This window comes from Pan troglodytes, chromosome 1 (genome assembly GCF_028858775.2).
Source record: "Pan troglodytes isolate AG18354 chromosome 1, NHGRI_mPanTro3-v2.0_pri, whole genome shotgun sequence".
Classification (NCBI taxonomy): Eukaryota; Metazoa; Chordata; class Mammalia; order Primates; family Hominidae; genus Pan; species Pan troglodytes.
In genome coordinates this window covers 45,974,422-46,091,979 of record NC_072398.2, presented here as the reverse complement: position 1 = coordinate 46,091,979, position 117,558 = coordinate 45,974,422, and the positions used below count along the sequence as shown (strand labels likewise).

General features: G+C 48.2%; 3 protein-coding genes across 12 annotated transcripts; 2 read left to right on the top strand and 1 right to left on the bottom strand.

The window, feature by feature from the left end:
• The first annotated feature begins 2,478 nt into the window (after positions 1-2,478).
• Positions 2,479-20,633, top strand: TMEM183A (transmembrane protein 183A). 4 transcript variants are annotated; one of them, XM_009440162.5, is made up of 8 exons: positions 2,479-3,355; positions 3,555-3,644; positions 4,416-4,583; positions 10,663-10,822; positions 11,734-11,914; positions 14,256-14,336; positions 16,575-16,730; positions 18,637-20,633. In XM_009440162.5, exons 1-8 carry the CDS (start codon positions 3,247-3,249, stop codon positions 18,820-18,822), a joined length of 1,131 nt encoding a protein of 376 aa, XP_009438437.1. In that variant the 5' UTR covers positions 2,479-3,246; the 3' UTR covers positions 18,823-20,633.
• Positions 20,634-22,268: 1,635 nt separating this feature from the next.
• On the top strand, positions 22,269-74,750 carry PPFIA4 (PTPRF interacting protein alpha 4). 7 transcript variants are annotated; one of them, XR_001711841.4, is made up of 31 exons: positions 22,269-22,415; positions 34,381-35,013; positions 39,166-39,267; positions 39,699-39,863; positions 40,147-40,221; positions 40,463-40,552; positions 41,159-41,350; positions 41,631-41,777; positions 42,038-42,172; positions 44,016-44,099; positions 44,401-44,532; positions 44,736-44,798; positions 45,489-45,580; positions 47,585-47,693; positions 49,566-49,774; positions 51,269-51,509; positions 51,960-51,995; positions 52,215-52,348; positions 52,624-52,790; positions 55,015-55,108; positions 55,610-55,691; positions 56,057-56,257; positions 56,975-57,037; positions 57,657-57,683; positions 59,822-59,997; positions 63,686-63,783; positions 64,444-64,619; positions 67,701-67,769; positions 71,587-71,767; positions 71,978-72,086; positions 72,351-72,441. XR_001711841.4 is itself a non-coding variant. In XM_016936153.4 (30 exons), the coding sequence occupies exons 2-30, from the start codon at positions 34,780-34,782 to the stop codon at positions 72,398-72,400; spliced, it is 3,624 nt and encodes a 1,207-aa protein (XP_016791642.1). In that variant the 5' UTR covers positions 22,277-22,415; positions 34,381-34,779; the 3' UTR covers positions 72,401-74,750. The 7 variants fall into 7 exon arrangements, 4 of the variants coding, with proteins under 4 accessions (XP_016791665.1, XP_016791642.1, XP_054513789.1 ...); XM_016936153.4 differs by lacking the exon at positions 71,978-72,086 and having other exon boundaries at positions 22,277-22,415; positions 72,351-74,750; XM_016936176.4 differs by lacking the exons at positions 57,657-57,683; positions 71,978-72,086 and having other exon boundaries at positions 72,351-74,750.
• Positions 74,751-79,141: 4,391 nt separating this feature from the next.
• MYOG (myogenin) lies at positions 79,142-82,059 on the bottom strand. The gene is made up of 3 exons (XM_016936185.4): positions 81,500-82,059; positions 80,644-80,725; positions 79,142-80,038 (listed from the first exon to the last, which is right to left on the bottom strand). The coding sequence occupies exons 1-3, from the start codon at positions 82,043-82,045 to the stop codon at positions 79,917-79,919; spliced, it is 750 nt and encodes a 249-aa protein (XP_016791674.1). The 5' UTR covers positions 82,046-82,059; the 3' UTR covers positions 79,142-79,916.
• Between the last annotated feature and the right edge of the window lie 35,499 nt (positions 82,060-117,558).

Below are 117,558 nucleotides of genomic sequence, written 5' to 3'. Positions count from 1 at the left end.
TCATTTGTTCCACTATATTGGCCCAAGGACTTAAGAGTCTCAGAGGATTTGCTTAAAATCTTCTCAGTCTAGAAATTTTGAAAGATGAAATAAACAGTTTTGAGGCCGGGCACGGTGGCTCACGCCTGTAATCCCAGCACTTTGGGAGGTCGAGGTGGGTGGATCACAAGGTTAGGAGTTCAAGACAAGCCTGGCCAATTTGGTGAAACCCCGTCTGTACTAAAAATACAAAAAAATTAGCCAGGTGTGGTGGCACATGCCTGTAATCCCAGCTACTCGGGAGGCTGAGGCAGGAGAATTGCTTGAATCCGGGCGGCGGAGGTTGCAGTGAGCTGAGATCGTGCCACTGCACTCCAGCCTGGGTGACAGAGTGAGACTCCGTCTCAAAAAAAAAAAAAAAGAAATAAACAGTTTTGGGAACTAGCATTTCTTTCATCCAATGCATTAAAATAGTAATTATACTGCTGAAAAATGAGACAACATTCTTGTTAAAACCCAAGTTTTTTATAGTGACATTGTAATAGGGTTTATGTTTCTTGTACCTTTGATTTCCTCCAGAATCTGAATGCCTGAGTGTTTTCAACAGGGTGCCACATGAGTAGAAATCTACATCTATGTGAACCTTGTGAAATTTTTATTACACTTTTTTTTGGTCTTTTTTTTTTTTTTTTACCTTTTTGTGGAGAATGGGGTCTTGTTGCCCAGGCAGGTCTCAAACTCCTGAGCTCAAGTATCCTCCCGCCTCCACCTCCCTAGGTGCTGGGATTACAAGCGTGAGCCACCATACCCGGCCATGAATTTTTTATTGATAACGTTGTGAAATGAGAAGCCTCAGCACTTACCATCTGCATTTTGAACTGGACTACAAACATGAATTACATATAAATAGAAACCTTATTTGAAAGAATTTTCTTTTGTTAACAGTTTATTAGACATTTGTTTCATGTTGTAACTTTAGATAAATTAAATTTGAATATTTCATAATTGTAATCAATTCTCTTCAGCTTCAATTTTAATTCCTAATTGATTCAAGCCTATTAGCAAGACTCCTGGTGGTAGTCTGTTACATAATGTTAGTAAAAGGCCTGAGGTTTTTCTCCTAACAAACTTGGTGCTAGCTCGTTAGACTGAAAATAAGATACTCTCTGGTATATCCAGTGGATTGGATGCCTGGGTCCTAAGTTTCACAAGCCAGGGATTATCACCTTTTAGGAGCTGCAAGGAAGTTAGAAGGATAAAGGAGAATAACTTAGGGAACCAAATAACTTCTTATGCGGGCTGAGTCGGAAAAGAGAGTCAGTGAAGGGAGATAAGGGTGGGGCCGTTTTACAGGATTTGGGTAGATAAAGGAAAATTACAGTCAAAGGGGATTTGTTCTCTGGTGGGCAGGAGTGGGGGTCGCAAGGTGCTCAGTGGGGGAGCTTTTTGAGCCAGGAAAAGGACTTTCACAAGGTAATGTCATCACTTAAGGTAATGTCATCACTTAAGGCAAGGACTGGCCATTTTCACTTCTTTTGTGGTGGAATGTCATCAGTTAAGGCGGGGCAGGGCATTTTCACTTTTGTGATTCTTCAGTTACTTCAGGCCATCTGGGCGTACACGGGCAAGTCACCAGGGATGCGGTGGCTTGGCTTGGGCTCAGAGGCCTGATAATACTAGCCCAGGGTCCTGCTCCCTTACAGTTCTGTAATCTTCACTCAGTGACTCGCTTCTGTCTCAATACAAAGGAAAGACGTTATTTTTTCTTTTTCTCCTTTTTTTTTTTGAGGCAGGGTCTCGCTCTGTCGCCCAGGCTGGAGTGCAGTGGCGCAATCATGGCCCACTGCAGCCTTGACCTCCTGGACTCAAGTGACCTTCCTGCCTCTGCGATAGTTTTTCATGGATGCTTCTAGTAGTTTTTTGGAGGTATGGTGTGTTAGGAACAAACTGCCCCAAAAAGCTTCTTGGTACTGCCGACACTTCCCCCAAACCTCTCCGTGCCGCCCACCCCTCCCCCTAATGCTCTGCAACTCTTCTCCTTCCCCCAAGCCTCTTTACACTTCTAAGTCCTTATGAAGCCAGCAGACTTCACTTATCAGACCTTGCTGCAATAAACAAACCCCAATTACAAATCATCCGGACCGCACAGGGGAAGGTGATGGGAAGCATAAACAAACTTTACCTACACCCTCCTGTAATAAACGTCACAAGCTAATATGTGGCAAAACTAACCAGCAAACAACCCCAGGGTCTCTCTCCCCCATATAAACCCCTCATTTTGTAAGCTCAGGGGTGCCTCCTCTGTCTGTGGTGGAGCAGCCGTCAGGTTAATGAACTTCCTCGGCTGACCCTGGGTCTCTCTTTCGTCCTTTCTCTCGGCTAACCTTATATGGTGATAGATTGGAAACTTTTTTTTTTTTTTTTTTTGAGACGGAGTCTTGCTCTGTCGCACAGGCTGGAGTGCAGTGACCCGATCTCAGCTCACTGTAAGCTCCGCCTCCCGGGTTCATGCCATTCTTCCGCCTCAGCCTCCCGAGTAGCTGGGACTACAGGCGCCCGCCACCAAGCCCGGCTAATATTTTGTATTTTTAGTAGAGACGGGGTTTCACCGTGTTAGCCAGGATGGTCTCGATCTCCTGACCTCGTGATCCGCCCGCCTCGGCCTTCCAAAGTGCTGGGATTAGGGGCGTGAGCCACCGCGCCCGGCCGATTGGAAGCTTTTAAGAACTCCTTCTCCTATTTTGAGAATTCAGAAATTTATTTATAGCTTTCGTAAAATAGAGTGAAGACTCTTACAGACCTATGTTAGACTAGCAGGCGCTCAGTCTCTGTGGTCCGAGATGGAGCACGAAGATGACAGTGTATATGCATTTTGGTGCTGAAGTGGACCTGGAGTGTGGACAGAGGAGTTACTAAGAAGAATCCCGGAGACCAGGATGTAAACTCTCAATTCTAATCAACACAGGTGTGGGCTATGGTTCTGAGACACCATTCATCTCACACGAGGTACGGCGACACCCAACACCACCCAGTACAACAGCTCTCTCTCCACCTGGAACCCGGACCCAGCTTGATTCGCGGGTGCCGGATGATGACGTATCCTTGCACCTGGCGATGATTGGTTCGCGTGGAGAGGCGTCGTCCGTCAACGCGACTCGGAACCCGGACCTATGTTCTCGCGAGAGTTAGCGGCCTCCGGTGTGGGATGGCCGCGGAGCCGGGCGGAGCTGGCTTGCGGCTCCCGGGGCCGGCTCTCCGGCCGGAGACATGGCCCGGGGGCCCGGCCCGCTAGGCAGGCCTCGCCCCGATACGGTCGCCATGCCCAAGAGAGGAAAGCGACTCAAGTTCCGGGCCCATGACGCCTGCTCCGGCCGAGGTGGGCGAGGGGGGCAGGGGCGCTGAAACATTTTGGGGGCTGGCGGCTGGGAGGGGGCTGGACCGTGCCGAGGTGAGCGCTCGCGTGCCCGCGGCTGGAGGGCGGCTCGGTCCGGGGGCCTGCAGCGAGGAGGAGGTGTTGGCGGGGAAGACGCTGACGAGAGAAGGCCTCTTCCTTGAGGGTTGGTGCTGTGTTGCAGTGACCGTGGCGGATTACGCCAACTCGGATCCAGCGGTCGTGAGGTCTGGACGAGTCAAGAAAGCCGTAGCCAACGCTGTTCAGCAGGAAGGTAAGCTTTGCGCGAGCCTTTAAAGACTCATGCTGCGAAGACAGAACTAGGTATTTTATTTTCTGTTTTTCTTGCAGTCCTTTAGTCGTCTTCCTGTAACCGTGTTTGCTTTCGTTAGTGTTAACTTACATATTGGGGGTGGAGGAGGATTAGTCAAGAGTAGCAGTTTCTGTAGCAGAAATATTTTCTTTCTTTGCATTTAAAAACATGTTTGCATACTTTTTAGTTTCCACTGCATTGTTCTTGGTTATTAATCTCTTTGCTGTAGTTCACATGTTTTACTCTGCAGTTTGCTTCCTTGTTTAATAACCTTGGAGTGTTCTTTTCCTTTTCCGGTGTTTCTCTTGCTTTCAGTCTGTTTACTCATGGGTCTGAGACTTGTGTTTTATGACACCTACTGCCTCCAGCTCAGGACCAGGATTAAATTGGATTCAATTTGTCTCAAACATTTCTCTGTAGACCTTATGAGAATACAAATCAGCTTTTATCCTGCAGGGTTTATAGTGGAAAAATTGTACACACCTTTTTTCTTCAGGGCTGAAAAAAGGAGTTTCTGCAACTTTGGAGTCAGTTTGCCCATTGCTTTCCTTTTTTTTTTTTGTATTTAAAATACTAAAATCTTTATTTTTTTTGGTGACAGATTCTCACCTTTCTCTCTCAACGATGTTTTTTTTCCCCCCTTTCCTGAATGGATGCTGATACCTTGGCTAAGTTGTTTGTATTTCTGGGTGGAGCTGTGTGCCATCTCATTCTCCTTTTATTTTCTTCTAGTAAAATCTCTTTGTGGCTTGGAAGCCTCTCAGGTTCCTGCAGAGGAAGCTCTTTCTGGGGCTGGTGAGCCCTGTGACATCATCGACAGCAGTGATGAGATGGATGCCCAGGAGGAAAGCATCCATGAGAGAACTGTCTCCAGAAAAAAGAAAAGCAAGAGACACAAAGGTATGGAGCTTGTTCTCTTTTGGTTTATTGGACCTGCCTGTGGTGACAAATTGAAGATGTTACTTTCCCAGTAGCACAGGAGGAGATATAAGAGGTGATACCAGGAGAGTTTAAAGAAAACTTGGCTCTCCCTAAGAACCTTGGTAGTGGGACAGGATTTAATACACCTGGGCTTTCTTTTTTCTTTTGTCTGAATTCCGGAGGGAAAGAGATTAGTACGTGTTAGTAGAGTTCTGGAGCTGTGAACTGGACTCTAGTAGCCCTTCATTGAGAACATGTTATTATCAGGTAAAAACCCATAAGGCAATGTGAAAATAAAAGGCCTTTGCATTTCTGGATTTCTGAATGTGTAAGGAAGCAGAGATGTAACCAAAAAATGTTTTCCGAAGTATGTGGATTTTACGTTAACTAGTTTTGTTACACACAAACATAGACATTATCGTGGGCTTTTAAGTGCTCTGCAATTAGTAATGTCTGCTTTATGTCTAATAAGTACTGTGGGAAATAGAAAAGTAGGTGATTTTTTAATATCCTAATGGCAATGAAATGTACACAAATGAAACAAAGAATAATAAACTGATGATAATATAACGTGCCAAACCATCATTCAGATTCTGGGTTTTCCTTCAGACTTAATGAGTCAGAATCTCTTGGGGTGGAACTCAGAATTTTTATTTTATTTTTTTTTTGAGACAGGGTTTTGGTCTCTTGCCTAGGCTGGAGTGTAGTGGAAAGATCATGGCACACTGCAGCCTTGACTTCCCAGGCTTAAGCGATCCCCCCATCTTAGCCTTTTGAGTAGCTGGGACTACAGGTGCTATGTCATCATGCCTGCTAATTTTTTCTATTTTTGGTAGAGACAGGGGTCTCACTATGTTGCCTAGGCTAGATTTGAGCTCCTGGGCTCAAGCAGTCCACCCACCTTGGCCTCCCAAAGTGCTGAGATTACAGGCATAAGCTACCATGCTTAGCCCAGAATTTTTAAAGCTAAAGTGGTTCTGATGATCAGCTACGTTTAGGTGAAAGCCGATAAATAATGGTGAGGCCAGGCATGGTGGCTCACGCTTGTAATCCCAACACTTTGGGAGGCTGAGGTGGGCAGATCACAAGGTCAGGAGTTCGAGACCATCCTGGCCATTATGGTGAAACCCTGTCTTTACTAAAAATACAAAAATTAGCTGGGCGTGGTGGTGTGCACCTGTAGTCCCAGCTACCAGGGAGGCTGAGGCAGGAGAATCGCTTGAACCTGGGAGGCGAAGGTAGCAGTGAGCCGAGATTGCATTGCGCCACTACATCTCCAGCCTGGCGACAGAGCAAGACTCCGTCTCAAAAAAAAAAAAAAAAAAAAAAAAAATAGTAAATGATGTGTGTATTTTTGGTCTCAGATTTACCAGCACTTTCACCTGTACCTGAGAATCAGATAATAGATATTTTTATTTGTTAAAGTATATTGAAATAATAAGTTAATGAAATTAATGGTATGATTGCTTTGGAATTATTCTAGTTATTGTTAGTCATATCCCTCTTTTTCAGGATCCCAAAATTAATACAGGTCAAGCATTCCAAATCTGAAAAGCTCCAAAATTTGAAATTTTTGGAGCAATGACATGATGCTGAAAGGAAATGCTTATTGGAGCACTTTGGATTTCTGATTTTCGATTAGGGCTGCTCGACCAATAAGTACGGTCAAGATATTCCAAAATGCGGGAAAAGCCAAAATCTGAAACACTACTGGTCCTGAGCATTTCTGATAAGGGATACTCAACCAGTATTGACATTCTTCATACTTCTTTGTCCTTAATTTTTCACTTGAAATCGCTACTTATCACCATTCTATTAGGGATTTATCTTCTTGTTGTTTTGGACTTGTTCCACAGAATGGCTTTGACTTAAAACAAAAAATTGAGATAAAATTTATTCCTTTAAAGTGTACAATTCAGTGGTTTTAGCATATTCACAGAGTTGTGCAACCATCAACATGGTCTAAGTTTAGAACATTTCCATTACTCTAAAAAGAAACCCCATACTTATTAGCATCCCTTCTCATTCCAAACCCTCCTCCAGCCCTTGGAAACCACTAATCTACTTTCTGTCTCTACAGACTTACCTATTCTGACATTTCATGTAAATGGAATCATACAATATATAGTCTTTTGCATGTAGCTTCTTTCATTTAGCATAATGTTTTCAAGGTTCATCCATACTATGCATGTATCAGTATCTCATTCTTTTTTATTCCTTTTTATTTGGCTGCTATGAATAATGCTGCTGTGAACATTCATGGACAAGTTTTTCTGTGGACATAGGTTTTTTTAGTTTTGGTTAGATAGGAGTGAAATTGCTGGATTATACAGAAACTCTATGTTTAACTTTTGGAGGAATTGCCAAACTGTTTTCCAAAGTGTGTGCATCGTTTTATATTTCCACCAGCAGTGTATAAGAGTTCCAGTTTCTCTACATCCTTATCAACACTTGTTATTGTCTGACTTTTTAAATTATAATGGATGTGGATTGGTATCTATCTCCTTGTGGTTTTGATTTGCATTTCCCTGATGGCTAATGATATTTGCCCATTTTTAAATTGGGTTACCTTCTTCTTCTTATTTTTTTATTTTTTGAGATGGAGTTTCACTCTTGTTGACCAGGCTGGAGTGCAATGTCATGATTTCGGCTCACTGCAACCTCTGCCTCCCGGGTTCAAGCGATTCTCCTACCTCAGCCTCCCGAGTAGCTGGGATTACAGGCATGCACCACCATGCACAGCTAATTTTTTGTAATTTTTAGTAGAGATGGGATTTCTCCATATTGGTCAGGCTGGTCTCGAACTCCAGACCTCCGGTGATCCACCTGCCTCGGCCTCCCAAAGTGTTGGGTTTACAGGTGTGAGCCACCGCACCTGGCTATCTTTTTATTATTGAATTGTAAGACTTCTTTATCTATTCAGATTACTAGTCACTTATCAGATACATGATTTATGGCTTACAGGCACTTAACCATAATTCATATTTTACTTCCTTATTCTACTTTACCTCCATTAGGTTTCTCCATTCCATCAGACTGGTCTTTTTTTTTTTTTTTTTCCTTTTTAAATTTCTTTTTATTTTATTGTTTTAGCAGGTATAATGTATTTTTCTTCTTTTTTTAAAAGCCTTTTTTTTAATGAAACATGTAGAAGAAGAGAGAATAGTCTGATTATAACTCCATATAACTATTCCCTGCTTCAACAATGATCAACTCATGGCTATTAAAAAGTTTTTTTTCTCTTTCTTTTTTTAATTAACATTTTGTTTTTATATGCTGTCAATTCAACGGCCATTTTTACTTCAACCATTACCCCCCACTCCATCACACACACACACACACACACACACACACACACACGGTTATTTTGAAACGGCCATTTTTACTTCAACCATTACTCCCCACTCCATCACACACACACACACACACACACACACACACACACACACACACACACACGGTTATTTTGAAACAATTTCCAGATATACCATCATCATCTCTGTAAATATTTTAGTAGTTATCTTTTTTAAAATACCATTATCATATCTAAAAGACTTAACAGTAATTTCTCAATGTTATTAAAATCTTGTTAGACTTTTCTGTTTACTGTTCTCACATGTTTTGCTTTTCTGAGTCCCTTGGTTTCATGTTAGCACTTACTCACTTGACATGCTTTTCCTCTTAACCTATGCCTATCAAAATTCTTCATGTCCTTCATGATTTATCTCCATGAAGCTTTCATTTACTGATTCTATTTCCTTCGTTTTGAAAGCTCTTAATAATTATGTATAAAACACTGACAATTCTTCATTATTTACTAAATTTTGTCTCTAAAGACAGAAAATTTGTAATAGCACTCTGCTTTGTAAAAGTCCTTATGGGTCTCAGTAGAGGAAATTTTTGTTTGTTTTTTTGGTTTTTGTTTTGGTGTTTTGAGACAGGGACTCACTCTGTTGCCCAGGCTGGATTGCAGTGGTGCAGTCATGGCTCACTGCAGCCTCGACATCCTGGGCTTGATTGATCCTTGCACCTCAGCCTCCTGAGTAGCAGAGACTACAGGCATGCACCACCATGGCTGGCTAATTTTTAAGTTTTTTGTAGAGACTGTGTTGCCCAAGCCGATCTCGAACTCCTGGGCTCAAGCCATCCTCCCACCTTGGCCTCCCAAAGCGTTGAGATTACAGGCATGAGCCACTGCACTCAGCCACAATAGAGGAAATTTTAATAGTCGTTTGCCTTCTCTTTCAAAGAGAGAAGAGGTAATGCGGGAGAAAGTGGGGCCTAGACATGGTAGACTGTGTCTTGCATGATTACTGGAGATTCTAAGAAGGATAAGAATTAGAAAAGATGATGATGTTTTAGACATATTGGGTCTCTGTTGTGAAGAACCTAACCAAATAACCTGATCTAATCATAGAGCTGTAGGAAGCAGTTAGCTAGAAAAGCAGGGGCAACTTTGGGGAGATGGTGTAGGGGCTTTTTCCCCAGGAAGGAAGAAAGCTGGTCATTTTAGGATAGTTCTATGACTAGGTTTGAAATAAGGGTTAAGGTTAGGATTAGCTCAGATTCAGGTATCTTTACAAAGCATGTGTATTACCTGAACCTGAGAAGTATAGTGGACATCAAGGTCAAGAGAATTAATGCTAATGAGTTCTGAAGAAGGAAGAGATAGGGACACTTTTTTTTTTTTTTTTGAGATGGAGTTTCACTCTGTCGCCCAGGCTGGAGTGCAGTGGCGCTATCTCAGCTCACTGCAAGCTCCGCCTCCTGGGTTCATGCCATTCTCCTGCCTCAGCCTCCCAAGTAGCTGGAACTACAGGCAGCTGCCACCACGCCCGGCTAATTTTTTTGTATTTTTTAGTAGAGAAGGGGTTTCACTGTGTTAGCCAGGATGGTCTCGATCTCCTGACCTCGCGATTCGCCCACCTCGGCCTCCCAAAGTGTTGGGATTACAGGCGTGAGCCACCGTGCCCGGCCTAAGTGCCATCTCAGCTCACTGCAACCTCCACCTCCTGGTTCAAGCGATTCTCCTGCCTCAGCCTCCCAAGTAGCTGGATTACAGGCACGTGCCACCACGCCCAGCTAATTTTTGTATTTTTAGTAGAGATGGAGTTTCACCATGTTGGCCAGGATGGTCTCGATCTCTTGACCTCGTGATCTGCCTGCCTTGGCCTCCCAAAGTGCTGGGATTACAGGCGTGAGCCACTACGCCCGGCCTCCCTATACCATCTTAAAGTCAATTTTGTTTTTTTTCCTGACTGAAAATGTTTAGTGGGTGGAGACTTAAAGAGAAACCATGAGCAGGGCTTAATAGCATAAAGCTGGAATTCGGAGTCAGAAAATCTTGGTTCTATTTCCCTTGACTGAGTGGCAAGGTTTTGTTTTCTTATTAGTAAAATGGGCGCAATAATATTTTTCTTATTCCATTGAAGAATTATTAGAGTTGAATGAGACAACATGTGCAAAGGCACTTTTGAAACTTTAAAATGATGGTCAGGTGCAGTGGCTCACGCCAGTAATCCCAGCACTTTGGGAGGCCAAGGCGGGTGGATGACTTGAGGCCAGGAGTTCGAGACCAGCCTGGTCAACGTGGTGAAACCCCATCCCTACTAAAAATACAAAAATTTGCTGGGTGCGGTGGAGTGTGCCTGTAGTCCTAGCTACTCTGGTGGCTGAGGCATGAGAATTGCTTGAAACCAGGAGGCGGAGGTTGTACTGAGCTGAGATTGCACCACTGCATTCTAGCCTGGGCACCACTGCATTCCAGCCTGGGCAACAGAGTGAGACTCTGTCTCAAAAAAAAAAGTTAAACTTCAAAATGGTATTGCCAATAGTTGTTAAATAAAGGCCTTAAGAACAAAACCTATTTACTTGGGCAACAGGAGGTAAAAGTTTCCAGCAGCTAGGATGAGCAGGAAATGATAAGTTTGAGGGGTTTCCTTGGACCTATTTAAAACCATTTTCTTAACTGTGCAATCAATCCTTGGGAGAAATGAAATTATCGAGTATCTTTAGATATGGTGTAGAAGATCAGAGATTATTCTTTTTTTTGTTTCAGAAGAACTGGACGGGGCTGGAGGAGAAGAGTATCCCATGGATATTTGGCTATTGCTGGCCTCCTATATCCGTCCTGAGGACATTGTGAATTTTTCCCTGATTTGTAAGAATGCCTGGACTGTCACTTGCACTGCTGCCTTTTGGACCAGGTTGTACCGAAGGTGCGACCACAGAGAGCTCACTCTTTTATCTGTGTGGCTGATTTCATTACTGTTTGTGATTTGGAGCTACTCACTGGATGGTGACCTCTTTTCACTTTCTCTACTCCATGTCTGGGCATGACCCAGCTTTGGACTCCTTGAGCCCCTCTCTAATTTAAATTTGATATTATTAATTATCCAGGTAATTGTCTTCTGTGTGGTTGCCTCCTTCCCCACTCCAGTATCCACTTTCAGCAAAACGTCTTGCTTCAAGTCCCAGATAGAAGAGTCTTTGACTTTTCTTCAGAGGCTTATTTTAGCTAGAATGTTTAAAGCTACAGATGCCTATCTGCTCATCTTTCCAGCTGGATTAGGTGTTGCTTAGATTTGCTAGTTGTCTTTAAGTATTACACAGTTTTTGTATTTATGCAGCCTTATGTATAGTTGTAGTGGTGAGGAGTAGGTAAATTATATGATTAGTAAAAGGGCTAGTTTTTGATGCTAGGTATGGAAGTGTAGTGACAATTGTAAACTGTCAGGCTGTGGTGGGAAGGAATGTTGAAGTAGAAAGGAGTAGAGAACTCACTGTGAGATCTGACTGGAGAACCTGGTGGCTCTTCGCCAGTATAGGTTCCTCCAGGACAGGTTCTTTTTGAGCAGCTAAAGCATAATATACTGATACCAATTCAGAGTTTGCTCTTTTGTTCAGTGAAAAAGTGAGGACTTCAACTTTAAAAATGGATGGAGAACTGCCGGATTACAAGGCAAAGACGTAAAAGTCGCCAAGAGGTCAAGTAGCACTGGGGACAGGCTATCTACTGGCCAGTGGAATAGTGCAGTAAAGTTCATACAGAGACCAGGAGTCTTAGAAAACTGACCTAGAGCAGGAGAGACAGGTCACATATTGGTAGGAGTAATGTGTCATGTTTCAGGCACTACACGCTGGATGCTTCCCTGCCTTTGCGTCTGCGACCAGAGTCAATGGAGAAGCTGCGCTGTCTCCGGGCTTGTGTGATCCGATCTCTGTACCATATGTATGAGCCATTTGCTGCTCGAATCTCCAAGAATCCAGCCATTCCAGAAAGCACCCCCAGCACATTAAAGAATTCCAAAGTAAGTGAGAATTTGTGTTGGGGTTTGACTAATGGACTCTTGTATGGTAGGCCTGTTATCATGGCTTGTCTCCAGCTTCCTTGATGGGGAGGGGTGTAGGTCCCAGGCTGCTAGGGGACTAATGTAAACTTCAGGGCTCAGAGATTTCACTTCTCCAAGACCTTTCTGCTGTGCTGGCTGGCTTATCTTACCTTAAAGCTTTCTGGTGCTTTGAGTGTATTCCTTATTCTTTTTATTTTAATGTATTTGCATACATTGTACATTGGACCACTCTAGATATAATGGTTTTGATGGTTTGGGCTAGGAAGAGCATAACTCAAATGGTAGACGAATGCTGTAATTTTTAAGAGGGGCTTTAAATCACAGTACAGAGGTATAACATGAACATCTCACTATTTTTCTCTTTCTAATGCAACCTTGACATCAGGGATTCCCCTTTATTGTTGACCTCCTTAAGGATTCTGGTGTAGACTTGACTTCTGTAGCATTTGGAAGTGCCCTGTGCCAGGCTATTGCCAGGCTCTGGTAGGTCATCTCATAGACTATAAGGTACCTTGATTCATAAACCTTAGTTCTCTCAAGTTCTTTCTGTGTTCTAGGCTCTTTTTATCTCAGGATTTCCCTGATACTTTATATTCATATGTTTATATTCAAGTTTCTGTCATTCTTCTGATTTGTAAATATGTCTACTAGCCTTTGGTCCATTCTCTCTTTTTCTCCTACCTGATGAAATTACTAAATCACCTTTGGCAAACAAGGTTACTCTGTTCCTACCCCAAATCTGATGTTCCATAGCATTTCCCATTCTCTTGTAGTTTGTTTTTATGGTATTGCACATTATATAATGATTCTTCTCCCCTAGTTTAGCTCTAGGGTGATCATATCCTACCTAATACATATTAATTAAAAGGGTACTTTTGATTTCAAGATTATCGAGGTTCCCCCCAGCCTTGTAAACTGAGGTGGTCAGGGCTGTTGGCTGAGCTCAATTTAATATCATGCTAACTGGTGGATTTAGAGAAGGAGTAGAATGCTGGGAGAGTAGGATTTCACCTAGCAGCTGCTTCTGCTTGTAATATGAGTGGACAGTGTATCTTCTCACATTTACAGTGTCCCTTTCCCCCAAAACATTTGATAGTATCAGATTAACTGTGGTGAGCATGGGGATCATCCCAAAGTTAGCCATGCCAGGAGTGAATCAATTGCTCGGGGCAGAGCAGCGTTGGGCAAACTCCTCATGCTTGACACATCTTAGCGGCTCCAGTGCACAATGCAAGTGCTACTGCCTAAATTCTAAAATACCCCTATCTTCCTATTCTTATCATTGTCTATTAATTTTTTTAAAGTGGACTGTAAAAAGCCAAAGTAGAATGAAAACTAAGGTCTTAATCCAGATAGTAAGCCCAGGCCATCTGGCTGCTGCTTTTGTGCCTTGTTAGAGATCTTCTGAAGAGGGTATGGGGCCTGCAGTGGCAGGTATCCCGTGCATGGCCTTGCCACTTGTATACCCATGATTGCGTGGCATTCAGGGAGTTGCCAGCATGCCTAAAGGAAGTTGTCCCATGTTTCTGGACTCCAGCTTTTCGTATTTGATTCCCCCTCTCTCTCTTTTCAGTAGCATAGCTTGTGTGGGACACTGGAGCCGTTGTGATGGCAGCAGAAGTGTTTTCCCCTTAAAGCCAAGCCCATTAATTTTGATGGAACAGCAGGACGTACAGGGCATGTCTGAAGGGCAGGACAGCTGGCACGGCGGACGACCCACCCCTTATCCCCTGGGAGGTACTTCACTTCTTGTGCTTAACCCTAGCTGTAGCCTGACTTTCACTGAGGGGCTTATTCTAGACAGAATTCAGCCTAGCTCTGTAGTTTCCTTACTGGCTGTCTGCTCCCAGAAGGTCCTGAGCAGTTTGCTTCTATTATAGGGCCAGCCCTCTCTGCCTACCTTATGGCCTTGTATCATCTTGCCTGGTGGCTGCTGGCTCTCCTTACATTTTAATGTAGAGGATTAGCCTGCTGAATCAGAGAGGATGCTCCAGTCTCTAGATACCATGTTTCTGTCTTTGAAGATAAGAACAATAGGAGTTGATGTCAGTAGCCTCTGAGGTTGACTTATATTGGTCCCTCCTGTCCTTATTGAACAGCCCTGGGATTGTCCGTTTTTATGTTGCACCAGTGTCAACTTGGGGGTCTATCTGTGCCAAAGTAAAATCTCAGCATTGGGACCGTGGCTGGCTTTAGAGCTGTCAAACAGAAAGGTTTTTGGTGATTATTTTGGTTGTAGTGTATTTTGATTTTTTTCTTTTTCTTTTTCTTGGTTTATTTTATTTTTACTTTCTTATAGTGCTTACTTTTCTGGTGCAGAAAGATTGTTGGGAACAGACAGGAACCAATGTGGGAATTCAACTTCAAGTTCAAAAAACAGGTACGTGGTCTTCTCTTTGTTTTTCAGATAATACCTTGTTCTAAGAGATTTCCCTAGATATCTTTCTTAGTCTGTTTGTGCTGCTATAACAGTACCACAGATTCTGGGTAACTTAAAAAGAATGAACTTTATTTCTTAACAGTTCTGGAGGCTGGGAAGTCCAAGATCAAGGTACTTGCAGGTTTGGTGTTTGGTGAGGGCCTGGTCCCTTTGCTTCCAAGATGGTGTCTGATTGCATCCTTCAGAGGGGAGGAACACTTCGTCCTCACATGGTGGAAGGTGGAATGCCAAAAGGGGCTGAACCTAGTGTGAAGACTCTCTTATAAAGGCCTTAATCCCATTCATGAGGGAGGGCCTCCCCAGTAGGTCACCTCCTAAAAAGGCCCTACCTCTTAATACTATTGTGTTGGAGATTAAGTGTCCACATGAATTTTGGAGGAGACACAAACATTCAAATCATAACACTAGGCATGAAATTGCCTTACTAAAACAGTGTACAGCCTAAAAATCCAAAATCTGAAATGCCTCATAATCTGGAACTTTCTGAGTGGCAACTTGATGCTCAAAGGAAATGCCTATTGGAGCATTTTGGATTTTGGGTTTGTGGATTTCAGATGCTCAACTGGTATAATGCAAATATTCCAAAATCTGAAAAAATGGGGAACACTTCTGGCCCCAAGCGTTTTGGATAAGGGATACTCAATCCGAAATGCCATGAAAACAAAAGGTAAGAGGAACTATGCTGTATTGAAAGACAAGGATAACAACCTACTGCAAAGAGTAAATCTTGAGTGGATCCTGGATAAGGGAACAAAGCTATAAAAGACATTTTGAGGCAATTTAGGAAATCAGAATGTGCTATGGATAAGATGAAATAATTGTTAATTTTCTTATGGGTGATAATGATAATGTGGTTATATGTAAGTGTATGCTGAATTATTTAAGAGTGAAGTATAAATGTTAAGAGAACATATTAAGAGAATAGTTCCCAAAAGATTAATTGCAGTTACAGGATAGTGGAAGTCTTAAGTCACCTTTACTTTGTCAATATATTTATATATTATTTAAGCTTATTTACCATTAAAAAAAGCTTTCATTGTGGAAGGAGGAGCCTCATGTATTTCTGAACGTAAGCCTAAGAGACAGAGAAGACAAATTACATGAACTCTCCAGTTGCAAAGCCAATGAAAATTTTTTAAAACCTGGAAAAATTATGCCAGAGGCACATATATTGTTTACTAATCTGATTACTGTCCAAGCCTTGAACAGTGACAGTATTACTCAAAGGACACCTGTATTATTAGGTGTAATTATGATCACCCTATATTCTTATGTGGAATTATGAGCAGATATGGCAATAGGTTTATGGGTTTCTCTCTCACTATGCATATAAAACCCATAAACTCATTACAGGGGAGACAGGTGAAAACACATGGAATGGGGTGGGGTGGGGGGTGTGGGGATGGGGTGGGGAGGGAGATGTTTTCACTTGTCTCCTCTACTTAGTATCTCACTGATGAGACACAAATACTATGAATTATTCTCACGTGATGGCAGGTGGGTTACAGATAAGTTTGTAATTAAAGTAAACCTTATTTTCCTATTGATTTATTTCAAAAACATGGTTCTGGGGAAGAATTTTAGTTCTGATATCTTGCATTTAATAAGATCTGCACAGTCTGTGATATCCATTAGACACTGGTAGAAAGTCCACCATAGACCTTTCTGAGAAGGGATTGAGAGGCAGTCTTAGTGGTGAAATGTGACTAGAAGCAGACACTAGGATTACTGCAGGAAAGTGAATGCTGAGATTTTCCTTTAGTTCCGAGACTTGTGATTCCTTTGTTTTATGGTGTCTGGAATTAGGTGGCCACTTCTGCTTCCATCCCTTTTGTGCAGTAGATGTTCTTTGGAGTCTGACAAGTTACAAGGAATTTGCAGTCTTTCAAACATTGTAGAACCTCTGGTAGAGGCTGTAAGTTTCCATTTCTTGTCAGATGGCAAGGAATACCATCTAAACGAAGCATAAACCCATTGCCACATTTGCTCATCCAAATGTATTTCCCCTTCTTTCAAAGGGTAGGTTTTCTTTGATCTCTGTATAGAAACATGTATAAAGAGAGAAGATAAAAGTGTATCTCACTAGCTTTAGTTGAGCCATAGGATTTTCTTTGGTGGACTCTTAGAGCCATATAATGTTTCTTCTAAGCCATTGGATTAATTCTCAGTTCTCTTCAGTCCCCTAGGTTAAAGAGCAAGTGTACAGGAGGATTGCAGCCTCCCGTTCAGTACGAAGATGTTCATACCAATCCAGACCAGGACTGCTGCCTACTGCAGGTCACCACCCTCAATTTCATCTTTATTCCGATTGTCATGGGAATGATATTTACTCTGGTAAGTGGGGACTCAGGATGTCATTCTCAGCTCCTTTTTTTTTTTTTTCATTCTGAAAGGAGGTGAACCGCAGCTCTTCTTTTTTTTTTTTTTTTAAGAGACGTGGTCTCACTCTGTCACTCAGGCTGAAGTGCAGTGATGGAATCATCACTCACTGCAACCTCAAAACTCCTGGGCTTAAGCTATCCTCTTGCTTCAGCCTCCCAAGTAGTTAGGACTACAGGTGTGCGCCACCACCCCTAGCTAATTTTTATTTTTTGTTGCAATGGGTGTCTCACAGCGTTGCTGAGGCTTGTCTCAGACTCCTAGCCTCAAGCAGTTCTTCCACGTCGGCCTCTCAAGTGCTGAGATTATAGGTGTGAGCCACTGCATTCAGCTTTTTTATAGATTTTTGCTATATCTGAGGTTTGAAGGATATTTGTAAATTTAACCATGAAGGAAGGTATCTTTTTTCAAAAAAAAAGTTTGAACTCAGTCCTGTATATTAGCAACAGACAGATTTGTGGAGACATTAATTATATCTGAGAGTATTTTACCTTGTTTCCTTCTTTGTAGGAAAGGGAATGTTTTTGCATTTTCATGTGTAGTGATGATTAATGATTGAGAAAGATTATCCTATTAGGAAGAATGATGAGATATATACATGGGCACTGTATGTCAGGACCTTGAGGCATGCATATGGGGTTACAAATGGGATATTAAAATACAGGGTGACCAGCTCAGCTCTGTCCTTTGTGTGATATTATCACTGTTCAAGGCTTGGCCAGTAATTAGTAAACAACGTATGTGCCTCTGGCATATTTTTCCAGGTTTTAAAAATTTTTCATTGGCTTGGCAACTGGAGAGTTCATGTAATTTGTCTTCTCTGTATCTTAGGCTTACATTCAGAAATACATGAGGTTCGCCTTCCACAATGAAAGTAGCTTTTTTAAAATGGTAAATGACTTCAAATAATACATAAATATACTGACAAAGTAAAGGTGACTTAGACTTCCACTATCCTGTAACTGCAATTAATCTTTTGGGAACTGTTCTCTTAATGTGTCTGTTAATATGATGTATGTACTCTCTCTCTCTCAAATAATTTTGTATAATTGAGATTGTGTCATATATACAGTTTTGTTTTGTTTTTTTTGAGATGGAGTCTCGCTCTGTAGTCCATGCTGGAGTGCCGTGGTGTGCAGTCTCGGCTCCCTGCAACCTCTGTCTCCTGGTTTCCAGTGATTCTCCTGCCTCCGCCTCCCAAGTAGCTGGGATTACAGGTGCCTGCCACCACACCCAGCTGATTTTTGTATTTTTGGTAGAAATGGGGTTTGCTCAGGCTGGTCTCAAACTCCTGACCTCAGACAATCTGCCTGCCTTAGCCTCCCAAAGTGCTCATTAGGGAGGCTTTCTTTAGCATAGTTTAAACGTGAAGCTGAGAAGGCCTTATAAAATTCTCCTTAATTTTTTATATCTTTAAAGGTTGGCTGGGCGTGGTGGCTCATGCCTGTAATCCCAGCACTTTGGGAGGCCGAGGTGGGCAGATCACTTGAGGTCAGGAGTTTGAGACCAGCCTGGCCAACATGGCAAAACCCTGTCTCTACTAAAAATACAAAAATTAGCCGGTCATGGTGGTGCACGCCTATATTCCTAGCTACTTGGGAGGCTGAGGCACAAGAATCGTTTGATCCCAGGAGGCGGAGGTTGCAGTGAGCCGAGATCACATCACTGCACTACAGCCTGGGCAACAGAACGAGGTCCTTTCTCAAAAAAAAAAAAAAAAAAAAAGGTGTTTGTGTTATAATTTAGAGATTAATCTTGTGGCCTAGCCAGTATAAATTAGTCTGGACTATTTCATTTCAGAGTGAGCTCTTGGAAACCAAGGTTGTGTAAGTTGGATACTGAATTTGCTTTTCCATTTCAGTTTACTATCAATGTGAGCACAGACATGCGGCATCATCGAGTGAGACTGGTGTTCCAAGATTCCCCTGTCCATGGTGGTCGGAAACTGCGCAGTGAACAGGGTGTGCAAGTCATCCTGGACCCAGTGCACAGCGTTCGGCTCTTTGACTGGTGGCATCCTCAGTACCCATTCTCCCTGAGAGCGTAGTTACTGCTTCCCATCCCTTGGGGGCAGCCTCGAGTGTAGTCCATTAGTAATCAGATTCCAGTTTGGATAGGGTGGCTGGATTGTATATCTCGTTAGTAATGTACATGCTCTTCAGGTTCTAGGGCTCCTGTTAGGGGAGGGAGAAATGTTGAATCAAGAGGGAAAACAACTACTATGATTTATAAACATATTTTAATGTAAAAATTTGCATTTAAAAGGAGTGGCCCTGTTTTCTGTGTTAAAACCCCATTTGGTGCTATTGAGTTTGTTCTTTATTCTTTTATCCCAGTGAAAATTGTTGATCTTGCTGTAGGGAAAAATTAAACTCTTTGAATCTCCAAACAAGGAAGTTTCAGCATTCCCTTATGGATCAGAGGAACCTTAGAGGCCTGAAATTGTTGCTTCCAGTTTAGCTGCCCCTCAAATTCAAGTGAATATTTTCCCTTCTCCCTTCACCCTTCTCCAGAAATAAAGCAGGTGACAGGGTTTTCAGAATCTTACCAGATTGACTTGTGTATCTTTTTTAAAAAATAATTTGTGATATTTATTGCATACATTTTCTTTTGCCAGTTTTGGATTTTAGGTATTTTTTTGCATGAGGCTGATAATGGTGATGATGACTTTATACCCTTGGTACTATACCAGGAACTTTACATAGTATCTCTACTTCTCACAGTCTTGCAAAGTAGGTGATATTATTCCCATTTTATAGTTGAGAAAACGGAATTAGTGACTGTACCTATAACACCACCAGTAAATGCAGAGCCAAGATTCTGACCCAGGTCTTTTTGTTGTACCATAAGTTTAAAAGATGAGTCTCATTTTTCTTGTGGTAGATGGTGGTAAAAAGGAGTAGGCAGAGTGTACATAGATAAAAAAAGTAAAAGGGTAAGTAAAAAATTGATTGTGGTATATGTTATTCTAATCAGCCGAAAAAGTTTAGAAGATTGATGAAATGATCTTTTAAATATGTATTTCTGAATAAAATGTAAAACCAAGAAAGTTATTTCAGGAAGGATAGTGACCCTTTCATTGAACTGTTAGAAGGGCATTTATTAGGCTAAAACGTCATTAACAAAATGCATTGCATGTTGAAACCAGCCTCTTGAACCATAAGCACTTAGCGACTTTGCTCTGCCCTGTACTGTGCTGCTTCTGCTGTCATCCTGTGTGCCTACAGAAGCCTGGTCTTCCGTCCATGCAGAAATGCTTATGTCCTCCTGTTGTTTAGATGACTCCTGTTGTTCAGGTGTACTCTGAGAAGAGAATCACGTTTTTCTGTTTTGCTAAGGAGAAAACCTTGCTGCTTGTCTCTCCTCCCACCCTCCACCATCCAAAATTAACCAGTGAGCTCGATATTACCTGGATATTGCCAGGAGGTGGGCAGTAAGACAGTATTCTTTAAAAGTGAAAATCTTGTGAGGCAAACTGCTAAATTCACTTTTTTTTTTTTTTTTTTTTACCATCTTCCCTAGGAATATTCCTAGAAAGCATCTGCTTAATTTTGCTGCTAACAGCTAACCTTATCCCACGTTGAGGGTGGTATTAAAACTGTTCACACAGAGTGAGCCTGGGTCAGTCAAAAACAGAATTTGGGCATTTAAGTGATAACAGACAACCTAAGGACAATGAGCACTTTGCAGATCTCTACAATTAAAAGTTGCCTCTTTTGAGGCAGGAGGAGAGAAGCACAGTCCCTGCCAGGTTGCCTGAACTAAAGATGCCATGGAGCAGGAGTGTCTTGGTGCATTGTTCCCTGCTTAGGAGTACCTTTAAAAAGGGGGTGAAATAAATTTGGCTTAATAATTGTATTCTGACTCAGCTCTGAGTTTTTTGTGTCAAATTCCATGGTATGGTGACAGATACAGTACTAGATACTGCCTCAGCTCTCTCTCAGCATAATATTGACAAACATTTGGTAAAATGTGTTACCAGTGGTTATCTTGGCTTCAGCCTTCCTCTGCATTGGCTGAGTTGCCGTTTCTAGCATGATGCATGCTTTATTAGTGACAGGATGTGAAGTGTCTCAGGGATTTCCTTTTGGTGAGGACCCCAGACCACCCGAAGAAGAATTAGAACTTTCTGGACTACAGGTTATATACCGTGATTTTGCTCTGTCAAGCATCATAAATTGATCCTTGAACGCTGTGAGAGTTACGGACACAGACCCTCACACAGTTGAAAATCTGCTATGACTTTTGACTGCCCCAAAACTTAATAGCCTACTGTTGACTGGAAGCCTTATTGATAACATAAACAGTTGATTAATGTGTATTTTGTATATGTAGTATATACCTTATTATAATAAAATAAGCTCGAGAAAAGAAAATGTTATTAAGAAAATCAAAGAAGAGAAAATACATTTACTGTTCATTAAGTGGGTCATCATGTTGAGCAGGCTGACGAGTAAGAAGAGGAGGGGTAGTCTTGCTGTCTCAGGGGTGGCGGGGAAGGAAGAAAATCTGCATGCAAGTGGCCCTGTGCAGTTGAAGGCCCTGTTGTTCAAGGGTCACAGATTTAGCTTCACTTACCCACCCCTCAGATCAGAATTACTCAGATTTCCCTGTCTTCAAAGAGATGCAAGGAAATTATGCCAAATGGTGAATATATTGGGTGGAAGATAAATGAGAGAAGGTTGTATGTGTCACTGATCTCAACTATAGCATTTGCTGCTGATATAGAACATGCTGTGTATATATCTATAAATACACACATGAACACATTGCATGTATATAAAAATTGTTCACACTTTTAGTGGTGCTTACTGGGTATTGGTAAAGGATTGAGTAGGCACTGTGATGAAACTTCACAAAGCAGATGGAAAAGATGCATTAATAGCCACAGGGGGCAGGGTAAGGGAGCAATTCAGGAAAATGGAGAGGCTTAGCTAAAATTTGTCAGTCAGGAATTTTGGCATTTGAGACTTGTTTTCATACTATGTATATGTCATAGACAAACCCTTCATTTTGTAGTAACAGTGTTAGAACAGCCAGGTGCCTGAAGGCAAGCGACACAATTCACTGAAGAGCATACTACAGATGTAGTATCCGGATATCAAGTTTCCCCACTTAAAAAATGGGTGCGATCAAAGGAAAAGCAAGGAACGGGCAGGAGAGCAAGCGTGAAAGGTGACAAACTTGACAATTACAAGGCCGAGACTAAGGCCAATTTAGGGAACGGGCTGTTAGACTAGGAACAAGGGCGAGTTCAGAGGGAGGGGCAGAATGTGGGCAGCACTCCTGGGCCCTGAGACCCTTCTGCGGAATAAAACTCTGGCACTTCGCCACCTCCTAGGCTGAACCAAGATGGCGCGCGGCCTCAAAGCGGCGCTCTCGTCACGTGCCCGGACCCGAGGCGCTTGGGGGCGGGAGGCGTGGCCTCGGTCGCGGCAGCCCAGCCCCGCCTAGGGGGCGGAGCCGGGGAGGTTGTCCGCGGAGGAAGGGGGCGGGGCCCCGCGGCCGCGCGCTTGGGCGGCGGAGGCTGCAGCTACCTCGGCGCCGGCTCGGCTCTAGGACGTGTCGGGCTGCCCGGGTCGGGGGCGGCTCCCTGCTGCTTCCGAGCCTAGCCGCCTGGCCTTCGGCATTTGCAGGCAGGTGAGCGCCCAGAGCCTGGACTGGGGTAGGATGCGTCTTTTCCCCATCTCCAGCTCCCCTCGACAGTTTGGGGAGGGGTCTCGTCTATCGCACCTCGGGAAACAGCCCTTTTTGACTCCGTATGTGCTATCTCCGGCAGGCGTCGGTACTGCTTCCCCTGCCGCCCCTCGCCGGCCTTTGCGGTGCCCTGTGCCCTTGGGGGTGAGGATAGGGGCGATGCCCGATCTGCGGGGAGGGCGTGGAGTGCGCCCTCTGCTCCATCGGCTTCAGGGGAGGGGGCCGAGTTGGCGAGTCTCCCGGTGGGAACGGAGCAGACTGCGCCCCCATTTCCCCTCCAGGAGAGTCAGAAAAAGCGCCTCTCGGCTCCGGGGCCAACCCCACTCCTTTGGGGACGCGATTCTGATGGGCTGAGGTCTTCGCTCTTCGCGGGGGTCTTAATCTTTCCCGAGTTGCTCATAGCACCCCTGTTCCTGTCGCTAGCTCTCCATTCCTCGAACTGCCAGCCTCAGTCTGTGCCAGAGATGCCCCCATCTCCGCAGTGCCAGGGCGGTGGGGTGGAAGGAGCGGCCAACCCGAGGCCTGGTGGGGGTGGGGACAGGGGTGGGCGCAACAGGAAAAGAGGGCTGGAATAGAGATGCCTGAACTGGGAGGGTGGGAGTGGGGCGCTGACTCACGTCCACGCAGTAGGGATGTTTTCCAGCGCAGATTTTGAGGTTTTGATGGTAGGTGGGAAGAGAGAGGTCGGGCTGGAGGACTTGGAGACATGGTGTAGGTGGTTTTCTTCGAGAAGGAGGAGGGATCCAGGACAAGGTGCCGCTAGGAGCTGATGTCACCTTTGAGGAGAGGTGTGCTGGTAGTTTCCATCAGAAGAGCAGGAGAGTTGGGGCCGTTCTGTGTGGAGAGCAAGTGGTTAAGGAGGCGCTGCTTCGCAGGGAGATCCCCTCCTGGTGTGAGCTTAAGGGTCCCCTCCAGGAGCCAGGTTTCAGGGATTTCCCATAGTCCTTTCCAGAGTTCTTGGATCTGGTACCTAGTACTTTGCTCAACATCCAGCAAACATTTGTTGGACACCTACTATCTGCCAGATACTATGCTCGGTGCTAGGTCTTCTGAAGGCAATTTACAGCTGCGGAGTAGCTGAAAGGTACACATAGGAGGCACACATAGCAGGTATTCTGTTAACACCCTTCTCACCCCCCATCCCCATTCTGTTACATTGCTGTTGGATTAGAAAAAGAAAGAACTGTGTCCACGTGCTTTCAAACAGCTGTCTGAATTAGACTCCAACCTACACACCCCCTACCACTATTAACTGGCCAGGTAGTCCCAGGGAAGCTGCCTAAGCAAAAGGGCAGCTTGAATGATTTCCCTTGGTTATTTTCTCAGATTTTGTCCTGAGGCTTGAGGAGGCTTCGTGGGGTAAACGGTATCTCAAAGTAAGGAGATAATGAATGACAAAATGGTTATTGGGGGCCAAGAATGTCCTAGACTCTGTGTAGTGGGAGACGCCATCTCTGGAAGATGGAATAGTGTGGGGGAGGAGGGTGTGGAAGGGAATTCGCATCCAGTGGAGTTGGGGTTTGTGCTGCTGAGCATGTCGTGATGTCAGAACCGTGCGGTGCATGAGGTCTGGCTGCTGGGCTGTAAAGGAGGGCTGGAGGGGCAGGGCATGGCAGGCAGCCAGGCTCCTGGGTCTCATCTCTGAGTTGATTGCTGAAATCTTAGAGTTGGAAAGAGTTGTCAGGGATGGCTTGTAGGTCATCACAGAGCCTCTGAGGATGGCAGAGCTAGAGCTAGGCAAGAGAATGAGTAGTCAGGCTGTGGTGGTGATGAGGTGGGGATGAAGGCTCAGCAGGGCCGGGGAGCTGGGTGTTAAGGGGGTTTTAAGATATGGGCAGCTAGCCGAGGCCTTCGAATGCCAAGGACATTCTTCCCTGGGCTTTAGGCCCTACTGTGTTGGCTCCATAGGTGAGTTGCTGTAGAAACAAGGTGTGGCAATTGAGTGGTATGGGGTGTGTGTGTGTGTGTGTGCACACGCGTGTGTGAGTGTGTGTGCTTGTGCATGTGTTGGAGAGGAGGAGTGGTGAGGAGCAGGGAGGACTGAGGGAGTGAAAGCTGCCTCAAAGTCTGGGTCCTACGTAGGGAATTGAGAGAAATGGAGGGGAGGGAGTGGGGTCAGAGGGAGGGACAAGTGTGTATTGCAGCCACATGAAGTCACCATCTGTCCCCCTCTGGCCTGCTAGCTCACGGACCTATAATTAGCTCTGGAGGGCATACGGTGGCTCACAGGAGCGTGGGACTTCGGGTGGCCAGCAGAGTGGAGGATTCAGAGGGACCATGGTCCTTGATGTACTGTGGAAGGGGCTACTTCTAGGGGACCCTCTGCATTTGCTGTACTGGGAGGGGCCTGAGGCAACTGAGAATGTTACAGGGACAGGGCTGGTGGGGGAAACAGCAGTGGGGGAAGGAGCTCTAAGCGAGGATGGCGGGAGACTCCAGGGCTGGTCTGAGCCTGAGACCTCCCCGCTTGTTGCCTGGCTGCTGGCCCACTGCACAAGAAGCACGATTGCTGCCCAGCTCATTGCTCTGCCTTCAGAGAGGCTCGGGTGCTGCAACCTCGGGGCCTCCTTGAGGTGTCTCCATCCCCCTAGGTGAAGTCAGCTGTAGCGTGGAATAGCCATCTGCCTTTCACTTGGTGGTTGAGAGGCCTTGGCTGGGGATGCTTCGTTCTGAGAGAGTTGGAGGAGAAGCTGCCACCAGTTAATTCCGTTGGTCAAACTCCAAGTGGTGCTCAGCACTGACCCCCTGGCTGTGCCAGAGACTGAGTGTTTGGTCACATGCTTCTCTGTACTGCTCTCCAGTGATTACATGTGTATCTGTGTTCTCTCAAGTAGCCTGTGAACTTTCTGTCTTACATGTCTTTTGCTTTCATAACAGTATCGGTTGCATGGAAATCACTCAGTAAGTGATCATTGGATTGAATTGAAGAGGTCTGTCTTCTGATCCCCTGAGTTCCATGAAGCAGGGCCTCCTTGCCACTGGAGATATTTAACCTGGAGCAGCGAAGCCTCTGGGGACCCAGGACACTGGTGTTACATCCCTTTGGGAGCATTAGATTCTGTGGGCAGTAGATGAAGTGAAAACTTCCCAGTCTCTCATAAAGCATGGCATATGGGTTTATAACCCTGAACAGTAATATGAATGTATAGATATGGTATATATTTATTCTATATTATGTAAATAGATACTGTATATACTACTGTAGAGTGATTTTACAAAGAGTGCATACACACAATATGATTTTGTAGTGAAGTGTCAGATGAAATAGCTGATTTGATTTTAGAGGCCTTTATTGCTTATTTCGCCCAGCTGTTAAGAGTTGAATTCTCATAAGTTAGATATATACTTGATGTGCCTTCATGGCCACTGTCTTCAGATAGATAACTGTCATTTCAAAGAGAGATGGGTTTTCCATTCAATTTAAGAAAAAGCTTCCTTAGAACGATGAAGCCTTCCTCATTTGATAGTGAGCTGCTTGTTCCTGAAGGATAATCAAGTCAAGACTGGGCTGCCAGGGATGTTGTGAAAGGAACTCCCACACAGGGTGGGAAGTGGCCTGTGTGACCTCCGAGAGCCCTTCTGAGTCCAGGTGTGAGGTGAGGCTGGATGGGAGAGGGCCTCAGCAGCTGCTTCAGAAGATGGCTCTCCTTTGGCCTAGAGGAGCGCTGCTGGGAGTGGAGGCCTGGGGAGTGGGGCCGGGCCTGGAGCTTTGCATGAGCTGTTCCGTGAGGAGTGGGCATTTTGGGACATGCAGGGGGGTGACCCCAGCAATCTCATGGACATGGAGGCCTGGGCTTGGGAGATGGTGCAGTGCATCCCTGATGGGTGGGGGTAGGTAGAAAGATGGGATGGCCCCAGTTCCATGACTTCAGCTCAAACTAGGCTAGTTGTGGAGTGCCCCAAATTTTTGGTCATACTTTGGGGCAGAGCCCCTGGAGCAAGTGGAGCTTTCATTTTTTCAGTATCACCCCATCCCTCCCTCCTCTCTCGATTATACCTTCTCACACAGGTTCGAGGCCACACGTGGACTTACGCTGTCTCATGAGCAGCAATACACTTTCATGATCACACACGCATACTTGCACAAGCTCTCACAGCTCCCATGTGCTCCTGGGAGCATGTATGATGTTATGAATCCCAGATGCTTATGCATGTATGACCACACACATTTACTGTCATGGCTGTGTACCCACACATGTGTTCTCATGACCACAATTATATGCAGTCAAGATCCCTGATGTACTTATGACCACACACATCTACACACTGTCATGAGTCTATATACCTACTTGCTCTCATGCCTATGCTCTCAGGACGCCATTCTTATGACCATACCTTTATACACAGACATACATACAACATATACTCTCTCTCTCTCTCGGTCCCCTTTTCCCCTCTCTCTCCCTATTGCCCAGGCTGGAGTGCAGTGGCATGATCATGGCTCACTGCAGCCTCAACCTCCTGGGTTCAAGTGCTCCTCCCACCTCAGTCTCCCGAGTACCTGGGAATACAGGTGCATGCCACCATGCCCAGCTAGTTTTCATATTTTTAGTAGAGATGGGGTTTTGCCATGTTGCCCAGGCTGGTTTCTAAGTCCTGAGCTTAAGCAATCTCCCTGCCTTGGCCTTCCAAAGTGCTACTGCACCGAGGGCTTATGCCCGAGGCATGAACTACTACTGCACTGGCTTCTCTTCCTTTTTCATGGCCACACATATATACCATGCGTTCTCATGATCACACACACACTCTGTTGCATGATGACACATGACACCCCCCCATTCTCTTTTCGTACTGCCCGCCACTTCTGTGACCACATACTAATGCACATTTTTTATGATGCCTACATTCCTCCCTGCAGTTCTGTACTCTGGACTTTTTACACCTGGTGCCTATTAGCACTCTGGACCCGTCCTCTTCTCTCCTCTGCGATGGCTCCCTAATCTGATGGGTTGATCTACGAATGCAGTGACTTTGAGCATTTTTTTACCACCAGAGGACCCTGTTTAATATTTGTCCCACATGGATCCCTAGTTTTGAAATATTTTTATTCTCCAAATTTGCTATGCTTATTACTTTGTTTCTTCTTCTGCAAACATTATTTGAGGACATTTGTGTTGATTAATGGCTCTGATTAGCAGAAGATGTCTAGGGTTTTCTCTGGGAATGTACTTAATGATGTAAGTTCAGCAAAAGCTGTGTCTGTATTCGGTGGTGCAGACTCATATTTTGACTTAGTAACTATATGATCTCTATTAGACATTTAGAGTGTGGAAAATGGTTGGCTCCTGGTGTGACTTGCGTAGCATTCCCGGGGTTGTCACTGTTGCACTGATGTACAGCCTTTCTGAGAGAACGTGTGTGTGTGTGTGTGTGTGTTTTTTAGCAGGGGGCTTCTGTAGACAATATTTAAACTAGGGATTTTCTAACCTCTTCATGGACTTGGAATCCTTTTATACAATTGAAACCTTAATCAGATGTCCCATAAAACGGACAGATTAGGAGTTGATGGGATTAAAGTAAGAAAAGGGAATTTAGAGCCTTTTGAGTTTGTCACACCTCTTCACCCTCCTTTTGGCCTCGGACTGCCCCTAAAGGTACTCTGTCGTAAAGCCTAGTTTGCAAACACCAGTCTTAAGTTAAAGAGGTAGGTGTGATGTCTATAATTTTGGGTATTGCAGAAGAGGAACTATTTGCGGATGGGGGCCCAGAGGCTTGTAGTTCTCCCTTCCCCGCTTTTTTTTTTTTTTTTTTTTTTGTTGTTTTTGAAATAGGGTCTTGCTCTGTTACCCAGGCTGGAGTAAGTAGTGTGATCTTGGCTTACTGCAGCCTCCATCTCCTAGGCTTAAGTGATCCTCCCACTTCAGCCTCCTGAGTAACTGGGACTACAGATGCATGCCGCTGTGCCCAGCTAACATTTTTTTTTTTTAAGAGAGGATGTCTCACCATGTTGCCTAGGCTGGTCTTGAACTCTTGGGCTCAAGCAATCTTTCACCTCATCCTCCCAAAGTGCTGGGATTAGAGGCATGAGCTACCATGCCCGGCCTTCCCCATTAGTTTTGACATTAGTCCTACTAGGGTGGCAATGGCAAGGGTGACCATATGGCTAGGTGAAACCTGTGTTCTGGTGTGATTGTTAACAGTGGTTTACTGTCTAAACCATGACCCTCTAAACAAGAGGGTCATGGTTTAGACAGTAAGTTCTGTGCTCACTCAAGTGATGGGCCATGTCTTGGGAAGAGGTGGCCCATGTCTCACTCCTGGGGAGCAGCTGGAGAGCTGGGCTTCACAGACTCAGGCCCAGGGGAGCCTGTCTGAACAGATGCTTCCTTCTGTGTCCCCTGAATGAGCCTGGCATTAGGAGGCTGAGTGTATTCGGCAGCTGGTCCTAACCTGTGCTTGGGCGGCATTTTATACTTCTCAGAACTGTTTCATGTCTGTTACCTCTTTGAGCCTCATGACAACCTGTGAGAGCACTGGAGCATATTGTGTGTTATAATGTTCATTTTCCAGATTTGGGAACCTGAAGCACAGAGGGGTAAAGTCTCACTGCTAGTCGTGTTGGGGGCCCAGAGAACTGGATGCTTTTGAAGGGATCTGTGGCTAGCAGTGGAAACTCTTAAGTGGGGCTTTTCCAAGAGTTTTTTCTCTGGGAATGGCTTCCTGTAGCCAGAATAGATTTGTAATTTTCTTATTGTAGTTCAGTGGGCCCAGCCTTGAGGTGCTTTGGGAGCCTAGGGTGCTGAGAGTTCATGAACACTTACCGAGTTTTGCTGGGTGCTGATCTCAGCACTTTGTGTAGGCTGACTCTAGACATCCTCTGTCCCAGCTGTCTGAGGTGGGTACTGTTATCATCCCCATTCACAGAGGTTGGGGAATGGAAGCTCAGAGAGATTCAGGATCTTCCCAGGGTCACCTGCATCATCAGCTGCTCTGGAGTCTGCCTTTCAAGACAGGAGCAGCCCCTATCTTGCTCTCAAGAAGGTTTAATTTTCAGACCAGGTGTGGTGGCTCACACTATAATACTAGCACTTTGGGAGGCCGAGGTGGGCAGACAGCTGAGGTCAGGAGTTGAAGACCACCCTGGCCAAAATGGTGAAATGCCATCTCTACTAAAAATAAAAAAAATAAAAATAGCCAGATGTGGTGGCGTGCACCTGTAATCCCAGCTACTCGGGAGGCTGAGGCAGGAGAATCACTTGAACCCGGGAGGAGGCCATGTCAGTCCTGTTTTGGAGTTCCCCTTCTTTGAAGTCAGTCAGGGATGGACTGCCCTGGAATGACCGTCAGCACAGGTCTGTTCAGTTCCATGGGTGTTAGGGCCCTGTGTTAGAGTACTCAGAGATGGGCCTACAGATGAGATGATGTAAAGTAAGAGAAGTCCCGTGAAGAGAGGTATAACTAGAGGGCAATGCTGGGTCAGCGGAAGGGCAGATCTCACACACTGGAGGGATCAGAAGAGACTCCATGGAGGAAGTGGTGTTTGAGATGAGCTTAGCAAGGTGATCTAAGCTCATGAGACCAACATGGAAAGGGAGATGAGAGGCAGGCCAGTGAGGAGCTAGACAAACAGGAGCTATAGGTGGGTCCTGGGAGCAGGCCTCAGTGAGCAGGGCTAGGGAAGGGCTAGGGAGCAGCAGGAGAGGAGGTAGGGCTGGATTTCTGGAGGAGAGGATGGGTGAGGGCCAGGCTTCTGGGGGTACAAAGCTAGACAGGGAAGAAGGAGAAGCTTCTGGGCAGCCTGAGGCATGGGCAGCTGGGCTGCAGGCCCACGTTGGGGAGAATGTCTGAGAGCCCCAAGGACGAGGGCTCCGAAGAGTGTCTGTTTCTGCAGCGCCTATGGGAGTGGGGGGCAGTGGGGGGAACTCAGGGAAGCTGCCTACAACTTGGTGTGGAGCCAGCTAGGGGCTGGGAGCAGAGATTTGGGTGCGTGGAGGATGGGGCCTTCCAGTGGGGCCTTTCAGTCACCCATGGCCTCATGACCATGTTGGCTGCTCTGCAGAGGCCTTCCCCAGGCTGGAGGAGGAGACGGACAGGGAAGGCCGAGGGGAGCTGTCCTCCATCTGCCATCACCCTGATGAGGGTGGGGAAGGTTTCTTGGAGAAGACATGAAGTCTGAAGGAGTTGTCTTTACCCTCTCTCTTCTTCCTCCTTCTACCCCTCTTTGGCATGAGACAGACAAATTGAATCCTGGTTCTTCATTTCACTAGCTGTGTAGACTTGGTTACATGACATTGCATCTCAGTTCTCACTTCTGTGAAATGGGAAGAATAATTACATCTTCCTTGCAAATAATTATGAGGATTAAAATAAATTAATCCATACCACTTGGAAGCACAGTGCTGGGCACATGGTAAATGTGAGTGACTTATAGCAGCTCTGGCGACCATTATTTTTCTGGAAGACCCCCGCCCTCCCCATTTCTTCAGATCCTCCTCTGACCTCCAGCTGGGTGGGTGTCCGACCCTCCTGTTTTCCCTCGTGGCTGCCACCTGGAGGCTCCCTTTTTGCCCAGCTGAATAGCCCCTCAGACGCTCCTAGCAGCCCTGCCCCGGGCTGTGGTCTCCGCAGGGGCTGGCAACCTTGCCTTTGTCCAGCTCTCTCCGTGGCCAGGCCTGCCATCTGGTAGGCAGGAGGGAGCCAGGCCTGTGTGTGGGGCCAGCCAGAGCAACAGACCCAAATGCCCATCCCTCCTGTGTGTTAGGAAAAGGTGGGGGTGACTTTTGGGATGCCAAAGAGGCCCCCAAGTTACCTCTTTTGTGTTTCTAAAGGCCCAAGGCCTACTTTTTGTCCAATCCCCCACCCCCACACACGCACACTCACACCCACTCACTCTTGAGCCCTCTTCCTCTGTTTCACAGCCTGCCCACACTCCTCCCCGGCAAAGCCCCTTGCAAATGCTTGCTTTCGGGACTGGCAGCTTTCGCCTCTGAATCAGGACCTGTGAGTGTTACTTAGAAATTGTGCGGGAGTTGAGGAGGCTTCTGTTAGGCTGAGATGATAATTGCGCTATTTAAAGACGGCCCTGGAGCCAGAAGGAGCTGGAAGGAGCCAGGTGCCCCACGTGGCTGTCCTGGGGCTCCCTTCTGCTCACTGTTTCTGTGTAGCAGACAGGACAGGGGCAGGAGGTCCTGGACAGTCATCTCAGGGGCATCTGCCTGGCAGTCCTCTCTGGGCTATCTTCAGACCAGCTCTACATGATGCCATTTGGCCAGGGGAAGTGGAGTTGCTCGCTGGCACCTGGTTTAGAGAGAGGCCAGGAAAGGGCTAGTGAGAAGAGAAGCAACCAAAGCCAGCTTCTCAGTTGCTAAAATGACCAGGAGGATTTGGGGAGGCCAAGTTGGACCAGATAGCCAGTACCTCACAGTGGGCAGCCTGAGGTCCTGTTCTTCCTTCCTGAGAACTTCTCCAGCCCCTTTCCTGTAAGAAGCTTTAAAAACTCCACCCACAGGTGGCCAACACTAAGGTAATTCACATTCCCGTGCAATCACAGGGTGCTTTCTACTCTTCATTTGCTGCCCAGCCATGATCTCATCCCTCTAAGGTAGGCAAAACCAGGGTTGTGGGTTTTGTCTTGTAGCCGAAGCCTCAGTAGGTGATAACAAGCCTGAGGTCAGCCAGCTGGTCTGTGGCAGGACTGTACCCCAGTCTCCTGAGTCCCTGCTCTGGGCTTCTTCCTTTATGCTATGCTACGGGCTGCCTGGGGATCTGCTGGGCTGGGGCCATTCCTGGGATACCTAAGCTCCTTCCTGGCACACTACAGTCTTCTCCAAAGTTAGCCTCTGCCACAAGGGGCCCCTTCCCTAGCCTAGTCTTCTCTTTTGGCCTCTCGTGGCATCTTGGTGTGTGTGGAGGGGTAGGGGAAGATGGGGAGGTGGGCCTGGATGTGGATGAGCTTGGAGGGGTAGGCTGGGGCCATATGGCCTTTCAGCCTCAGGGCTGGAGCATTCAGGGTGGAGGGACCTGGGCATGGTGGGTGGGAGAATTGGAGGAATGGCTGTTATCAGCATCAGGGAGATGGCAGCTCTGGACAGACTGGGGCAGCAGCCCCTCCTCTCCACTCCCAGCTGCTCTGAGGAGCAGGGAGGTGCGAGTAGGCTGCCCTGGCAGCAGCAGTGTTGGGGAAAGGAGGAGGCAGACCAAGCTTCTACTTTTTACTTCTGTAGCCTTCTGGGACCCTCCCCTCCACAGTGGCTGTCTGGCTTGGGGAAGGATCCCCTTGACCAGAGTTTGTGTCCAGTTTCTATGCATGGGAGTGTGTATGTGGCCACATGTGTATCTGTTCTAGGTCTCTGTGTTTCTATCTTGGGGCATGTGTGTGTGCATGCCCACGTGCCTGCTTGCACTACTGCGCCCCTCTGGGAAGGGCTGCGAGTGTGAGCTCTGAATTTTCAAGCTGGTGCACTAACTTTCCTCGGATCTAGACCCCACATTGCTCCCTAGTCTCCCTCTTCCTTTCCCCTGTTTCTGCCTAGAGCATCAGTACTCTGGGGAGGGGGTCCAGGTAGGAGAGGCCCGGCCCTTCTCTGTTTTCCCTGCTGGGTTCAGTCCTGCCACAGGCCTGTGCAGTGTCTGACCTCTCACCTCACACTGGGTCCTGATGCTTCTTGGCCACCCTGACCCTCCTAGTCTGCCTGTTATTCTCACCCCGAGGGTAGACAGAAGGCTTTCATTGTGTCTCCCATAAGATAAGAGAGAGCGGAAGGAGGGAAAACATCATTTTTGGGCCACCTCCAGTGTGCCTATTGCTGTGCTGGGGGCTTCACACCCCTTCTGTCCTGCAACTGGGACCTCTGAAGACAGTCCTCTCTGAAAAACGACTAAGGTGGTAGCTTTCTAATGTAGACAGGGAGGTTGGAATCTGATTGTAGGCAGAGAAATCCCTAGCTGCATGCGGCCTTTTTCTCATTACTTTCGTGTTACTTCATCGCCGGCTTCCTTTGCTCTGACCATTGGGCTCCTGTGCCAGGCTCAACGTATCAGCAGAGCCAGGCTATGCACATGCTAACTGACCTCACTGGTGACTTCTGCAGTGTCAGCAATGGGTAATGATGCCAAGAGAGCAGATTCTCAGCCATGATAGGGGCCACACTGTAGCCCCACCCTAGGAGAGTGGCACCCTGCACCTCTATATCACCCCTGGGTTCCTTTCCATCATTCAGTCCCAGCTCTGATGCAAAGGTAGGAGGCTGTGAACTCCGAATCCAAGCCTGCTGTCTGCTAGGCCTGCGTGCTGTCCTCCTTGGCAGGTTTTGGAAGTGGGGAATGACTTGAGCCAGAGCCTTCTCCCTGAATTATGGGCAATGTAGCAGGTCAGGGCTCTCTGCCTGCCCCAGTACCCAGTCTGTGCCTCTCCAAACCCTTAGCCATGTTGTGCCAGTATCCAGGGCAGGAACTACTCTGCCCCTGTTTCCTAGGACCCCAAGAGTCCAGCCTTTAGGACTCACAGCCACTCCCACTAAGAGTCCTTTCTACCCATCTGCATTTGCCTTGGTTGGCTTAAGTGATGGGGAAAAGGTTGGGGGTGGCACAGAGACCCTATTTCCTCCCCTCCAACCCCCAGGTCTCAGGAGGACTCTGGGCATCCTGCCGGCTGCTCCCCTGCCGCTGACTGAATCATTTCTATATTTGGCCAGTGAGCCACGTGGGTAGGGGAACCACTGCCACTGCGGCTGCACTTCTGACAGCTGTGGGGAGCAGGGGGAGGCAGAGGCTGGGCAGTAGGCATGTGCATTCCTTGGGAGAACTAAGGAGGTGCCATCAGAGTGAGTAAGCCTGGAGAAGGGGCATGCGCCAGCACCTCCCTCTCCTCCCCCACGTTCTAGTTCAGGTCCTGTTTCCTCTGCTCCACCCCCTCCCCTGATGCCCTTCTCCACCCAGTTGGTACTCACAGCAGTCTCTTTTCCCACAGACACACTGCCCTCCAGAAACGATGGGTGTCGCTAGATCCAGCTGGGACTCTGCCAGCCTCCGGCACTCAGTCTAAGAGAAGGGCCATCTTCCAGCCCTGCTGTCCCTGCCTGTCATGGCCACATTCGGCTGCTGTCTGAATGTCTGGGGACACAGGGCACCCAGCCCCAGCCCTGAGAAGTTAAGCCAGGCCTTCTGGCTCGGTTCCACAGGGGCACTCCAGACCCCAGGCCCCTTTCAGAGCAAAAGCAACTGATGCTATGGGAGAAGCCCCTGCCCACCTGTCCACTCGCCTGGCACTGCCCACTCTGAGACCCATGCACTGGGTTCCCCTGGAGGTGCCAACCCTGTGAGTCCCTCCCTGTCCCCTGACGCTGAGAAGGCCCTGCCAACCCCCACCATGTGTGAGGTGATGCCCACAATCAATGAGGGGGACCCCCTGGGTCCCCCTCATGGCGCCGATGCTGACGCCAACTTCGAGCAGCTGATGGTGAACATGCTGGACGAGCGGGAGAAGTTGCTGGAGTCTCTTCGGGAGAGTCAGGAGACCTTGGCGGCCACACAGAGCCGGCTCCAGGATGCCCTACACGAGCGGGACCAGCTCCAGCGCCACCTTAACTCCGCCCTCCCCCAGGTAAGGCCCGAAGGCCTGCGTCTCTCTTAACCCCTTTCCCTCCTCTAGCCCTGCTAGATCCACTGGGCCCTCAGCTCATCTGCATCTATTTGCATATCAAGAATTGGAATTCACTGAGCATTTACTCTCCTTCATCTCTCTACTTGAATTCTTTCCCTGTCACTCCCAAGCTCCTCAGTCTGGAAGGTGAAATGGATGGAATTTGATATGGGTAGAAAAACGCAGCCATAGGTGTCAGCTACAGTGAGCTCAGGCGGCCAGTAGGTGGCACCCTAGACTGGAAAGAAACCTCCTCCCTGCATACTCCTCTCCAGTGCCCTATTCTTGGAGGTGGGTGGGGAATCACAGACAGTAGAGATGGGTGAGTTCTTAGAGGTCATCTCGTCCAGCTCCGTTATTGCATAGATCAAAAAAGCAAGAGACATCACATGGAAGATGATAGGCAGGGCTGAATCTAGTTGCCGGATGTCTCGACATCCTGTCTCGCACTCAACAGCACAACCACCAGCTGTCCTGTAGTCCCGTGTACTGTGTCCTTTCTGTGGACCAAGCGCTTTATAAGGATTCTCTCACTAAACTCTTACAACCCTGAAGTTGGTGCTGTTACCACCATCATCCCATTGTACAAATCATGGAACTAAAGCTGGGGAGATGAGTAAGTTGCTCGTGGCCATGCAGGTAGTGTGTGGTGGAGGCAGGAACTGAGCCTGGGGCTAAGTTTCTCACCACTGCACCTATTTCTCCCTCACTGCATTGGCCTGGGAGCTCCCTGCTGGTGCCTGCTTATCACCCACTTGGTAGATATTCCAGGCATGGCGCATGCTCTGGGGATGCAGGAGGGAGCAGGAGCCTGGATGATTTGGTTCTTGGGCTGTTTAGCTGCTGCTTGTCAAAGAAGCTGTGAACTCTGCCTGATAACCAGACCCAGAGAGGGCTGGGGGTTGTGTGTCTGTGAGACAGTGCTCACAGTGACTGTGGGAACATCCTGCCCTCTCTGCCCCTCGTATGAGCAGAGAGATGGGTATTGAAAGCCAGCTGTGGACACATGGCATAGCCTACCCTGACCCAGTGGGGGCGCTGCTGGGGTTGGGAAGGCAGCCCTGAGGAGCCGAAGAGCTCAAGCCTCAGCGCCAGGCCCTTCCCGGTGTGTGGGGAAGAGAACCAGGGCTGGGCCTGAGTGGGTGAGTTTCCTACACAAAAGTGATGCTTGGTGGACAAGAATACAGAGCCCTGGTGAAGCAGTTGGGTGGGCAGGTGGGGACCTCCTCTTTCACTGTGCACGAGGCTCTGAACTTGCCCTAGAGTGAATGAACTAGTTCCTGCCACCAAGGAGCTCATAGACTAGGAAGGAGATACACCACCCATGTGACCGGAGAGAATGCAGAGGAAGATAAGAGAGGCCCAAAAGGGTTATTAAGCACAGTATCAGTGATAAAAATAGCTGCTTTTGATGGGCTTGGGCTAAGTGCTTTCTATACATTGGCTCATTTGACTCTCATACCAGCACCTGGAGGGAGGACTGTTACCTCTGTCTTACAGATCAGAGAATGAGGCTCAGAGAGATTAGATAACTTATTCAAGATCATACAGCTAACAGGGGCAGAGCTGAGATTTGATCCCAGGCCTACTTGACTTCCCACACTGAAGCTTCATGAGGTCAGGGGTTGTGTCTTTCTTGTCACTATATCCCCAGTGACCTGCACAGGACCTGGTACATGATAGGTGCTCACAAATATTTGTGGTTGAATGATGGACTCCCAAGTTGGTGTTCTTGACCACTCCTCCAAATGGCTTTCAGGAGAGGGAGAGAGCCTCCCCGTGGGGAGTCTGGACAGCTCCCAGCAAGGCTGTATCCTTTGAGATGGGCTTTGAAGGATGATTATGATTTCATCGGGTGGTGACAGAGGTTTTTCCAGGGGGAGGGAGTCCACTGAACCAAGATGTGATATTAGGGAGGCATGCTGGTGTTTAGAAGCAGCAGGTGATCCAGGTTGACTGGGTCTTAGGGGATATGGAAATGACATGAGAGAGAAGTTTGAAAACCAGGATAAGAAGTTTGTATTTGTAGGCTGGGTGCAGTGCCTCACTCCTGTAATCCCAGCACTTCAGGAGGCTGAGGTGGATGGACTGCTTGAGGTGAGAAGTTCAAGATCAGCCTGGGCAATGTGGCAAAACCTCATCTCTACAAAAATCCCAAAAATTAGCTGGGCATGGTGGCAAATGCCTGTGCTGCCAGCTACTCGTGGGGCTGAGGTGGGAGGATCGCCTGAGCCCAGGAGGTCCAGGCTGCAGTGAGTTGAAATTGAGTCACTGCACTCCAGCCTGGGTGACAGAGGAGACCGTCTCCTATGTTTGTAGACAGCATTGTGCTTTGGGAGATTTGTAGACAGCAGGGTGTCAGATAGGTTAGAGGTGGAAGGGAGGGGACAGGTATCCTGTGGTGGGGGGAGATAAGACAGCTGCTGAGCTTGAGGCCAGGAGAGGGGGCAGCACCAGCCTTTTGGTGGTGGTGTCATGGTGTAGGGCTGGGTGGCAGGCTCTCAAGCCCTGTCTCTGGTTACAAGCATGTGTACATGACTGTGTGTGCCTGTGAAAGTGTGACTGTGTTTGTGCATAAGCTGAGGGGTGAGACAGCATCAGGCCTGGGCTTCTGGAGTATGAGATGCTTGACCTTGACCACCTTTGGCCATGGCCCTGACAGAAAGGCAGTAATTGAGTAATAATGTCAGAGGTTCATGGTTTCTCATGCTCTGGCATCTCTTGTCCCTTCTGCCCTCCCACAACCCTTCTAGCCCCTTTTGCCCTATCTGGAGTGATGAGAGGGGATTGGGAGTTCTTCCTTTGGTCATGAATCCTTGGTGTGTGAGGGAGGCTGCAGGTTAGGACAGGGATGAGGCCTGTTGCATCGCTCTTAGACCTTGGACATCCACAGAGTTGGGGCCACTCATTTGAAAACCTCCCTGGAAGGAGGTGATGTTTAGCTAAACAGGATATGATGAGCCTGGAATGTGGGAGCAGTCTCTCACCCCTGTATGCTTGTCCTGATGGGGGAGGGTGGGCTGGCAAGGTCTCTGAAGTTATCTGGGCCTGACAGTGTGGAAATGGGTCCCTCTAGAAGTGATACTTGGTACATGGATATTTGGTAAAGCCAGGGCAACTGCCTTGGCATCAGGAGCTGGGACGTAGCCCTTGCTTGGTTGAGCAGGGCTCCTAGAAAGCCTGACTGGGCAGGTCTGCATACTCTCTTGCTCCTATGTAGGTAGGTCCTTTGATCTGCTTATTTCACCCGCTACTTGCAGTTTGCAAAGCCTTGGGATGGGGCTGGAAGAGCTCCCTGGGGCACTCATGCAGGCATTATCTTCAAAAGCTCTTTCTCTTCCCTGTTTCTTTTATTTATTTATTTTTATTTTTCGAGACGGAGGCTCACCCTGTCGCCCAGGCTGGAGTGCAGTGGTGCCACCTCAGCTCACTGCAACCTCCGCCTCCCGGGTTCAAGTGATTCTCTTGCCTCAGCCTCTGGAGTAGCTGCAATTACAGTTGTGCGCCACCACACCTGACTAATTTTTGTATTTTTAGTCGAGACAGGGTTTCACCATGTTGGCCAGACTGGTCTCAAACTCCTGACCTCAGGTGATCTGCCCGGCTCAGCCTCCCAAAGTGTTGGGATTACAGGCATGAGTCACTGTGCTGGGCCTTCTCTTCCTTCTTTCATATCCATCAGTTTCTGTTTGGACCTTAATCCACCAAACCAGAAGCAGAATTCCCCTCCATCAGTTTCTAAAGGAAAATGTCATTGAATTCCTGGAGAAATGGAAATGCCAAGTGGGAGGGAGGATGTAATCTGGTCATATTGGTGGCTGGATGGGGAAGGGTCTGCAGAGCAGACTCAGTGACTTTCTCACTCTTGTGTACAACTCTGTTCCCTTGGATTCTAACACATGGAATGCATGGAGGACCCAGAGATGTGGACCCCTCTGGAGAAGCACATGCTAGCTACAGTTTTACTGACCTGCAGTGTGGATGGATTGGGATTTTGTGGGGGAGGTGGTGGAAGTAAGGGATGGGTGAGAGGATCCCACCACTGACTTGCACGTGCAGGACACTGCTTTGGGGGTGAATCCCGAAGCACTGAGGGGCCTTGGGGGTTTTCAGGAATTTGCCACCTTAACCCGGGAGCTGAGCATGTGTCGGGAGCAGCTTCTAGAGCGGGAGGAAGAGATATCAGAACTGAAAGCAGAACGAAATAACACACGGGTAAGTGGGGATGACCTTGTGTCGCGCACGTGCGCGTGTGTGTGTGTGTGTATGGGGGTGTGTTGTGAACACCTTGACCAAGAGAGCAGGCAAGAGTGGGGCCAGGCACAGTCCTAGCTCAAGCCCCATCCTTCCCTCTTCCTGTCTCCCATCCTGGGGTGAGAGTTACATCATTTAACCACCAGTGCTGGGCTCTCCACCTGTAGTTACTGGTTCACAGAAAGCTCAGGGTCCTGGGGAGAGGCCGGGGCAGTCACCTTGAGTAGTATCAGTTGGGGCAGGAGCTCTGTGCCCATTTGGAAGTATTTCAGTGTTTTCACAGTGGGGTGGCTGTACTCATGTCTGCTCGGGGATCACGTGGACCCTGCTTGTAGCCCCTGGGGCACATGCTTACAGCCCTCCCTCTCACCCTCCCCTGCTCTCCCTGCCAGCTGCTTCTGGAACATCTGGAGTGCCTGGTGTCCCGCCATGAACGGTCACTGCGGATGACTGTGGTGAAGCGCCAGGCCCAGTCACCTTCGGGGGTCTCCAGTGAGGTGGAGGTGCTGAAGGCCCTCAAGTCACTGTTTGAGCACCACAAGGCCCTGGATGAGAAGGTGCCCACCTGCCCGCCAGCCTCTACATCCAGCCAGGCTGCCCTGGAGCCTCCCATGTATCCCTTCTCTGAGATTTCCACATCCGGTATTTAGGGAGCACTGGCTCCCTCCAAACATTGTCTTAACTTCAAGGTCCTCCTGTTAGGCTCCCTCATGCAAATGTGCTGCTTAGTAGGCCCTTCACTGTCCTCATGCTCGGTGGTGGTAGACCAAGCCCAGTCTCTTCCAGCCTGACTCAAGTGGGGTCCCCCTTTCTTCCTCCATCTCCCCTTACCTCGAGCAGGTGCGAGAGCGGCTCCGGGCAGCGCTGGAGCGAGTCACCACCTTGGAGGAGCAGCTGGCAGGTGCCCACCAGCAGGTAATCTGCCTGCTCACCCTCAGTCTGCAGCTCCTGGAAGTCCAGGCTGGTTCACCCCTGTGCCCTACTCTGTTTCTTGTCAGATTTCTCCCTGCCATGGCTGGAAGCTGCTAGGCAAGGCTAGGCTGAGCACCTCTTTCTAGGAGACATTTTTTAACTAAGACAGGGGCTTTGGAAGGGTCCGGAATGTATGGGAGGTTCTCTTCTCTTTGACTTATTGCCCTGGGCTTGTGCCCTACAGGTGTCTGCCCTGCAGCAGGGGGCAGGGGTGCGGGATGGAGCGGCAGAAGAGGAGGGGACTGTGGAGCTGGGACCGAAACGCCTGTGGAAGGTAGGTCATGGGGAGCTGTGTAGCAGGGGTCATGTGCTCCCCAAGGTGGGAGGTTGGAGGTCCCCAAGGTGGGAGGTTGGAGGCCCGGCTCTGCCTTAGTTCAGTAGACTAACTGCTTGAATTAAATTTGAGGCTTTCTCTGATATTCCCCCTTCTCTTTTCTTCTTCTCCCTACCCCATCTGCAATGAAATCTGTAGATTTTTATTTTAGTGCCCAACACATGCTGGGCACATCATACGCTTGTCTGCTTGAATTGTTAGGCACCATCTGCCTCATGTGGCAGCATCAGGCAAGATTCCTTCTCTGTCTGAACCTTTGTTCCCCCAGTCATGCCCCTTTCTGGGTTACAAGAGGCTGGCATAGCAGATAAAACTAGAAACTTGTTTTTCAAGAGAGACAAAGGATAGCAAGGTGTTTGGTCATTGTCAGGAGTGAACTCCTGGGGCCCAGAGGGAGGCAGTTGTAGCCAGAGGAGTGCTGTGATGTTGGGGGCAGAGCCTTGACCTGCTCTGGGTGTGCTGTTCCTCCTTCCACCCCTGGGATAGGGGAGTGGGGTGGGTGGGATGCTGCTGTGACTCACAGAGCTACTGTCCCTATCCCTGGAGGAGGATACGGGCCGGGTAGAGGAGCTGCAGGAGCTCCTGGAGAAGCAGAACTTTGAGTTGAGCCAGGCCCGGGAGCGACTGGTCACCCTAACAACAACCGTGACTGAACTCGAGGAGGACCTGGGCACGGCCCGCCGGGACCTCATCAAGTCGGAGGAGCTGAGCAGCAAGCATCAGCGGGACCTCCGGGAGGTGCGTGAGGGCGCAGGCCTGCTCTGTGACCTCATTGTGGAGCGTGTGGAGGGAGAGCCAGGCAAAGGCTGTGGGGCGTGAGACTGAACACCTGCCTCCTTGCCTGGCTCCATTGTTGGGGGCGGTCATGGAAGGGGTGGGTCAAAGCCAGAAACTGACAGGAGAGTGTAGCTCATGCCCCTTAATGGGTTCCAATCAGCCAGGTGTGGGTGGGGAGGTGTAGACAGGATGGGGGCAAGGAAAGGCTGGTTACCATCCTTCTTGTCCCCTCTTCTCCCAGGCTCTGGCCCAGAAGGAGGACATGGAAGAGCGGATTACTACACTGGAGAAGCGCTACCTGGCTGCTCAGCGTGAGGCAACATCCATCCATGACCTCAATGACAAGCTGGAGAATGAGCTGGCCAACAAGGAGTCCCTGCACCGCCAGGTACCTCCTCAGGGTGGGGTGGGGATGGGCATTGTACTTAGCCCTGGAGGTGTCCTCGTGAACCTACTGGTGATGGCTGAGGAGCCCCTGGGGTCCTGCAGGTCACCCTTTGAAAGGGGAAGTCAGGCGTCTCGGGCAGCCAACAACCAAGATTGTCCCTTGCTGCTTCTGACCTGTCATCTGCTCTCTGCTGAGGCTGGGGTGGGGGTGGGGGCTTCAGTGCTCCCTTTTGAATCACTTCACCACCCCCACATTGCTAGTGTGAGGAGAAGGCCCGACACCTGCAGGAGCTGCTGGAGGTAGCAGAGCAGAAGCTGCAGCAGACGATGCGCAAGGCAGAGACGCTGCCAGAGGTGGAGGCTGAGCTGGCCCAGAGAATTGCAGCCCTCACCAAGGCAAGTGGGCCAGGGGCCTGGGATCTGCCTCTGTCCCCCATGTTCTGAGCTCTCAGGGAGCCAGGCAGGGAAGGGAGCGCGTGGGAGGCGCACTGGGCCAGGAGCCAGAAAACTGCTTCCCGCCGTGTGATTCCAGGGAGCACACTGCCTTGTGCCTGTCAGTTGGAAGAGTAATCCCTGTCCTCATCACCCTGCAGGGATGTGACAATCTCATAAGAAGGGGTGTAAAAGTACTTGAAGGAGAAGAAACTATGTTGATGCAAAGTGTTTTTCTTTTTCTTTTTCTTTTTTTTTAATCCTCTACACCATTGTGGTGAATACTTTCTTTCACTTGGGGCTGGAGCAGAAAGATTAGGACTTTCATCTCTGGAAAGATGAAACCTTAGAAGAGAAATGGTATATATATCCCTGAAGGGCAAAGGGGTGAGAGTTAGGTTGAGTACATCTTTGATTGCCAAATTGAAGCTTCTAGATCTAGGGACTGCTCCTGGTTGTTTGAAGGCTGCAGTTTTAGGATGAAGAAAAAAGAATACAATTTTATTTAATGGATACTTTATGAAGTAGTAATTCCTGAGAGGTGTGCTGGCTGAAAACATAATAGGTTCTGGAAGAGCCAGGTAAATGCCTGGATTTAGACATGCAGGGGTTAATCAAAATAATTTAGGAGTGTTTTCAGCTGGTCAGCCTCATATGGGATCTTCGAACCCGTGGCGAGAAGAAAACCCGTGTTTAGGAAGCACCAGGCACAGTGCTCGGAAGGGAGAGGCTGGCCGGCCAGTGTGCAGCTCAGCTGCTTCGAGGACGGAACCTGCAGCCTGGCTGTGTCCCAGCAGACCCAGGACCAAGACTGCTTCTGCCACTGACTGTCTCTGCGACCTGGGAAAAGTCATCCCCTCCCTTAACTGGGCCTCAGTGTCCTTATCACTATGGTGGAGTTAGACGGGATGGTCTCGGAGGTCTTTCCAGCCTCGAGGAATGAAGGATTGGGTTGAAATCACAGCAGAGGATGTTATGTGTGGGCTGCTGAGCAGTCAGCTTTAGTGTCTCCCAAAGCTGACATGAAGGCATGGGCTGAAATGATTAATACGGTCAAGTGGGTCATCGCAGGAGGAGTTTAAGGAAGGATTTCCTGACTATAAGAGATGTGGCTCTCTAGAATATCTTGCCAGCAGAGACAGTAGGGTCTCCATCTCCGGACATCCATGACTGGAAGGGAGACTACTCCACCTGGGCTGGTTTAACAGCAGAGCTGTAACCATGCGGGGCTAACATTTGTTGAGTGCTTACTATGTTCTCAGTGTTCACCTTGGATTATTTCATTTAGTCTTTGTGATGGTCCAGTGGGCCTGGGTGCTATTATTACCCACATTTTACAGTTGTGGAAACGAAGGCACATAGAGGTTTGGTAACTTGTCTAAGGTCACACAGGTGGTAAGAGGGAGCCAGGATTTGAACCCAGGCGGTGTGGCATGAGCCCATGCTCTTCAGTGTGGTTCTATCCATCTGGAGGCGTAGAGGTTTATGGTAGCTCATGCTTTCAAGTGGAGCTTTTTCTGGAAGCATGGGGATTATTTACAGTCTCTCGAACTGCTAGCTTCAGGATGTTTTAAGGCTAGGCCTGAGCGAGGAGGAGGCAGGGGAGACCTGGCAGGTATTGAAGTACCTGGGAAGAAAGGCAATGGGGATGGTGGTCCTGCTCCAAGATGATAAGTGGAGGCTGAACGTCACTGGTACTGGGGGCCATGATCCCCAGGGCCACCCTGGCACCAGGGTGCAGGGGATGCGGGGCCTGAGCAGGAAGAACAGAGATCTGCGGGCTGCACCGACCCATCCCTGCCCCTAGGCTGAAGAACGGCATGGCAACATTGAGGAGCACCTGCGGCAGCTGGAGGGACAGCTGGAGGAGAAGAACCAGGAGCTGGCACGGGTGAGGGCACCAGGCTGGGCCTGGCACGGGTGAGGGCACCAGGCTGGGCCCTCAGGCCTCCTCCTTCCCGTAGGACAGGCTCCCAGGGCGGTCTGTGGAAGGGGCACGGAGGAAGGGCCTGGCCAGGGACACAGCCACAGAGAGTGGGAGGAGGCTGGCAGATGACGGGGGAGGTGGTCAGGAGACTGGAGAGAGGGGCTCCCAGAGGATGAGAAGAGGACAGGGGAGGGAGTCAAACCCCAGCAGGAGAGGGTGGTCCTCCCTGGGAGGGCGGCCTGGTGCGAGGCAGACGGCTGTGCAGGTGCGCCAGCGGGAAAAGATGAATGAGGACCACAACAAGCGGCTGTCGGACACAGTGGACCGGCTGCTCAGCGAGTCCAACGAGCGTCTGCAACTCCACCTGAAGGAGCGCATGGCTGCCCTGGAGGAGAAGGTGCCCAGAGGGGCGGGGTTGGGATGCGAGAGGTTAGTGCTGGGTGTGGGGAGGGGGGAGGCGGGACTGTGATGGGCGCAGGCGGGGTCTCAATGGGGTGGGTGGCCAGCCTGGAGAGGTGGGGCTGAGACTGCACACCCAGAGGCTCAGGTCTGGAATGGGAGAGGAAGGCAGGGGCCTGGCTCACAGCTGCTCTCCTCCAGAACACGTTGATCCAGGAGTTGGAGAGCTCCCAGCGGCAGATTGAGGAGCAGCACCACCACAAGGTACCCGGCTGCGGCCAGCCCTGCCCAGCCTGGGAGGGCCGGGTTGCAGGGAGGAAAGGACACCCTGCTTTGAACGCTACTGCTCTGATACCTGGCAGTGTTAGTGCATATGTTAGTGCACTACATACATTATTCCGTGATTTCTCACTAGAGCCCATCATGGTAGGTGCATTACTGCCCACAGGGAAAGAAGAAACTGAGGCCAGAAGCGTAGGGCAGAGGTGGACAGAGGCAGGGCCCAGTGAGGGGCTCCACCCCAGGATTTGGAGGGAGCTTCAAACCCTGGTGCGGCCAGAGCCTGGTGATTCTGGGAGGATTTGCCTCCGTCCTGGCCTCGGCAATGTCTGTGAGGTCTGAGAGGGTGCTGGGGCCCTCTGCTGCCCAGCCTCATCTGCTGTGCATCTGTGCAGTAGTGAGGGGTCGGCAGGCCTAGGCTAGCAGAGCCCTCCCCAGACAGACCCCCTCCTGGCCCTGCCCCTGCCCATCCTTCCACTCACTCTCTGGTTGGACCTCTTCTCTTTTGGTGTCATCTGTGGGCCTGGCCTGGGGCCCCTGGCTTTGGACTTTGCAGTACATTCTTCAGCTTCTCCCCAACTCTGCTGTCCTCTTTGTCCCTCTCTGACTCCCACCCTCCCTCTCTGCCCCTCCCTGGCCCCCACTCCCGCCCCCACCCCGGGTCTGCTGGCACAGGGCCGCCTGTCTGAAGAGATTGAGAAGCTGCGCCAAGAGGTGGACCAGCTGAAGGGCCGAGGGGGGCCGTTTGTGGATGGCGTCCACTCCAGGTACTGCAGCGCCAGAGGCTGGGCATGCCAGGACGGGGTCCTGATGGACCGTGAGGAAGGAGACTTCCTTCCAACAAAAGACTGCCCAGGACCTCAGGGTCCTCCTCCTGTTCAGGGTGGGACACTGAGGCTCAGATAACTTGGTCAGAGTCACCCAGCTTACTTGGGCAGTTTGGGAGGGAACACCTGTCCTCCGAGGGCTGCTGAGAGGCGAGTCATCAGACAGCCAGTGCTCTGTCCCCGCTGTGGTAGGACATAGGCCATGATTTCTGCTTCCTTGACAGAGGGCACACCCCTGAGAGAGGCCTGCACATCCCTTGCTTAGCCATGTCCCACAAGGCCCACTGGCAGGGAGAGCCATTCACTCCAGTTCTCTTGAGAGTCAAGGACCACCTGAGTTCAGGCAGCGGGCAGAAAGGCAGCAGGAGAGATTGGAATGAAGCATCAGAAACTTCCTTACTGGAAGTTGAGACGCCATGGCAATCCTATGGACTTGGCATCCCTTTTCTTGAAACCATTGTGAGAGATGGAGCTTATCTCCTAATGCTTGAATTAGGCCCATGTTTAGGGAACCTCGGGATTTCCCCCACATTTTGTGGAGCGATGGGTATTGAATTCAGACCTCGAGCCTGTCCTCAGTACCCAGGCCAGAGAGGTGGGGTGAAGACAGGGGAGACTGAAGTGGATGGTGCCACTCAAGATTCATGGCTCTTGGCTGTTTTCTCTCCAAACCAAAGTCTCTTAGATCAGAACCCTTGCCGTTCCCTTTGGTCATGTGCTTGCTCTATCAGGGAAATGGGGATGAACTACCATGAAGAAAGGTTAATGGAAATATCCATATGGATATGTGTGGAGGGGCAGTGGTTGAAATAGGGAAGGGGATGTTGAGCTTGAAGAAGAGAAGCCCACGGGTGTCTGGGGTGGTAGAGACTTAAGTGCCATCTCCACGCTCGCCAGGAATTATTGTATATGGGTATGAAGGGAAGCAGAGGATGGAGACAGGCAACAGTAGTTGGCATTTCTCCTACTTCTCCCATCCTGACCAGAAGAGACAACCCCTCAATTAGTAAAATACGGCCCACAGTACACCAAGCCATTTGCCACTGCTTGGCTTTTTTTTTTTTCTTAATGGTTGGGAATGCTTGGGTTTGACTATAGAATCATTGGATTCATCGTGGAATTGGGGCTGAGTTGCAGGGAGAAAAGGGGAACATGCAGGAACTTCCCTCTCCCTCCAGTGACCTCGTATGGTCTGTTGTAGGCTCACTGTGTCCCTTCACTCTGGACTCCCTCAAGGGTTCCAAGTAGGAAGGCACAGGGAGGAAGTATCACTAGGGGAGGCTTCCAGATATTCCAGGGGATTGTTGCTTGGGTCCTAAAATCTCAGGGTTGGAATAGACTCTTGGGGCAGTCAAAGTATTTTCTCTGGCTTGTGTTTCTGACAGTGTTAGGGCCTCCTAAAGCTTCCTAGGCATAGGGGTATGCCTGGCTTGAATTTTAACCAGGGACTCAGTCCAGATTATGGGGAGACCCGAGGAAAAGTGCTGGGTAGAAGACCAAAAAACAAAGACCCTCAGAGTGAAAAGGGCCTCTAGACATCATCCCTTCCAACGTCTCCCAGTGCCTGGAGCCCTCCTGCGCCACGTGTGTCAGATGGCCGGAGAGCCTCTGCTCGAATACCTCTTTGATGGGGAGCTCAACTTTTTAAAAGCCACCAGTTGCATCGTAAGCCAACTCTTGCCATTAGAAGATCCTTCTTATGCCAGACGGAAAACCGCTCTCTGGAACTTTCTCCCCTGGCTCATTCTGACCCCTGGAGCACCAGGGCATACGTCTGCTCTCTTGCTTACACGGCAGCCCTTCAGACATTTGTGACAGCTCTGTGTCCTGCTAAGATGTCTCTTCTCTGAGCTGAAGATCCCTTGACTCTTTGGGCCCACTGGGTGTGAGCTGGGGGTCTCAGTCCTCAGGGCCTGTCTTTTCTCTCCCCCATCACCGCTCAAGGTCGCACATGGGCAGTGCAGCAGACGTGCGGTTCTCCCTGGGCACAACCACACACGCACCCCCAGGCGTGCATCGCCGCTACTCGGCATTGAGGGAAGAGTCTGCCAAGGTGAGGGGGTGGAGGGATCTCCTCAGGGAGTTTGGGGTCAATTCGGCCGCGTGCCTGGCTCCAGTTACGCAGACGGCTGGTGTGTGGGGCAAATCCTTCCCCTTCCCTCCCCTGTGTCAATGACAGCTGCAGCCCTGGGGTTGAGGCCATCGTCAGCTGCAACAGCTGTGCCCCCCCCCCCACCCGCTTGCCTTGGCCTCCTGGTGGGCAAGAGGTGGGGGCTGGCAGGCAGCCAACAGTCCCTGAGGCCCCACTGAAGTGTGTGTGCGTGTGCCTGGGCGTGCAGGCGTGTGTATCTGGTGGTCGGGCGTGGGGGGCGGGGGAGCTTCACGGGTAAGATGGAATTGGCAGACTTTCTGGAACAAAAGCTGTGGTTCATGGCGGAGACGAGGGAGGGATGACAGGTTAACTGGCCCTTGGGATGGCACCTGGAGTTTTCCGAGAAGCAGCTGTGAGTTCATGCTGTCTGAGTCTGCCTAGGGAGATTAGGGGAGAATGAGGAAAGATATGGGGCAGAAAAATGCCGAGTTTGATCTTTTGGGAAAGTGCGATTATTCGTCATGCTCTGTCCTGAGTCCAGGCCCTCTAAATATCATTTAGAGCACTGGGGTATTAGAAGATATAGATGGAGAAAGAGGGAACTCCTAGTCTCAGGGGAAGATTCATTCTGCCCTTAAGAAACCCTCAGTCTGATGGGGGAGTCACAGTCTGAAGGTGCCTCTTTTTCTTTCTCCCCTGACTTCTTTGCTTTCTGTTTATAAGAATATAGCAGCTATCCAGGAGCTGAGAGGCTGCAGGAGCCTGAGGGGGAGCTAGGGGGCTTGCGTCATAGAGGATGGGTGTTAGAGTACCTTTCTGTCCCTGGCTCCCTTCCTTCCTTCTCTACTCTTCTGTTCTCCACTCTCCCCTCTTCTGGGCCTTTGTCCGCTGGATAGGTTTGTAGGATGATTTCAGAGAAGCTGCCGCCTCTCAGGGTTGACCAGACTGTCCTGTGATGATCTGAAACTCTGCAGACTGTCTAGTCAGGCCTGCTTGGCCTTTCTGTTCTCTGGGTGTAGTCAGCCTTTGAGTTTGTATGGATGGAAACTGATAGCATTTATGTAGTGCTTGCTTTGTGCCAGGCACAGTGCTAAGGGCTTTACATGTATTTTCCTCATTTGATCCTCACAGCTATCTATGAGGTAAGTACTTTACCATCCCTATTTTACAGATGAAGAAACTGAGGCACAGAGAGGTTAAAAAATTTTCCTATGGTTGCACAACTAGTATTTGGTGGAGATGAGATTCAAACCAAAGCAGTCTCTCTCTGGATTCTCTTCTCAACAGTTAGAGCAGTATTTCTTAGACTGTAATGTGCAAACAAATCACCCAGGGGTCAGCCGGGCACGGTGGCTCACGCTTGTAATCCCAGCACTTTGGGAGGCCGAGGTGGGCGGATTGCTTGAGCTCAGAAGTTCACTACCAGCCTGGGCAACATGGTGAAACCCCGTCTCTACTAAAATACAAAAAATCAGCCGGGCGTGGTGGCATGCGCTTGTAATCCTAGCTACTCGGGAGTCTGAGGCAGGAGAATTGCTTGAACCTGGGAGGCGGAGGTTGCAGTGAGCCGAGATCACGCCACTGCCCTCCAGCCTGGGTGACAGAGTGAGACTCCATCTCAAAAAACAAACAAACCAAAAACCAAAAAACCACCCAGGGGTCTTGTTAAAATGCAGATGTTGAATCAGTAGGTCTGGTGGTGCGGCCTGAGATTCTGCATTTCCAGCAAGCTCCCAGGAGATGCCAGTGCTGGTGGGTAGAGGTAGGGAGGGTCCTGCTCTGCAGTTATCTGGGTGTCTTATTACGACTCCTTTACCCTCCTCCTTTGCTAAGGACTGGGAGACTTCTCCACTGCCTGGGATGCTGGCCCCGGCAGCTGCCTCTGCCTTTGACAGTGACCCTGACATCTCCGACGTGGATGAGGATGAGCCAGGGGGTCTGGTGGGCTCTGCGGATGTTGTCTCCCCCAGCGGCCACTCAGATGCCCAGACCCTGGCCATGATGCTGCAGGAGCAGCTGGATGCCATCAATGAGGAAATCAGGTTAGGGCAGGGCTGGAGGGCTTGGGAAGTGCCTTGAAGGGCAGGGGGGCCCTTTGTGTTGGAAAAACCCTATATGGGTTTGCCCAACTCTTACAGCTGCAACTTAGAGTACCACAGTTCAGGGACCCTCTGTGGGTCATCAGGCCCGCTGGCCCAGTGCCGGAGTGAGAGGAGCAGGGCCTTAGTGGACTTCTCAGGCTTCACCTCCCCTCTCAGGGCTTGCGATGTGGCTGGGCTCAGGAGGATGCATGCTGTGTTCCTGCAGCCCTGCAGCTGATCTTAACCAATAAGAGTGTAGCTCCTGCTTACTGAGGCTAGCTCAGGGTGAGAGCTTTGAAAATGTCACTGTCCATCTTACCACAGTGCCTGAGGTAGGCAGCATGATCCCTGTTTTACAGACAAGGGAACAGAAACTCAGAGAGGTTAAGTGACTTGCCCAAAGCCACACAGAAGTGACAGAGCCAGGATTCAAACTCAAGTCTGAACTTGGTCCACTGCACCATGCCTCCTGTCCCTAATCAGGCATCAAACAGAAACAGTGACAGGGAACGTTGTGAAAACCTTCACTTTATCCTGCCTTTTTAATGAGTTTATTAATGTTAATGACAAACAGCAGGGCAATATCTGAGCTGGAGTGTATCAGAGCTTTATAAGCTGTACAGGACATCCAGTTCAATGGTTCAATGTATTGCACAGACGAGTTACAAAGAAGACACACACACACACACACAGATACACATACACACAGAGAGAGAGAGAGAGAGAAAGGTACAAACATAGGACCACCAGCTTTTTATTTTGCAAAGTAAAACATTAATGATAATGACTATCTATTATCACAATCATTTTGCAAAAGAAAGGACATTTTAACATTCCTGAAGTAAGAAAGACATACTCAGAATAAAGGCGAGTCCTTCTTTGTGAAAGGGAGTGGGCATCTTTACTGGAGCATGTGTGTGTGAGAGAGAGTGTGTGTGTGTGTGTGAGAGAGTGTGTGTGTGCACGCGTGCATGCACTCCTTGCTGAGTGCCTCCCAGGCACACACGTGTACCATTTTTATTATTTCTCTCATTTTTCTGTGGAACAGGGAAAACCCCACCAGGGGTCAGCATCATTTAAAAGTCCTACACTTGGAAACTGCTGACTTATACCACTTCAGACATTGCATATGTTGGGAAACTGAGGCACAGACAGCAAAATACCTGACTCAAGGCCACCCTGTAGTTAGGGGTATGTCAAGAATTCTGATTTTCAGGATGGTTTATGTTCCACTGACGAAAGTGCCTCCTTCCCCAGCAGCTGCTTTTGTTAAACGGAGGGAGTAGGCAAGCTAACAAGAAAGAGATGTGTTTCTAAGCTCCAGTGGGACAGACAAAGCCTGGCGGGTGTACACCGCATGTGGTCCTTGGTGGCGAGTGCAGGCATCGACCCGCACTACCTCCTGCTGGTCCTGGCTGGGGCTAGTGGTGAGGTCTGGTTTTGCCTCCCTTCCAGGATGATTCAGGAAGAGAAGGAGTCCACGGAGCTCCGCGCGGAGGAGATTGAGACACGTGTAACCAGCGGCAGCATGGAAGCCCTAAACCTGAAGCAGCTGCGCAAACGTGGTTCCATCCCCACCTCTCTGACGGCCCTGTCCCTGGCCAGCGCGTCCCCACCACTCAGCGGCCGCTCCACACCTAAGCTCACCTCCCGCAGTGCTGCCCAGGACCTGGACCGAATGGGGGTCATGACCCTGGTGAGAGGCAGCTGAGGAGCAGGCCTGGCATCACTGGACCCTGCACCGGGGGAGGTTTTAAGGGATGGTAGGACTCACGTGCTCTCAGCTGGGCCTGCCATCTTCTTCCCATGGTGTGTGCAGACCCCGACATGTCAGGCCACCAGCCCGTCCTTCTGGGTTTGGGAAGGGCCTAGGTCATATCTTCTTTGCCCTCTCCCTTGGATGAGCCCAGACTGCTTAAGAAACTCACCCACTGCCCTCACCTCTTCCTTTCTTCCAGAGAAATAAGCCCTGGCTTGTTTTTCTAGGCCAGCTTCTTTTTTTTTTTTTTCTGGTGTGATATTCTCTCCGGGCCTGTGTGAGGCACTGAATCCTATCTTCTCATCCTAAGACCACTGGGCTCCCCTGGGGTTGGCTCTAGGGCACCCAGAGGGTGAGTCCGAGCTTACCCATCCCTCTCTCTTGCAGCCCAGTGACTTAAGAAAGCATAGGAGGAAGCTGCTGGTGAGTGCTGCCTGATGGCCCAGGTTCTAACGGGTTCACTGCTCCCATGCCCTTTCCTTTCAGCTTCCTCCCCCAGGGCCCTTGAGTCTGAGTCTGAACTCAGAGAGGCACCCAGGGCCTCCCCACTGCATTTCTCCATGCTCCGCCACCTCTTCTGGGCTGGGTAGGCAGGCCCGAGATCTCTCCCTCTATCCCCTGACGGCTCCACTGTCTGTTCAGTCGCCAGTGTCTCGGGAAGAGAACCGAGAGGATAAAGCCACCATAAAATGTGAGACTTCTCCTCCTTCCTCACCCAGGACGCTGCGGCTAGAGAAGCTTGGCCACCCAGCCCTGAGCCAGGAAGAAGGCAAGAGGTAAGTAGAGCAGGCCCCACCTCCAGTCTCTCCATCCACAGGGTCCTCTCCTCCCTTCCTCTGCCTCTGCAGGGACCGCATCTCCCCTGTCCCAGTTTCTGAATGTCTTACTTCTCTTTGAAACACCATCAGGGAAGGGAGTTCCTGTGTCTCCCTTTCCCCCATCCCAGTTCTGACTTAATAGAAGTTCTTCCTGAGGTCTAACTTCCATCTTTACCGCTGTCACTTAAGTATGTTTCTTCTTATTCCGCCCCCTTCTGGCTGTCACCCTGTAGTGCCTTGGAGGATCAGGGCAGCAACCCCAGCAGCAGCAACAGCAGCCAGGACTCCCTGCACAAGGGCGCCAAGCGCAAGGGCATCAAGTCATCCATTGGCCGCCTGTTTGGGAAGAAGGAGAAGGGCAGGCTGATCCAGCTGAGTCGGGATGGAGCCACAGGCCATGGTCTCTGTCCCCTTCCTAATGGAGGTCTGGGCGGGCATTGGGGCATCAGAAGCAGGAAGGTGTACTTGGACTGGCCTTCTCTGCCTGCGTCCCAGGGACCATTTGGGGGAAGCCCCAGGCAGGTGACCTCAGATCTGCAGAAGCAGTGTTTGGTTAGAGCTATTCATGGCGGGGTGGACTGCCTTGTGAGGGGGTAAGCTTCTGCCTCTACAAGCGTCAGGAAGTGGCTGGATGGCTTTATTTGGCATGCTGTGGAAAGGTCTCCTGTATTGAGTGAAAGATTGGGTGTCTGGGGTTTCTTTGAATTTGGAGATTTTCTGATGTACTGTGCTCGGGACCTTCAGGAGAAATCTCTTGGTTGTTTCTTTAGAAGAGTCAGTTCTTGATTGGAACTTATTTCTGGGTACATCTGGCCTCTGGGACTCAAAATGTGATAACACCTAATTATAGCTTTGTAGACATTAAATTCAAGGAAGAGCTTAGGCAAGCGTGGCATCGTTATCACCTCTGTGATAGTATAAATGTCTAGTACATGCTTGGCATGTAGTGAGTACATGTTAAATGTTAGCTTTCATCTGCCCCCTCTCTTCTATTTCTTCTTTTCTCTTTTCCTTCCTGTTCCTCCACCTTTTCTTTCTGTCATCTATTCAGCCATTTGTTCCACAAACATTTATTGAGTAACTACTGTATGTCTTAGTAACAGGTGCTGACCAACAGTTCATTCCTTCAAGGAGTTCAGTGTCTAATGAAAAGGAAGAAGAGACAATTCCAGAATAACCTATTGATAGAGATGTGCCCAGGGTGCTTGTGGGACTCAGAACTCGGCTATGGAATGGTGGGGACAACAGGGGCGGCCTCCTTTGGTAGTGACACCTGAGCTAAAGTGTGAAGGCCACATAGGAATTAGCCGAGCCAGGGAGAGGTCTGTGTGTGGAGGACGGGGTTGGTCTGGGAACGGCAAAGGTTTGTGGGTGTGAGAGGTTGGTATGTACTTATGCATGTTCAGAGTTGAGAAGGAGGAGGGTGGGCGGAGTGGGGAGATGGGACTGGACAGCTAGGCTGGGGCCAGCTGTAAGGGCCTTGCAGCGTCTGTTTTAGTTTAAGAGTTCCCCTGAGGCAGTGGGAGCATTGATGAATTTCGTGCAGGGGAGGAACTCATCAACAAGAATAAAGGAACCTTTGGACCCAAATGCATAATTAGACCTTCTGCAGCTCAGGAAGATGTGAATCAGAAGACAGCTAGCTGGCTGAGGAGGAGGAGGAGGGAGAGCATGAGAGGAGGAGGTTGGGGAAAGAGGAAGGAGAAAGAGGAATTCGCTGAGACAGGGAGAGGTCTGTGTGTGAAGGAAAGGGGTGGTCTGGGAACAGGGAGGAGGAACATGGCCACCTCTGCTCAGAATATGGGAGTGTCAGCCCAGAGAATGAGGTCCAGCTCCTTCTTCCCCAGTCCACAGGGGCGAGGGGAGTTGTGGAGCTGGCCACAGACAGGGGAAGCTGAACGGTTTGATCAGGGGAAGAAGCATTTTGGGTGAAGCCTTATGATTTCCGATGCTCTCCACACCACGTTGGCACCTAAACCTGAGACAGCACCTCAGATTGGTTTCTGGGTTACCCAGACTTGTTGCCTACTGTGCACTGTGTGGGGGTGACCGGGACTTAAAAGAATTCTAAGATTCTGCCTCTGGCCACGAATTCTGAAGGGTTCTAGCATCAATTCAAGGAGATGTTTAGTAGAAGACAGAACTCTGCATGTTCCCCTTTGCGATTTTGTGCAAGTGAATGCACCCAGAGAAGGAGGCTCAGAGACACAGCTCTCAGTGTGTGGATTTCCACACCCCTGACCCAAGCCAGGGTCATCCTCTCTGAGCCTTGTAGCCCACTTGTGTTTGGGGCTCTGGGTTTCCTTTGCACCTTGGCTTGGAGGAAGGACAGGTTCTGTCTAGGATTCTAGGGTCGATAACTTGGGTCCATCTGGCTGGAAAACACCCCCAAGGCTGAGGCTCCTGGGGAGACTCTCTGAACTGGGGATGACCCGCTTGATGCCATTCTCTGAGACTGCTTGGATGCAGGGACACTGAGCAGAAGCTCCAGGAATAATGGTCCCGTCAGGCCATGGGTTGTCCTCTGCCGAGGAGCCTCCTGCTGCTTCTGTTCCCCACCCCTGATCCAGGCAAGGGAGGAGAGGCAGAGGGGCTGGCTGACACACACATCTCTTTCCTTGTAGTTCTGCTAACGGACTCCGAATTCAGTATGCAGGAGCCTATGGTGCCTGCCAAGCTGGGGACCCAGGCAGAGAAGGACCGGCGGCTAAAGAAGAAGTAAGAGCCACAGGCCAGGGTCTGCCGGGGTGGGGCCCAGCCCCCTACCCACTTCCCTTCCCCTGGGCTGCTGTGAAACTGAGCTCAGGGACCCAGACCCCAGCAAGGCCCTTCCTGAACTGAGTTGGTCTGGTCCATGTGGGCACAGCAGGGCTGGGAGGAGGTTCTTAGGATGAGCCTAGGGAGAAGGAGGCAAGGGGGTTATGGGAGAGTGACCTGGGTCCTCTGGGTCTCTGGCAGGGCAGATTGAAATCTCTAAGTCAATGTCAGGTCACATGCAAACAGAGAGCTCCTCGCCCTCTTGGGGTGGTGAGGTGTTCCTGCCCCATTTCTTGTTGTCGTATTTCTTCAGAGGAAGAAGGAAGAGCAGAGCAGAGGAAGTCCAGGGTGGGGAGCAAGGGTTGTGGGTCTCCAGCTCTTGCACAGCCCAGTGGTCCCTGGAGCAAGAACAGTTAAGGGAGAAGGAAGAACTAGTGAGTCTGTTGTTCCTCTTCCTATAAGACACCAGCTGCTTGAAGATGCCCGCAGGAAAGGAATGCCCTTTGCCCAGTGGGATGGTCCTACTGTGGTCTCCTGGTTGGAGGTAAGCCTGAGCAAAGGGAGTCCACTCAGGGGTCTGGAGGGAAGGATGCTTGGGGTGGGCAGAGGGGTGGTGTCCTAGAACTTTTACAGTGTGTTTCTCCCGTGCCAAGTGCACGTGTGCCATACCTAGCATTTAGCCCCCCTCCCCCTCCCCAACACACACACCTACCAGTCGCAGGAGAGAGTTGATGCTACTTTTAATCTGTAAAATGGGAGAGTGAGGGGTTTGATGACCTCCACATTCCTATGATCTGTATTTGCTATTCGAGTCCGTGGATGAGGCCTGGCCCTTGCCCCTTGCTGTTGCCAAACTCTTGGTGGTAGGGCCCAGGCCTTGAATTACCTCCCTGTGCCCGGTGTCTGCAGCTCTGGGTGGGGATGCCTGCCTGGTACGTGGCAGCCTGCCGGGCCAACGTCAAGAGTGGTGCCATCATGTCCGCTCTGTCGGACACAGAGATCCAGCGGGAGATCGGCATCAGTAATGCCCTGCACCGGCTCAAGCTCCGCCTGGCCATTCAGGAGATGGTGTCATTGACCAGCCCCTCTGCCCCGCCCACCTCCAGGACTGTGAGTGGCCCCTCCTTTGCCCAGGACATTTTCAGAGGTCCTGGAACAGAGTTTGCAAGGTCTCCTGTTGGGCTTTGGGAAGATGGCAGCATTGAGCCCTGCCCCTTCCTTCCCATCCTCACAAAGGGCTCTCCCTGGTCTTCAGGAGGATATGATGTTGATTCTAGGAGGATACCAGCAGCCTTGGTTCCCTGCCTTTCACATACCACCCATGGGGCTCCATCTCCCCATCCCTACTCTGCCAAAATTTCCAGGTCTCTGGGCAGTTTCCAGGATGGGCTTTCTGGGGTTTTATATGGTTGTCAGGTTGGGGGAAACAAAGGGAAGAGGGCATTTGTGAATATTGTCTTGGTCCTCTAACACAAGAATGCGGACTGCTCTGTGGGCCCCTGGGGTGGAGTCTTTCATTGTTGGCCATCTCCATGATTGAGACCAGCCCCCATTCCAGATCAGCACCATGCATTCTTATTCATCCGGGAAACATTTATCGAGCATTTTCTATGTGCCAGGTGCTGTGCTAAGCATTGTGGATATGATGATAACAGAGATGTGGCTTCCGCTATCCACTCGCTCAGAGCTAGACAGTGCGCAAGCTGTGGGCTGGGCCCATTGGAGGACTCAGGGAGGGAGCTTTGTCCTTGTCTTTTGGGCTTCCAGCCTGATGGGGATCCTGGGGACCCACACCCAGGACCAGCTAGGTTTCTTCTCTGCCTGCAGTCTTCTGGGAATGTCTGGGTCACCCATGAAGAGATGGAAACTCTGGAAACATCTACTAAAACAGTGAGTCTGGCCCTTGGCCTTTGTCCCTGGGCCTGGGGTTGGGACTGATACTCCCATGAGGATGAGGGGAAGGCTGTGGGCAGTCAGAGTGGGCTGCCATCGATCTCATGTGAGGTTGGTATCCCTGAAGTGTGATCTGCTCTCAGGGTGGAGGGTTGTCGGGAGAGGGGTGAGGCTGGGAGCGGAGCAGTTTGTATGTGTGTGATCCTTCCCAGGAGGTCACAAGCTTGCCCTGGGCCACTGGTGTGCTACAGCGGAGGAGAGTTGGGCTGGGGAGGGCTTTGCCCTGCTATGGACCTGAGCCACAGAGTCTCTGCCCTTGTGCTTCCTCCCTGGTGGAGGAATGGGGAGTGTTGGGAGAGCTGGGCATCTTGCCTGGCTCCCAGTCAAGCCTGGGAGGTGTGTGTTTTTGCCACACACACATTTGCCCCGCCTTAACGCAAACATGGGTGCACACACCAACCTTGTGTTCTCTCTTAACCATCCTGATGAGCTTTCCCCAGTCACCCAGCCAGATACTGGGATGTCTTTTTCCTCTCCTTGATGGGGCCTAGGGTAGAGCTGATGGGTTTCTTGACTTTGCCTGTTTCCCCTAACACGCTGCACTCGTTCCTGCTAGGACAGTGAGGAGGGCAGCTGGGCTCAGGTAAGACTCCCTACCCTGTCTAGAACCAGCTCCCAAAACTTCAGGACAGTGTTCTTCTGGTAGGTTCTCTCCGCAGCAGGAATCTCTGAGTCCTTCATATGAAAAGCCCTGGACATAGGTTCTCTGCTCCCATCAGAGCGCCCCCCGCCCCCACCCAGTTCCCTCTAACTGCTTGTTCTGGTTTCTCAGGGTGGCAGGTGAGGAGCCCTGGAGGGCTGTGGCCCCTGCATTCCTGGCCCTTCTCCTCAGTCTCACTCTTTTCCTGGGAATAATCAGACCTAGATTAGTATGAGTCTTCTTCCTCTCCCTGTCCCTCTCAGGGGCACCCTGGTGAACTGAGCGAAGGTCTTTCATCCATTTCATGAGCAAACGTTTATTGAGCAAATATAAGGATTAGGCCTTTCCTGGCTCTCTGGATATAGAAGTAAAGAAAGCAAGCCCTCATGGAGGCAGTAAACAAATAAAGGAATAATATCAGTAAACAAACCATGTCAATAGGGATAAAAAAGACAGTCTCGGCTGGGCGCGGTGGCTTACACCTGTAATGCCAGCACTTTGGGAGGCCGAGGCGGGCGGATCACGAGGTCAGGAGATCGAGACCATCCTGGCTAACATGGTGAAACCCGTCTTTACTAAAAATACAAAAAAAAAAATTAGCCAGGCGTGGTGGCGGGCGCCTGTAGTCCCAGCTACTAGCGAGGCTGAGGCAGGAGAATGGCGTGAACCTGGGAGGCGGAGCTTGCAGTGAGCCGAGATCACGCCACTGCACTCCAGCCTGGGTGACAGAGCAAGACTCCGTCTCAAAAAAAAAAAAGATAGTCTCAATAAGTAAACAAATAAAGGGACAATATTGGATAGTGATGCGAGCTGTGGAGAAGAATGAAGCAGGGAGCAGCACTGTGTATATCTGCTCAGGGAAAACCCCACCAGCAGGAGACTGGCTGAATCATTCATGCCGTAAAACACCCTTGGCAGAGGTGATGGGTCGGGGGGGATCCGAGCCATAGGGTGTGAAATGAAGAATGCAGATCCTAAAAGGTGCATGGAATTTGATACCAAAACTCAAAACCAAACAAAATTAATAATATGTTGTTTAGGGAAATATACATGGATGATTGTAAAAAGTATAAAACAGTTTTTTACAACCAAAGGAATAGTCAGAAAACTCAGCATAGTGGTTCCCTTTTAGAGGGGCAATAGGAGACGTGTGCTGACAGCGAGCATCAGTGTGCAAACAGTACAGTGTGGGTAATGCTCTGCTGCTTAGCTTGGTTGGTGTCCACTGTTGCTAACTTCATTTATATGCTTCATAATGGGCATGTTACATATAGTCTTATATGTATCAGCTATTACATTGTAAAAGAGAACAAAATAGACTTTTTCCATCTGAAAACATCAAGTAAGGGTAAGGAAAGAGTGAGGTAGGGTCGCTATGAAAACTAAAGCTTTCTCAAGATGGGTGGTCATGGAGCACCCCGCCCAGGTCAGGAGGCCACGTCCACATGGCACAGGCCCTGCAGGACCACACGGCAGGGTGTGCGTGGGAAAGCAACAGAGGACCTGGAGTGTTCTCGGAGCAGAGGCTCAGGCCTTAGAGAATGAGTGCTGCTGGCTATTCAGGCACAGGCCACCACCCTTTATTTTTTTCAATCTTCTGCCAACATTTAACTTCCTTGCTTCCTCCATGAAGCCAGCCTTGTCCCGGAGTGAGACAGGCTTCCTTTGCCACGCTGCAGGTCCTCTGTAACACAGCCTCTCCCCTGGGCTCAGCGGGCTTGAGGCTCACTGAGAGTCAGGAAGGCACGTCTGCTGCACAATACCGCAAATGCAATCCAGAGTCAACAGGAAGGATTTCATATTAGCTGCTGCCGGGATAGCTACTTCTGTTCATTAGTGTAGATAATTGATATGTGAGTGGAACCGTATCATTTCGAGATCTTAAAAAGTTCCATTTAAAATCCTCACCTCCCACCACTACCAGCCCCCTTTTTGAAGATAAACTGAAATTGTATTGGACTGCCCTTCCTCCCTCATGGGTGGAGGATGGATTCATGTGTCTCCCAACCAGCTATACCAGCCTCAGCCTGCTGGCTCTACCTTCCTCCCCGATGATAGCCTCCTGCATCTCATTTCCCTAGACCCTGGCCTATGGGGACATGAACCATGAGTGGATTGGGAATGAATGGCTACCCAGCCTGGGGCTCCCGCAGTACCGCAGCTACTTCATGGAGTGCCTGGTGGACGCCCGCATGCTGGACCACCTCACCAAGAAGGACCTGCGGGTCCACCTGAAGATGGTGGACAGCTTCCATCGGTGAGCGCGGCTGGGACCCAGGGCCACCTCCCTCGTGGGGGCCTCCCCTAGCTCTGAGGGTCTGCCTCCAGGAACAGAGGTGCCTCCATCTCTTTCCGTGGCTTGTTCTGAGTGGCAACAGGTCTCCCCCTTGGGAAAGTCTCCCTTGTCAAATCCTTGTCACATCCTGTAATTTGAGGATTCGATCCTCAGATTGACCAGGTTTCTGTCCTTATAATGACTAGGTCATTGTGTCTAGTCCTAAAGACATGAAAAGTCATTTTTCTTTAGCTTCACCTCCTTTGAGATGTTTCCCCAGGTCTGAATTTTATTGCTTGTCTTTGGGCTTGCTGAATTTGCTGTGTTTACCTGACAAGACTCAAACTGAACCTGGTGTTCAATTTAGGTGTCTCATTCCAAGTTGAGAGGGAAGGTCTTCCTGGGCCATTGCCATGCCGACATCCCAGATCGGAACCTCTCCGCTTTGGGCTCATGTCCCTTTTTATAGGATATCATCCAGTCCTCTCCTCCTCTTTGCTGAAAAGATCTTCTGTTCAAAAGTATCTGCGGCACAGGTCCCAAACTGGCAGCCTGTGGGCAGAGTTTGGCCCACAGACTTGTTTTTGTTTGGCCCACATAAATCTTCACCACTCAAATTGAGCTGCCAGTATTTAAACAGTAGATTTTATATACAATTCTGGATTTCTGGCTTCTCTTGAAAACTTGAAAGCTCTGTCAACACGTTCTAGCATGGAAGCAACCAGCTGGAGCTGAAGAGTGGGGTCCACTCAGGATGGGTGGGCCTGCTCCAGGGCCTCCCAGCCCCCCAGCCTGCTTCTCTCACTTGTGTTACCTGCCTGTTCCCAGCAGGCATTTGTGTTGGAGAATGCAGTAGGTGGCCATGGTTCTAGGAGTTGGCAGTTTTTAGGAAGTCCTTCTTAACATCCAGCTTCAAGTCGTGTGGGTGGCTCTTTGAGCCAAGTCTTTTGTCTTGACTGGATAATAAGACCAGGAATAGGGCTCTTCGAGGTTCTCTCAGGGCTCTGTGGATGTCCTGTGGTCTCTCCAACTCAGAAATCTTATAGAAAGTTAAATCTGGAAGGGATCTTGTTAGTGTCCCCATTTTATGGATGAGAACATTAAGGCATGGGGAGGAGCAGTAGCCCAAGGTCACTCAGGGATGATAGCAGAGTACAGGGGAACCCAGGTACGCTGACTCAAATCCAGTGCTCTTGGCACTGCACAGAGCCTCCTGGCTTGGAACCCTTGGCCTATCTGACCCCAGCATGAGGGCTGACTTGTGAGGGAAGACCGCATCCTCCCCTCTGCACCCGCCCCCACCCAAATCAGCTAGGGCTGAAAAGGAATCGTTTGTCTCTGCCCGGAGGCTGCCAGGCCCAGCTGCACCTGTCCCCTACTCAGTGATTGATAGGGCTGGGGAGAGATGAGCTGTTCCCCCACCAAGCCGGGATGTGCCTGGGATGCTAGAGGATCTGTCAGCCTGGCCCCAGCTAGGACTATGGAAATCCTCCCCACAACCCCTCTGCCCCATCCCCAGGAGAGAATTGTGACCTGAACATGGGGTTCTAGGTTCAGCTCTGAATCTTGAGTACTTCAGAGTTTCTAAAGCATTTTCACATCTCACCACCAAACTATGTGTCTACCTGCTTTTATTCCACATAACATTTCACAAGCATGTTCTTACGTCTTTAAAATTTCTTTTAAATCATGATTTTTATGACAAGAAAGGGATATTTTAAAACCTTATTTTACAGATAAGGAAAACAAGTTCAATAGAGGTTGATTTCCATCAGGTCACCCAGCCAGGTGATTACAGAATGGGGCTCAAATCCTTGTCTCTTGACACCCTACTCAGAGCTCTTTTCCTTGGGACATGGTGCTCTATTGAGCAGGTCTTCTAGAAGAGCTCCTGTTTTGGTAGGACAAGCATGCATGATAGTCATAAATGTCACCATAATAGTGCTGCCACTACTGAGTGCCTGTAATGTTCCCAAGGGCTGGCTAAGCCCTTGTATTTATTGTTACCTGCAAGAGAGGTGTGACCCCATCTCACATTTGCTGGGTGCCTCTCAGCTAGGAAGGGGCAGAGCTTAAGGGCTTTATATTTTTGCCATGGTATGCAGCAGCTTTGAAAGGAACTGGACTGAAAATTATAGTGAGTGCGATTGAAATTAGACAGAAGGCATTTCCAGTCATGAGCTGTGTGTGCGCATGCCCCTTCACAGTGGACCAAGGCTTAAACCAGCGGCTTGAGCAACATAAGGGTGGCTTGGGCCAGAAAAGGGTTCCTGGAAGTGGCATCTCTGAGCTCTGTTCTAGGCAGAAGAGCCTCCTGCTGAGAAGTGAGGGGAGAAAAGGAGGGAGCAGTCTGCACAATTTAATCTCACAAAGCAGTGCCCTCAATAAGAGTCAAAAGCAGATAGAGTTGGGAGGGACCTTCCATTCTAATTCTCTAAAGATGGGAAAACTCAGAGAAGCTGAATGACAAAGTAGCGTTCAAGGAAGGAAGAACACTACAGCTCTTCCAAGATGGAATGAGCTGCCTTGAGAAGTAATGAGTTCGCTCCCCTGGAGGCATTCAGGCACAGGCTCAGTGACTACTCTGAAGGAAGCTGTAGGGGTGACTCCTGCCTTAGGTGGGAGCGTGGACTGATGGCCTCCAGGGTTCCTTCTGACCCACAGAATCTGGTTCTATGCCTGGCTTAGTTACTGAATGCTTGCTCTGCACCTGATTCTGTTTAAGTACTTTTAGTAATTTGTGCAAATTAATTATTTCATTTAATTCATCAAGCATTTGTAGAGTCCCTGCTCTGTGCTAGGGGTTTAGGATCAGTGAACAAAACAAAGATCCCTGCCCTCATGGAGCTTATGAATTCTAACTGGAAGAGACAGTCAAGGAATAATAAATATATGGTATGTTAATAGACAAAACATGCTAGGAAAAAATTAGACCAGGGTGAGAGGGATTGGGAGTATGGGCCAGGGGTGGTGATGGTGATAATTGCAATTTTAAATTGGATGAACAACGTGACTAGTGAGTTGGACTGAGAAGGTGACATTTAAGCAAAGACTTAATGGAGGCAAAAGGAGTAAGCTACACAGCCAACTGGGGGAGGAGTGTTCCAGGCAGAGGCAGCCACCAGTGCAAAGGCCCTGAGGCCTGCAGGCCCAGTGAGCCTGCTGTGTTTGAGGAGCAGCAGGGGTGTCAGTGTGGCTGCAGCAGAGAGAGCAAGAGGGAGAGTGGCTGAAGTGGGTGTTAAATGGGTAGTGGAGCAGATCATGGAGTATCTTATAGGCCATTGTAAGGACTCCGAGTGAAGTAGGGATACAAAGGGGTATCTTGTTTTTGCTTTTCCTTCCACTTGCAGGTGGTAGGGGTCTTTGTCGTTCCAGTGCCTGGAGAGAGAGGGACATGTTGGTTTCATTCAAAGAACTTTTTTTCCCATCAATCCATCCCCAGGCCCACTCCCTGACTGAGAGGGAGGATATGGGTTAGACAGAGAAAGGGAGTAACCTCGGGATGGGTCGTAGGCAAGCCCCTGGGGAAGGAGGAGCATGAGGAGGCTGGGGTGCTCTTTGTGCTGGAGGCAGTAGGTCTGGACGTGCTGTGGCTGATGCTGGACGTGAGACAGGTGGTGTGGGAATGTGGCCCCACTGAGGCTCTGGCTCGGGGGCTGTGTGCCTGCAGAACCAGTCTGCAGTATGGCATCATGTGTCTGAAGAGGCTGAATTATGACCGGAAGGAGCTGGAGAAGAGGCGAGAGGAGAGCCAGCACGAGATCAAGGGTAAGCTCATCAGGCTTGGAGAGGGTGCGGGAGCAGCCTGCTTGGCTGGTCCCTGCCTTGGGCCAAGTGGAGGGGAGGCATTCTGTGTCTCAGGGAATCTTCCAGTCTGAAAAGGAAGATGCAGCCTCACCTTAGGGAGCTCCCAGTCTGATGGAGGAGACATAGTCCATGCCAAGTTGGCTATAATTCCCCTCCCTCAACCCCACATACCAGACAGCAGCCACCAACTGGACAAATGCAATGAATCCTCTGGGACGGTGTTACAGACTGGTGTGCTTGTGGAACTTGGTGATCTGGATGGGGTTGGATGGGAGATGCAAGTCTTAGAGAAGACCTTGAAGGTGGAAAGAATAAGAAGGCCATTCCAGCTTGGGTCAGGGGGATGACCCGTGCAAGGGTTCTGGGGAGAAAGCTTGGAGCCTGTTGGCCTGACCCCGGGTCCTGTAAACTGGCAGGGATGGAGTGAGTGGGGGGTTGGTTCCCCAGGCACCCAGGTGCCAGGGAGGAGAGAAAGAAGATATGGAAAGTTAGGGATGGAGTGGGGGTCAGAGAGCAGGGTGGACTGCGGCTCTGGGTTTAGGGAGCTCTGCTTCTGTCCTTGGAGGGCCCTTGATGAAACGTAGTATCTCCTTCCGTCCCTTTTCTTCCCCCACACTCCAGATGTGTTAGTCTGGACCAACGACCAGGTGGTTCATTGGGTCCAGTCTATTGGGCTCCGGGACTACGCAGGAAACCTGCATGAGAGTGGTGTGCATGGAGCCTTGCTGGCCCTGGACGAGAACTTCGACCACAACACACTGGCCCTGATCCTCCAGATCCCCACACAGAACACCCAGGTGGGCAGCCTTTTAATCAGTCAACTTCAGTCTCTCCCTGTATCCCTCACTTGCTCTCATTCTTTCCCTCATACACAAAGGCTTAGGTATCTTGGGGGGTGGGGAGCTTTTCTAGGGCCTATGCCAGAGGGTATCGCAATGTCCTCAATTCTCCAAGTGATCGCTGTGCATAAGCAAGCCCTCATGGGAACACATGGCCTTCACATACAGAGCACACGTAGTGTGGGCCTGGCACACAGTGTGCTCTTACAATGCGCATCCCCGTCCTGCCCTGGGTACCTCTATCTCCTCCTAACCCCACTTCATAGCTGAGACTCTGAGCCTTCCTTTTCATCCTGCTTCTCTGATCTGACTTTTCTTAGAGGGGAATGAGCCCCAGGGCCCCTAGGGACCAGAGAGCCCATATCACCTTTGTCTACCACCCTAGGGATCTGCTCCTGGGCCCCCAGCCTTAAAAAAGCTAAATATACCAAATTACACAACCCAGAGCCTCTCCACACCAGGGCTTTGGCTCTCTGTCAACAGCTCAAATGATTAAACATCTCATGAAATTACATTTCATCATTTTTATGGAGCTGTCATCTAAGAATATATCTAAATTCTCTTGAACCTATTTATATTTTTGGCCTTTCTAACTTCCTGTGGGTAATAGATTCTAGAAGTACTGCTTGTTGTGTAGAGTACTTCCTGATTTTATTTGTCCTAAAAATGCCCCTGTCAGGCCCCTGGGGAAGGAACTACCTCCTCTTGATAGTTTAGGTTTGGTAAGGATATTGGTATTTAACTAGTTCTCACCTTTTATGATTTCATAAACTCTGATTGTATTGCCTCTGGGCCCAAGCCTTTGTCTCTCCAGACGGACTGTTCTTAATTCTTTTAGGCTTTCCTCATATAGACTCGCCTCTGTCCCCTGATTGTTTTAGCTGCCCTTGTCTGGACTGTTTGCAGCTGTCAGATCTCTTTTGAAATTCAGCCACCAGAGCTGCACAGGCTATTCTGGGAGCAGACACGTTTTGGCTTGAATGAGGGTAGGGCTGTGTTGTCTCGTAATTCTGGGCAGTGTGTTGGCCTTCTGGGGGTGGTGGCAGTGCACAGGGCCATTGTGTCCTGTAGGCATTCTGCAGTGACCCCCCCCACCCCCACCCCAACCAGTCAAAATGGATAGGACAGATCCCTTCATTCTCCAAGAGAAGCCTGGATTTTTCCCCCAAGTGCAGTTCTCTCCACTTGCCCACTTCGGGCAAGCCTCGTCTGCCACTTTGCTGCCCACTCACCTCGCTTTGTGAGACGCTTCTGAAATTTACACCTATCCTCCTCACCTTTCACTGCCCAGAGGAGCAGTGTCATTTGGATACTTGAAATTTACTGTGCTTCTCCTTTCAGATCATTTCTAAAAATGTTATGTTTCCAATACCGGCACAGACTGTCCTTATGGAACTCTACGCTTAATATTTTCTACCTAGAAATGGACTTTTCTCTTTCTTTGATTTCCTATCTCTAATGCATTCAGTTTTGGAGGATAGCAGTAATTCTGTAAATAGTAGCAGGGACACCTCCCTATGGCTTTCTAAGCTTTCTTAATTTCCTGACCCAGTCATTGAGCTTAGCTGTTGGGAGAAGTAGCGTGTGACCCAATATGGAATCCCTCATTTAAAATGGTTAAAAATGGCTCGGTGTGGTAGCTCAGGCCTGTATGCTCAGCATTTTGGGAGGTCAAGGTGGGAGGATTGCTTGAGGCCAGGAGTTTAAGACCAGCCTGGGCAACATAGTGAGACCCAGTCTCTACAAAAAGTTTAAAAAATTAACTGGGTTTGGTAATGCGTGACTGTAGTCCCAATTACTGGGGAGGCTGAGGCGGGAGTTTTGCTTGAGCCCAGGAGTTTAAAGCTGCAGTGAGCCATGATTGTGCCACTGCACTCCAGCCTGGGCAACAGAATGAGACCCTGTCTCACTCAAAAAAAAAAAAAAAAAAAAAAAGGTTAAAAATATCTGGTAGCAGTTTTGAAAACTTTTCTGCTTTTGGCATTTCTGAAAACTCTGAATGAGTTAATCTCCTGGGAGGCCTAGAGAGAGTCTGTATGCACACAGCCCAGGGACAACCAGTATCCACAGCTGAGCAGGCTTCCTAATTTTAAGTTTTTGATGTGAAAACTTATCAGATATATTTATTTAATCCAAATCAGTCATGTTCTGGTTATCCATGGTTTACATGCTTACTTACCCCTCCAGAAAGAGAAAGACAGGCACAATTTTCCCCTTTCAGACAATTTTTTTTCCAAGTAGGTGACGTCTCTTTATCTATGTGTTCTATGATCCTACTTTTTTGTTTTTTTTTTCTTAGAGACAGGGTCTTGTTCTATCACCCGATCTGGAGTGCGGGTGTGATCATAGCTCACTGCAGCCTCAGACTCCTGGGCTCAAGCTATCCTCCTGCCCAACTAACTGGTAGCTGGGACTGTAGGTGTTCACAACCATGCCCAGTTAATTAAATTTTTTTTTTTTTGAGACAGGATCTCAGTATGTTGCCAAGACTGCTATTTTTTTTTTTTTTGAGACAGAGTCTCACTCTGTCCCCCAGGCTGGAGTGCAGTAGTGCCATTTTAGCTCACTGCAAGCTCCGCCTCCTGGGTTCAAGCAATTCTCCTGCCTCAGCCTCCCGAGTAGCTGGGACTACAGGCGCCCGCCACACCATGCCTGGCTAATTTTTTGTATTTTTCGTAGAGACGGGGTTTCACTGTGTTAGTCAGGATGGTCTCGACCTTCTGACCTTGTGATCTACCCGCCTCGGCCTCCCGAAGTGCTGAGATTACAGGCGTGAGCCACCGCGCCCGGCCACTACTTTAAAAAAAAAATTATGTTGTTCTAATTTGCTGTATATGAAAGAATCCTAGGCTTACAGCTTTACTTATGAGTTTGCTTGAAGGAGCAGCTTCAGAAAGGTGTGTAAAGGCCTCTAATGGGCTAAATGCACTGGAGCCTTGCATCTCTGACCTTGGACCCTAGGAAAATGGTGAAAGATGGCATAAAGGTAGTTAACTATAGCCCTTCCCACCTTTCCCTCTCCTGCTCTATGGACTCCAGGCACGCCAAGTGATGGAAAGAGAGTTCAATAACCTGTTGGCCTTGGGCACAGACCGGAAGCTGGATGACGTGAGTACCTGGCCATGAATTAGGAGCCTTGGGGATTTGGTCATCTTCGTTGGATTGAGGTTCATGAGTTCTGCCTTCCCTGGGCTAATTGTTGGAAGGCTAGTCTATGGGAGGAGAGCCAGAGGGGATGGGGATAATGTCAGGGGGTTGAGGAGGTGGACCAGCCCTAGAAGAACTTGTCTTGGGTAGTAATAGGCTGTCGAGAAGTCTCTGTGAAACTCCTGTGCAAAAGCTGAAGGCCCATGTGTTGTACTTCCAGCATCTTCCAATTCTGTGCCCCGCCTTCCTATCCACATAGGATCAAAGATTTTCCCCAAAGGCCGTATCTTTGGGATCACACCTTTTTCTTGATCTCTCAGACCATGTATCTTCAGTGCTGAGCTCAGCACACCTCCAGCTTGCTCAGTAAGACTCCAGCCTGTCCTCCAGGAGTGTGGGTGTGTGGAGGCGGATGCCCTGCTGAGGTTGTTAAATGACAGGTTTGCTCTCTTGCTCACCAGTGCAGTCTGCACAGCTAAACACACGCTCGGGCTTTTACCATCCCAGCTTTCTCTAGTTTCACCCTTGGGTCTACCTTCACACCAAGTTAAAGTTTTCCTCTCTCCGCCCTCCTGGTCACTGAAGGAACAGTCCCTTGCACTTGATTTCATCGGGCATTCCCCTTGAGTTGAGGGAAGACCCTGGCATTCTGAGCTATATGGTCCCCTTTGAGATGCCAACCTAAGCATCCTACTGTTTTGTTTTGCACTGGTTTGCTGAGGTCATAGCCCCTCCTTGGCCCCCGCCTCCTCTTCCTCCCTCCTCACTTTCCTATCACTGCCCTTGCCTGTCAGGTCTGCCCTAGTTGATCTGGCTCCAAACAAGTTAAAAGAAAGCCCAGAGTGTGTGTGTTTTTCGCTGCTCTGTCTTCAGTCCAATCACTGTTTCTTAGTAGGGTTTAACAGGGCGAAAACCCACCTTTGTAGAAGGATTGCTCTGCCTCAGGGGGACACAGGGCACTATAAGGAATACACAGAATTTGTGGAAGTGTTTTCTTCACAGAGGTACCTTGAAGTTTGGGAGAAAAGAATAGACTTATATATGTATTTTTTTTGGTTATTTAGATACTTTAAAGGGGCTAAACTGGCAGCCCCCCCTCCCCCGACCCAGAGCTGTCCCAACTCTGACAGATCTGTTTTCCCAATGCCCCTGTGATATTGACCCTCCCACTAATTCCACATGCACTCAGGATCTCTGCTTTCTTTGTTGCTGTCTGGAGAAATGACTCCCATATATCTATTAGTGTGGTGCTGTCTAATTTAGAAGCTATGTAGTCCTTCAATCCTTACAAAAATATTCTTTGAATGCCTGCCCTGTGCCAGGCATTGTGCCAGGCATGGTGGTTAGTGATGACGATGTCTCACTTTATGGTAATGATCACCACATGAGATAGGTTATGATGCCCATCTTACAGATGAGGAAATTGAAGCTCAAAGAGGGAACTTACCTGCTGTGGCAGAGCAGGACCAAAGCAGATGCGAGTCTGATTTCTGAGCTCTTCCCCCTTGTTCCACTTCCTCTGGGAAGCTTGTGGAGCTCTCTGGCCTATCAGCCTCCAGACATTGGGGTGGAGTTATTGTTTAGACATTGGGGTGCACATAGAGCTGTGCAGTGGAGTTTTGGGGATTCAACTAGGTGTGGGCTAGAGAGGAGGGTTTTTGTGGGAAGCGTAGAGTAGAAGCCAGGTCCTGAGAATAAGGTAAGATTTAGGGGTGAGGCGAGGGTCTGAGGTCCAAGGAGACTGCTTCCTGTCCAACTGTCTAGCACATCATCAGCAACCTTGAGTTGTCTCTTGCAACCACACCCTCTGCTGATTTTGGTACTTAGTGTCCCTTCTCAAGCTTCAAGGCTCTTAAGGGCGGTATCCAGTTCTCCCTGCACATGGAGATGAGGACTCAAGGGAAATAAGGAAGAAGGGAGCAGGAAGGAATAACATCTGACTGTTAGGGGACAGGGGAGGAATGCAGAAACAGGTCCTTAGGGTTGGCTGAAGGTGGAAATGGAGATAAGGGGAAGGCGGGAGAGAGAAAAGAGGCTCTGGGCTAGGGTAAGAGCAGGATCATGGGGAGGACAGCAGTGACAAGGGAAGTTCCTAACAAACTCAGGAATGGGACTCCTGCATAAAGAGCCAGCTGCCACCTATTCATTTAATGAATATTTATTGAGTGCCTAATGTGATCCCAGGCACTGCTCAGAGGTTGGGGATACATTGGTTGGAGCAAAAAAGGTTATGGTTTCTGCCCCACGGAGCATAGAATTTGAGAGAAAGAGCGAGAGAGAAAGTGAAAGGCATGGAGGTAGGGAGAAAGGAAGGAGGTGGGAAAAGGAGGAGGAAAGAGATACAGTCATGCATGGCTTAATGATGCTTAGCTACGGGGATAAGTTCTGAGAAATGCATCATTAGGCAATTTGATCACTGTGTGAACATCACAGAATGTACTTACACAAACCTAGGGGGTATAGCCTATTGCACACCTAGGCTATATGGTATAGCCTGTTGCTTCTAGGCTACAAACCTATACAGCTTGTTACTGTATTGAATACTGTTGGCATTTGTCAGTATTTGTATATCTAAACATAGAAAAGGGACAGTAAAAGTATTATAATCTTATGAGACCACCACTGTATATGCCATCCATTACTGACTGAAACATTATGTGGTGCATGACTGTATTAATGAAATAATCTCATAAATACATATAAAAATGCTACTAGGATGAGTGCTGTGACTGAGAGGTACATGGTGCTGAGAATTTATCAAAGCATTTGACCCACTTGGCACACACAACAAACCCTAGGGGGGCAGGGCTGGGAGGGGTTGTTGAGGCAAGAACAGGTGGGTGAATGTCCATTGTTCCTGCTAGTCCCACTCTGCCTGCATCAGCTCTGAGAACATGGGGTGGAGGGAGATTGGGCATGGCTTCCAAGCAGGGTGGATAAAGGCTCTGAAGTGTGGGGTGGGGAGGCCTGTGCAGAGGGGGATCCTGTAGGGTTGTGGCCGTGGGTGCCCTGTGGCAGAGATGGTTATTTTGGAGACATGGCTGGCATGGGTGAGGGGGGCAGGTGGCAGGGGGCTGCCTGCCATGTCCTTTGGAGGAGACTGCATCTGCTTGGTGGTCTGCCTGACCCATCCCTGTTACAGGGTGATCTCATCTGATCCCATTAGTGGTAGGCAGCCTGAGAAACAGGTAGGGCAGATGTTATTATTCTCATTTTACAGATAAGGAAACTGAGGCTCAGAGGGGTCACTCACCTGGTACAGGGTCACATAGCCAGTAAAATGGCAGAGCCAGGATTAGAAGCCAGGTGTCTGACTCCCGCCCGACATAGTACTCTTCTGGTATACTGGGCTACAGCCATTCGGAGGCCCCAGAAGGACAGGACAGTGTGTATAGGGACTGGCTGTCACCTCCCATGGGCTGAGGCAGAGGAATGCCTTGAAAGGTGAATGGTCATGCCAAGCCTACTTTGAGAAGATTGCGGTGGGCTGGGAAACAGTTCAACTGCAGGATGGCAGACCCAACAAGACTCTCCCCCGCCACACACACCCCCTCCATCCGCCACCCAGAGACAGGGAATTTCAGAGTCGCAGGGTTTCCCGATTCACTGTACAGATGGAAAAACTCAAGGCTAGAAAGGGGAAGTGACCTCGCTCCCTCTTTCCAAAGGGGTGGGAGTGGTGCCCCTTGAACCAGCAGCGACTGGCCCCCTCCAGGCAGGGCGTGAGGATGGCAATTCCAACAGGGCCCTCGGGCCTCTGGTGTCCCCCATGGTGCAGGGGGATGACAAGGTGTTTCGCCGCGCGCCCTCCTGGAGGAAGCGCTTCCGGCCGCGGGAGCACCACGGTCGCGGCGGCATGCTCAGCGCTTCCGCGGAGACCCTCCCGGCGGGCTTCCGTGTGTCCACCCTGGGGACCCTGCAGCCCCCACCGGCCCCGCCAAAGAAGATCATGCCTGAAGGTGAGTAACAGGCGGGCTGGGCATGGCCGAGGCCCAGCCGAGCGCGGGCTTCTTCCTGGCACCCCAGGGCCGGGCCGGGTGGAGAGGGGCGAGGCCGAGCCTGGTGCCCCGCGCTCCTGCGCTGCAGCTGCACTAACGCTCCGCGGGGAGCGTGTGCGCGCACTAACCCGCCGCTCTGTGTGTTCTCCCGCGGCTGCCGACTTCTCCCAGCCGGGACGGCGGGGTCGCAGAGACTGGAGACCTCCACGGTTCGGACCTACTCCTGCTGACCCCCCATCCTCCCGCCCCGGGTCTGACGGGGGTGTGCCCGTGGCTCGGGGTAAGTGGGCCAGGCCCGGGGACGCGGGCACCTTGCTGCTGGCCCTCGGCCCCACGCACCTGCCCTTGGCTGCCGGCCTGGCCCTGCCGCTCCAGTCCCGCTTACCAGCACTGCCTGGCTTGCCCCTTCCTGCTTCGTCTGGCCTGGGGCGCTTTGCGCTTGGAGCACGCTGCGTTGCCGCTGTCGCACACATCCTACAACCTGTCTCGCAGATGCCCTGCAACCTGCCTCACAGTGCGATGCCTGTCTCTCTCTCTCCCTCAGCTCACTCCCACTATCTCTACGGACACATGCTCTCCGCCTTCCGGGACTAGCCATGGCCCCCAGGGCTGGCTTCCTCCTTCTGGGTTTCACAGGCTCCTCTGGCCCTGACCCCTCCTGCTCGTTCCCCTTCCTTCCGCAGCTCCTAGTCTCGTCCGTGACTTTCCGGTTGCCCTGGATCTCAGAATATATTCGTCCACCCCCTCGGCACCCCATTACCCCGAGTCCCACCGTGTGTCCGTTGTAAGTCCGGTGGATGTGGCTGGGGTTTCCTGGTATTGTGGAGGCACCCAGGTTGTCCATGCTTGGGATTCTGGGGGAAGGAGAGAAGGGCAGCCCAGGGTGGATGTGAAGCCACCCTTCCTCTTCTGGACCCAGCCTGGTCTGCACTGCAACCTCCACCAGGACCAGGATCCTGGGCCACAGGCTGGGATGATCCTTCCAAGAAAGGGTCATTTCAGACGGAGCCCTGCTTGGGCTATTCAACCTTAGGGTGTCTATCCATGTCTGGCTGTGCCAAATGGTCTGGCAGCTGGTTTTGGCATCCCCAGCATCACCACTCTCCCAACCCGTCACCGTGACTGCAGTTCCTGCCCCCATTCTCTTGGGGTCAGGGAGGGGCTGGGAAGGGCTACTGAAGGCCCCATTCTCCCACAGGATGGTGAGGCTGGGAGGAGGAAGACTGAGGTAGAGATTCCAGGCCCTAGCATAAGCTGAATCCCAAATTTGGGTTTGGGAAGAACCAGAGAGAAATGGATCCCTGAGCTCTGAGCCAAGGGTGAGGATGGGGAAACTCTAAGCTCCTGCCTAATAAGAAGCATAGGCAGACCAGCCAGAGGGAGAGCCAATGGCCTCTGGTAGCCTTAAGCCCAAAGGGCAGTGGGAATGTCCCCTGCCCCAACCATCGGGTGGAGCTCCTGCTGGGCTGTGGGGAAGGGAGGTTGTGCGGATCTTGACTCTAGGGCAGAACAGATCTAACCATGCATTGCTAGCTCTGCTCCCAGCATCCCTTCCCCTTCTCTCCTCCTCTGCCTCACTTCTTTAGTAATCCCAACCCTATAAAAATGAACCTAATGGGTGGATTGAATATACATTGACCCTAAAGTCAAGTTTGGGGAAAAGGCAGACTAAGGCCTCCTTTCTCTGACCTCCCAGGAAGAAAATAGCTTCTCCTACAGTGATTCATGTCCCAGGTCCAGGAAATCCAATGTTGGTGAAGGCAGCCACTCTCTTGCTTGTCCCCAAATCACCTAACCCTCATCCAGGGCTATTTTGGTGGGCAGGGACTGCCTCCTCCCGGAATTCCTAAGATCTGCCCAGCTGCCACCATTTTCATTGCTTTCCCCAGCAGCATGATGGGAACCCAAGCTGAGGGATACAGGTCCTGATTTGGTAGGAATATTATTCCCAAGAAATACCCGCTCCTCACCTACTCCCTCATCCTACCAAGGTGCCTGAAAATGTTCAAGACTTATGTTCAGGGTGGGATGATGGAACCGAGGGCTTCATCAAAGTGAGAGGAAAGGAAAAGCATCTGGCATGTGTTTCTTGGATAGGGGCCAGTGCAGTGCCATCCTATAGGTGGCTGGAGCAGCTGCTTTGCAACCTGATCACCTTGAGTTCTGAGCAGGGACTAGGCTTGCAGGTGAGATAATGGGCCAGGGCACCCAGTCCAGAAGGAGCAATGGCACCTGGGCAGTGCCAGGGCTTAGAGCCTGCTGCTCCTTTTCGGTAGAGGAGAGGCCCATCACTGGTGTGGTGGGGTGGGCTCTCCCCTAGGCTTGGGCAAGGCAGCCACCTGCCCTTGCTCTCCCTTAGTGTTCCCTGGCCTCCCTGCCATCAGGTTGCCGGGAGTGGAGATGGAGGGATTATTGAGCAGAAAATGAGTTGGATGGAGATAAACAGCTCCCATCCCTGGGTAATGGATGTTAAGATGATGGAGATTCCTAAGATTGGTGGAGTTGGGCAATGCATAGCCATCTGACTCCTTCAGGGTGCTCTTGATGGGCTGGCTGTAAGGGAGACTCAGTCCCAGCCTCTCCCCTCTACAACTCCTGCCACTGTTGGCCATGTCGTGAGGCAGCAGCTGTGCCAGGATAGCTGGGTCCATTCAGAGCACCTTGAGAAGTGTTGCAGGGAGGTGTTAAGAAGAGAAATCTGTGCAAACAGTGATGGAAGGCTGTTGTCTTGGTGTATCCCTTGCCTCATAGTCAATATATTTTTTTTTTGGTGAGTCACCAGTGACCCGAGCCCTCCACACCAGCCTCCTGTATCTCATCAGGTCCCTTCTCAGTACTGTATTTGCTCAGTGCATCAGGAATGGGTGTATGGGTGTGTGTGGGTGGGTGTGAGTGTGGGTGTGTACGTACCAATAAACAACCTGGTTTTAAGACAATGTACAAATGGCCTCCAGTCTTTTTTTTTTTTTAAACTCTGAACTCACCTGAGATTTCCAGCTTCTTTCACAGTTGTAAAGGCTGCTGTACTCTGGAAGGAAATGTCACAATTTTCAGAACTTGTAGTCAATAACTGTCTATTTATTTATATAAGCACAGGACTGATAGATTAATGTTTGGGTTGCATGTGCCCAGTAGGTAGAGGACCAGATAAGGAGAGAGGAAACTGATGTCTTCCTTCATCTCGCTCACCTGGTCAGGCTGTCACCCTTTCCTGCTGCTCCTGGAGTTCCTTCTCCTGAATGCCCCTTGGTCACATCACTCCACCGTTCCCACTTTCAGCAGCTCCCAGCACCTCTAGATCAGAGTTGCAGTTCCTCCTCAGTGTGGCCTAAGAAGCCATTCATGACTTGGCTCCTTCACCTCTCCTCCTCCCACCAGTTTCAAGTCCACCTAACTCAGAAACATGGTGTCCACCCAACCCCATCACCAGAAGGCAGCATGACTGCTTCTGTCCTTACCTTTGTAGTTTTAAGCCGTCAAGACCACTTCAAGCATCACTGGGGAGGCATCACCTACCTCTCCCCAGCAGAACTAGTTAACCAGCAACCTCTGCTCTCCAGACATTCTGTACACTGCACAGGCTGGGCAGTGATTGCCTCCCACGCTGGGCTGTGAGTTACCTCCTTTAGGGCAGTCTTGTTGATCTCTCCATCCCTAGGTGTATATCTTCAAATAAATAAATGCACCAGCCTTCTCTCAGAGGGTTGTATAAGGATTAATATTAGTAAAAGCTAAAAATTACTGAGTACTATTGTTTGCCAGACACTGTTCTAAGCATGGTAAATATATTAACTCATGAATCCTCACAATTCTGATATATTCTCAGCATTTTATAGAACAGGACATTTTAAGACTAAGATAATACAGCTGGTAAGAGACAGTTGTGGGTCTCAAACCTAGGCCTTCCTGACTCCAGTGCCTTGTCCTTAACTATGATATGTATGTTCAAACTCCTGACCCAGTGCCAGGAGTATTTATCATTTTTTTTTTCATTAGGAGTAGCATGATGAAAAGCAATGCTTATTGAATGTTGCTAGCTTCTCTTTTAAGTGAACTCAAGTCCCTGCCCCTCAACAAGCCTTCCCCAGCTACCCAGCTCCCTTTCCCTGACTCCTTTGTGTGTACAACTCATGTGGTCTTTGGCTGCTGTGAATCTTTGGGGGGCTGTGTTTCCCCTGCTCCCCTGAGTGGTGAACTCCCCTTCGTGTAGCACAGTGCACCATGCATCCTGTGTCCTCTTTAAGGCTGATGGTGCCCCAAACATGGATGGAGCAAGGACAGCAGAGTCCATGGGCACAAGTGACAGGAGGGAGTGGGACAAGGCACCCTGGACACAGCCCAGGGAGGGAAAACAGAGGTGAGGGAAGGTACTGGCCCTGTGCCTGTAGGCCTCTGGGGGTCCCTTGCTACCCTCTCCAGGATCAAAGGTAAAATTGATGAACCTTGGTGACTGGCTGGCTATGGGAATGAGATCTTCACTGAAGGGATCCAGGAAAACTATGACTTCCTTGTGCTGCCTTCCACTGGGACAGGAGATATAGACGGAGCCGACTTATGTGTAAATGGGAGTTTGATTTTGGACATCCTGGGCTTGAGGTGAGAACTGGACATCATGGTTCCATCCGCACTTGTAGGAAAGAAGAATCTAGGTGTCTTTCCTAGAACCGTTTCCTTTGCTCCCTCTAGGAATGCTCCAAGCAGTGAGGGGCAGGGAGTCTGGATCCGAGTGGGGACCTGTGGCAGAGGGGGACAGGGATGAGGCACAGCCAGAATCGTGGAGGGGCTGTGATTGGAGTTTCTATCCAGGACTGGGTTGAGCTTCCTTAGCCAAAATCCTGGCTCAACCTGAAGTCTTCCAGGCCCACCCTCAGGCTTTTCTGCCCAAGCCTGGGGCCCAGAAGCCCGGGGAAGCCCAAGGAACCTAACATGTTGGGGTGGCGTTTTACCCAGGAAACAGATACCTGAGCTGAGGGGTATCTTTTCCTCTCACCCTCCGCCATCCCTCTGCCGCCTCCCTCTCCAGTTGATCCACCCCATCTACACCTGTAGCACTTAAGAAGGTTTTCCAGTCTACCAAATAAATTACTCTGGGAGGTTAGATCCCTAGGAATGTTTATCGGAGTGCCACAAGTAGTACTGTAAGCGTTCAATTCACACCAATTATCTAAGCACTCGAAGAAGTTCCTATTTACATACCAACAATTGGTATGCCAATTTTAAGTAATATTTATCTTTTCATTGTAGTGGATTCCCTAAAGTCCATTATTAAGCAACATTTGATTAATCCAGTTTGATTTATTGTAGGTGCTTCCAACTAAAGAACAAATTTGAGCTAATCTCCCTAAAGAACTCCAACTCATTATTCATTAATTGGAGTCTTTTCTGTAATTCTGTTGTGAAGATTAAGCATTTGCTAATTTAAGAAAGTCCCCATGCTTCGATAACAATTGTTTATTCTGTGAAAATAACGAGTGAGGCTGGCCTGCTGCTTAGCAGAGTTTGCCATTCACACCTGTGGAATTCTAGCAAACTGTTTTTCCCTTAAGGACTTAAAGACATGAAAAAGTAAGTAGACAGTGACTACAGTGCTGAGGACTGTTCATTCTTTCCCGAGTCTGAATGTGATCCTCACTGTCTAATTGTCAGGATAACTGAAGAGGAGCAGACTTAAAAAATATATCCAGCAGCCCCAGAACCTGTCCTTCAGCAGAGCTGAGTGCCTTCCTTGGCCAGCCCTTCTTATCCCAGTAAGAAGGAGGGCAAGGGATGGGCAGGTCATAGCTGCAGGGGACAGGGTGGTTTCCACCCTGGGAGTGTGGGAGGTGCCAGGGGCAGAGAAATGAACTTGAAGGGAGACGATCCTCCATGAATGTGTTCTGAGTATTTTCGGAGGGTAATAAGGGAGTGAATGTAGATTCCAGAGCCAAGGCACTGCAGCCCACCCAGTTGCCCTCCTTGTTGCCCTCCTCATTCCCCAGGGCAGTGAATCAGGGCTAAGAGTCATGGAAATGACCTTGGTCTTCCTCTCCAGCCCCTCCAAGGGGGAAAGACTAAACTTAGTGACACCAACTTGAAAAGAAGAAAATCCCACCAATGGGAGCAGAGTAGGCCAATTTGCAATTCCCAATAAGCCCTGCCTGACTGGTTTGGGACAAGCAGGCAGTGGGGGAGACCCTCCCTTCTGCACCCTCACCTGAGTTCTGGGAGCCTCCAGAGGCTTCTTCTGATTCTTTTCCTTAGGCAGAGTTTCTGAAGAAACTCGGGGGGCACAGTGGTAACTCTCCTCTCCAGCAGTAAGGTCAGGAGGGTGGGTGTGGGAGAGATGGCCCAGCTGAGCCCGGAGCGGGTGCAGGGTGGTCGCTAGAGCCTCAGGCAACACTGGGTTAAGACCATTGTCAAGGGCCCCAAAGGATTAAGTAGAGCTGGAATGTACCATGCTCTGAATCCCTGCTTCGGTAATGATTCTGAAACTTATAATTTGCAATAAATCTGATGAACTTAGCCCCAGGCAGTTGGAATTAATAAAGTTTTCAGTAGATGTCCATGTTCCGTTTGAATTCTAGCTCCTGTTAAACTCCCCAGTTAATCCTTATGTAATGTCTACCCAAAAATCTCTGTTCTCAATTTCCCACCCACCTTCTAACCTCAGGAAGCTAATATTTGAAAATAGCACCCCAAATGAAGAGAACCCCAGCTTCTCTTTGATTGTTCTTTGTGGACCCCTTTACCCTCCCCGAGCTAAATCTGAATCTCCTTCATGCTGGGAGCTGCAAGCAGGAACCACAATCCCCTTCGGCCTGGAGGGAATGGAGGAGAATGGGGAGGGGCCATGCTATTTGGCCCGCAAGGAAATGACAGTGTCTGATCCCCCTTCCTCACCTCCCACTTCTCTACAGGGCTCCTGGTATTGTGACACCAGGGCAGAGGTGGGGACTAGGGAAGGGAAACCACAACTTCTAGCTCTGCACCCTGGCTGTGGGCTGAGCACTGGGCTTACGAGGTGCTCAGTTAACTGAAACCAGAGGACCTGTTGGGACATAACACAGAGCACAGCAGCCTGTGAGCAGTGGCTTTGAAGTATAGTCATAGCCAGTTGTCCTCCGTGTCCCACAAGGATGTCTGTGGAATCTGGTCTCCACCTAGACTGAGGTCCAGACATGCTCGACTTCCTTTATCATGGTAAAAAGAGCAGGGGTCCCCAGTGCCTAGTGACCACCAGCAAGATGAGGCCCTTAGCACTGTGGAGCCCCGCCCACTAGGGTGTGTCTGGACTGCTCAGTGGGAAGGGGCAGGGCTGTCAGTCATTTCCCTCCCTGGGCATCATCACCGACACTCTTCTGGCAACCAGTCTTTATTCATTTTTTAAAAAAGGAAATCCAAATAAGTTAGCAAAAAAAAAAAAAAAAAATACAAAACAATGGCAAAACCACACGATGCTTTGTTAACAAAAGAAATCACCCCCAAGAGGCCCCAACCCCTTTTCCCTGCCTGTCCCCGGCAACTTCAGCACAGGAGACCTTGGTCGGATGGCAGCTTTACAAACAACACACGAAACGAAACAAAACATAAAACCACTGGAAGGTTCCCAATATTCACTGCAAAAGTTTGGCCCCCCAGGGACTTGGGAACAGAGGGCTGTTCCTCTCCCCTTCTTCTCTCTCAATTCAGGGCAGGCCCAGCCCAGCCACTGGCATCGGGAAGAGACCAGAACAGGAGACGTGCACAGCTTGTCCAGGTCAGGACACTGCGTCTCTCAAACTGTTTCACTTGGGGGGTGGAATTAGAGGCCGCGTTATGATAAAAAGGAAGCTCCTGAGTTTGCACCCTGAGCTGGGGCATACACGAGGGGGCGCTCTGGTCCCCTGCTTTACCTCCCTGGAAAGGGGATGCCCTCTACTCTAAGGAGGCAGCTGAATGAGGGCGTCCAGTCCCTTGCTGGGGGGTGGATTAACCTTACATGGATGAGGAAGGGGATAGTCTGGCCTATGGCACCCCAGAGCTGGCTTCCTAGCATCAGGGCAGCCTGGCTTAGGAGGCCCCTGCTACAGAAGTAGTGGCATCTGTGGCCAGCTTGGGGGGCTCACAAGGATGCCCGGCTTGGAAGACAATCTCAGTTGGGCATGGTTTCATCTGGGAAGGCCACAGACACATCTTCCACTGTGATGCTGTCCACGATGGAGGTGAGGGAGTGCAGGTTGTGGGCATCTGTAGGGTCAGCCGTGAGCAGATGATCTGTAAGGGGAGGTGGGAAGGTGGTACCTGGGTGAGCAGTGGGGGTTCTTGAGGCCCAGAATAGAGGATGGGACCCTTGGGGTGACAGAGGTTTTCCAGGACAGATGAATGACAAAGCTCCGGAGTTCTACTCCCTAGTGCCTGCCTTTCCCCATGCTCTGTGAGTGAGTGAGTGTGTGTGTGTGTGTGTGTATGCGCCTCTTCTCTGAACTCCCCTAATAGGTAGGGTTTGGAAGCAGCCACTCAAGTTGGAGCAGGATGGAGCTCCCCAGAGACTGGACCTGCCCTTTGCTCGGCCCAGTTTTGCAGCACTGACTCAGCACTTCACAGGGACCCCTGGGGCAGGGACATTGTCCTCTCTGTGGAGAAGGTCAACCACCAGGCATCAGCTGGGGAGCTGCAGGAGCTACTATCACTCCTTTGCTGGTCAAGACTGCAGGGGCACACAGAACCTCCCAGCCCACCCTTTGGGCCCTGGAGTCAGCAGGTCCCTGGAGAGACCCAAGGGAAGAGGACCGGAGCAAGGAATAAGGTAAGAGGGGAGAACCTGGCCCAGGGAGGGACTGAGGGATTGGAGCCAAGGTTACCAGTCAGGCCTCACTTACCCCCTGGGTTGGCGCTGAACTCCAGTGCACTGCCCCACTCTGGACTGCAGGAGGCGCTGTGAGAGCTGCATTCGCTGGGCACCTGCAAGACAGGGCGAAGGCCCAAGGTCGGGGCACAGCCATTCTTTGATGTCTCTCTCTGCCTAGTCCCAGTGGGCAGAAGTACCTGTGGTGGGGTTGGAGGGTGGGCCACAGGCTGTGGCCTTCCAGCCCAGGCCATCCCCAACCCCAGAATCTTTGTAACTAGCTCCTCTCACACCCCAGAGGCCCTGCTTCCAGGCCTTCCTGGCTTCCATCCTGGGTGGTGGTTCTGCTCTCACGGGACACCAGCTTAAAGGGGTCCCTGGTTCTCCTGACTCTGGCGATAAGGGTGATGGAGACAGATTTTGTGGCCCAGTGAAGGTCGCTCTGTGCAGGCCTGCTGGAGTTCCAATGAGACTGAGTGGGTTTTCTCTCTGCTCAGCCACACCCAGGATGGGGGTGGGGCAGGGGGCAAAGCAGTCTTCTCTGGTGAACTTGGCCTGGCCTTTTAGGCTCTGACTCAGGCGCTGGGATTAATCCTCACCCTCACCCGGGCTGACTGTGGCCTTGCTCCTGATCTTTCTTCAGTCCTGTGTTCCCCACCCCCACCCCTTCTGCACTTCCTCCCCACTGCCTTTATCTTGTCTGGAAAGAACACAGGACACAGGAGGTCAGCTGGATAGCCCAGCTCTGACCAGGGAAGGGCTCCTGCAGCCCCTCGACCCTGTCTGGCACCTGCTCCAACCCTCTGAGCCCCTCTTGGGGTCTTGAGGCTGTCCAGGTGCCTCCCTCTGGCCCCGTCCCCTTGGGGCAGGGGGATGGGATGGCCACTTACCCCTGGCTGGGGCCCGCCCCCGCCCCGGTAGCGGAGGTCACGCTCCTCCTGGTTGAGGGAGCTGAGCAGGGCCTGGAGGCGCTCGATGTACTGGATGGCACTGCGCAGGATCTCCACCTTGGGCAGCCGCTGGTTGGGGTTGAGCAGGGTGCTCCTCTTCAGGGCCTCGAAGGCCTCATTCACCTTCTTGAGCCTGCGCTTCTCCCTCAGTGTGGCCGCCCGCCGCCGGTCCACGGACACTGACTTCCTCTTACACACCTTACACGCCCACGGCAGGCACTGGCCTGGACAGTGCTCGGGGGTCCCCAGCCCCTTGTCCTCGAGGGGCCCTGGGGCCTCGGGGCTCAGGGTGAGCTCCGTCCGCTCATAGCCTGGTGGTTCGAAGCCCTGGAGGTGGACAGGCAGGTAGTTTTCCCCATCATAGAAGCGGGGTTCCTGGTAGAAGTAGGGGGATGTCTCATACAGCTCCATGGGGTCGGAAAAGGCTTGTTCCTGCCACCAGCCCCCAAGCTCCAGCAGCCCCTCACGCCAACTGCTGGGTGCCATTTAAACCCTCCCCGCTGGCATGGAACCAGAGATAAATATAGCCAACGCCACAGAAACCTGAGCCCCCTCTAAGCTGTTGCTGCACATCAAGACGTTTACAGTGGATTAGATGTGATTCCCCTTCTCTCTCCCCCATGGCCCCCACCCCACCCAGCCAGCCTGCCCCTGGCCCAGGCGGGCTCCTGTGCACGGGTCGGGAGGCCGTCGGGTGTAATTTGATTAGTTTTCATTTCTCAGCAGCCCCTGTGGGGCAGGGGCGTTGGGGGAGGACACATTCCCCTCTCATCTGCTCCTTTCAATTACTCCTAGCTGGGCGGCCTGCCTGCTGTCTCCTTGCAGTCCCGAAGAAGCTGGTGGGTATAGGGGCAGGAGGGAACAAGGAAGGGTAGGCTTAGGCTGGAAGGGGCCTTAAGAGCCAACTTATCCATCTCCTTGCTTCCTGACAGCACCTTAACCACACTACATCAGTCGATGAGACTCTTTTAAAGACTTCCCTGTGGAAAGAATGGGACTGCTTCAGATTCTGGGCATTCACGGGCACTCAGTATCCAGGGATAAGAAGGATCAAGACTCAGAGCAGCTAACAGATTCTACTTTTGGGGTTCCCAAGCAGCTCTGAGCTGTATGTTCTCTTAGGTCTCATCTGGGGGGTAAATTGGGGCAAGAGAAATTATTTGGGTTTTGGTTTTCTTGGCAGGGGTAAAGAGAAATTTCCTCTTTAATACAGCAGCCGTGGTCAGAGCAGAGATAAGAATTTACAGCCTACACGTTGCCACCTTCCCCAGAGCGGCAAGGTCAAGATGTACTAAGCTCCCTGTCTCCTCCCTGTCTCACTCCAGACCATTGATCTGTCCTTCTATGTTACCTCCTCAACTCTTTTTCCAACACCAGAATTTTCCTGGCTCATTAATGTGGATGGGGGTGAAAAAGTAGAAAAAACAGAGCCCTTCAAACTCAGTTTAAATCTCTCTCGTTGGCCACCGGGCGTGGTTGTTCTGCCTCTTCCTGTCTGAGCCATCAATTTTACATGTATCATGCAGGTCTCAAATGTCAGGTAGAGCAGGGACTATTTAATCTACAGGCCTCTCAGGCCATGGTCACCTCTCAGTAGGTGCCTCAGGGTCTGAGAGGACAAATTCCTTCCAATGCAGTGGGCAGACCTTAGACACCAGCAGTGAACAAGGCTCAGTCTTAGGGCTGGGGATTATAGGGACACCCCAGACAGGGTCCCTGCCCTCGAACTTACCATCTGATAGACAACGGTGATCACCTCTTTCTACCTAGCCCCTGATGCCCAAATCGCCTCCGAGGCGGCTACTGTTCAGCTTCTGCTCACGTCAGGAGACAGCCCGTTCCATTGACGTGTAGCTTTGGGCTGCAATCTGCTCCCTCTATCTTTTATCCTTTGTTCCCAGTTTTTTCCTCCCCATAGACTAATGTCCTGCTCCTTATCCTACGACAGATCAAACTGACAAGTTCAAGCCAGTGGCAAGGACAATAAGAGGAAGGGGAACCCTGCTGGGGACTCATGGGAGACTTCACAGGGAACGTGAGATCTGCGAGGCATGTGAAGAACCAGTGTTCCTTCCTCTCATTATTCACAGCAGGGAGCCAGGAGAATTCTGATGTCCTTTTGGGACAGGAAATGGAGGGAAGGAGGGAACATAGCTGGACAACAAAAGAACCCTAAGCATGTTGAGGGAGAGCAGTGAGGTCTTAATTCTGTTCTTGGCCTTACCAGCATGATAGAAAGTAGCAGCATAGGCCGGGCGTGGTGGCTCATGCCTGTAATCCTAGCACTTTGGGAGGCCAAAGCGGGTGGATCACGAGGTCAGGAGTTCAAGACCAGCCTGGCCAAGATGGTGAAACCCTGTCTCTACTAAAAATACAAAAATTAGCCAGGCATGGTGGTGGGCACTGTAATCCCAGCTACTTGGGAGGCTGAGGCAGGGAATTGCTTGAACTCGGGAGGAGGAGGTTGCAGTGAGCCGAGATCGCACCACTGTACTCGTCTGGGTGACACAGCGAGACTCTGCCTCAAAAAAAAAAAAAAAAAAAAAAAGTAGCAGCATAGGTACTGTGTGGGTTCTAAACTTTGCTTTCCCCTGACCAGCTGGGCTGAAGAAGAGTCTCTATTTCTAACACATCCCCTGCCAAACAAAAAAGAAAAAAAAAGCCTCAGTTTACCCTCCAGTCCTATGAGCCCTGAGAAAAGAAGTCATGTTGAAGCCACTATAGGAACCCCCATATTTGCATCTTTTGTTATTCCAGGATCCAGTGTGACTTACCTCTAAATAATGTGTCTTCTTCCTCTAAAATGGAGGCAGAGCTGGCTTGCTCTATGGTGGTTTCCAGACCTTACTGTCTAGTTGGTGAGCATGGGTTGACATGTGAAAGCTGGATTACAAGACAAGGGAGAGCTATGTTGATTCTACAGCAAACATGGGGGCTTTGATCAATTGCAAACCAGTAGATTCTTCAAAAGCGTTTCGGGAATTTTTGGGACGGCAAAACTGCTGAAGACTGGTGCTCTGCAGAAGGCTTGGGGAGCATGCTGGGCCAGCTCTTGGAGAACTGGTAGGATTCAGATGAGGAGAGGGGAGCAGGGGAAGGGGACGTTGGGTAGGCTGTTTGTATGGAGCTTGGGGTTCAGGTAAGGGGGTGATTTGAGACAAACTTGCACAGAGGGGAGGAGGCCCAGCTGGGCAGGAAAGGACTTGAGAGCTGAGGCAAGGAGACCGCACAGAACAGTGTGATGGTCATCCAGGAATGAGATGATGAAGGTCTGAACAACCTCTTCAGAGGCAGGAGGATGGATTCGACTGGGAGAGGGTGCATGTTTCAGGCTAGCAAAGGATGGCGAGTATCCAAGCAATAGGGGAATGGCTGTATTAAATGATAGGGTACTTGGCACATGGATACACCTGGTAAATGTTATTCCCTTTTCTTGCTTTGTCTTCTCTTCTACTTCTGTGTGCCCTGCAGGGGACCACAGCAGCAGGAATGGAGGAGGGAAAACCTGGCTCCACCCCGAATGTGTTTATTCATTCATTCATTTTTTTTTTCTATCAAGTACTGTGCATTCAGCACCTTGTGCCAGGTGCTGGGGTTACTAAGACATGCCCTCTCTGCCTTCAGCATGTTCACTGATGAGTAAGGAGAATGAGTACACAAAGTCATCTAACCAAGGTAGAAACAGCAGGCTAGAGAAAGTGCTGACGTAATCCAGAGAAGGAATTTATTAATTCACTCCTTCATCTGCTCAACACATATTTACTGAGAACCCACTCTGTGTCAGTTCCCTGGCTGGGACCTGACCTGGGGCAAGAGCAGTGCCTAGACTCGGCGCTTGCCTGCAGAAGCTCTGTTGGGCATGCATTTGGCCTTGTGTCTGGATGATGTTTGCCTCTGACCAAACATGAGGGCAGAGCCGGGAGGTTAGGGTGACCTTGTGTGCCTGGTTTCTGTGAATCCCTGTCTGTGTGTGTGTTTGTGTATGTCTGAGTACAGTGGTTTGGGGACCATGTCAAAGCCCGCTGTGGGGCACAGACCCTCTTGGTCTGAGCTGATAGAGTGACCCAGGTGTCTTTGACCTGTCCATACCCTGATGGGGGGGATTGGCCCTGTACCCATCTTGTTCTTCTCTCAGAGCCGAGCTGTGGAGACGCCTCATCTAGAGGCTTGGTCCTCCTCCCCTTGTACACCCCTCCACCCCCACAAGCTGCCCTCTGATGGATGGGAACACATTGGTGCCAAGCACAGAACAGCCTTTGTGCTCCGCCACCAGCGGCGATCCATCAGCTCCAACCTGACAGCAGGGCGTCCGGCCCTAATCCCCATCCCTGCTGGCTTGGGCACACAGGGCCCCCTGCCCTGACTGTAGCCTCCTCCTCCAGCAGTCCTGCGCCCTCCAGAGGAAGCCCTTATCCCCTACTGGGGCTCCAGGGCCACATTGTTGGCTCCCCAACCCTGACTGTTTCAACTTGATTCTGTCTGTTTGCACGCTGGGCTGATGTCATTTGCATGGTAGCGGCTGGATTCCAAAATGCTCAGAAATCCCCTTCACCTGCTCCCTGCTCCTTACTACCCCTTCTGCTGCACACCCAGTCACAGCTCTCTGGCCTTCAGCATCTTCTAGTCCCTGCTGATTTTGCAGGTGGGCTGACCTGGGCTGCCATGGTGCTTGGCTAAAATCAAAGCAAATTTTCCATTCTGGATTCTCATGTGCTTGGGAATAGAGGAGCAAGAAGGAGAAGGGTCTGGAAGGGTGGGGGCCTCTGGCTGCTCCAAACAGGTCTCACCATATATTTTCCTAGGCTGGGTCTCTGGGTATTATTGATGAGGATGAGGTCGGGGGTGGGGGGGTGGGGGGTGGGTGGCAAATGCTTGTGCATTTCAATAGGACATAGATGCATAAAAATTACATGCAAATCAGCATTGATTATTTGTGGGGCAGTAGCTTTGCAGCAAGATGAGAACAGATCACAGAATCACAGAATGTCAGAGCTGCAAGGCAGTCTAGAATCCACTAGTCCACCTTCTTCCTCCACACATGGGGAAATGGAGGCCCAGAGAAGGGAAGTGACTTGCCCAAGCGTACAGAGGATGAGTGTCAGAAGTGTGAAGGGTGCCTGTTCTGAATCCCAGAGCCTCCTCTCCCTCTGTGAGGCTGGCAGGTGAGGAAGGGTAAGTAGTAAGCAGCAAGTGAGTAGATATTTCCCGGTGGGCCTGGGGCCACAAGTAGGCAGACAGTGAGGGGTTGGAGAGTTTGAACGGAGGGTTTAGAGAGACATCAGGAGAGGTACTGCTGGAGAGATGAAAAGAAGATACAGGAGAGGTGTGAGAGAGAGAGTGGGCTGGAGGTGCCAGGCAGAGGCCTGAGGGATTGAGACAGGGGAGATTTGGAGGCAGATGCCAGGATTGAGATGTGAGGAGGAGGGGAGGGTCCCCCCTCCACCAGGCCTCTGAAGCCACACGTTGTTTCCATGGAGGACTGAGCATCGGATGACCACTGGGAAATCCCGTCCCTGCCTGGAATCTGATGCTCAGAGCCAGGATCATTCTTCAAGAATTTCTGGCTTTAGGGTGTGGGAAGGTGCAGACCCGGAGGTGGAAGGGGTTGGGTTGGAGGAGAGTGGGTGAGGGTCAAGGGGAGGTGATTGGTGGAGACAAAGCAGAGAGCTGGTTTTAAAAATAACCAGAACTAGGCTTAGCACTGTGAACTGGGGACCTGGCTCTGGTGGGGCCTTTGGAAATAGGGGCAGGGATTTCTTACAAGTATCCTACGTTCCTATGGGAACAGGGCCTTTGGGCCTTCAGCTCCTGGTTAGGACAAATACTATCAGGACACGGAGGGAAAGTAGAAGAGGGAGCCCTGGATAAGGCAGGGCATGTTGCTGTTCTGTCTCCTCTCTGGTTCTCAATTTCCCCATCTGTAAACCAAGATGCCGAACTGACTGGTCAGGATGCCCTTTTTTTTTTTTTTCTGACTTAGCATGTGCATCTGGAGGAAGTGCTCATGGAGTCAGGGTAGGAGGACTGTTTTGTCTGAACCAGGTTTAGCCCTGAAGACTCACAGGATCAGAGAGGGTAGATTTCTAGAGATATTTTGTCCTTTTCCCATCTCCACTTCGGCTCCCAGGTTTAACCTCATTGAAAGGTAACCAGACGGTTCTCTGGACCCATTTCCACCTACTTAGAACTGCTCGGCATATATTTGTCATACTCACTTGTGGATTTGCTCCCCTGGCTGTCCCCTTCCCTGCCACTCCCTCCCACCCCCCAAATCTGCCCTCTCTGTGGGTTCAGAAGCCCTAGCATGCCACCACCCCCTCCATTCCCTGGACTGCATCTATTTCTGCCTGTTTGACAAGTTGTAACATATTTGCAAGCAGCTGCTGCCTGGGTGGAGATGCCTTTGCTTTCCTCCCAGCTCTGTCCTCTCCTCCCCAGTCCCTCTCCGGAGAGCCACCCCTTCCCAGAATGTGCCCTATGACCCTCCCTGCATTCTCCTCTCTGGGACTCAGACATCCACCATTTCCTAGGTTTCTGCAGGGGTGGCCAAGGCTCTACATTGATACAGAGGGAGTCTTCTGGGATAGAAAGTCATGTGGCCAGTGGTGGGGGGTGGATCTCTTCTATTAAGTCCCAGGCTGTATGGTTTGAGGCAATTCTCTTTTCACTGTGGGCTTCGTTTTTCTATCTTTAAAGTGCGGTGACGAATCATGTCTCTTCCCTACCAGTCATAAGTAACTTTGCCACCTATTAACTGTAGAGACTTGGGGAACTCTGCCAGTGCTATTGATCCCATTACTCTTATCTCCTCTGAGGACTTCATTCCATTGTTCCTGTCTGCTGGGCTTTCCTAAGAGCCTATAAACATGCTGAAGTCTGTCCCGTCAAAAAAAAAAAAAAAAAAAAAAAAAAATCCTTCTCTTTTCCATGGAGCCTCCTCAGCTAGGGCTCGAAAACTAACCTTCCCTTCTTCACCAAATTTCTAGAAAGAGGAGTCTACACTTACTCTTTCCACTTCCTCACTTCTCATTTGCTTGTCTACTTATTGGCTTCTACCTTCCCAAGTTACTAAAATGGGTCTTCCCAAAATCAAAGAGACCCTCACTGGGCACCATCGCCTGGATATTTCTCAGTTTTAATTTTACATGATTGGTCTGTGTCATTTGACAATGTTGACCATGCTTCTCTTGAAACTCTCTGCTTTCTTAGCTTCCACGACCCCTTCATCTCCTGGCTCTTCTCTAACTTTTCTCACCATTTCTCCTCCTCTCTTTGCTTCCTCTCTCCTCTCCTCTTTGTTCTTTTCATGCACTTCACCTCTGCCCACCCTTTAAGAAGGATTTTTAATTTTTAGTCTGCTTTTTTACAGTTTCCCTTTTTAATCTCGTTCTTTCACCTAGTTTAACTACCATGTGTATAAATGCTTGATAAATGTTAACGTCTCTTAACTTTATGTACTAAATTATGTATTTATGTTACGTATTAATTACTCCCAAGTCTATATTCTAGCCTCTGCCTCTTCCCTGAGCTGGATCACATATCCAAGGTGCTAGTAGACTTCTCTACTTCCATGTCATGCGGACTCCTAAAATTAAATTTATCTGATAAAGAATTCACTCACTCTGTCCTCCATTCCAATATCCCCCTTACTGGTGACTGATGCCACCACCCACCCAGTAATTGCTCTTCATTTCTTATCCTTCCACATCTAATTGTTCAACAAGTCCAACAATCCCTGCTGTCTTCTTCGTCTCAACAATTCCTAGGCCAGGTATGGTGGCTCATGTTTGTAATCTCAACACTTTGGGAGGCCAAGGTGGGAGGATCACTTGAGTCCAGGAGTTAGAGACCAGCCTGGGCAACATGATGAGATTCTGTCTCTACAAGAAATAATTTTTAAAAATTGGGTGAGCATGACGGAGTATGCCTGTAGTCCTAGCTACTCTGGAGGCTGAGGTAGGAGGACTGCTCAAGCCCAAGAGGTCTGAGGCAGCAGTGAGTCGTGATCACACCACTGCACCCCCAGCCTGGGTGGCAGAGTGAGACCCTGTCTCAAACAAAACAAAACAAAACTACACAAAACAAAAAAGCCCCAAACAATTCCTAGATTCACATAGGGCCAGGGATTTTTTCAATTCCACCAGCCAAAGTGAGAGGCCTCATTGAAGACATGGGGCATTTAACTGAGATTACAAAAGGGTCACACCTTAGTAATAAAAGCTACTCTAGATCTGCCTTCAAAAAGTTTCAAACAAGCCTCAAAAGCATCAAATTAATTTAACTGTCTTCCAAAATAAAGTCCAATACTTTTTAAAGGATTATAACAAAATCTAACCACTCAGTTGTGTAAAATTCACAGTGAGTCACCCAATAAAAAATTAGCAGACAGCAAAGAAGCAGGGGAAAATGTGACTCATAATCAGGAGAAAAATCAATTAATTGATATAGACCCAGAAATGGTAGGAACGTGATATAATTAGCAGATAGGGGTCTGGGCACAGTGGCTCACACCTGTAATCCCAGCATTTGGGGAGGCCAAGGGGGGCAGATCACTTGAGTACAGAAGTTTGAGACCAGCCTGGGCAACATGGTGAAACCTGGTCTCTATAAAGAATACCAAAAAATTAGCCAGGCATGCTGGTGCATGCCTGTAGTCCCAGCTACTTGGAAGGCTGAGGCTGAGCCTGGGAGGTTGAGGCTATGGTGAGCTGTGATCATGACACTGTACTCCAGCCCAGATAGTGTGAGACCTTATCTAAAAAAAAAAAAAAAAAAAAAAAAAAAAAAGACTTAGCAGATAGGAAGGAATCCTATAAAAAGGAATCAGACTTTCACTGGACAGTATTACTTATTAGTCTGCTCAGGCTGCCATAACAAAATGCCTAAGACTGGGTAGTTTAAACAACAGACTTTTATTTTCTCACAGCTCTGGAGGCTGGAAGTCTGAGATTAGGGTGCCAGCATGGTCAGATTTTGGTGAGGGCTCTCTTCCTGGCTTGCAGATGACTACCTTCATGCCCTCATGATTACCTGGCCTTTCTTTGGTGTGTGGATGGAGAGAGAGAGAGAGAGAGAGAGAGAGAGAGAGAGAAAGAGAGAGGGAGAGACAGAGAGAGAGATCTTAGTGTCTATGGTATCTCTTATAAGGACACTAATCCCATGAGACCAGGACCCCTCCCGTATCATCCAGTTATCCCCCAAAGGCTCCATCTCTAAATACTATTACATTGGGGGTTAGGGCTTCAACATATGAATTTTGGAGGACACAAACCCTCAGTCAATATTAGATCACTAGCAGATTAGACATTGCAGAAAAAGTTTGTTGAATCTGAGTACAAAGCAATGGAAACTACCCAAAATGAAATACAGAGAAAAATACCAAAACAAAAAGAGCTTCATACCTGTGGGATAATATCATATCAAGTGGGCTAACATATGTGTTATTGAAGTTCCAGAAAAGGGCAGAAAAGCCTAGAAGAAATAATGTTCTAGGTTCCACATCTAATAAAAACTGTAAACTCACAGATCTAAATAATTCAATAAGTCCCCAAAAGAATAAACACAAAGAAATCCACACCAACCCACATCATCAAATTGCTGAAAGCCAGTGATAAAGAGAAAAAATTTTAAAGCAGCCAAAGAAAAAGAGACACATTATGTATATAGGAACAGATAGGAAAACTGATGATTTCCTATCAGATACAATGAAGGCCAGAAGACAACGGAGCAACATCTTTAAAGTGCCAAAAGAAAAGGCTGTCAACCAAGAATTCTATATCCAGTGAAAATATATTTCAAGAATGAAGGCAAAATAACTTTTTCAGACAACAATATGCTGGGAGAATTCATCACTAGCCATTCTTCACTACAAGAAATGTCAGAGGAAGTTTTTTACACAGAAGGAAAATGATACGAGATGGGAATGTAAAGTACATAAAGGAATGAAGAGCATCAGAAGTGGTAAACATATGGCAAATATAAAAAGACTGTTCCCCCTCATTTTAAAATGTCTTTCAAAGATAGTTGCCTACTTAAAGCAAAAATAATAATGTGTTGGGGGGTTTACAGCATAAATAGAGATAAAATGTATGACAACAATAGGATGAAGAATGGGAGGTGGGGACTAGAAGTATACTGTTGTAAGTTTCTCACATTATATGAGAAGTGGTATAATATTATTTGAAGGTAGACTGTGATAAATTAAAGATGCATATTATTAACACTAGAGCAATTACTAAAAAACAAAACCGTTATAGCTAATCAGAGATAAATTGGAATGTTTTAAAAATACTCAGTTAATCTAGAAGAATACAGGAAAAGAAGCAAGAAAAGGAACAAAGAGAAGATGAGACAATTTGAAAACTATTAGCAAGATGGTAGATTTAAACTCAGCCATATCTATAGCTGCATTAAACATAAATAGACTGGATTTAAAAGCAAGATCCAACTATTGGCTGTCTGCAAGAAACTAACTTGACATATAAAGATACAGCTTAGAGTACAAGGATGGAAAAGTGTATGCCATGCAAAAACTAATCATAAGAAACCTGGAGCACCTACATTAATATCAGAAAAAGTATATTTCAGAAGAAGGAATATTGCCAGGAATAAAGAGACACATTACATAATGATAAAAGGGGTCAGTTTATCAATAAGACATATTAATCCTTCATTTATACATACCTCACAACAGACCTTCAAAGTCCACAAAGCAAAACTGCAAGGAGAAATAGACAAATCCAAAATTTTAGTTAGAGATGACAATGCTCCTCTCTTAGTAATTCATAGAACAAGTAGATGAAGTCGTTATGGAAATAGAAAACCTTATCTATCAGTTTTACCATTAGACGTTTGTAGGCTATTCCACTCAACAATAACTGAATACTCATTTTTTTTCAAGGACACATGAAACATTTGCCAAGATCATACACTGGGCTATAAAATAATTCTCAATAAACTTTAAAATACTGATAATAAAGAGTATGTGCTCCAATCACGATGGAATTAAATTAGAAATCAATAATGGAAATTTCTGGAAAATCCCCAAATATTTGGAAATTAAAATTCTATATAACCCATGGGTTATTACTTACTAAGCTAGGTGAAAATAAAGCCCTGAGTTAAGTGCTACATAATCCTCACAATAATGCCATAAGGTAATTACAGTGATCACTGTTTTGCAGATGAGCCCCCAGAGCTCAGAGAGGCAGCTGGTAGGTTGTAAACCTAGGAGCAGAAACCCAGATCTGTCTCATGCCAAAGCCCAGCTCATGATCAGTGTGTTATTCCAAAGGCAACTAGTTACAGCATTCAAGATGGGCACCCTGCAGAGAGCTGTGCTGAGCTTGAGCTTGGTGCTCAAGAGCCTTCCCAATGGAAACTCTACCATTGGGTGTTCTCTTATGTTCTTCCCCACTCTCGTTCTTCTGTTGTGAGATTCCTATGTCCCCAGTGAGCTCTTTCCTTGGCAGGGTCACTGGCTTTTCCTGGGTGCTTGATCCAAACACCTCATAAGGCCTTCTTCCTCTAAGGATCTTATCCTCACTGCTTTTACTTCTGGCTCCCCCATGCTGATCTCAGCAGGCCTGCTTTGTGATTCAGGGCTTTCTGGACCCTCATCCAGAAAGATGTGGATCCAGGTCCAGATGTTGCAAGACCTGCAACACTATTCTTCTGTTATCCTTAGGCAGCCTTATCAGACCAAACCAACTGTCATTGGCCCACCTGGAGTCCACCAGTAGCCAGAGGATCCCCAGAGTCTCCAGAACTGCCCAGTGGCTCACTTTATCTTTCTCTTTTATTTAAGAGATCTTTGAACCAGACTGCCTAGATTTTAAATCCTGGAATTATCACTTGAAAGCTTTGTAATTTTATGTAAGTCATTTTACCTCTTGGTGCCTCTGTCTTCGTCTTTATGCTGCTATAACAGAATACCACAGACTGGGTAATTTACAACAGACAGAAATTTATTTGGCTCATGGTTCTGGAGGCTGGGAAGTCCAGGAGCATAGCACCAGCATCTTGCAAGGGCCTTTGTGCTGGTGAAAGGTGGAAGGGCAAGAGAGGGCAAAAGCAAGAGGAAGAGGAGGGCCAAACTTGGTTTTATAACAACCCACTCTCATGATAACTAACCCACTCCCAAGATAATGACATTAATCTATTCATGAAGGCAGAGCTCTCAAAACCCAATCACCTCTTATTAGGCCCCACCTCTCAATATTGTTGCATTGGGGATTAAGTTTCCAACACATGAACTTTGGGGGATACATTCAGACAATAGCAACCTCCATTTCTTCATCTGTTTAATAAGGATAAAAATGAGATGTGTCTCACAGGGTTGTTATACAGATTGAATGATTTCATATTTATAAAGTGCCTGGCACTCAATAAGCATTAGCCCTATTATTATTATTATGAAACAGGGCCTCACTCTGTTGCTTAGGCTGGAGTGCAGTGATGCAGTCATGGCTCACTACAGCCTAAGCCTCCTGGGTTCATGTGATCCTCCTTCCTCAGCCTCTGGAGTAGCTGGGACTACAGGTTCATGCCATCATGCCCAGCTAATTTTTTTGTTTTTTTTGTAAAGATGGAGCCACACTATGTTGCCCAGACTGGTCTGAAACTCCTGGGCTCATGCAGTCCTCCCACCTCAGCCTCCCAAAGTGGTGGGATTATAGCATGAGCCACCATGCCTGGCTCTGTTATTAATTTACATCCTTTTGTCCTCGTCTCCTCCATCACACTGGGAGCTTCCTGAGAGCATAAGTAGTGTTTCTTCAATCACTCTATTATCCTGGGAGCTCTCTGGCAGAGTAGGGCTGCATCTCCCCTAAAGAATGGGGGCTCCCTGAGGTCAGGGATTGTGTCTCCACAATTAGACAGGAACTGCATCTGCCTGTCAGGCTCTGAATTTTTTTGTTTGCCTGCTTCTCAGTTCTAATAAGAGGACTGGGAATATGGGAAGCGCAGTGGAGCTCTGGGCAGTGAACATGTTCTGGGAGGGGCCTGGGAAACTCTGTCTGGTGGATAGATCTGGCCTTGGTGAGGGAGCCAGGAGATCCTAGGCAGATTCCTCCCCAGAGCAGCTCCAGAAACAAGATCCCAAGGCAGCTTCCAGGAGCTATTTCTACCCCCAGGAAGGGGCAAGCTGGGGAGTTCTTCTAAGAACCCTTCTGTCTATGCACACCATGCACACTGTTCTGAGGAAGTTCAGCCTTAGCACAGTTTTACCCCTTTCAGTCTATCAGAAGACAGGAGATGCAATATGGCATTGGGCAAAGAGCAGACTAAGATAGCATTGAATTCTGGCTCCGCCACTTGCTAGCTGCATGGAATCTTCCTGTAATATCTTGGGACCTTCGTTTCCTCATAGGCAAAAATGATAATAAGAAAACCTTGTTCTCAGGTCATATTATGTGCTCAATGAATGTTAGTTGAGTGAAAGAATGCATATTCATTTCCTTTCTTTGGAGGAGTTTAGGGAGTGGCATAGCCAGCCCTAACTCCGGTAAATTGAATTCTACCATCTGTGGGCTGAACAGGTCATCAAGATGACATTTAGTTCATTCCCAGCCTTTAATCCATCTCAGGCACACACTTAAATAAGCTCCCAAAATGGAACCCTTGGTAATGCATTCCCGTGCTTTGGTCATGAGAAAATCCCTTCTAACATCTCATTGCCCTCTCCCTACCCCACCCCCAGTGGCACATCACAGGCATGTCTTTTCTTTGACTCTTTTCTGTAACCGGAGTAAGGAGTGTGGAAAGTTCGGACGTTGGATTCTAGTTCTAGCTCTGCCATTAACTCGTATGTGACTTTGAGAATTGGAAGCCGGTATTTATTGAGGCTCTGCTCTGTGCTGAGTACCTCACTCCCTTCTCACGGCATGACTGTGGAGATGACAGGGTCCCCATTTTACAAAAGACAAACCTGAGGATCAGAGAGGTTAATAAACTTGCACCAAATCACACAGCTATGGAGTTCACATCTCCCTGACTCTACAGTCTTTTTCCACTGCACAGTGCTGACTTCCCTAGGGACCTGTTTCCTGATCCATAAAATAAGGGAATTGGATTTATTGTTCTAGAAAGTTCCTTCTGGTGTTGGCATTTTGTCACCACCTGCTCAGGGCCTCTGGAAGGATCTGAGGAAATTTCTGCTCAGCTTCCTGGCTTGGCTTCCTTGCCTTTCCCTGACCTTCTCTTTTGTTTGTCTATTCTCAGGCCTTCCTTACCATCCTCTCCAGTGAGTTGGTGTGAGACAAGGAACCAAATGTTTCCCTGGAGTCAGTGCAGTTCCATCTGCTGCGTTCCCTGCATAGCGGGCCATGGGAACACTGTGTTCCACCCTCCAGACCCTGGTGCCTGGAGTGTTTTCCCTGAGCCACCCTGCCTGTCTGCATTCCCCTTTCTGTGGGGGCTTGGGCCAGCCCAAGTCAGGACCCATTTGCTTTTCTGTTTCTGAAAGCAGATGTCTTCCTTATGGTAGGGGCAGGGTTGGGTGGACTTGCTTCCCAGGCACAAGGATTTTTATCAGCAGGCTGTTCCCATTTCTAGAGTGCCAACCCTTGTGTCCTCACACCACTGAAGGAGTTCATGCAGCCAGACATTTAGTGATTCACTTGTTCCACATCGTCAGCCCATCTTGGCTCCCCCACAGTGGAGACAAAGCCCTGACTTCAGATTTCTAGCTGTGGCTCATCTCACCTGTGGTTTGCTTTCCTGAGCTTACAGGTGAGGAAGTAGAGGCATTGGGAGGTGGGTCAGGGGCCAGCCTGGGATAGGAGCTCAGGAACCTGTCCTTCCCTGATTCGGGGTCCTCCTACCCTGCCCTTTCAGGAGGGCTGCGGCCACAACACGGGCCTCATCTTTCTTGGCTGTTACTAGATTTCTGAAAGCAGCTGTTTGTTTGTTGGCTTGTGAGCTCTCATACTTCCTGGTCCAAGGGCAAGGAGCAATGGTTTTGTGGTTTGTTTGTTTGTTTGTTTTAAATTCTTGAACCTAGAGCCAGCTGCATTCTTCATGTAATGTCACCTGGTAGGGGTTGGATGGTCAAGGAAGTACCTGGGTCCAGAGTAGGATTGCCTCAGGGGGACAATGTGACCATCATCACCATGCCATCATCAACAGTTGCATCATCATATAGGACCTTCCTGTTTACTGGGTACTGTGATAAATGCATTAGGCACATTAACTATTTTGTCCCTACAATGAGTCTATGAGCTAGGTATTATTACCAGTTTTCAGACTGGGAGTCATGGTGTATTAGTCTGTTTTCACACTGCTGTAAGGAACTACCTGAGACTGGGTAATTTAGGGAGACAAGAGGTTTAATTGACTCACAGTTCTGCAGGCTGTACAGGAAGCATGACTGGGAGGCCTGAGGAAACTTACAATTATGGCAGAAAGTGAAGGAGAAGGAAGCACCTTCTTCACATAGTGGCAGGCGGGTGGGGGGAAGTGCCACACACTTTTAAACAACCAGATCTCAGCCGGGCACGGTGGCTCATGTCTGTAATCCCAGCACTTCAGGAGGCCGAGGCGGATGGATCACGAGGTCAGGAGTTCGAGATCAGCCTGGCCAACATGTGGTGAAACCCCGTCTCTACTAAAAATACAATAATTAGCCAGCTGTGGTGGTGGGTGCCTGTAATCCCAGCTACTTGGGAGGCTAAGGCAGGATAATTGCTTGAACCTGGGAGGCAGAGGTTGTAGTGAGCCAAGATCATGCCACTGCACTCCAGCCTGGGTAACAGAGCAAGATTCCATCTCAAATAACAAACAAACAAACAACAAACAAAAAACCCAGCTAGTTCTCACGAGAACTCTATCACGCGAGAGCACTAGGGGGATGGTGCTAACCCCTTAGAAACTGCCCCCATGATCCAATTACCTCCCATCAAGCTCTACTTTCAACAGGTGGGGATTACAATTCGACATGAGATTTGGGTGGGGACACAGAGCCAAATCATATTGTATGGTTAAGAAATTTGCTGTGGTGCAATTGGAAGATAAAGGCAGGATTAGAACCCAGCCTGGCTTACTCCAAAGTCAGTGGACAGTCTTCTCCATTAAGATCTATAGCCATTAAGGTTGACCTTGGACAACCTTGGTGACAACTCCTCTTTAGAGTGTGTATACAGTAGACACTCAGCAAGTGCACATTGTGGATATTCGCTACATACTCACTGAGTAGTGAAACTAAGCAATAAAGTCCATGTCATTGAAGCAAGTCCCTTCTGTGGCACAGAGTGAGAATTCAGAGATCTGAATCCTGTGAATAGCCACGTGCTCTATGACCAGGGGTGAATTACTGGCCCTTTTGACCTTGGGAAAAAACAAGGATGTAATTCAGAGGGACGTAGAACTGTAGACTGCTTCCGGGGGCTGGATGACTTGACCTTCAAAAAGGTTGTTGCAGCCGGAAGAGTAGGTGAGCTGCATCAAATTGCCTGGGGCTTTGTTTATCCTGAGACAGACAGCCTTGCTCCTGGAGTTGTGAATTGCTGAGCATTCCATCCACCCATTGGTGGGGGTACTTGGCACCAGTGCCTGGAGCCCTGGGAGTGGGTGCTGGCAGGATCAGTTGTGCTTGTGGCGCCTCACTCCCTGCACATGCTGCTCCTGGGCTCGAGCTTGGGGAGCAGACAGTGCCTCCTGACTGGTTTTCCTTTAGCTTTGATCTTGCTGGCTGTCCTTGCCAGGGCTTGGCTGCCAGCCTTGGTGGTTGATAGCCAACCTTTGACCTTTGACATCCAGCCTTCCCCCTCCTCCACATGTGTAACCACAGTGAAATCACAGATGCACAAATTATCAGAACTGGGAAGAATCTTAGGCCAACTGCATCATTTTAGAGAGGAGAAACTGAGAAGTAGGGAGGAGGAAGTCCTTGTCTGAAGTGACAGATGGCAGAATGGAGTAAGCCACATTGGACTTTAGCAGCCTGCCTGCCTTGTCTTCAAGAGCCAGGAAATATTCATTTAATATCTTCTACATATAATCACACCACCTTTACCTAGGTGATCACTTAGGTACACACACACACACACACACACACACACACACACACACACACACACGTTGTCTAGAGCCTCCCTTCTGGACCTCTCCTGGGCCTGCCAAGCCCCAGATCCTTCCAGATTCCTGTCACTGCCCCCCATCAAAGCTCCTTGCCCAATTTTCTACCCCAGTGATCTTGCCTCTGTTGGGTGGCAAAGGGCTGATGTGACATAGCTGTGACATAGATGTGATATTAGGCCCTTGGCTTCTCCTCCTTCCCATACAGAGCAGATAGAGAGCTTCACTACTTATGGATATGAGGCCTTAGGTTGGTTCCTTACCCTCACCAAGCCTCAGTTTTCTCATTTTGGAAATGGGGATAATAACGCACTTAGCTTATTGCCTGGCACCCGGTCAGCTAATAAAATGTTAGCTATTATTTTTTATTATTATTAATGGGACTATGATTATTCCTAAAAGCAGTAGCTCTCTGGAAAACTTCTCATCTAGCCTGTAGGAGGGGGCTTGGGCTCCATAACCTTTCCATGGTGGTACCCCCATCCCTAAAACAAAGTCCTGCATTCTAGGAGGGCTTCTGGAGGTCTCAATCCCTACCCTGGCCCCAACCATTGTCAGCCAAGCCTCTTGCATTTCACCGATCTCAATTCTGCCTGTTGCAAGTTATAAATAACCCTGGCCATCTGTGCTATGAAACCCCAATACTGAGACCAAAGCAGAAGCTTCCTAGATCCCTGCCTCCTTCCCCATCTTCCCCTTCTTCTGGCAGGAGTTTTGTTTTCTCTGCTTTAGAATTTAAAGCTTCTTCCCTTTGTGCTGCCTCCCCCATCCCAAAGCCTGTGCGTGGACTCTCCATCACTGCAGATGTCGAGGAACTCTCTGGGGAACAGTTCTCTTAGAAGGAAGTGCCCATTTCAAGAAATTGCACAGAAGCGGTGTGCTCCCTCCTGAGCCATTGGCTGGACAGGGCCAGCAGCTGCCAGGCAGATGAAATGTGCACGGAAAACATGAGGGTACCAGAGGCAGGCACCACTCACAGCAGAGGGGCTTCGAAGTTTCAAAGCCAAGCAAATCCTCAACCTAGTTGGGGGTTGAGGGGAGAATCCTTGGGCTCTTTCCTCACTGTCATTCTCACCCTCTAAGAAAACATACTTTTGATAAGTCCTATGCACTTTGGCCCCTCTCAATTTGCCAAAGTGATAATTAGCTAATCTGGGTGGCTATATGTTAGGGACTAAATGCTTGTGTTCCCAAAATTCATGTGCTGAAGCCCTAACCCCCAGTGTGATGGTCTTTGGAAATAAGGCCTTTGAGAGGTAATTAGGATTACATGAAGTCATGAGTGTGGGGCCCTCATGATGGGATCAGTGACCTAATGAGCTTGCGTGCACACGCACTCTCTTTCCCTCACTACCCGTCTGCACCCACGGGCCATGCATACATCAAGAAAATGCCAGATGAGTGCACAGGGAGAAGGCAGCTATCTGCAATTCAGGAAGAAAGCCCTCACCACAGTCGGACCATGCTGGCACACTGATCTCAGTTTTGGCCTCCAGAACTGTGAGAAAATAAATTTCTGTTGCTAAAGCCACCTAGCCTATGATATTTTGTTATGGCAGCCCAAATTGACTAATAACACTATATAAACAGAATGGCCAGGACATTCCCTCTTCTTAGGAAAAACATGTCATCAGGGGCTTCCTGCAGACAATGCCGATGACTGATGGTCTGCTGGGTTAATGAATTCTAGTACAGAGGCAGCCATGTTTTTTTCCATCTTGAGCCAGATGATCCGACATCCATAAAGTTATAATCGTTGTACCAAATTTTACTAAATAGAAGGAGATATTTACAAATTATAATGTATAAAATAATCCAACAACATTCATATCCCTGCCAATCCGGTTTAAGAAAGATAACCTGGCAGCATTTTCTTTGAATAATCTTACCCATTCCTTCCTTGAGCTGAGCTAAGTCATTGTTAATTTCATGCTTCTAATTTCCTTGCTTTTCTTTGTAGATTTATTATTGTTTATTTGTATCCTTAAATGATATGTGGTTTGATTTTATATGTTTTTAAATATTTTGTTAATGGAGTCAAAGTATATACATCTTCTTTTGTGACTAACTTCTTTCATCTGTGTTGTGTGTGTTGCAATTCATTTTCTTTTCATTGTAGTGCAGAATTCCATTGTATAAATAAACCACAACTATTCCTCAATTTTATTACCAATGGAAAGTATTTTTCCCCAGTTTGGGAGTACTAATTACTATGCTGCAATGAGTATTCTACTTCATGTCTCTTGATTTCCTATACAGAAAAGTTGTTCTAGGGTTTATATAATATATAGAAGTGAAATTGCTGAGTCACAGAGGATATGCATTTTAAATGTTGCTAAATAGTGTAAAAATTCTTTTCTAAAGTGGTTGCACCAACTTATACTTCCAGGAATGGTGGTGTTGTCAGACTTAATTTTTTAAATTGTTTATCTGGAGGTAATAAAATGGTATCTCTTGTGTTAAAAGTTAAATATTCCTGATGACTAATGAAGTTGAACATTTTTTCAGATGTTTACTGGTCATTCAGATTTCTTCATTTGTGAAATTCCTGTTCAAGTAGTTTGCCCATTTTTCTATTAGATCATTTGTCATTTTCTCATTGATTGCAGAAGTTCTTCAGATATTCTTAATGGTAGTCTTTTGTAATGTGTGTGTGTGTGTGTGTGTGTGTGTGTGTAACTACAAATGTCTTCTTCTCCTCTGGTTTGCTTTTTCACTCTCTTAAGCATGTCTTTTGGTGAACAGAAAATTTTTATTTAAATGAAGTCTAGTTTGTCAGTCTCTTACTTTAGGGTTAATGCTTTTCATTCCTGTTAAATCTTTGCTCATTGTAAGGTCACGCAGATACTGTTTTTCTGTTTTCTCCCAGAAGTTTTATTGTTTTATGTTTCACACATATGTCTTCATATGCCTGGAACTGAATTTTGTATGTGGTTTGAGGTGGAGGAATAAACATTTACTTTTTCCCATCATATGGATGATGTTCAACCGACATCATATGATTTATTGAAAAGATGATTGTTTCCCCACTGCAATGCGATGATATCTTCGTTGAAAATCAAGTAACTAAATATATGCATTTCTGGACTATATTGTCTCCCATCTACCCTTGCACCAGTTGTTTTGTTCTTCTTCAAGACTGTCTTCTTCATTTAGAACCAGCTTGCCAATTTCTACCAGAAAACCAACCAAGCAAACAACAAACAAAAAGACTCCTAGAATTTGGGGAAGGACTAACATCTTCACCATATTGAGTCTTTTAACCCATGAATTTGGTGTATCTCTCCATGTGTTTAGATTTTCTATAATATCTCTCAGTAATGCCCTGTAGTCTTCATTGTACAGAATTTTAATATTTTTCACCAGATTTATTCCTAGGTATATGATTTTTGATGCTGATATATATAGGCTCTGTAAGTTTTTTATTTTAAAATTGTGTATTGCTAGCATATAGGGATACAATTACTTTTTAATATTAGCCATATATCCAGTGACCTTGGTAAATGCACTTCTAAGTTTTAATAGTTTACATATATAAGTTCTTTTGGACTTTTTATATTCACAGTCATGTTATTCTCTAATAACGACAGATTTTTGGTTTTACATTTCTTATTCATTTTAATTTCGTATTGCCTTATTGTACTGGCTATATCTCCAGTGTAATGTTGAATTGAAATCATAATAGCAGACATCCTTATCTTGTTCCTGATTTCAAAGGGGAAATCTTTATATATTTTACTACTTAGCATAATATTTGGTGTTATTTTAAAAACATTTTAACAAAATCAGATTAATGGAGTTCCTTTCTACTTCTAGTTTTGCAAGTATTTTACTATAAATAAGCATCGAATGCATTTTCTGCATCTATTGAGATCATTCATTCTTTTCCTTTATTCTGTAAATGTGGTGAATTACATTGATTGGCTTTTAAATGTCAAGTCGTTTTTATATATAATTTTTATATCATTGTATTTGATTAGCTAATATTATGTTTAGACTTTCAATGATGTTCATGAGGGAGACTGATATATAATTTTCCTTTCTTACAAGGTTTTGTCAGGTTTTAGTACCACATTTATAAATACTATCCTCATAAAACAAATTGGGGAGGGTTTTTCTTTTTCTATTATCTTGAAGTGTAAAATTTATGCCCAGTTCTTTATTAAATACTTAGAAGAGTTCAACTGGGAATCCATGTAGTCCTAGAGTTAGGAAATTTTAAAATTACAGATTTAATTTCTTCTTTAGAAATAGGACACATAATAAGTTCTATTTATCTTAGTGTTAATTTTCGTAACTTGTGTATTTCAAGAATTTTTCCATTTTGTGAAAAGTTTCAAATGTATTGGCAGTTTCTTCATAACGTTCCCTTACATTTTTAACATTTGTAGGATCTGATTTGTAGTGATGGTCCTTTTTTAACTCCTGATGTTGGAATATATGTTTTCTCTGTTTTGTCTTTGAAAAGTTTTTGATTAGTCTTTACAAAGAATCAACTTTTGGCTTTGTTGATTTTTTTATTCTGTGGTTTTTTTTTTTCCAACTGTTTCATTGATTCATGCTCTTGTCTTTATTATACTCTCTCTTGCATTTCTTTGGGGTTTAACTTGCTCTTCTTTAATAGGTTCTTGAAATGGATGCTTTGATTATTGATTTTCATGCTTCATTTCTATTGTATGTATTAAGGCTTTATTTCTAATAATATGAATATAAATTTCCTTCTAAGAACTGCTTTAGTTGTGTCTCACATGTTTTGATATCTTGGGTCTTTATAACCATTTAGTTCACAGAATTGTCTAATTTCCATTGTGAATTCTTCTGTCCTGTGTGGGTGATTTAGAAGTATGTTGTTTAATTTCCAGACATTTGGTGATATTCGAGTTTTTTGTTACTGGTATTTTGCTTAGTTTCTCTATGGGCAAAGGACATACTCTGTATGATTTCAGTTATTTGAGGGACATTGTCTGTCTCATTCCTCACTGTATACCAGTTTCTAGTGCAGTGACCAGAATATATTAGGGGCTTAATAAAGGGGTGGTCCAGTTCTTGACTTCAACATGGGGCACAGCAGTGATCTGATTTGCCCACTGTGCTACAAGTGAACCTCAAAATCTGGAAAGATTTCACACCTGAACACATCCTGGGATTTTGAGATTTTGATTGAAATTGCATTGAAACTACAGATCAATATAGGGGAGAATTGACATCTTTATAATTTGAAGATAATCAACATATTTATAATTTTATGTATTTCAAACTATAAATAGGATATCTCTTTCCACTTATTTAACTCATTATGAGAGGCAACATAATACAAGATTAAGAGCATGGATTCTTTTCCAAAGTTGAATCAGTAATAAAAACCTACTAGCCAAAAAAAAGCCCTGGATCAGATGGATTCACAGCCACATTCTACCACACATATAAAGAAGAGCTGGTACCGATCCTACAGAAACGATTCCAAAAAATCGAGAAAGAGGGATTCCTCCCTAATTCATTCCATGAAACCGGTATCATCCCGATACCAAAGTCTGGCAAGACACAGCGAAAAAGAGAGAACTACAGACCAATATTCCTGATGAATATAGATGATCAAATCAACAACTGAATTCAGCAGTATATCAAAAAGTTAATTTGCTACAACCAAGTAGGCTTTATTGCTGGGATACAAGGTTGACTCAACATATGCAAATCAATAAATGTGATTCACCACATGAACAAAATTAAAAACAAAAACCATATGATCACCTCAATAGATGCAGAAAAAGCTTTTGATAAAATCCAGCATCCCTTCATGATAAAAACCCTCAACAAAGTAGTCATCGAAGTAACATACCTCAAAATAATAAGAGCCATCTATACCAAACCCATAGCTAACATTAAACTGAATGGGCAAAAGCTGGAAGCATTCCCTTTTAGAACTGGAACATGACAAGGATGCCCCCTTTCACCACTCCTATTCCACATAGTACTGGAAATCCTAGCCTGAGGGATCAGGCAAAAGAAAGAAATAAAAGGCATACAAATAGGAAGAGAGGAAGTCAAACTCTCTCTCTTTACTGCTGATATGATTCTATACCTAGAAAACCCTCAAGACTCTGCCAGAAGGTTCTGAGACTTGATAACCAACTTCAGGAAACTTTTAGGATACAAACTCAACATACAAAATCAGTAGCATTTCTATACACCAATAATGTTCAAGCTGACAGCCAAATCAAGAATGCAACAATAGCCATGCATGTGCACCTAGGGATATATCTAAACAAGGAAGTGAAAGATTTCTACAAGGAGAGCTACAAAACACTGCTGAAAGAAATCATAGATGACACAAACAAATGGGAAAACATCCCATGTCCGTAGACTGAAAGAGTCAATATAATTTAAATGTCCATACCACCCAAAGCAATCTACAGATTCAATGCTATTCCTGTCAAATTACAAATTCTGTTTTTCACAGAATTAGAATAACCTATTCTAAAATTCATATGGAACCAAAAAGGAGCCTGAATAGCCAAAAAAAAACAAAAAAACAAAAAAACAAAAAAAAAACCCTGAGCAAAAGAAAAAAAAAAAAGCCAAAGACATCAATTACCTAACTTCAAACTATACTACAAGGCTACAAGTAGCCAAAACAGCATGGTACTGGTACAAAAATAGCCACGTACACCAATGGAACAGAATACAGAACCCAGAAATAAATCTGCACAACCTACAACCAATTGATCTTTGACAAAGTCAGCAAAAAGAAGCAGTGGAGAAAGGACTCCCTATTCAATAAATGGTGCTGGGAAAACTGGCTAACGATATGCAGAAGAATGAAACTGGACCCCTGTGTATCACCATATACAAAACTCAAGATGGGTTACATACTTAAATGTAAGACCTCAAACTATAAATATCCTAGAAGAAAGCCTAGAAACAGCCCTTCTGCACATCACCCTTGGCAAAGAATATGACTAAGTCCTCAAAAGCAATTGCAACGAAACAAAAAACTGACAGGTGGGACATAATTAAACTTTAAAAAGCTTGTGCACAGCAAAAGAAACTATCAACAGAGAAAACAGATGATCTACAGAATGGGAGAAAACATTCACAAACTATGCATCTGACAAAGCACTGATATCCAGAATCTATAAGGAACTTAAACAAATCAACAAGAAAAAAACCCAAATAACCCCATTAAAAAGTGGGCAAAACATGAACACTTTTCAAAAGAAGACATACATGCAGCCAACAAGCATGTATGTCAACAGTCTCAACATCACTGATCATTAGATAAATGCAAGTCAAAACCACAATGAGATACTACTTCACACCAGTCAGAGTAATTATTATTAAAATGTCAAAACAGATGTTGGTGAGGCTGTGGAGAAAAGGGAAAGCTTATACACTGTTGGTGGGTAGGTAAATTAGTTCAGCCACTGTGGAAAGCAGTTTGGAGATTTCTCAAAGACTAAAATTAAAACTACCGTTCAACTCAGGAACCCCATTACTGAGAATATTCCCAAAGGAAGATAAATAGTTGTACCATAGAGACACATGCACTTGAATGTTCATCACAGCACTATTCACAATAGCAAAAACCTGGAATCAACCTAGGTGCCCATTAACAGTAGACTGGATAAAGAAAATGTGGTACATACACACCATTGAATACTACACAGTCATGAAAAAGAATGAAATCATGTCCTTTGCAGCAACACGGATACAGCTGGAGGCTATTATCCTAAGCAAATTAACTCAGGAACAGAAAACCAAATACTGCATGTTCTCATTTATAAGTGGGAGCTAAATCTTGGGCACACATTTATATAAAGACAGGAACAACAGATGCTAGGGACTCCAAAAGGAGGGCGGGAGGAAGAGGGGAAAGGGCTAAAAACTTTTCTATTGGGTACTGTGTTCACTGTCTGGGTGATGGAATCAGTAGAAGCCCAAACTTCAGCATCACACAATATACCCTTGTAACGAGCCTGCACATGTACCTTGAAAACTGAAATTAAAAGAAAAAACTGTATCTTTGGGAATTCTCTGATGCCTGGCTTAAAGATATTTTCCTTTCCTCCAGGAGAGTCTTTCATTTGCATCAGCCAGTCACCTGAGGGAACTGCCAGCCCTGGATCACAAGAAAGCAAATTATTGGCTTTAGGTTTCTAGAACCAGCAAGATAGTGTGAATTTGTACAGCAAAGCTACATAAGGGCTAGCTGGTAGTTGTTAATTTTCAAGGGAGATGTTTTTCTCCCTTCTATTCAGTGTCAGGTTTAAGGCAGGCAGGTGGGGCACTGATTTATTTTGAATTCACCATTAGACTGAATTGTAGCCTTTAGGTTTCAGGTTTATGGGTTGATGCTGGGGGTATGGTCCCCTATTGGACTTCCCACTGTTGACAAGCCCCCTCGGTTTGTGGAAATTGAAGCTCAATGTAAAGGCTGACATCAGTATAAGGCTTACCTCTCTGGGCGCCTGCTTCTCATGATTTTAGGCTTTTGAATTTACCTTTCATTCTTTTCCAGTTTATTAATGCATTTACAAAGAGGTTTTAAATCTTTTGTCTGAATATTTGTTGTTGTCTTTACTGAGAGAACTAATCAGTAAACTACTCCACTATACTTCATAACTGAAGTCTGTAATGTTTGAAAACAATATAGTTTTCTATATTAGTGAAGCTAGCTGAACAAATGTATGGTTTGTTAACAACAGTACAAAAGCAGTTGAATTAACACAATTTATGTAAACATGCACTCTTACTGGCCCATGCTAGATGTGGGTCAATTTTGAGAACATCAGTGAAGTCCACAAGGACAGGTACTTAACAAATGGCGCCATGGAGTGTGCTTAGTCAGGGTACATCTCAATACATGTCCCACATTTTCATCACTGTGATGGTTCTCAGTGCTGATCCCAATCGCTTCATGAAAAAAGAGAAAATGGACCCAAACATTCCCAATGTTAGACCACTGACCACTACGACATTTCGGGCTCTGGGATTTATCCAGTGCTTTGTAAAATTCTAGGAAAACTGAGTCTTCTTGGTGAGCATAATTCACTTTCAGCTTAGTAAGTTCTCTGGAAATGAGACCCCACTGATAGGGAGGAAGCCTGGTTATTTATTATAAATACATTCTCAAGTTTATACATAAAGTGGTTAAGAGCACTCAAGCCAGACTACCAGACTTGGAGTCTAGGCTCCCCCACTTAAAAGTGGTTGCCCCTTCCCTGTGCCTCAGTTTTCTCATTTGTGAAATGGGGATAATACTAGAAACTATCCCGCAGGTTTGTTGTAAGGCTTGAATGCATGAGTACGTGTGAAACAGCTGGAATGTACCTGGAACACAGAGGTGAACTTCAAAAAGGTAAGCATACAGAAACTTAGAGCAAGATTCAGACTTAACAAAACCTGAGAATTTATCCTAAAATATGACTTTATGTCCATCACATAGCATTGCATTCATTGCATTGCTTTCTTTTCTTTTCTTTCTTTCTTTTTTTTTAAAGACAGGGTCTCACTCTGCCACTTAGGCTGGGGTGCAGTGGCACAATCGTAGCTCATTGCAGCCTTGAATTCCTGGGTTCAAGCAATCCTTCTGCCTCAGGCTCCCGAGTAGCTGGAACTACAAGCACACACCATGATGCCCAGCTAATTTTTAAATTTTTTTGTAGAAACAAGGCCTATGTTGCTCAGGCTGGTCTTGAACTCCTGGCCTCAAGTGATCCTCCTGCCCTGGCTTCACAAAGCATTGCAATTACAGGCATGAGCCACCGTGTCTGGCCTGCATTTCTTTATGATTAGTGATTTTATTGTGCTCAGAATAGTCAAACAGTAAGAAATGAAAGCAGGTTCCAGTAGTCAGTCACCTTGTCCATGTGGGCAGCTTAAGTTCAACCCGGACATCGACATTGTTTCAAACAAGATTAGAGTGTTTACAAGTCTTGTCACATCAGTAAGACCTGAGGTCTGATGAGTTGGGGCCTTCAAAGCCTTTTAATTCTCCATGGTCCTTCATCTGGGGAATTAGTTCAGTAAATATTTCTAACAAGTTTCCATGACTACACCACCCAACAGCATCAACATAAACAACGTCTCCACACTCTGCTTCATCTTCCAAAATTTCAGTAAACACAATAGTTGAAGCATGAGAACAACAACAAAAAAAACTTCACAATTTTGGTGGCTTCCTTTATGATATGATGCAATGAACGTGATTTGCAATGTGCACAGTTTATACTCTTCAAACGAATAATATGGTGCAAACTCTTTGCATGGGAAGAAACTGCTGAGACCCCTCTTCCCCCATCTCTCCCCTCATTGCAGGTGTCCTATCTGCTAGCAGTGAGCTCAGTTTTTGCATGTTTATAGCCACACTCTCTTTTTAACAAGCTCTTCTTAGTTTTGGTTACGTTCTCATTTTGTCAAGTCTCCTGTGACCTGCCTTTCAGGGCCAGGAGTCGCATGTTCCTCCCTGGTCTCATGGAGGAAGGGAGAGAGGCACCTTCCTAAGTATGAACCTTGCTTTACGTTTCTGAATTTTTCTTGTTTTCTTTGTTAATATTTGTTGAGCATTTACTATGTGTCAGGCACTATTCTAGGTGCTTTTCATGTAATTCATTCTGTCGGGAAGGCAACAAGCTCTTTAAGCTACATTTGCCTTTTTTGAATGGGTCAGGAGCAAAGGAAGAGTGAGAGGCCCAAATAAAAATTATTATCTGCCTCTAGACATGTGCTGGACATGGCCTTACTCTGTGCCTCCTGTCTCAGTGGATGGCTCCACTCTTCACTCACCATGGGAGGCAGAAACTTAGAAGTCATATGAGACCTTCCTCCTTTCCCACAGCCCATCAATTCCTGGTCTCACGGCCGCAGCCCCATTGGCTTATCTCAATCATAGCTCTTTTCACATTGATCTGTAACCCTCTGTCTTCCCTGTTAGGACACAGACTCTCTTTGATCTCTGAATACCCAATTCCATAGCAGGCCCTCCAAAGACACTGGCTGAATGAATGAATGAATGAAGTTCTGTCGTTTCTACCTAAGAATTTCTTGAGTTATCCTTCTCCCCTCACCCCATTGACTGCCCAACATAGGGTCCTACTCTTCTCAACAGAACTCTTACAGTAACTTCCTAAATGATGTTCCCTCTCTCCACTTTGCCCTATTCCCACTCACTTTCCTCATTGTCTCGAGGGTTATCTCTCTAAAGGACAAATCAGAGTGTGCCTTTGCTCTGATTAAACCCTTCAGTGCTTCTCATTGCCCTGGGGATAAAGTCAAGGCATCGTCTCTTGTCTCTGTCTTTCCTGAGCCCTGTGTCTAGCCATATGAATGGTAGTGTACGTGGTATGGGTGTGTATTTAGGCCTCAGTTCCTCTGCACGTGTGCCTTTTACCTAGGATGCCACTGCCTTTTCTCTGCCTGGAAATCTCCTGTCCATCCTTTGAGCCCCAGCTCAAATGTCCTTTGATCTGTGAAGACTTCTGGGACCCTACAGCCTCCACCTTTAGAGGATTAGATCTCTATTTGAGCATTTGTGGGCTTGCTGTCATAGTTTGCTCACGTATCTATGCCTCCATCTCTCCCCACCTGACTAGATTTTCAGTCCCTGAAGAGCACAGTCCTGAGCTTGGTATCCCTAGCTCCTTGGCAGGCTTCAAAGAATACAAGAGGGAAGGAGGAGGGAGATCCCATCTTCTATGAACAGTGAAAACTGTTGTCGATCCAAAGGGTCTGGAAGAAAAGCCTGCATTGACACTGTGACTGACAGATCTGCTGAAGACAGCCCAGCCCTCAAACGTGGGCTTGACGCCAACCTCCTTCTTCTCATCTCCCTTCTTCAACCCTCTCCTCTCATTCCTTCCTTCATGCTCTTCTTCCCTTCCTCCCTTTTCCCTCTTTCTGTTTTATTCACTTTCCTTTCCTGCCTTCTTTCCATTGCTGTTTCACTTTGGCATTAATCATATATTGCACAAACCATATTATAGCAATATTAATGGAAGTAAGTAAATAATAGTGCCCCCACAATTCTGCTACTCCAACAAATCAGATTGGTTTCATTTGTCTATATTGCCTTCCCATGTCTGTATGCCCACATCATTTTGCATAGTTGTCATCATAATGTAGTTTTAATTTTGTAGTCTACTTTGTAACTTAATATCAGAAGCATTTTCCATGCTCCTGCATAATCTTCACAATTATTATTTTAATGGCTGAGTAATAGTCCATTGAATGGATATGCCAAGTTTTACTTAACTGTTTCCTTTCTGTTGGACAGTTCCAGTTTTTCCCTGTTGCAGAGAGTGCTGTAATAAATAAGCATGTTCTTTTACTTCTTTCTCTTTCTTGCTCCTTCTGTTCCCTTTTTTTTTTACCTTTTTCTCTCTTCACTTTTTTTCTTGTATCTCCTTCTACCTCCTTGACTGCAGCTCTCTCTCCTACAGCAATAATTTGCTTCTGAGTGGATACAGAAATCATCATAGTGGGACCTAGGGTTTTGAAAAAAATGACTAAAAATTTGTAATAAAATGTTCCCAAGGACACTTTTATTACATTTGTGCCCTTAAAAAGAGTTAAATGATAAATCTTTTTGTTCACAAGAGGTAGGAACACAGGACCAGGTGGGACCAGGTAAGACCAAATTGGAGAAGGCTAAAATCTGTGACAGGGACATGTTTATTTGTAGTGGGAGAAAATGAGACACAAATGCCTATCAATAGGGAAATGGCTAAACAAACTATGATGTGTTTATGCTAGAATTATGTATCATTTAGAGATTGCAGAGCTAGATGTACTGACTTGATAAGACTTTTTTAGTGAATCTAGTTGCAGAATATTTGTAGTTTACAATTCATGTAAAAAAATAACAAAACCCAAACCCATGATAGTACTACATTTTTTTGAATATATATATATTTGCATATATAAATGTGTGTATAGGGGTATATACATACTCTTATTTATATGTAATGTAAACACACTTGTGTGTAAATGTACATATACACACACACTTATATTATGCAAATACATAGAAAAATTCCTGGAAATATACACATCAAACTGGTAACAATGGTCACCTCTGTGTTTAGATGAAAGGGTCTTGATTTAGGGAACTGGTTAAATGGAATTTGAGCCTGAACTACAGTGGTTTCACTTTTTTATCAAGGAAAGTGCATTCACATATTGTTTGTATAATGAAACATTAATTGAAAATGTTGCCACTGTTGTGTCTTTCTGCTTACCATCTTGCACTGACCAGCTTCTGATTTAGGGGCTGGCCATCAACAAGTGAAATGTAATAGGAGAATGCTATTAAATATGCAAATGTCCTTTGGGAAGTGTGGGCTTTTTGCTTTTTCAGTTGTAATGTTGGTCTTTTAAGACAGTGCTGGTGGGCCTGGGGCAGGGGAGAACAAAGCCTGCTCTTCCAGGAGATAAGGAGCCCCCCACATCAGACATCATCCCAGCCAGTCCTTCCCGTCCCCTCCTGGCAGGTGGAAGTTGGCAGGGGTTGAAGTGTAGTCCCTTGCACTGAGTCCTGGATGGAGGACAACAGATGGGGCCACACAGCCCTGCTGCTCAGACCGAGGGAACAGGTGGAGGTTCCAGGGTCAGAGTGTGAATGCTGGCGATTCATGAGTGGTGCAGGTGGGCAGAGTGCCAGCTCAGGGGCAGCGACAGCTGGGCAGCATGTGGGCAGGAGAGGGAGTTGGGCAAGGGGGCTGGGAGACTGGGTGGGTCCAGCCATGGAGGAGGAGGTACTAGAGGGCAGAGAACAAGAGAGGGAAAGAGGGGGAAGCCCCCTCAGGCTGGACAGGAGTGAGGTCAGAGGTCCCTGGCTGACCTGAGAGGCTTAGGAAGCTGCAGGAAGTGGACATGCTGGTAGAGAAGGGTGCCCCTGCTCTGCCTCCTCACATGTCTCCTTTACCCCCAGCTGTCCCCTACCTAGCCCTAACCTGAGGCATTTGGGCCACTGCAGCAGCTGTGCCAGCCCTTTGGCACTGTCAGGGCATGGGCAGGGGAGGGATGCAGCTGCCACCCACCCCCTTGCAGATAGGGGGTGGGAATGCAAGGAGGTGGCCAGGTTGGAGAAGACTCAAGCACGTGATGGGGCACTCTGCACTTTTCTCTCCAGAACTACCTGCCCATGTACCCTTCACCCCATTCTCTCTTTAGTTAGGTGTTAGGGTAGGAAAGGTAATGATCATTATTAGCATTTACCAAACACTCGCTGTAATGCAAGGCACAGTGCTGTTGATTGTATAATGTATCACTGAATCCTCCCAACAGCCCATTAGGAAAGTATTATAATTTCTATTTTACAGATGAGAAAACAGAGGCTTCTTGGTTCAGTAATGTGCACAAAGTCACACACTAAGAAGAGACATAAGTGAGATTTCATGCCAAATTTTTTGGCACTAGAGACCAAACTTAAAACCTTTGAGGAGTATTGAAGTAACAGAGAGTTCCATGCTCAGTCGAGGGCCAGCCGTCCCCCAACAAGGGGTAACTTCTGGGCGTGGTGGATGGGTCTAAGTTAGCCCTCCTCACTGTGGGAATTGTGGAGCAGCTAGATGAAGTGGGGTGAAAGTAAAGGAGCTGGAAGGCCGGGCCCGGTGACTCACGCCTGTAACCCCAGCACTTTGGGAGGCCGAGGAGGGTGGATCACCTTAGGTCAGGAGTTCAAGACCAGCCTGCCCAACGTGGTGAAACCCCGTCTCTACCAAAAATAGAACATTAGCCGGGCGTGGTGGCAGGCACCTGTAATACCAGTTATTTGGGAGGCTGAGGCAGGAGAATCGCTTGAACCCGGGAGGCGAAGGTTGCAGTGAGCCAAGACCACGCCATTGCATTCCAGCCTGGGCAACAAGATCCAGAGAGGAGGGAAGTGTTCTCTTGGGGCTGGGTTAGATTTGCCTGGAAACGGGAGGAGACAATGCTGTGGGAACAAAGCACTTTGGACTGGACGTCAGGAGAGCGAATCTGTCTCTTCCCTCCAAGGGGGCGTGTCTGCTGGGCCTTCATAGGCGCCGTCCCTTTTGGCCTTTCTGCAGGTGAGCTCAGGAGAGGCTCGGGCAGGTGGGGAGCTGAGGCGCTGCCTGTTTCGTCTGTTCTGGCCCATGATGTCGGGTGAAGCATCTCACCTGAAGCCTTGCGCAGTGCTCCGCCAGGCGCTATAATGCTGAGCCCAGCTATGGCTCCTCCTTCTTCTCCCTTCCGCGGGAACCCAGCACCTAGCGCGGCGGAGCAGGGAACTCAGGCTGCAGGACTGGGGTCTGGCCCTGCCCAGCTCCTCGCCCACGCCCAGGCTTCCGTTAGGCCAGCAGGGGGACCCCGAGCCCCGGACAACAGCCCTGAGCTGGGCGGCTGCTTCTGGCTCTAGATCCCGCTGCTCAGCCGATCCACCCTCCCCACCTCCCGCCCCCCAGCCTCAGTTTCCTCCTCTGCGAAATGGGAAAATGATTATACTTATCTCACCGGCAATGCTATGATAGTTAAATAATTCTAAACCATAAAGCGTTGTGAGACTTCCTTCTTGTACTCTTGAAGTGTATTATTTTGAACATTGAACATTCAATCAATGTTTATTGAGCTCTATGCACCGGGAGCTATTTTAAGCCCTGGATGAAGTCTGTCCAACTCGGGCCGGGGATAGTGATTGAAATAGAAAAGCTCAGTAAGTGAAGGGCTCCTCTGTGTCTCCCACCCCACTTGACGAGCCAGATGGAGTGAGTGGCTTTTAACTGTAGAGTGGACCCCTCTAGCAAGCTGCTGTTTGCTTTTCTGGTGTGGAAGGTAGGACTTTGGGATGAGCCCACAGAGGACCAGGGAGCCCAGGCCATCCACTACCTCTTTATCCTGACCTGAGGAACGTGCACTTAGCGCAAATTCCCTTCCATGCCCAGTGCTCGCTGGTGACAGGGTTCAGGGCAGAGGGGGTGAGGCAGATCTGAAGGGAACGATTCTAGACTACCACTTTGAGTTCTGCTTAACATCAGGGAGTTGGGGCCAGGATAAGACTGGAGCTGAGGGAATGGGCTGAAGCCGGAATCAGTGGCCAAGCCTCTGTGACCAGTTCTGATTCCTGAGTATAATGAGTGAATGCCTAGTGTTTCCACACCTGGCTTCCATCGCTGCTGGGAGGGGCTTCACTCAGAGAAATAACTATGAGAATGTGTACATGCTGGGCTCTCCTGCAGGCTCTCAGGGGACCCAGGGATACTGGGTGAGGACAGGGGCCATTTCATCCCAGTTAGCTTTTTACTGAGTGGAGCAAAAACTCGTTCCTTCCATGAAGCCTCTGGCTTCAGTCTCAGCCCTTACACCCCAGGACATGGTCCATGAAGCACCTAGTTAGGACTTCAGAAGGATGAGGTGATGGTTCACGTGGAAGATGTTGCTTTTCAGTTCCTTCTGTTTCATTCCCTCAGTGGACTGCAGACTCTCTGAGTGGGCTATTGTGATGAACTGGAAAGAACCTTGGAGTGGAAATCAGGAGGCCTGAGCTCACGTTTCAGCTCCAGCACTCAGTGGTTTCAGGCCTCTCCTTGAGCCTCAGTGTTTTAATCTGGCAAAGGGGATCATAATAGCTTCCCACCCAGGTGGGGTGATGATACAGGGGATAAATGTGAGAAAGGGCCAGACATGTGTTCTGCCTTTTCTTCTGTCTATATCTACCCTAGAAAAATGAAAACACATCCTCACACAAAAACCTGTACGTGGGCCAGGTGTGGTAGCTCACGCCTGTAATCCCAGCACTTTGGAAGGCTGAGGTGGGTGGATCAGCTGAGGTCAGGAGTTTGAGGCCAGACTGGCCAACATCGTGAAACCCAGTCTCTACTAGAAATACAAAAAATTAGCCAGGTGTGGTGGCTCACACCTGTAATCCCAGCTACTCAGGAGGCTCAGGCAGGAGAATTGCTTGAACCTGGGAGGCGGAGGTTGCAGTGAGCCGAGATCACACCATTGCACTCTAGCCTAGGCAACAAGAGTGAAACTTCGTCTCAAAAAAAAATAAATAAATAAAATAAAAAAACGTGTACACGAATGTTCATAGCAGCATTATTCACAATAACCTAAAAGTGGAAACAAGCTAAATGTCCATCAACTGAAGAACGGATAAACAAAATGTGGCTTGTCCACAGGATGGAATACTATTCAGCCTTAAAAAGGAATGAAGTATGGATACATGCCACAGTTCAGATGAACCTTGAAAACATTATAGTAAGTGAAAGAAGCCAGTCACAAAGGACCATGTATCCTATGTATCATATGATTCCATTTATATGAAATGTCCTGAATAGGCAAATCCATGGAGGCAGAAAGTAAATTAGTGGTTGCTAGGGATGGGTGGTGGAGGAAAGGGTTGGGAAGTGACTACTGATGGGTGCAAAGTTTTTTTGGAGGAAAGGTGATGAAAATGTTCTAAAATTAAATGACAGTGATGGTTGTACAATTCCATAAGTAACTCAAACCACTGAATTGTGCACCTTAAATGGGTGAACTTTATATTATGTAAATTGTATCTCAATAAACCTGTTAAAAATTTTTAATTGGGTGTCCTGAATTTAGTCTGGCAACTTTACTTCTGCCCCTCCTTCCTTCTTTTCTCTAGTCTTGACAGCCTTCTTCTCCTTTTGGAACATATAGAAGATAGTGGGGGTATTTGTCTTTCTTGAGGGACAAGGACACCTCTTGATGGGTGGGGAGGAATAAGGGAGCAATTAGGGAGTCAGATACCAGGCTGCCTCACCTCCAACAGATATCATCATCTCCCCTGCCTCAATTTCCCCTTCTGCGTAGTGAGGGGAGGGGAAACAGAGGATCGCTTGCCTTTGAACCCTTGGAGGTGCTGTTGGAGGAGTCCAGGAAGGCGGGTGCATTTGCTGGCTGGGATGGGGTGGGCTGCACAGGACAGCATGAGCGCTTATGAGTCACATGGTGGATCTCCCAGACAGTGGTGGGGTGGCAGGTGGATTGCCCAGAGGCACCTCTTTGGCCGCAGACAGGGGCAGAGAAGCCAAGAAATCTGTGACTGGTGCCCCGTGGGCTAGGGTTAGGGGTAGGGGCTGGGCCACAGGCTGGCAGATGAAGAGGAGCTGGTGCTGGGAGAAGGCTGAGTCTTTAATGGAGCTGCAGCATGGCTGGCCAACTGCTGGCCTTGTGTCAGGTAGGGGAGTGGAGGGGCTTCAGGGAAGGGCTGGGTTGGGGTTGAAGACCTGGGAGCCTCTCCTTAGGACCCAGTGGCAGTGGGGGAGGGCTTGGAGCTGGTGAAGAGCTAGATACTTCCAGGTCTGGGGGCATCCAGAGCTCTGTGCCCAGCCAGCTGTCATTAACTGCTTAGCTCCTTGGGGTCTGTGCTCAGCTTCATTTCCCTCTGATTCATCTCTTCCTTGCCACTGCTTCCCTCCCTCAGACTGTAAGCATGCTCAGAGCTCCCCATATAAAACCAACCTCTTTTTGACCCCTCTCTCCTGCAGCTCACCATCCATCTTTTGTTCTCATCCCTGCCAAGCTCTTTCAAACTAGACTCATCTGCACCCACGGCCTCCACCTTGCCTACCTGCTGCAGTGTCAACCCTTGAGAGGCGCTCCTACTCCCTCATCCCCTGAAGCTTCTTTGAGGTCTCCACACCCTTCTTTTCACGAAATCCACCACATCCCCCTCAGACCTATCATAGCTGCCCTTCAGCCCTCAGCCCCGAACCACTCAGCACCCCTGCTTCCTGAAATGTCTGGCAGCCTGTTCCTCCCCTTTGGCTGCCCTCCCTCTTGATTACTGTGGGCACAGCCCAGCTTCTCCCCAGCCTCTTCTCTGCATCCTCTCCTGGGTGGCCTCATCTCTCCCAGGGCCTTGACTGTCACCTCCGTTGCGATGACCCAGCTCCAGCTCCGATCACCCTTTGGCCATTTCCAGAAGGCTGCTGGACCTC

Excerpts from the sequence above, each read along its gene's own strand:
- TMEM183A (XM_009440162.5), top strand. The coding sequence starts at position 3,247 with ATGGCCCGGGGGCCCGGCCCGCTAGGCAGGCCTCGCCCCGATACGGTC. Across the intron at positions 4,584-10,662 it reads GAAAAGCAAGAGACACAAAG|AAGAACTGGACGGGGCTGGA; the intron begins GTATGGAGCTTG and ends TTTTTGTTTCAG. Across the intron at positions 11,915-14,255 it reads GCACATTAAAGAATTCCAAA|TGCTTACTTTTCTGGTGCAG; the intron begins GTAAGTGAGAAT and ends ACTTTCTTATAG.
- PPFIA4 (XM_016936153.4), top strand. The coding sequence starts at position 34,780 with ATGTGTGAGGTGATGCCCACAATCAATGAGGGGGACCCCCTGGGTCCC. Across the intron at positions 40,222-40,462 it reads TGGCAGGTGCCCACCAGCAG|GTGTCTGCCCTGCAGCAGGG; the intron begins GTAATCTGCCTG and ends TGTGCCCTACAG. Across the intron at positions 71,768-72,350 it reads AAAGAAGATCATGCCTGAAG|CTCACTCCCACTATCTCTAC; the intron begins GTGAGTAACAGG and ends TCTCTCCCTCAG.
- MYOG (XM_016936185.4), bottom strand. The coding sequence starts at position 82,045 with ATGGCACCCAGCAGTTGGCGTGAGGGGCTGCTGGAGCTTGGGGGCTGG. Across the intron at positions 80,726-81,499 it reads GGGGCGGGCCCCAGCCAGGG|GTGCCCAGCGAATGCAGCTC; the intron begins GTAAGTGGCCAT and ends CCTGTCTTGCAG. Across the intron at positions 80,039-80,643 it reads GTTCAGCGCCAACCCAGGGG|ATCATCTGCTCACGGCTGAC; the intron begins GTAAGTGAGGCC and ends CTCCCCTTACAG.